The following is a 144,179-nucleotide window of genomic DNA, read 5'->3' as shown; positions in this document are numbered from 1 at the left end:
ATGCTAGTGGTAAAATTTCATTCAAATAACTTACGTTTATTTGAGAGAAAAACGGAAATTTGGCAAAAATTTTGAAAATTTCGCAATTTTCCAACTTTGAATTTTTATGCCCTTAAATCACAGAGATACGGCACACAAAAAACTTGATAACTAACATTTCCCACATGTTTACTTTACATCAGCATAATTTTGGAACCAAAATTTTTTTTGTTAGGAAGTTATAAGGGTTAAAGGTTGACCAGCGATTTCTCATTTTTACAACACCATTTTATTTTTAGGACCACATCACATTTGAAGCCACTTTGAGGGGTCTATATGATAGAAAATACCCAAAAGTGACACCATTCTAAAAACTGCACCCCTTAAGGTACTCAAAACCACATTCAAGAAGTTTATTAACCCTTTAGGTGCGTCACAGGAATTTTTTTGAATATTTAAAAAAAAATGAACATCTAACTTTTTTTCACAAAAAAAATACTTCAGGTTCAATTTTTTTTATTTTACCAAGGGTAACAGGAGAAATTGGACTGCAAAAGTTATTGTGCAATTTGTCCTGAGTACGCTGATACCTGACTTGTGGGGGGGAACGACTGTTTCGGCGCATGGCAGAGCTCAGAATGGAAGGGGCGCCGTTTGACTTTTTCAATGCAAAATTGGCTGGAATTCAGATCGGACGCCATGATGTACCTAAACAGTGGAAACCCCCTACAAGTGACCCCATTTTGGAAACTAGACCCCCCAAGGAACTTATCTAGATATGTGGTGAGAACTTTGAACCCACAAGGGCTTTACAGAAGTTTATAACATACAGCGGTACAATTAAAAAATCATATTTTTTCCAAAAAATGATCTTTTCACTCCAATTTTTATTTTCCCAAGGGTATCAGGACCCTAAAAGTTATTGTGCAATTTGTCCTGAGTACGCTGATACCCCACATGTGGGGGTTAACCACTATTTGGGCGCATGGCAGAGCTCGGAAGGGAAGCAGCGCCATTTGATGTTTTTGGCTGGAATTGAGATCAGACACCATGTCGCGATTGGAAAACCCCTGATGTACCAAAACAGTGGAAACCCCCCACAAATGACACCATTTGGGAAACTAGACCCCCTAAGGAACTTATCTAGATGTTTAGTGAGAACTTTGAACCCCAAGGGCTTCACAGAAGTTTATAGCATAAAGCCGTACAATTAAAAAATCATATTTTTTCCACAAAAATGATCTTTTCACCCTCAATTCTTATTTTTCCAATGGTAACAGCACCCTAAAAGTTATTGTGCAATTTGTCCTGAGTATGCTGATACCCCACATGTGGGGGTTAACCACTATTTGGGCGCATGACAGAGCTCGGAAGGGAAGCAGCGCCATTTGACGTTTTTGGCTGGAATTGAGATCGGACACCATGTCGCGATTGGAAAACCCCTGATGTACCTAAACAGTGGAAACCCCCCACAAATGACACCATTTTGTAAACTAGACCCCCCAAGGAACTTATCTAGATGTGTGGTGAGCACTTTGAACCACCCCAGTGCTTCACAAAAGTTTATAACGCCCAGGCGTGAAAATAAAAAATTCGTATTTTTTCCACAAACATGATCTTTTAGTCACCATTTTTTTATTTTCCCAAGGGTACCAGGAGAAATTGGACCCCAAAAGTTGTTGTCCAATTTGTCCTGAGTATGCTGATACCCCATATGTGGGAGAAAACTACTGTATGGGCACACGTCGGGGCTCGGAAGGGAAGTAGTGACGTTTTGGAATGCAGACATTGATGGAATGGTCTGCGGGTGTCATGTTGCCTTTGGAGAGCCCCTAATGTACCTAAACAGTGGAAACCCCCCACAAATGACCCCATTTTGAAAACTAGACCCCCTAAGGAACTTATCTAGATGTGTGGTGAGCACTTTGAACCCCCAAGGGCTTCACAGAAGTTTATAATGCCAGGGCATGAAAATAAAAAAATCGTATATTTTCCACAAACATGATCAATTAGTCCACAATTTTTTTATTTTCCCAAAGGTAACAGGAGAAATTGAACCCCAAAAGTTGTTGTCCAATTTGTCCTGAGTATGCTGACACCCCATATGTGGGAGAAAACTACTGTATGGACACACGTCAGGGCTCGGAAGGGAAGTAGTGACGTTTTGGAATGCAGACTTTGAGGGAATGTTCTGCGGGTGTCATGTTGCCTTTGGAGAGCCCCTAATGTACCTAAACAGTGGAAACACCCACAAATGACCCCATTTTGGAAACGAGACCCCCTAAGGAACTTATCTAGATGTGTGGTGAGCACTTTGAACCCCCAAGGGATTCACAGAAGTTTATAATGCCCGGGCATGAAAATAAAAAAATCGTATTTTTTCCACAAACATGATCAATTAGTCCCCAATTTTTTTATTTTCTCAAGGGTAACAGGAGAAATTGAACCCCAAAAGTTGTTGTCCAATTTGTCCTGAGTACGCTGACGCCCCATATGTGGGAGAAAACTACTGTATGGACACACGTCGGGGCTCGGAAGGGAAGCAGTGATGTTTTGGAATGCAGACATTGATGGAATGGTCTGCGGGTGTCATGTTGCCTTTGGAGAGCCCCTAATGTACCTAAACAGTGGAAACCCCCCAGAAATGACCCCATTTTGAAAACTAGACCCCCTAAGGAACTTATCTAGATGTGTGGTGAGCACTTTGAACCCCCAAGGGCTTCACAGAAGTTTATAATGCCCGGGCATGAAAATAAAAAAATCGTATTTTTTCCACAAACATGATCAATTAGTCCCCAATTTTTTTCATTTTCCCAAGGATAACAGGAGAAATTGAACCCCAAAAGTTGTTGTCCAATTTGTCATGAGTACGCTGACGCCCCATATGTGGGAGAAAACTACTGTATGGACACACGTCGGGACTCGGAAGGGAAGCAGTGACGTTTTGGAATGCAGACTTTGATGGAATGGTTTGCGGGTGTCATGTGCATTTGGAGAGCCCCTGATGTACCTAAACTATTGAAACTCCCCACAAGTGACCCCATTTTGGACACTAGACCCCCCACGGAACTTATCTAGATGTGTGGTGAGCACTTTGAACCCCCAAGTGCTTCACAGAAGTTTATAATGCTCGGACGTGAAAATAAAAAAATCATTTTTTTCCACAAAAATGATATTTTTGCCCCCAATTTTTTATTTTCCTAAGGGTAACAGGAGAAATTGGACCCCAAAAATTGTTTTGCAATTTGTCCTGAGTAGGCTGATACCCTACATGTGGGGGTAAAACACTGTTTGGGCGCATGGCAGAGCTTGGAAGGGAAGGAGCACCATTTGACTTTTTCAACTCAGAATTGGCTGGAATTGAGATCAGATGCCATGTTGCATTTGGAGAGCCCCTGATATGCCCAAACAGTGGAAACCCCCAATTCTAACTGCAACCCGAACCCCAACACACCCCTAACCCTAATCTCAGCCCTAACCCTAACCCTAGCCCTAACCCTAGCCCTAACCCTAGCCCTAACCTTACCCTAACCCTAACCCTAATGGAAAAATGGAAATAAATACTTTTTTTTATTTTATTATTTTTCCCTAACTAAGGGGGTGATAACGGGGGGTTTGATTTACTATTTATGGCGGTTTTTATATTTGGCAGCTGTCACACGCTAAAAGACGCTTTTTATTGTCAAAATAGTTTTTGCATCACCACATATTGAGAGCTATAATTTTTCTGTATTTTGACCCACCGAGTCATGTGAGGTCTTATTTTTTGCGGGACGAGTTGACGTTTTTATTGGTACCATTTTCGGGCACGTGACATTTTTTGATCGCTTTTTATTCCGATTTTTGGGACGCAGAATGAACAAAAACCAGCGTTTCATGAATTTCTTTTGGGGGGGTGCGTTTACACCGTTCCGGGTGCGATAAAATTGATAAAGCGGTTTTATTCTTCGGGTCGGTACGGTTACAGCGATACCTCATTTAGGTCGTTTTTTTATGTTTTGTCGGTTTTATGCAATGAAAACAATTTTATATAAAAAATAATTATTTTTGCATCGCTTTATTCTGCGACCTATAACTTTTTTATTTTTTTGCTGATGATGCTGTGTGGCAGCTCGTTTTTTGCGGGACAAGATGACGTTTTCAGCGGTACCATGGATACTTATATGCGTCTTTTTGATCGCGCGTTATTACACTTTTTATTTGGCGGTATGATAATAAATCATTATTTTTTGCTTAGTTTTTTATTTTTATTTTTTAAGGGGTTCGCTAAAGGGGTTAACTAATGGGACAGTTTTATAGGGCGGGTCGTTACGGACGCGGCGATACCTAATATGTGTACTTTTATTGTTTTTGGGTTTTTTTATTTGCAAAAAATGGATTTATTTGGGGGAATATTTTTTTTTTTCTAATTTATTTGGCGATTTTTTTAAATTTATTTGAACACTTTTTTTAATTTTTTTTTTAACTTTATTAAATAGTCCCAGGTGGGACATCACTGTCCTGTGACAGATCGCTGATCTGTCACATCACAGATCACTGTGAGAGATCAGCGATCTGTCACAGGCAGTGCAGAAGGCTTCCTCATGCCTGCGCTTTGCAGGCACTGAGGAAGCCAGCTTCCTGCAGGCCCCCGTCACCATCTTGGATTCGGGGGCCTGCAGGAAAGGAGCCCCCCGCAGCAGCGCTGCACATTGCGCTGCCGTGGGGGGCTCAGGGAAGCACGGAGGGAGCCCCCTCCCTGCCGATGCTTCCCTTTAACCCCCAGTACACCGCAATCATGTTTGATCGCGGTGTGCAAGGGGTTAACGTGTTGGTGGTGGTCCGTGACCGCCCCTGACACACTGTGCCGGGTGTCAGCTGTCATAATCAGCTGACACCCGGCCATGATCAGCGGCGCTCACCACGTGGGCGCCGCTGATCGCGGTAGACGTACTATCCCGTCCATGGGCATAGGGGACCGGGTCCCATGGACGGGATAGTACGTCTGATGTCAGGAAGGGGTTAACATTGGGAATGTGAAGATTTTCTCTCTATCTGGCACTCTGCCACCTTTGCCTGCTGCTACAGAAAGATGAAGTGTCAATGCAGATCCAGCAAGTGGCGTGGAGCAATTTTCAGTAAATCATAGAATCATAGAATCGTAGAGTTGGAAGGGACCTCCTGGGCCATCTGGTCCAACCCCCTGCTCAAAGCAGGATTCGCTAAATCATCCCAGTCAGATGTCTGTCCAGCCTCTGTTTGAAGACTTCCATTGAAGGAGAACTCACCACTTCTCGTGGCAGCCTGTTCCACTCATTGATCACTCTGTCAAAAAGTTTTTTCTAATATCTAATCTGTGTCTCCTCCCATTCAGTTTCATCCCATTGCTTCTAGTCTTTCCTTGTGCAAATGAGAATAAAGATGATCCTTCTACAATGTGACAGCCCTTTAGATATTTGTAGACAGCTATTAAGTCTCCTCTCAGTCTTCTCTTTTGCAAACTAAACATTCCCAAATCCTGCAACCTTTCCTCATAAGACAGGGTTTGCAGACCGGTCACCATTCTGGTCGCTCTTTTCTGAACTTGCTCCAGTTTGTTGATGTCTTTTTTAAAATGTTGTGCCCAAAACTGGACACAATATTCCAGATGAGGTCTGACCAAAGAGGAGTAGAGGGAAATAATGACTTCACGTGATCTAGACTGTATGCTTCTGTTAATACATCCTAGAATTGCATTTGCCTTTTTTGCTGCTGCATCACACTGTTGACTCATATTCAGTCTGTGATCTATTAGTATACCCAAGTCTTTTTCACATGTGCTGTCACTTAGCCCTATTCCTCCCATTCTGTATATGCTTTTTTCATTTTTATTGCCCAGATGTAGTACTTTGCATTTCTCCCTGTTAAAAACCATTCTGTTAGTTGCTGCCCACTTCTCCAGTTTATTTAAATCTTTTTGAATCCTCTCTCTCTCTTCTCTAGTATTAGCTATCCCTCCTAGCTTTGTGTCATCAGCAAATTTAATCAGTTTACCCTCAATTCCTTCATCTAAATCGTTGATAAAGATGTTGAACAATACAGGGCCCAGGACAGAGCCCTGTGGTACCCCACTTGAGACATTCTTCCAACTGGATGTGCAGCCATTTACGACCACTCTTTGGGTCCGATCACTAAGCCAGTTATGAATCCACCTAACAGTTGCCTTGTCCATTCCATACTTAGTCATTTTTTCAATAAGGATTGTGTGAGATACTTTGTCAAATGCTTTGCTGAAGTCAAGATATACTATATCTACAGCATTTCCTTGATCCAACCAATCAGTGATACCGTCATAGAAGGAAATTAAGTTAGTCTGACATGACTTATTAGTTACAAACCCATGCTGACTCTGTTTAATCACTTCATTCTTATCCAGGTACTGACATACATGTTGTTTAATAATTTGTTCAAAGATCTTTCCTGGTATAGAAGTCAGACTCACTGGCCTATAGTTGCCTGGGTCCACCTTCTTCCCCTTTTTGAAGATAGGAACAACATTTGCTCTTCTCCAGTCTTCTGGCACTTCTCCTGTTCTCCAAGAATTTTCAAAGATTATGTAGAGGGGTTCAAAAATTTCTTCTGCTATCTCCTTCAGTACTCTGGGGTGTAATTCATCTGGACCTGGAGACTTGAATTCATTTAGGTTAGCTAAGTGTTTCCTCACTATCTTTCTGTTTATAGATATCCTGGATTCTTCTATTCCCTTAATAGGACAGTGAATAACAGTTGATGTTACATTTCCTTTCTGAGAGAAAACAGATGCAAAATAGGAATTTAAAAGTTCAGCCTTCTCAACTTCCTGTCTTACCATTTCATCATTTTCATCCTGTAAAAATCCTATAGCATATTTGACTTTTCTTTTACTTTTGACATATCCCCAAAATCCTTTATTATTGCTTTTGACATCTCTTGCAAGCCTCAATTCATTTTCAGCTTTAGATAATCTGATTTGTGCCCTGCAGATTCTGCAGACAGCATTATATTTTTCTTTAGATATGCCTCCCTCTTTCCATTTTATAAACATTTTTTTCTTCCTTTTTAGCATGTGCTTAAGTTCTGTGTTCATCCATCCTGGTTTCCTTAAATGCTTCCTATTCTTCCCTCTTTTCGGAATTGTTAACAACTGTGCTTTGAGAATTTCATTTTTCAAGATTTCCCATCCTTCCTGGACATTTTTGTCTTTAAGGATATCCAGCCATTGGATCCCTCCAATTCTCTTTCTGAATCCCTTAAAATCTGCCTTTCTGAAATCTAACCTTGACGTCTGAGTCTTCACAGGTCTTTTGCCTCTAGTTATCCAAAATTCTAAAATAGCATGGTCGCTACCTCCAAGGGTCCCAGCCACTTTTACCTCCTCAACCATTTCCTCCCTGTTTATAAGGATAAGATCCAAGGTAGCAGTTCCCCTTGTTTTCTCCCCTACCTTTTGGAAGATAAAGTTGTCAGCAAGAGAGGATAAGAATTTCCTTGACCTGTTAGTTTTGCCTGAGAGAGATTCCCAACAAATGTCTGGATAGTTGAAATCTCCCATGACAACTATGTCATATTTTTTGGAGAACTTGGCCATTTGATGCATAATGAGTTCATCCATATCTTCAGCTTGCACAGGCGGCCTGTAGTAAATGCCTACAATGGTGTCCTTTCCATTGTTCTGTCCTTGTATTCTTACCCAAACAGTTTCCACAGAACTCCCGGTCTCTGAAGCTTCAATCTCTGTGCAGATATACGCGTTTCTAACATACAATGCGACACCCCCTCCTCGTTTATCAAGTCTGTTTCTTGCAAATAAGTTGTATCCTTCTAGTCTTGTATTCCAATCATGTGTATTGTCCCACCAAGTCTCAGTGATTCCAATGACTTAGTTCACACAAAGAAAGATATGTACCCCACACAAGAGTTATCTTGTCATACTGGGATCATTTGCCTCATCTTATGTCTCAAGGCAAATCCCTATTATCATTTGTTCATATGAAAGCAAATACAACTATAATAAATCTGTTTACATGTTGGGATCTGTTCTATTTCTTCCAGAGAAATACAGAGCCTAGTGGCAGTGATGCCAAAGCCTGTATTAGAGGACATGGAGCTCAGGATTGTGAACTTGTGTTTTTATTTTTTCTGGACAGCTTATCAAAAAATCACAGGTAGACAATATTTTTTTACGGGCTGTAGTGCAGCGGGGTTGGTGCAGTGTGATAGACAGGCAGTGACCCAGGAAAGTTCAAAGTAGACGTAGTTTAATGGTATCCTCCGGATCATAGCCAGGAAACAAGATAGTCCATAACCGGGACCTGTTGCTGTAGGAGACTGCACCGCTGAGGGGTGCCAAGCCTGTTGGCTCCTCTTGACTCTGTGTTGCTTCACACAGGTTGGGCTCTGCAGAGCCTTCTGCTCTACACGCTTGCAAAACAGACACACCCAACCCTCTGCTTCAGGGCCTTTTATAAGGAACCTGTGGCCATAGGCCACATGGAAAACCTGGCCGGGTAGGAAATGGACTATCTCACTACCATCCTGTAGTCCGTTTCAAAAATAAAAGCCCAGAGTAGGTTTTCTTAAATCTGCCTTGGACAAACAGCTTGCTCCAAAACCAACATTTATATTTTGCATTGCAATCACATCTATGACTGCAATGCACTCCCGCGGCCTCAATACGCTTCTGTGCACATCCTGGAGAACACATAGCGACCCTCACATATAACACCGGTCACTGCCTCACAGGGCATATCAGAAAACCATTATAAATTATTACATTATCAGTGATCTATTTCTACAGCCCATAATTCCGCTATGAACATATCAGCTGCATTCACTGGAAACTGCAAAATGATGATAATTACAGTCAAAATTATTTGTCCAAAATTTTTCAGCTAAAAAAAATCATAAAAGCCTTTCCTTATAGTGCCCACACAATACTGCTAAACAGTGATAAAACAATACCTTTATTTACTGTACAAACTATGCTACCTATATACGGTACCCAAATTATACATCAATAAACAGTAGTAGCCAGCATTACCATCTGATCCATAGGAGTTGATTGCTTGAGGTCTAGCGAGCCAGATCAATTTTGTTGAACTGATCAATAGGGTGGCCAACAGGAAGCAGAACACTGTATTATATCAGTCTATCAGTATATATATATAGAAAACAAATCCAGGAAATCACCTTGTCTGATTTGACAAGATTTATTTTGTAAATTATGGTGGAAAAGAAGTATTTGGTCATTAACAAAAGTTCATCTCAATATTTTGTTATATATCCTTTGCTGGCAATGACAGAGGTCAAATGTTTTCTGTAAGTCTTCACAAGGTTGGCACACACTGTTGGTGGTATGTTGGCCCATTCCTCCATGCAGATCTCTAGAGCAGTGATGTTTTGGGCCTGTCGCTGGACAACACGGACTTTCAAATCCCTCCAAAGGTTTTCTATGGGGCTGAGATCTGGAGACTGGCTAGGGCACGCCAGAACCTTCATATGCTTCTTACAAAGTCACTCCTTCGTTGCCCTGGCGGTGTGCCTGGGATCATTATCATGCTGAAAGACCCATCCACATTTCATCTTCAATGCCCTTGCTGATAGAAGGAGGTTTGCACTCAAAATCTCACGATACATGGCCCTAATTATTCTTTCATGTACACGGATCAGTTGTCCTGGTCTCTTTCCAGAGAAACAGCCCAAAAGCATGATGTTTCCACTCTCATGCTTCATAGTAGGTATGGTGTTCTTTGGATGCAACTCAGCAATCTGTCTCCTCCAAACACGACGAGTTTTGTTTCTACCAAAAACAGTTCTACTTTGGTTTCATCAGACCATATGACATTCTCCCAGTAATCTTCTGGATAATCCAAATGCTCTCTAGCAAACTTCAGATGGGCCCAGACATGTACTGGCTTAAGCAGGGAGACACGTCTGGCACTGCAGCATCTGAGTCCCTGGCGGCGAAGTGTGTTACTGATTGCAGCCTTTGTTACAGTGGTCCCAGCTCTATGCAGGTCATTCACTAGGTCTCCTCGTGTGGGTCTGTGATTTTTGTTCATCGTTCACGTGATCATTTTGACCCCACATGGTGAGATCTTGCGTGGAGCCCCAGATTGAGGGAGATTATCAGTGGTCTTTTATGTCTTCCATTTTCTTATTATTTCTCCCACAGTTGATTTAATCACACCAAGCTGCTTGGCTATTGCAGATTCAGTCTTCCCAGCCTGGTGCAGGGCTACAATTTTGTTTCTGGTGTCCTTCGACCACTCTTGGGTCTTCACCATAGTGGAGTTTGGAGTGTGACTGTTTGAGGTTGTGGACAGGTGTCTTTTATACTGATAAGTTCAAACAGGTGCCATTACTACAGGTAATGTGTGGGACAGAGGAGGCTCTTAAAGAAGTTGCAGGTCTGTGAGAGCCAGAAATCTTGCATATTTTTAGGTGACCAAATACTTATTTTCCACCATAATTTGCAAAATCAGACAAAGGTGATTTTCTGGATTTGTTTTCTCATTTTGTCTCTCATAGTTGTAGTCTACCTTTCATGTCAATTACAGGCCTCTCTCATCTTTCTAAGTGGGAGAACTTGCACAATTGGTGGCTGACTAAATACTTTTTTTCCTATATAGGATATATATATATCCTATGAGCACACTGTGATCAATGAATACATAAATTTCACTATTTATACACACATATACAGTGAAGGAAATAATTATTTGATTCCTTGCTGCTTTTGTAAGAGATCCAGATTGATGTCGATTGACAGTCATTTTGTATTTCTTCCATTTTCTTACTATTGCACCAATAGTTGCCTTCTTCTCACCGAACGTCTTACTTATGGTTTTGTAGCCCATTCCAGCTTTGTGCAGGTCTATGATCTTGTCCCTGTCATCCTTATAAAACTCTTTGGTCTTGCCCATGCTGTAGAGGTTAGAGTCTGACTGATTAATTGAGTCTGTGGACAGGAGTCTTTTATGAAGGGGACTATGTAAGACAGCTGTCTTTAATGCAGGTAACGAGTTGATTAGCAGCGTCTAACTGGTCTATAGGAGCCAGAACTCTTAATGGTTGGTAGGGGATCAAATACTTATTTCTCACTGCAAAATGCAAATAAATTTATACAATTTATACAATGTGATTTTTTGGATTTTATTTTTGATATTCTATCTCTCAATGTTAAAATTAACCTACCCTTAAAATTATAGACTGTTCATGTCTTTGTCACTGGGTAAACTTACAAAATCAGCAAGGGATCAAATACTTATTTCCTTCACTGTAAAACATTAGCAACTTCACTAACTGTATAAAACGCATGTAAGTCATTCACCAGGGACAAGGTGACCTCATAGGACGGACCCTAATCTCTAGGGACTCACCTCTTTATGTGCCCGACATTTCTTCAACTTTCCATGTGGATGTTTGTATATTGGCCACTCCATACGTGCACCTGTTCATTAATTCAGTATTATAAGAGGCTGTCTCCAGATGTTCAGCTTCAGCTTCCTTTTCTTCCTTGGCATTTCTTTTAGACAAGACTACAAGTAAGAGACATGAAAAGATAATATTAATAAGAGGCGCATCTCTCTTTACAGTTAGGCAGTTGCCCAATAATATTGCTCAGTTTACCGATCCCTTACACTGGACATGGGTTAAAGGAGGAAAGTCAACAGGTCAAATGTGGCTAGTTTTTGCTTCTACTTTATCCCCACTGCCCCCTTGAGTATGCTGACTTATGTTTTTATGAAATCGAACGTATGGTTCCAGAGCAGAGTTGCAAACTTGACTTTTTGGGTTTTCTGAACAGCTATTCAAAAAATCAAGGACAGCTATATTTTTAAGGACACATTGGAAAAGCAGAATAAATCATTATGATTATAAGTGATACACGTCTACAGTCCATAATTCTAATATTAAGACATCTACTGCGATCACTGTAAAGTGATGACAATTTCAATCAAAATGATGGGAGGAATCGAGTGAAATATCAGCTATAACAATACAATACACAGATATTAAACAGTCGTCACCTGGAAGTCAGAATTGCTACAAGGCCATATTTCATAATTGTCACTTCATAAGAACCTAATAAATCTATACTACTATGAATATCATAGAAATTGGATAAATATGATATTTTACACATTCCTTAAGTATCTCAGACGTTCATTTATTTCAGACATCAAAGCAAATATCTCTGACTCGATATCCTAGTGTTTCGATCAATACATAGAGTAATGCAGATCATATCAGCACATAACGGGACGAGCTCAGCGCGCTACACATCCGGTTATCCCTTCAATAAAAATATGGCCAAGGTAATACAATCTTTGAAGACCTGAAGCCATAGACAATTAGGAAAGAGAGGCACACATACACTTTACACAGGATTACTCTAATCCAGGGTTCCCCAACTCCAGTCCTCAAGGCCCACCAACAGGTCATGTTTTCAGGATTTCCTTTGTATTGCACAGGTAAAGCAATTATCACCTGAGCAATGGTAAGGAAATCCTGAACACATGACCTGTTGGTGGGCCTTGAGGACTGGAGTTGGGGAACCTTGCTCTATTCTATGCTGGTCTAGAAAATTATATTATGCACAAAACATATTATTTCTAAATGCCATGCTTCAAGAAATGCTACCCTGAGCAACTATATGATAACCCGGGTAAAATAAAGCCCCCTGAACTTGGGTGGTAAAGCTGTAACCCAAAGGTTTTCCCGGATTGATCACTCACCAGGGCTCAGTTCCTTGATATCCAAATTGGTTCTTATTACAATAAACCTTATGAAAAAATGTGTAATAATAAAACAGCAAGAACGCAAATCTATAGAGCGCATCCTATTATTTCCCAAGATTTCATATTTCTTGCGATTGTGAGACTGGCAATCATAAAGTGCAGAAGCTAGACCCATCGATAAAAGACTTTTGTGCTGCTGATTATCTATAGGATTGAATTTATTTTTTCTTTGAATGGTTGTCACATTGGAGTAAACGCTTTTCTAAGTCATGGCGAATGTATTGATGATCTGATCACTTGATTTGCAGTTTGCCATCAGTGAATATAATGGCAGAACCTGTTTGCAGCTACACATTAGGGAAAATGTACTGTTACGTTGCAGCTATTTAAAGGCAGTTTTCATTTTTAAATAAAAATGTACATCCAATGCTTTTATCTACATAATTTAACAACCAGAGAAGGTTCTCCATCCCCAAGTAAATAGCGCTGGTCTCCCACTGTTGCCCTTCTCAGTGTTTTTACTATAGCAGTGATGTCATGTCGACAGCACAAATACCCGCTGTGGAAAATCACTGAGCTGGATCGCTTGTGCCGTCTACATTAGCAGAGCTGCTGAGCTCAGTGAGTGACTGCAGCGGTGATGTGTGAGTTAGCAACGTGACATCACCACTGCAGCAAGTGCACTAAGGTTGGAACAATGATTTGAGCTGGTGCTGGGTATGGTGGAGGGAGAGGATCTGCTCTGTTTGTTATGTTGCGTGTGTAACACCTAGAATGAGTCCTATGTGTACAGAGACTGCTGCTGCTGCTGGGATTGAACATTCACAGCAGCAGACAATGATTCTCTTGCTGTACTGCCCTGGAATACGACTCCCAGAAGACATTGCTCTTCTCTGCATCATCGGGAAAGAGGAGCAGCAGAGGAAGGGAATGATTGTTTCATCATGTTGGCGAAGAAGGGTTGAGCTAGTAGCAGGGGGAGCAATGTGTGCAATCCTCCATGTCAGACATGTGAGAGTCTGATCCTGGAGAGAAGGAGACAGAGGCAGAGAATGAGTGCTAATCGCTCAACTGCTCAATGTGTGAGGGGAGAAGATAATCCTGCAGCTGAACCACATCTGCAGACCAGTCAGGTTACCAGGAGATGTCCTCCACGGAAATATTAAACTTTAGTCTAGAAGAAAATTCACATTAGGTTCCTATAGAGTTGTAGACTGTCTAAGAGAGGATTGGCTTTGTTAGGTCCTGGTATATGAGAATCGCCTTACCGTGGCTTCCAGGTACACATGAGTTGGTCAATTTATGTGCTAAGCATTCTCAATTTTTCATATTTCTAGTGCAATAATGCAATTAAATTTTCATGTTTCATGTTTGCATGTTATAGTGCTACAGAGTGCTGCCTTGTTTGTTTGATTGTATATGAGTTGGCGACTCTAGGTAGGCACCTGTTCACACCTAATTCATGTTTGGATGTGACGGTCAGTTTTTTGATTTGTATAAGCTGAACCACATCTGCAGACCAGTCAGGTTACCAGGAAATGTCCACCACCGCCTGACTTAACTTAGGGAACGAGTCTACAATCCACCCCTTGTATCTAAGGAGTCTGGACCCTGCAACCCCAAACTAGATCTCTGTGTGACTCCCAAACCTGCTTCATCAAGGAGTAGCTATTATTGAGACTTGTGGTTTCACTGTTGAGGAGTTAATAAAAGAACGGTTGTTGAGGGGATTTTGTTCCTATTGTATTATGTGCACCAATGGCTTCTGCAAAGTGCGCCAACAACCGCGGCAACTGGGTCCCATCGTTGGACGGTGTCGTTGGACGGTGTTACTGGCATTGCCGCAGCCATCGTTGGGTGTTATTAGGAAGGAGTGTCTCTGCAGTCACTTAAAGAAGACGTGTCATCATTAATGTTCAGACCTACTGCAAAGAACATTTTGAACCTGTATCAAAAATTGTGTGATATTATATGTAAATGTTCCTTGTTATGCCCTCTGAATTTAGCACTATTTATTCCTCTGGAATAAAAAACCTGTTAATTGTTTCAACGTCATCTTTGGTGAGTGTGTATAGAGTGTGGACAGGGGTTTCCCAAGTCGCCCCCTAGCTGAAAAAGACCTTCTTACATCCCACTACAACTCCCAGCAAGATTCTCCTGGAGGCACTGCGCCATATTGCTGTGAGAACTACCGGACATCCTACCCACAGAGGTGGATTAAAGGGGTTTTACATATTTTTTTTAAAGGTAGAAAACCCCTTTAAAAGAAAATCAGTCAGCAGGATTTCACATCACAGACTAATTCTAAAAGCATGCAACTCTTTCAAAGACAAGTCCAGGAATCACTTTACATGGCCAACCGTTAAGCCCCCGTCACACACAGCGATCTCACCAGCGAGATCGCTGCTGAGTCACAAGTTTTGTGATGCAGCAGCGATCTCACCAGCGAGATCGCTGTGTGTGACACTGACCAGCGACCGGCCCCCCTGCCGGGTATCGCTGATCGTCCTGGAATAGCCAGGACAATTTTTTGATTGCTGGTCTCCCGCTGGCCAGCACGGATCGCTGCGTGTGACAAGCGGGAGACCAGTGATCAGCGCGCTGGTAACTAAAGTAAACGCAGAGATTCTAGGCACCGGGCGGTGCTTAGAAACCCGATGTGTACCTTCGTTACCAGCGCGCTGATGCAGGGAGCTGGTAACCAAGGTACACATTGGGTTTCTAAGTGATGCGTGCCCCTTAGAAACCCGATATGTACCTTAGTTACAAGCTCCCTGCATCAGCGCGCTGGTAACTAAAGTACACAGCGACGCAGCGCGCTCGGCGTCGCTGGTGCTGATCGCTGGTGAAGCTGCCTGTTTGACAGCTCACCAGCGATCATGTAGCGACTCACCAGCGATCCTGACAAGTTGATATCGTTGTCGGGATCGCTGGTGAGTCGCTATGTGTGACGGGGCCCTTACTCCATTACTGAGAAATCAGCATTTGAATTGATTTGCAAGTGAGGCTGAAGAGCTATTTGTAGATCTGAATCCTTTGTCACTCCAGATCTATTCCACATCCAGAACTGCCTTCTCTAGGTTGATGGATTGCCCTTTTGTATATCAATTCAAACATTGATTGCTCAGTAGTGGAGCAAAGGACTGTCCTGTCCTTGTAAAAGTATTGCTGGACTTGTCTTTGAAAGAGGAACATTCGCATATAAATAATTTGGGGGGTGAAATTCCAAAGTCAGATTCAACTTTAATGAGTAGGCAACCATTAAATGCATGCCATCTAATAGCCGGAAATTAGGAGCTGTCAATATGCTCTTACAGGGCACATGGGTTAATCGCGACGCCTCCCATCTCCAGTTATGTTTAATTCTTTGTAGTGATTCTCTATGAAAAAGTACAAAAATGCTAAAAAGAAATTGTTGAGCTTGATTATCTTGCCCCAGATAAGGAGGCTGTACCTGTCAATATAATACACAGTTGTGTCTGGCGTCGGTGTATTTTGAGCGACCACTGTAAATAGATTATCTGAATCATATTTGCATTTCATTGCAGCGGCTAGTTTAATTTTTTTTGCTCTTCTAAGGAATATTGATGTAATAGTGGGGAGTCATTTCAAGTAGAGTAGTATGAGGAACATAACTATTTCTTGCTATTATATGACTTGCATCTTACATTTGTCATCAGTTTTCTGTAGGTTGTAATTCTAATTTTCAGAATAGTATACAAATATATAAGGCATTCCTGTTCTCCTGTGTCTATGTATCACATTTAGAAGTAGCTGTACTGGGGGACATTTATACAGCAGTACTGAGCAGTGTAGTTGTGAATCCAGCACTGAGATGAGATAAAATGCTCAATGAAAAGTAGAAATATAAAATCTGTGCCTCTCTGCCTGCTCTCATTCCTCCCCTCACCATTGATTTTTTTATTTTAATAGTCAGCTATACTCTAATACACCAGTCTTTTTTTAGCAACATTTTTGCTGTTTTCTAGATTGTATGATTATGGCCACATTCACACATTCAGTATTTGGTCAGTGTTTTACATCAGTATTTGAAAGACAAATCCTGGAATGGGTGATAAATACAGAAGTGGTGATGTGTTTCTTTTATACTTTTGATTTTAAAAAAATATATAAAGTGCTCTCAGTGAGAGAAACAAAATAGGAATCTTGTGGGTATGATACCTTTTAATGGCTAACAAATAATAGTGAATGTTGTTACAAAGCAAGCTTTCGGGACTGCTTACGTCCCTTCATCAGGCTGATATTTTGGTTTACAAATACTTATGTAAAACACTGACCATGGGCTAAAGAGAGGAAAAAGGTGGCTAATTAGTGAAGAATAAACACAGCATATTTCTATAAGATATATTATATAAAGTTTGTAATAATGACAGTGACCGTCGAAGACTCACGTCAGAGAGGTACTCAACATTGGATGATAACTATTGTGTTGGCAAACCCTTTTAAATCATATATTTCTGACTTACAATTCCAAAATATATAACTTTTTCATTTTCAGAAATATTACCTAGAGCCGTTCAATCGTAGGAAATTTATCCACTTGTGCTCGATATGGTTGAAAAAAAGCGAAACTAGAAAAAAAGTATTTTTCTTTTATATACAGTAGCTCCCCTTTTCTGTATTTATAAAGCATGAATAATCAGAAAGGCAAAAATCGTGGGCTTTCACTGCCTCGTCTGTCCACAAAAAAAAAGTAACTTCCCCAACTACTTTCCTGGAAGAAGCCATTGCTACAGCACGCACCATCACTTGCGTCATGCCGGCTGAAACGAGGATAGCGCCAACTGCTGAGGAAACCCTGTTTATCTGCCAGATCACTACACAGATTGTTCCAGGAGCCAACAGGATTTTTATTTGCCTTTTTTTTAAATCCATCGCTAGGTTTGATGGTCTTTTAATAATGCACACAAATATTTGCCTATTGGTAATCTACATGAATTCCAGTGTTGAATTGTCCTAAAGCTATAGAATATAGTACGCCTATTACTGGTGTTATCCTGCCATCTTGTGACCAGAGAAAAATAACAAGGGAAATAATCAGGAAAAAATGAACAGAAAGACTGATATGGAAAATAAAGCTATCGATTAATATCCTAAAATAGATGCTGTTTTTAATCTTTTAGGCTGTGTTCACACACAGCGTTTTTTTAGCGGTTTTTACCGCGGTTTTCACTATAAAACCGCTATAAAACCGCTAAAAATAAGGTGCAGTCATTTCTATGCATTTTGCACTTTTTGTGCACATTGATGCGTTTTTTACCGCAAAAAAAACGCATCGCGGTAAAAACCGCAGCATGCACATTAATTTTGTGGTTTTTTCCGCGGTTTAGGCTTCTCCCATGCTTTTAGAAACCGCTGCGGTAAAAAACGCATCAAAACCACGCAAAAAACGCACAAAAACCGCCGCGGAAAAATAGGTGCGGTTTCTGGGAAGGGATTCAGGTTTTTGTGCAGAAATTTTCTGCAACGTGTGCACTTAGCCTTAGTCGTTTAACAGGAAAAAGTGCAGCACAAATAAAAGAATGATGTACTTGTAGAAGAAAATGAAATGAGAAGCCAGCAAAGCACTTAAGCATTGTATGAACTGGCCAAGAGAGCGATCAACCAATGAGCCACAAAATCATTGGAGCAGTGAACTACAAAATGAAATGACCGGCAGCGCAAGAAATATCAAAGAGAGGTCAAATGAACGCCACTCAACAAGTTGGCGAGAGCCAAGGAACACCATTCCGCTTACATCGATGAGAGTTTTAGCTACATACATCTAAAGCTGGTCATAAAGACGATACGTTTTCCACCGTCAGTCAAGCGTTTCACTATTATTCATTATTAGAGTTATTCTCAGGAAAAATGGTTCAGTTACAAAAAATGATAAGACACATTGAACAATGATTAGCCGCTGTCTGATTTGTATATCTATTACAGGGTTATCCCCATGCTATAAAATTAGGATAGGGGGAAAGATGCTGGTAAAGGGAATCGGTCACCCTTTTTTTGGCCTTGCAGCTGCCGGCATAGCATTCTGTAATGCTGTAGATCAGCCCCCGATGTAACCTGGGAGAAGAGGAAGTCATCACATGAAGAAGGGAGGCGCCGGACGGGACGGCGACACCCATTGGACCGGACCGCCCACCTCGGTGAGTATAATATAACGTGTTTTTCTTCTCTTTCAGGTACTAACCCAGGGGGGCCTCTCATGCTCTGTAAACCAACTGAAGTGAGGGAGAGGTACCGCCCCTTTTATCTTCAGTAGGGTTCCTGTCCTGACTGGGCGTATCCCCTCTCTCATGTGTGCCGTCATAGGCTCCGGAAAAAACGGCTACCGGTAAGTAACCTTGGTGTTTTCCCCTCAAGCTTTAAGCAAGCCTCAATCACACCTATCCTCAAAAAGCCCTCTCTTGACCCATCCTCTGTATCTAGCTATTGCCCTATATCACTTCTCCCCTATGCCTCAAAACTACTGTAACAACACGTCCATCTTGAACTATCCTCCCACCTCTCTTCTTGCTCCCTCCTTGACCATTTGCAATCCAGCTTCCGGCCACACCACTCCACTGAAACTGCCCTAACTAAGGTCACCAATGACCTACTAGCCGCCAAAGCCAAGCGACACTACTCTGTCCTCCTGGACCTGTCCTCTGCCTTTGACACAGTGGACCATTCCCTATTACTACAGACCCTCTCATCTCTTGGTATCACAGACTTGGCCCTATCTTGGATTGCGTCATACATAGCAGTCCGGACATTCAGCGTCTCCCATTCGCACACCACCTCCTCTCTGCGCCCCCTATCCGTCGGAGTCCCACAAGGTTCAGTCCTAGGGCCCCTGCTCTTCTCCGTTTACACCTTCGGCCTTGGACAGATCATAGAATCTCATGGCTTTCAGTATCATCTCTATGCTGATGACATACAGATCTACATCTCTGGACCAGATATCACCTCCCTACTAAACCGAATCCCTCAATGTCTGTTTGCTATTTCATCCTTCTTCTCCGCTAGATTTCTAAAACTTAATATGGACAAAACAGAATTAATCATCTTTCGCCCATCTCACGTGACCCCCCCAACAGACCTATCCATTAAAGTAAATGGCTGTCCACTCTCTTCAGTCCCACAAGCTCGCTGCATCAGGGTTATTCTTGACACTGATCTCTCAAACCACATATCCAAGCCCTTTCCGCTTCCTGCCGACTTCAACTCAAAAATATTTCACGGATCCGTACATTCCTCAACCAAGAATCTGCAAAAACCCTAGTCCTTGCCCTCATCATCTCCCGCCTTGACCACTGCAACCTCCTGCTCTGTGGCCTCCCTTCTAACACTCTCGCACCCCTCCAATCTATTCTTAACTCTGCTGCCCGACTAATCCACCTGTCCCCCCGCTATTCCCCGGCCTCCCCCCTCTGTCAATCCCTGCACTGGCTCCCCATTACCCAAAGACTCCAGTTCAAAACCCTAACCATGACATACAAAGCCATCCACAACCTGAGTCCTCTGTACATCTGTGACCTAGTCTCCCGGTACTTACCTGCACGAAACATCCGATCCTCACAAGATCTCCTTCTGTACTCCCCTCTTATCTCCTCTTCCCACAATCGCATACAAGATTTCTCCTGCACATCCCCTCTACTCTGGAACTCTACCACAACATATCAGACTCTCGCCTACCATGGAAACCTTCAAAAAGAACTTGAAGACCTACCTCTTCCGACAAGCCTACAACTTGCAGTAACCACCGATCCATCAAACCGCTGCACGACCAGCTCTACCCTCGCCTACTGTATCCTCACCCATCCCGTTGTAGATTGTGAGCCCTCGCGGGCAGGGTCCTCTCTCATCCTGTACCAGTCGTGACTTGTATTGTTTAAGATTACTGTACTTGTATGTATTATGTATACCCCTCCTCACATGTAAAGCGCCATGGAATAAATGGCGCTATAATAATAAATAATAATAATAATACATCGGGGGCTTATCTACAGCATTACAGAATGCTGTAGATAAGCCCCCGATGTCTATGCCGGCAGCTGCAAGGCCAAAAAAAGGGTGACAGATTCCCTTTAAAATAAGCAAGTTTGCAATTTACTTTCTTTTTCTATGTTGCACTGTTGTATTGCCTGCAGCTCATTGTCCAGGGGGCTGGCCACCACTACTAACCTAAAGTGGTGGCGATGGCCAATCATGCACATTTGCTATAAATTAGTAATACTGTACACTTTTACACTGAGGCCAGCTGGGATCTTGGGAGAACTAGCTAATGATCGCTGGGATCTTCAGAGCACTTGCAAATGATTGCTGAGATCGTGGGAGCACTAGCAAATGATTGCTGAGATCGTGAGAGCACTAGCAAATGATTGCTGAGATCTTGGGAGCACTAGCAAATGATTGCTGAGATCTTGAGAGCACTAGCAAATGATTGCTGAGATCTTGAGAGCACTAGCTAATGATCGCTGGGATCTTCAGAGCACTAGCAAATGATTGCTGAGATCGTGGGAGCACTAGCAAATGATTGCTGAGATCGTGAGAGCATTAGCAAATGATTGCTGAGATCGTGAGAGCACTAGCAAATGATTGCTGAGATCTTGGGAGCACTAGCAAATGATTGCCGAGATCTTGAGAGCACTAGCAAATGATTGCTGAGATCTTGGGAGCACTAGCTAATGATTGCTGGGATCTTGGGAGCACTAGCTAGGGATCGCTGGGATCTTGAGAGCACTATCAAATGATTGCTGAGATCTTGGGAGCACTAGCTAATGATCGCTGGGATCTTGGGAGTACTAGCAAATGATTGCTGAGATCTTGGGAGCACTAGCAAATGATTGCTGAGATTTTGGGAGCACTGGCTAATGATCGCTGGGATCTTGAGAGCACTAGCAAATTATTGCTGAGATCTTGGGAGCACTGGCTAATGATCGCTGGGATCTTGAGAGCACTAGCAAATTATTGCTGAGATCTTGGGAGCACTGGCTAATGATTGCTGGGATCTTGGGAGCAATAGCTTATGATCGCTGGGATCTTGGGAGCACTAGCTAATGATTGCTGGGATCTTGGGAGCACTAGCTAGAGATCGCTGGGATCTTGAGAGCACTGGCAAATGATAGCTGAGATCTTGGGAGTACTAGCAAATGATAGCTGAGATCTTGGGAGTACTAGCAAATGATTGCTGAGATCTTGGGAGCACTAGCTAATGATCGCTGGGATCTTGGGAGCACTAGAAAATGATTGCTGAGATTTTGGGAGCACTGGCTAATGATCGCTGGGATCTTGAGAGCACTGGCTAATGATTGCTGAGATCTTGGGAGCACTAGTTAACGATCGCTGGGATCTTGGGAGCACTAGCTAATGATCGCTATGATCATGGGCGCACTAGCTAACGATCGCTGGGATCTTAGGAGCACTAGCTAATGATCGCTGGGATCTTGAGAGCACTAGCAAATTATTGCTGAGATCTTGGGAGCACTGGCTAATGATCGCTGGGATCTTGAGAGCACTAGCAAATTATTGCTGAGATCTTGGGAGCACTGGCTAATGATTGCTGGGATCTTGGGAGCAATAGCTTATGATCGCTGGGATCTTGGGAGCACTAGCTAATGATTGCTGGGATCTTGGGAGCACTAGCTAGAGATCGCTGGGATCTTGAGAGCACTGGCAAATGATAGCTGAGATCTTGGGAGTACTAGCAAATGATAGCTGAGATCTTGGGAGTGGTAGCAAATGATTGCTGAGATCTTGGGAGCACTAGCTAATGATCGCTGGGATCTTGGGAGCACTAGAAAATGATTGCTGAGATTTTGGGAGCACTGGCTAATGATCGCTGGGATCTTGAGAGCACTGGCTAATGATTGCTGAGATCTTGGGAGCACTAGTTAACGATCGCTGGGATCTTGGGAGCACTAGCTAATGATCGCTATGATCATGGGCGCACTAGCTAACGATCGCTGGGATCTTAGGAGCACTAGCTAATGATCGCTGGGATCTTGAGAGCACTAGCAAATTATTGCTGAGATCTTGGGAGCACTGGCTAATGATCGCTGGGATCTTGAGAGCACTAGCAAATTATTGATGAGATCTTGGGAGCACTGGCTAATGATCGCTGAGATCTTGGGAGCACTAGCTAACAATCGCTGGGATCTTGGGAGCACTAGCTAATGATTGCTGGGATCTTGGGAGCACTAGCAAATGATTGCTGAGATCTTGGGAGCACTAGCTAATGATCACTGGGATCTTGGGAGCACTAGCAAATAATCGCTGGGATCATGAGAGCAGTAACAAATGATTGCTGAGATCTTGGGAGCACTAGCAAATGATTGCTGAGATCTTGGGAGCACTAGCTAACAATCGCTGGGATCTTGGGAGCACTAGCTAACGATCGCTGGGATCTTGGGAGCACTAGCTAATGATCGCTAGGATCATGGGCGCACTAACTAACGATCGCTGGGATCTTGGGAGCACTAGCTAATGATCGCTAGGATCATGGGCGCACTAGCTAACGATCGCTGGGATCTTAGGAGCACTAGCTAACGATTGCTGGGATCTTGGGAGCACTAGCAAATGATTGCTGAGATCTTGGGAGCACTAGCTAATGATTGCTGGGATCTTGGGAGCACTAGCAAATGATTGCTGAGATCTTGGGAACACTAGCGAATGATCGCTGGGATCTTGGGAGCACTAGCAAATGATTGCTGAGATCTTGGGAGCACTGGCTAATGATCACTGGGATCTTGAGAGCACTAGCAAATGATTGCTGAGATCTTGGGAGCACTGGCTAATGATTGCTGGGATCTTGGGAGCAATAGCTAATGATTGCTGGGATCTTTGGAGCACTAACAAATGATTGCTGAGATATTGGGCGCACTAGCAAATAATTGCTGAGATATTGGGAGCACTAGCTAATGATTGCTGGGATCTTGGGAGCAATAGCTAATGATTGCTGAGATCTTGGGAGCACTAGATAACGATCGCTGGGATCTTGGGAGCACTAGCTAACGATCGCTGGGATCTCGGGAGCACTAGTTAATGATCGCTAGGATCATGGGCGCACTAGCTAACGATCGCTGGGATCTTAGGAGCATTAGCTAATGATTGCTGGGATCTTGGGAGCACTAGCAAATGATTGCTGAGATCTTGGGAGCACTGGCTAATGATTGCTGGGATCTGGGGAGCACTAGCTAATGATCGCTGGGATCTTGGGAGCTTTAGCAAATGATTGTTGGGAGCACTGGCTAATGATCGCTGGGATCTTGAGAGCACTAGCAAATGATTGCTGAGATCTAGGGAGCACTGGTTAATGATCGCTGGGATCTTGGGAGCACTAGCTAGTGATCGCTGGGATCTTGAGAGCACTAGCAAATGATTGCTGAGATATTGGGAGCACTAGAAAATGATTGCTGGGATCTTGGGAGCACTAGCAAATTATTGCTGAGATCTTGGGAGCACTAACAAATGATTGCTGAGATATTGGGCGCACTAGCAAATAATTGCTGAGATCTTGGGAGCACTAGCTAATGATTGATGGGATCTTGGGAGCAATAGCTAATGATCGCTTGGATCTTGGGAGCACTAGCAAATAATCGCTGGGATCATGAGAGCAGTAACAAATGATTGCTGAGATCTTGGGAGCACTAGCAAATGATTGCTGAGATCTTGGGAGCACTAGATAACGATCGCTGGGATCTTGGGAGCACTAGCTAACGATCGCTGGGATCTTGGGAGCACTAGTTAATGATCGCTAGGATCATGGGCGCACTAGCTAACGATCGCTGGGATCTTAGGAGCATTAGCTAATGATTGCTGAGATCTTGGGAGCACTGGCTAATGATTGCTGGGATCTGGGGAGCACTAGCTAATGATCGCTGGGATCTTAGGAGCTCTAGCAAATGATTGTTGGGAGCACTGGCTAATGATCGCTGGGATCTTGAGTGCACTAGAAAATGATTGCTGAGATCTAGGGAGCACTGGTTAATGATCGCTGGGATCTTGGGAGCACTAGCTAGTGATCGCTGGGATCTTGAGAGCACTAGCAAATGATTGCTGAGATATTGGGCGCACTAGCAAATGATTGTTGAGATCTTGGGAGCACTAGCTAATGATCTCTGGGATCTTGGGAGCACTAGCAAATTATTGCTGAGATCTTGGGAGCACTGGCTAATGATTGCTAGGATCTTGGGAGCAATAGCTTATGATCGCTGGGATCTTGGGAGCACTAACAAATGATTGCTGAGATATTGGGCGCACTAGCAAATAATTGCTGAGATCTTGGGAGCACTGGCTAATGATTGCTGGGATCTTGGGAGCACTAGCAAATAATCGCTGGGATCATGATGAGAGCAGTAACAAATAATAATAATAATAAAATTTTATTTCTATAGCGCCGACATATTCCGCAGCACTTTACATTTCAGAGGGGATTTGTACAGACAATAGACATTACAGCATAACAATAATCACATACAGTAGATTATAACAAATACCAAGAGGAGTGAGGGCCCTGCTCGCAAGCTTACAGTCTATGAGGAAAGAGGTAGACACGAAAGGTGGGTGGTAACAGTTGCCCGGATTGTATGGACCAGTCATAATGTTAAGTGTGTAACAGTACAGACACAGAGGGCTAATGGATGCATAAAGCATGTGGGAACATGATGCGGGAAATCTGGTTGTGGTAAAACTTTTGGCTGTGCCACACAGGGATAGATTAGGTTAATGTGTTGAGGCGATAGGCCAGTCTGAATAAATGCGTTTTCAGGACACGCTTAAAATTGTGGGGATTGGGGACTAATCGTATTGACCTGGGAAGTGCATTCCAAAGAATTGGCGCGGCACGTGTAAAGTCTTGGAGACGGGAGTGGGAGGTTCTGACTATTGAGGATACTAACCTCAGGTCATCAGCAGAACGGAGGGCGCGGGTAGGGTGGTATACTGAAACAAGGGAGGAGATGTAGGGTGGTGCTGAGCTATGGAGGGCTTTGTGTGTGAGGGTAATAAGTTTATACTGAATTCTGGAGTGGATGGGTAGCCAGTGTAATGACTGGCACAAGGTAGAGGCATCGGTGTAACGATTGGTGAGGAATATGATCCTGGCTGCAGCATTCAAGACAGATTGGAGAGGGGAGAGTTTGGTAAGAGGGAGACCGATTAGAAGAGAGTTAGAATAGTCGAGACGAGAATGAATAAGAGAAACAGTAAGAGTTTTTGCAGAGTCCAAAGTAAGAAAAGGTCGAATTCTAGAAATGTTTTTGAGGTGCAGATGACAAGAGCGAGCCAGTGATCGAATGTGGGGGGCAAAGGAAAGCTCGGAGTCAAGTATAACCCCAAGACAGCGGGCATGTTGCTGGGGAGTAATAGTGGAACCACACACAGAAATGGCAATGTCGGGTATAGGTACATTAGTAGAGGGAGGAAACACCAGGAGTTCAGTCTTTGACAGGTTCAGTTTCAGATATAGTGAGGACATGATGCTAGACACAGCGTTTAGACAATCGCCGGTGTTTTCTAGAAAGGCAGGCGTGATGTCAGGAGAAGAAGCGTATAATTGGGTGTCATCAGCATAGAGATGGTACTGGAAACCAAATCTACTGATTGTTTGACCAATAGGGGCAGTGTACAAGGAGCAGAGGAGGGGGCCTAGAACCGATCCTTGAGGAACCCCAACAGTAAGGGGAAGGTGAGAGGAGGAGGAACCAGCAAAAGATACAGTAAAGGAGCGGTCAGAGAGATAGGAGGAGAACCAGGAGAGAACGGTGTCCTTGAGGCCAATGGAACGGAGCATAGTGAGGAGGAGCTGATTATCCACAGTGTTAGAATTAGCATGGAATAGTGACCGTTAAATTTAGCTGTTAGTAGATCATTAGAGACTTTAGTGAGGGCAGTTTCAGTAGAGTGTAAAGAGCAGAAACCGGATTGGAGTGGGTCGAGAAGAGAGTTATCAAAGAGGTAGCGGATCAGACGGGAGTGGACCAGGCGTTCCAGGAGTTTAGAGATGAAGGGAAGATTAGAGACAGGTCTATAGTTAGCGGCACAGTTTTGGACGAGGGATGGTTTTTTAAGTAGTGGATGTATGATGGTATGCTTAAATGAGGAGGGAAAGATACCAAAAGACAGAGAGAGGTTAAATATTTTAGTTAGGTGAGGGGTGACAGCAGAGGAAAGGGACTGGAGGAGATGTGACGGAATAGGGTCACTGGTGCAAGTGGTTGGGCGAGAAGATGCAAGGAGCCTGCTTACAATTTTCATAGTCATGAAAACAAAGAAAACTCTTTGAATGAGGTGTGTCCAAAATAATCGATATTACAAAGTGTTTTACATATTTACAATTGATTACAATTTTTTGTGTTCTAAAGTTGTATTCCAATAAATATATATTATGTTCTATCTAAATATCTTGATTATTGTATCATAAAAACGATTTAATGTTTGATGTTCACATTGTACTACAATACATTTTTCACTTAAATATAAGCAATATATGTGGGAGTCGTGGGGTCGGTGTAAGGGAAATTGAGGAGTCGGAGTCGCAGCTTTGGCTTACCGACTCCACAGCACTGCCGGAGGGGGAGGACAACACACAGCCACCGACCCGCAGCATCATCATCATACCGGAGGAGGACACCACACAGCCACCGACCCGCGGCATCATCATCATACCGGAGGGGGAGGACATCACACAGCCACCGACCCGCAGCACCATCATCATACCGGAGGGGGAGAACACCACACAGCCACCGACCCGCAGCATCATCATCATACCGGAGGGGGAGGACACCACACAGCCACCGACCCGCGGCATCATCATCATATCGGAGGGGGGGACACCACACAGCCACCGACCCACGGCATCATCATCATACTGGAGGGGGTGGACACCACACAGCCACTGACCCGCGGCATCATCATCATTCTGGAGGGGGAGGACACCACACAGCCACCACAGTCATCATACCGGAGGGGGGAGGACACCACACAGCCACCACAGTCATCATACCGGAGGGGGGAGGACACCACACAGCCAACCACCCGCATCATCATCATCATCATCATACCGAATGGGGAGGACACCACACAGCCACCGACCCGCGGCATCATCATACCGGAGGGGTAGGACACCACAAAGCCACCAACCCGCATCATCATCATCATCATCATACCGGAGGGGGGAGACACCACACAGCCACCGACCCGCAGCATCATCATCGTCATCATACCGGAGGGGGGAGACACCACACAGCCACTGACCCGCAGCATCATCATCATACCAGAGGGGAGGACACCACACAGCCACCAACCCGCAGCATCATCATCATACCGGAGGGGGGGGGACACACCACACAGCCACCGACCCACGGCATCAACACCATACTGGAGGGGGTGGACACCACACAGCCATCGACCTGCGGCATCATCATCATACCGGAGGTCGAGGACACCACACAGCCACCGACCCACAGCATCATCATCATACCGGAGGGGGGAGGACACCACACAACCACCGACCCGCGGCATGATCATCATCATACCGGAGGGAGGAGGACAACACACAGCCACCGACCCGCGGCATGATCATCATCATACCGGAGGGGGAGGACACCACACAGCCATCGAACCGCGACATCATCATCATCATACCGGAGGGAGGAGGACACCACACAGCCACCAACCCGCGGCATCATCATCATACCGGAGGGATGAGAACACCACACAGCCACCGACCTACGGCATCATCATCATACCGGAGGGGGGAGGACACCACACAGCCACCGACCCGCGGCATGATCATCATCATACTGGAGGGAGGAGGACAACACACAGCCACCGACCCGCGGCATGATCATCAAACCGGAGGGGGAGGACGCCACACAGCCACCGACCCGCGACATCATCATCATCATACCGGAGGGGGAGGACACCACACAGCCCACCGACCCGTGGCATCACCATCATACCGTAGGGGGAGGACACCACACAGCCACCGACCCGCGTCATGATCATCATCATACCGGAGGGAGGAGGACATCACACAGCCACCGACCCGCGGCATGATCATGATCATCATACCGGAAGGGGGGACACCACACAGCCACCGACCCACGGCATCATCATTATCATACTGGAGGGGGAGTGACACCACACAGCAACCGACCCGCAGCACCATCATCGTACCTGGCCTCTGCCGCTCCCCCTCACACCCTGGCCTCTGTCACTCCTCTCACACCCCGGTCTCTGCCGCTCCCCTCAATTCCCGGCCTCTGCCGATCCCCTCATACCCAGGCCTCTGCCGCTCCCCACACATCCAGGCCTCTGCCGCTCCCCTCATACTCTGGCCTCTGCCGCTCCCCTCACATCCCGGCCTCTGCTGCCCTCCTCATACCCTGGCCTCTGCCGCTCCCCTCATACTCTGGCCTCTGCTGCTCCCCTCACATCCCGGCCTCTGCTGCTCCCCTCATACTCTGGCCTCTGCAGCTCCCCTCACATCTCGGCCTGTGCTGCTCTCCTCATACCCCGGCCTCTGCCGCTTCTCTCATACCTCGCCCTCTGACTCTGACCCAAATCCCTTCCAATTCCAAATTACAGGTTCAGATGAATTACTCCCCAGAGTACTGAAGGAGATAGCAGAAGAAATTTTTGAACCCCTCTCCATAATCTTTGAAAATTCTTGGAGAACAGGAGAAGTCCCAGAAGACTGGAGAAGAGCAAATGTTGTTCCCATCTTCAAAAAGAGTAAGAAGGTGGACCCAGGCAACTATAGGCCGGTGAGTCTGACTTCTATACCAGGAAAGATCTTTGAACAAATTATTAAACAACATGTATGTCAGTACCTGGATAAGAATGAAGTGATTAAACAGAGTCAGCATGGGTTTGTAACTAATAAGTCATGTCAGACTAACTTAATTTCCTTTTATGACAGAATCACTGACTGGGTGGATCAGGGAAATGCTGTAGATATATTATATCTATGGTATGGACAAGGCAACTGTTAGGTGGATTCATAACTGGCTTAGTGATCGGACCCTAAGAGAGGTCGTAAATGGCTGCACATCCAGTTGGAAGAATGTCTCAAGTGGGGTACCACAGGGCTCTGTCCTGGGCCCTGTATTGTTCAACATCTTATTAACGATTTAGATGAAGGAATTGAGGGTAAACTGATTAAATTTGTTGATGACACAAAGCTAGAAGGGATAGCTAATACTAGAGAAGAGAGAGAGAGGATTCAAAAAGGTACAAATAAACTGGAGCAGTGGGCAGCAACTAACAGAATGGTTTTTAACAGGGAGAAATGCAAAGTACTACATCTGGGTAATAAAAATGAAAAAAGCATATACAGAATGGGAGGAAAAGGGCTAAGCAACAGCACATGTGAAAAAGACTTGGGTATACTAATAGATCACAGACTGAATATGAGTCAACAGTGTGATGCAGCAGCAAAAAAGGCAAATGCAATTCTAGGATGTATTAACAGAAGCATACAGTCTAGATCACGTGAAGTCATTATTTCCCTCTACTCCTCTTTGGTCAGACCTCATCTGGAATATTGTGTCCAGTTTTGGGCACCACATTTAACAAAAGACATCAAGAAACTGGAGCAAGTTCAGAAAAGAGCGACCAGAATGGTTTCCGGTCTGCAAACCCTGTCTTATGAGGAAAGGTTGCAGGATTTGGGAAGGTCTAGCTTGCAGAAGAGAAGACTGACAGGAGACTTAATAGCTGTCTACAAATATCTAAAGGGCTGTCACATTGTAGAAGGATCATCTTTATTCTCATTTGCACAAGGAAAGACTAGAAGCAATGGGATGAAACTGAATGGGAGGAGGCACATTAGATATTAGAAAAAACATTTTGACCGAGTGATCAATGAGTGGAACAGGCTGCCACGAGAGGTGGTGAGTTCTCCTTCAATGGAAGTCTTCAAACAGAGGCTGGACAGACATCTGTCTGGGATGATTTAGCGAATCCTGCTTTGAGCAGGGGGTTGGACCAGATGGCCCAGGAGGTCCCTTCCAACTCTACGATTCTATGACTAAACTGGGGAGAAGATAATTCAATAGAAGAAAACTTCATAGAGTTCATAAATATTAAATACAAGACAATGCTGAGAGCTGGCGTGGTAAGAATACTTCTTTGCACATCATAGAAAATGCATAATAGGTAAAAATACATAATATACATAGATAATTAAATGCACAGAGTAACCCTGAGTCCAGCCTGCTGCAATGTGCCCCCTGACGCGCGTTTCGAGATCTTTTCCTCAGAAGGCGGCACATTGCAGCAGGTTGGACAGGTTGGACTCTGGGTGACTCTGTACATTTTTAGACATGGTTCAATAAAAATTCTATTTTAATAATTTATTGGAGGATTTTTTCTCTTTGGTTTTCTCTCTCTTCACACAGAGGCTGGACAGACATCTGTCTGGGATGATTTAGCGAATCCTACTTTGAGCAGGGGGTTGGACCAGATGGCCCAGGAGATCCCGATGACCCAGGAGGTCCCGATGGCCCAGCAGGTCCCTTCCAACTCTACTATTCTATGATACGCTCCCAAATTCCCCCGATCCTCCCTTGCCCCAGCTGCCCCCTCTCCTCCCATATTTCATTTCCCATCATATCTCGGCTCCCACACCTCTCGTTTCCCACCCCTGGTACCGAAATCTGATTCCTCCTGTTCCTTTCTTGCGTCAGCCCTGGCCCCTGTATCCTCTCATATCCCAGCTACTCCCAAACCCTGGCTCCCTCGTTCCTTCAGGATTCCGCCTCCAGGGCTCACTTCATACCCCGGTCCTCTCTGATTCTTCTATATCCTGGCAGATACTGGGACAGCGGGATACGATGGGACAGAAGTAACATAGAACCATTGGCGCGTGCCTGCATAATGCCGCTGGTCACAGGACCAGCGGAGGGCCACCGATCGCAGGACGAGCGGAAGGCCACCGATCGCAGGACGAGCGGAAGGCCACCGATCGCAGGACCAGCGGAGGGCCAGCGATCGCAGGACCAGCGGAGGGCCACCGATCGCAGGACCAGCGGAGGGCCACCGATCGCAGGACCAGCGGAGGGCCACCGATCGCAGGACCAGCGGAGGGCCACCGATCGCAGGACCAGCGGAGGGCCACCGATCGCAGGACCAGCGGAGGGCCACCGATCACAGGACCAGCGGAGGGCCACCGATCGCAGGACCAGCGGAGGGCCACCGATCGTAGGGTCAGCGGAGGGCCACCGATCACAGGACCAGCGGAGGGCCACCGATCGTAGGGTCAGCGGAGGGCCACCGATCCTGGGCACAGGGGGCCGTCAGCTGGTCCTGAGGCTGCATCGTTGGGATAGCTTCCCCTCGTCCGGTCACTTTTCTCATGGAGATGATACCTGACATCAGATGTTGGCAGTGCTGCGCTCAGTGATGCACCCAGTGCTGCGTCCAGTGATTGGCTTCATGCTCAGGACTGACTCGCCGCCATCACAGTCTCTCCGGAGTGTCAGGATTCTGGTCTGAAGATTCAATGAGCAAATTAAAGGGACGTCCTAAATCCTGTAAAAATATTATAAAAGCGTCAGAATATTGTATTTGCGCTCCTGCAGCATTTCCTATCACCCACAGTGACGCTGCACACCAGTGATCCGCGCAGGCAGTGGCCACAGGGTTGGAGAAGCCTAATATCCAGACAGCAGGACCTGATCATGTAAGGAATCTGATTGGCCATCAGGGAAGTGATTGTCGACCAGGAGTGATCTGATTGGTTGAGCTGCACAGAAGGAGCCAATCAGATCCTCCAAAGATGAGAAAACTTATCTGATTGATTAGCAACAACCAATCAAATTCCTGCTCTCATCTTCCAGGGCTGACGTGATCGGTTGCTAGTGACAACAGCCTGGAATCGTGAGGGGCATTACTGCAGTTGCACTCAGCAACCAATCAGATCACGCCCCCACTGGAAAGAGCATCCTCCGTGATGTGATGCCATGTGACCAGAGATGACCTCCCCCCGTGAACACATGCCGCCCAGTGGCCGGAGAACCACAACTCCCAGCATTCCCGCCCGCCGCGCCTCATACATGGAACGTCAGTTACCGGGAGCTGCACGGATGGGGATCCTGGTGACACCGCCTGTACGTCATCAGCTGCACCACGTGACCAGTCTGTGCAGCCTGGAATAGCGACCGAGCAGAAACTGCGGCGACGGCGGAACTGTGAGAAGGGACAGCGGCCGGCGGGTGACTGGAGGGGCCCCGGGAGGAGACAGGGGGCAAGAAAGTAGCCAGGGGCCCCAATAATAGACCAGAGGGGCCCCGGGAGGAGACAGGGGGCAAGAAAGCAGCCAGGGGCCCCGACAATATAACAGAGGGGCCCCAATAATATAACAGAGGAGCCCCAATTATATAACAGGGGCCCCGGGAGGAGACCGGGAAGGAAAGCAGCCAGGGGCCCCGATAATATAACAGAGGGGCCCCAATAAGATAACACAGGGGCCCTTTGTGATAATAGTCACGTCTGATCGTCATGGTGCCGTTGCCCCTCCCCCGGTAATAATAAGACATATAATAGATGGTGAGCCCCCCTCCCCCACCATGAGCCGCGTTGACCGCATAGGAGACCCTGACACATTCAGCTATGATGATTTCTTCCATCAGTACATGGCCGCCAACGCTCCGTGCCTCCTCTCCGCCCAGTTCTCCCGCACGTGGAGCAGCCGCCGCTCCTGGGTCACCGCCGATAACAAGCCCAACTGGGATCACCTGCTGCAGGTGTTCGGTACGTCCCGCGGGGCTCAGCCGCCCATAGACGGTACAGGACCATCAGACCAACCGTCATGTAGCATGGAGACAGGTGCCGGCCCCCAGCGCATCCCCTAATGGAGCCTGGGTGGGGGATTGTCCATGGGGGAGCAGATGTTTCGCCTTATTCTCCAGCACCTTGTGCCATTTCTGTCCAGTCGTTCCCCGGGGTTCGGCTCACACTAGTCATCACATGGAACGATTCCTATATTTCTTCTATTTCAGGAGACGCCGTCGTTCCAGTGGCAAATTGTGATGTGAAGGAATACAACTCCAATCCTAAGGAGCCCCAGCCCCTCCGAGAATACATCGCCTACTGGAGGGACTACACCGAGAGTGGCCACCGCTCTGCCCTGGGCTGCCGCTACCTGAAGGACTGGCACATGAGGAGGTGCAAGGAGGCGGCACTGCCCACTACAGATGACATGCTTATTCTTCAATATCCTCCTCCCCGGGAGTCGCGTCTGTCCTCCTCCTCCCCGGGAGTCGCGTCTGTCCTCCCCGTCGCCGGGAGTCGCGTCTGTCCTCCCCGTCGCCGGGAGTCGCGTCTGTCCTCCCCGTCGCCGGGAGTCGCGTCTGTCCTCCCCGTCGCCGGGAGTCGCGTCTGTCCTCCCCGTCGCCGGGAGTCGCGTCTGTCCTCCCCGTCGCCTGGAGTCGCGTCTGTCCTCCCCGTCGCCGGGAGTCGCGTCTGTCATCGCCGGGAGTCGCGTCTGTCCTCCCCGTCGCCGGGAGTCGCGTCTGTCCTCCCCGTCGCCGGGAGTCGCGTCTGTCCTCCCCGTCGCCGGGAGACGCGTCTGTCCTCCCCGTCGCCGGGAGTCGCGTCTGTCCTCCCCGTCGCCGGGAGTCGCGTCTGTCCTCCCCGTCGCCGGGAGTCGCGTCTGTCCTCCCCGTCGCCGGGAGTCGCGTCTGTCCTCCCCGTCGCCGGGAGTCGCGTCTGTCCTCCCCGTCCCCGGGAGTCGCGTCTGTCCTCCTTCCTGTGTGGTGTCCCCTTCTCTCCAATAGTAAGGTCTGTCCATTTCTCCTCCCCCAGTGTTCTCTGTGTGACCCCTGCTTCTCTCTGCAAGGCGTTCCCGGATCAGGACGTGTATGAGACGCCACTTTATTTCTCCTCTGACTGGTTGAATGAATACTGGGAAGCCATCGGCGTGGACGATTACCGCTTTGTGTACATGGGCCCCGCCGGCTCCTGGTATGTACGGCAGCAGTGTGTGTCTGTACGCCCATCATTGTTCCATTAACAGCAGACATGAAGTGTGAGGTGTAAAACAATTATTTTGTTCTAGTAATGACCAAAAAAGCTTCTGTAATCACCTCATTATAATATTTACCTCTTTATATTTACCTCATTATCATATTTACCTCATTATAATATCTGCCTCAGTATCACTTCCGCCTCATTTTAATACCGCAGTTTTTGCTCCGCAAGTTCTGATATCGGTAACGTTTGCTTGGTGGTGTCGATGATGTTTGCTCGGCGGTGGTGGTTTGCTTGGCGATGTTGGTGGGGTTTGCTCATTGGTGATGTTATCTCGGCGGTGGTGTTTGCTCGGTGGTGTCGGTGACGTTTGCTCGGCGGTGTTTGCTCGGTGATGACGTTTGTGTGGCAGTGTTGGTGACGTTTGCTCGGTGGTGTCGGTGGGGTTTACTCGGCAGTGCTGGTGATGTTAGCTCGGCGGCGGTGTTTGCTTGGCAATGTCGGTGGGGTTTGCTCAGCGGTGGGGTTTGCTCGGTAGTGTCGGTGACGTTTGCTCGGCTGTGTTAGCGCGGCGGCGGTGTTTGCTCGGCAATGACATTTGTGTGGCGGTATCAGTGACATTTGCTCGGCGATGTCAGTGGGGTTTGCTCGGCAGTGCTGGTGATGTTAGCTCGGCGATGACGTTTGTGCGGCAGTGTCGGTGACGTTTGCTCGGTGGTGTCGGTGGGGTTTACTCGGCAGTGCTGGTGATGTTAGCTCGGCGGTGGTGTTTGCTTGGCAATGTCGGTGGGGTTTGCTCAGCGGTGGTGTTTGCTCGGTAGTGTCGGTGACGTTTGCTCGGCGGTGTTAGCTCGGCGGTGTTTGCTCGGCAATGACGCTTGTGCGGCGGTATCAGTGACATTTGCTTGGCGATGTCAGTGGGGTTTGCTCGGCAGTGCTGGTGATGTTAGCTCGGCGGCGGTGTTTGCTCGGCGATGACGTTTGTGCGGCAGTGTCGGTGACGTTTGCTCGGTGGTGTCGGCGTGTTTTGCTTTTTTTTTTTTTGCATGTTTCTTCTTCTATCATTCTTGTATCTGGACTGTGAGACACTCTTGCCGTTGCCCTCGTCCTGACCGCTCCGCTTTTTTCGGGGTCAGCTGCAGCCTCCACTCCGACGCTCCAGTCACTTATTCTCAGTCAGGGCAATGAGCGGAAGTGAGGAGGAGAGGACCCGGCCCAGAAAGACGCGCCAGCGTTATGCACCTGCTGAGCGTGAAAGAGAGCGAACAGTGCGACTCGTGCCGCCGTGTAATGACTACACTGCCTTGCCTGCCGCTGTCCTCTTGCACCATCAGTATGAAGATGACATGGTGGGACACATTGCTATCAGGAACACTACCCTATACACAGTCTCCCTAGGCTGCCAGAGCGAAGCATTCCGCTGGTGCTACACAGCGTGTTTGGCCGCGGCACATCCAAGGATTGCTGTGTGCAGCTGCTACATCACACCTCAATGCAGATGCATGGCGGCACACAGCGGCGCCCTAGGATGCTGTGAGAAGCAAGTCATAATTAAGTCTGGCTTTTTTTTTATGTTGCCTGTCACGGTACCCAGTGTGCTGACCTGCAGTAAAGATCCACAGCAGCTGGCAAGCCGTACACACAGCTGTCACCCACATGCACGTCGCTATGCTGAGAGCGCTCACTGCAGCAGATGTCGTACAATGGAGCAGAGCCTTCCCCTGACTGAATTATGTAGACATGTCGCTCTCCAGCAATGTTTAGCATGTGAGGAAGGCAAAGAGGCGACTGCTGCTAATTCTGCCGGACGACCATTACTGTGGTGTTTGATTGCAGGATGCCCTCCACATTATAATAATCCCTTTCCTATAATGTCACACTGACAGGACTCCGTTCCACGCTGACGTCTTTCGATCCTACAGTTGGTCAGCGAATATATGTGGTCGTAAGAAGTGGCTGCTCTTCCCGCCTGGCCAGGAGGAAAATCTTCGTGATTGCAGCGGGCGCCTTCCATACGATGTGACCGCACCTTCGCTCCACGACGTCTGCCCCCCATTCCTGGAGGTCATACAGGAGCCCGGGGAGATCATCTTTGTACCCAGTGGTTGGCACCATCAGGTGTACAATTTGGTGAGAGGCTGCGCCACATTCCCCTTCACCTGTAATTGGGTTATGCGTTTATTTCACATAATGAAAGGTCCACAGTTTTCAAATGGATATGAGACCTGAGAGAGGTCGGAGGACCCCTGGGTGACGTGGTCAGAGGACCCGCGGGTGACGAGGTCACAGCCCTATAAGAGCATATATGGTGGAGGGATTAAAATCTGGAGACAGTTCTGACATCAAGAATTATGAATCTGATCTTCCAGGAGGACACCATCTCCATCAACCATAACTGGGTGAATGGGTGTAACGTCTTGGTCATGTGGAGCTTCCTGCAGGCGGAGCTGAGCGATGTGAAGAGCGAGATCAGTGAGTGGAAGGAGACGATGGACGACTGGGAGCAGCACTGTCAGGTGACAGAACATTAATCATTTAAGATCCTGGAAACCCTGTAACGCTGACCTTCACTTCATAATACCTAGCCCTCGGTGGTGCCGAGTCCCGTCTCCATTCTCCCTCTGGTGCCAAGCCCCGTTCATGTTTTCCATGTTGTGCTGAGTCCTGTCCCAGTTCCGAGTATCTTGTCGTACCGAGCCCCATCTCTGTTCTACCTGTGGTACCATGCCACTTCATGGTTTCCTAGGTGGTACTGAGCCCTGTCCCCTGTTCTCCTGGATTGGTGCTGAGCCCCATCCATGATCTTTGGGTGATGCCGAGCCCTGTCCATGTTTTCCTGGATAGTGCTGATCCCCGTTTATTTTCTCCTGGTGGTGCTGAGCCCCATCCGTGTTCTCCCTGATGGTGCTGAGCCCTGTTCATTTTCTCCCTGGTGGTGCTGAGCCCCGTTTATTTTCTCCCTGGTGGTGCTGAGCCCCGTTCATTTTCTCCCTGGTGGTGCTGAGCCCCGTTCATTTTCTCCCTGGTGGTGCTGAGCCCCGTTCATTTTCTCCCTGGTGGTGCTGAGTCCCGTTCATTTTCTCCCCGGTGGTGCTGAGCCCCGTTCATTTTCTCCCCGGTGGTGCTGAGCCCCGTTCATTTTCTCCCTGGTGGTGCTGAGCCCCGTTCATTTTCTCCCCGGTGGTGCTGAGCCCCGTTCATTTTCTCCCCGATGGTGCTGAGCCCCGTCCCTGTTATTTTCTTGCTGTGGGAATCATTTGTACTTTTCATATTTTGCACAGATCATCCTGAAATCCTGCTCTGGGATTGATTATAAAGAGTTTTTCACCTTCCTGAGGATCATTGCTGAGCACAGAATTCAGGTCTTACGGGAAGGACATGAGAACAACGTCCTGCAGAGCCCCCAGGTGATGGCCCCGGGGCCCCGACATGTACAGTTTGATCTCAGGAAGATTGCTGATACTCTGGTTTTATTAATGGACAACCAAGATTTCCAAAATCTGGACACAGAAACATTACAACCCCGCCCCGAAGACTTACTGACGGAGCTGGAGAGAGTGATACAATGACGGGAGCACAGAGGATGAAAATGTGACCGTGGTCGTACTGCATTCTGAGTGCTATAGCGTGTGCGGCATGCAGAAATCCTCTACCCCGCTCAGACACTGAACCAGCAGGGGGCAGCGAGGAGACTTAAGGTCTTGTAACCTGAACGGTGACGGGCAAGCAGAATTGTGAGTGCAGCTCTGGGTGTGAGTGGAAAAAGTAACACAAAATATTTCTTGAGTTTCTCACTCAGGGACAGAACGTGTCCCGCTGTGTTTCTGTAAACCAATAAAAAGCTTTAACTTAAAAAAAAGCAAGTTTTGGATGCTCACACCCAGAAATAACAGCATGGGTGCCTGCTGGTACATGATCCCACCCCAGGTATAGAAACATCAGCCCTGGTGCCCCCAATGAGCTCATTGCCCTTCTCACCCAGCTCCCGGACCCCCAGGAAAACACTGTAACATTTGGATTGTCTCCAGGGTGTCCAAGAAGCGTGTCGGGCCACAAGGGATGATCTGGTGTCAGTCATTTTACAGAAAGGGAGCGACCCCCTCGCTAGTCCTTGCAATGCTTCTTCAATGGCCGTGGAACAGTCCAGCCGCAGTGCGCTCCAGTCACCAGGAGTGGCGCCATATGCCATAAAGGAAATAACCCGGGGAGCCGAACTAGAAATCGTGTCATAAGAAAGAGGTAGTGAGGGGGGGAAATGGCGACTACGGCAATGTAGCATGGCGGTCTGTGGGCAAAAAGGGCGTTTTCAGCCAAATATTCTACAAAGCCAACAGCTACTATCCTGACCCCTCCATAGGAAGCTGCAGTCCAGCTGTCTCCCTGTGCCCATTGTCACCCCCCCAGGGACGCACACTCACTGGCCCCATAGAGACACATACTCCCTGCCCCCATTGCCATCCCCCAGGGACCCACACTCACTTGCCCCATAGAGACACATACTCCCTGTGCCCATTGTCAACCCCCCCCAGAGACCTCACTGGCCCCATTGAGACCCATACTCAATGCCCTAGGGGTGGGCAATTAATTTTCCCAAGGGGCCACATGAGAAAGAGGCACTGCTGTGGAGGGCCGAACCAATCGGCTGAACTTAAAGGGGCGGTCCAGAACTAAAGGTGAATTTCATATTAAATGTATATCTATTCAGTGTAATAATCTCATCTTGTTTTCTAATATACTTCAATGAAAAATTCCCTAACGTACCCTCTACATTCTGACTTCCTGCCTTTTTTTTTTTTTTTTTAAACGTCCCATGACATTTTGTTTGAGATTCACCAGTGCATGCTGGGATACCCGAATGAGCCGTCATCAGGCGGCAGAAGCTGTGGTCACTGCTGCAGTCTCTGCCCCTCTCTGAAATGAGGCACCATCAGTGACGTCTGTTTTGGAGGCTCGGCTAGTCCTGCTCACCTGATAATGCGTCGTACGTAAATTCTGACTCATCCTCAGTGTGAGCTCCCTGTGCTATATTCCTTTGAATGCACAGTGACAGTGCGCTCCCTGTGCTATATTCCTTTGAATGCACAGTGACAGTGAGCTCCCTGTGCTATATTCCTTTGAATGCACAGTGACAGTGCGCTCCCTTGCTGGCTCTAAGGAGAAGAGATGACCCGGCAGGGACCAGTCCAGTTTCTGAAAGAGATGACGCTTCTTTTCATGATGCGGAAAGCAGCTGTGGCTGTTAAAAATGCATATTCTTGTATATTATTCAGGACTTCTTACCAGATGTGATACACTAAAATATGACAATGTTCTTATAAAAAAAATGTGGTGGTTTATTTGGATTCTTCCATCAGAGAAAAGATTATTACAGAAAAACATAAAAATAGGTGAATGATTATAAAGAGAGCTGGTCCATTTGTTCATTAATCCTTCTTTCCTGGAACTCTGAAAAAGGCGTCTGTCTTGTAGTAACGCAGCTTTTCTGGATGGTGATTAGATTACATACCAGCTGTCCGTAGTGTCCGAGTAAGATGTCCCCTCGAGTGTGGAAGTGGAGAAGAGCCCTGTTCTAGAGTAAGCCCCCACCTTAAATATACATCCCTCAAAGCACGTGGTCTCTATATATGGAGTTGACATTTACCCTGAGCTAAACTTACAAAAATAACCTATGTAGTGTCAGCAGACGGCAATGTTCAGTACGGAACTGAGTGTAATAAGAAATATAAACACATATCCAATTATTACTCTTTAGCAGTGGCACTGACCACATCCTCTGCCCCCTAATGATGTCCCGTGTGAGTGCCCCAAAATGCACTGGGATTCTCAAACAAATGTCATTTCGAAGTAAAAAAAAAAAAAACCCCAAGAAGACAGGAGGTCAGAGGAAAGAGGGAAAGGTGAAATATATTAGAAAAGTGATTAGATTATGAATTAACTTTAGTATGAAAGTCTCCTCCTTTGGGTTCGGATCACCCTAAATTCTGCATAATATTAATTTAATCTCATAGTCCTTTCTTTGAAGCAAGGTCACTTCAGTACTGAGCTCAGCATACTCCACAATGATATATGCCATGTGGAAAGAAAGTAAAGATAACAGAAAATATAAATTGTTACAAAATTATTCTTTATTGAATATATTAAAAAATGAGAAAATTAAAAAGACAGGGTAACAGGCCTCCAAATAAGAGGGGGACAAGCTGCGGCAAAGAAAGTAAACACGGACATGAAGGAGCAATAAATAACCCTATAGGTAGGTATAAATACAAAAAGGTTCTTACATGCAAATTAGTCACTACAAGGTTCAGCATGCCTCAGCAGATGACAATAATCACCATTGTTTGTTACTACTGAGTATCTGCAAAAGGAGCAGCATTGCACATGTGACTGTTAGAGAGCTGGGTATAATGTAGGGTTAATGGGGAGGAATGCACCATGGAGCCGCACAGAGTCACAGGTTTATAATGGATGTGCTCATGTATAAAGCAAAGGACTGATGGTTAGTGCCGGATAGTAAGACGTGGGCCGGGTTAGGTGCAGCATCCACCAGTGAAAGGTAATTGCCGCAGGATATCTCCCCCCGCCCGACGAGCGCCGTTTCGCTAAGTAGCTTCTTCCAGGGGCGTGGAGATAAGGAGGTGACAGAGGAATATTTATGCCGAGGTGCTAGATACCGGGGAGGAGTGTGGAGGAGCTTCCATTGGTCTGTTGTAGCGCACGTCAGGAAGTCCCGCCTCCTTTTGCTAAGGGGACTTCCGCAGATGCGCTCTGTGGCGCGCAGGTGACGCACACTGCGTGTCACTGTTCAGAGCCCGTCCGGTGGTCAGTAGGAGGAAACAGGGCTAACGTGTGCGCATTAGACACTGGGAATAGAAATATAAACTCGACTGGACTTGTAGGAAGGGACCGGACACAAAAATATGTAAATGAGAGAAGTGAACTGAGGAGGAGTGAAGCTGGCGGTGTGTGTGGATGACGAGGAATGGACCCGCGTGTGTACGTGAAGGACCTGTTAGGGGCGAGTTATGAATAGAAGAGGCATATTACTATACCAAAAAGGGAAATGAGCATAAATGACCTGCATGAGGTGAATGTGAAGGAGACCTAACGTGTGTGAACACAAAGCTGTGTATACATAAAACATTACATGCTGGACACAAGGCAAGGATAACATATAAAAAGAATATTATGATATATGTACACACACAAATGTGTATACATGATACCAAAGAAAAAGCATAAATTACACGAAAGACATGGGGCTGAAAATACACATGTAAATAAAAAATAATATAGGGAACATGTGCAATGAATGAAAAAAAAGTGAGAAAAGTGTCCATATTTTTTCTTCCACAATCAATTATTATTTTCATCTTCTTTATCACTCTGTCCCGGATCATGATCTTCTCCTGAAATGATGGCTTTTAGAAGAGTAGGTGAAAGGTGTCATCAGGAGGCAACATAGAAACCGAGCACCTTGGGATGAAATAAAGAATTAAAATGAGTAAGACCACAATTTTTTGGATAAAGCAAAAGAAAAAGTGGGAAAGAAAAAACATAAAAATGCATAAAAGACATAAAAAGACACCTTAAAAAGCTCCATACCCAGAAATGCTATATTTTATTGGATTATAAGAAGGAATTAAAGCCAAAGTTCTCATTAAGGCCATATGGGGTGATGGTGCCTGACCGGTAGATCCACTTTCTAGCTGGGCCAGGGATTTGCCCAGATCACCGCCACGTATTCCCAAACTAATTTGACCAATACCCTTAAAGACAAGATTTTTTGGGATTCGAATTGTGGTAACTTTTAAAGTGGCGGGGCAAAGTTTTCAGGAGAGAATAATCATCTATTGACTTGGCTTTCTCAATATCCTGAATGTGTTCTCTTACCCGGATTTTTAGCTCCCGAGTGGTTAGACCGATGTAAATTAAATTACAGGAGCAGGTGGCGTGATATATAACACCTTGGGATGCGCAGGTGAGATGTTTCCTAATTTCAACATTTTTTGATCCATCAGCATTAGAGAAGGAATGTGATTTTTTTCATAGTAACACAGGCTTTGCAAAGGCCACACGGGAAGAAGCCTTTTGATAATGGTCGTTTGAGACTTGGCGGGTGGGGGTCATAGTGACTATGGACTAGAATGTCTCCCAAATTACGGCTTCTTCTGGCTACGACAGAAGGACCAGAGGGAAGAATTTTGCGCAAAACTGGATCTGTTAGTAAAATATTCCAATGTTTTTGTAATAGTTTTTTGATTTCATCCCACTGATTGTTGAAAGTGGAGATGAATCTCAATTGATTATCATTTTTATTGAAATCTTTTGAGGCCGAGTAGAGTAAATGTTCCCTCGACGCTTGTTTTGCCCGCCTGTATCCGTCTTTAATGCTTCTTTTACTATAACCACGGTTTAGGAATCTTTTTGTAAGATCCACGGCTTGGTCTTCAAAATCTGATGGTTTGGAGCAGATACGTTTGGCTCTTAGGAATTGACCGGTTGGTATACCCCTGACTGTTGCAGGTGGGTGGGATGATGTGGCATGTAGCAGGGAATTGGTGGCTGTGGGTTTCCTACATAAATTTGTATTAATCATCCCATCAACAGACACTCACAGTTTTAGGTCCAGGAAATCCAATTCTCTGCCAAATTTATACATTAATTTGATGTTAAGACTGTTTTCATTTAATTTGCTCATTAAGGTATGGAGGGTGTCAGCTATTTCGTCCCATATAAACCATACATCATCGATGTACCTCAACCACCCTTGTACATTATGTATTCCAGGAATCAAATCACTTTAGAAAATGTCCCTTTCCCATGCCCCTAAGAAGAGGTTAGCATATGATGGGGCACAGGAAGCCTCCATTGCAGTGCCTTGTGTTTGTAGATAAATTTGTTTATCAAATGTAAAAACATTGATTGAGCACAAAATCAAGGAGGCATAAAATCCATTCAATCATGTCCAATTCAATGTTGCTATTTCTAAGAAACCAGGACACAGCTTTAATGCCATCCTCGTGCCTGATGGAGGTATACAATGCCTCAACATCAGCAGTTACCATTATCATGTGTTCTTCGAGGTATACATGGTTTAGTTTTTGTAAGGCTGTTGTTGTGTCCTGGATGTTAGATGGAAGTGTGCCTACCAAGGGCTTTAGGTAATGGTCAATAAAATTTGCAACGATCTCACAGAGGCTACCATTTCCAGATATGGGTCTTCCGGGAGGGTTCACCGGGTCTTTGTGTAATTTGGTAAGCACATATAGTGTCAGTAGTTTTGGACGAAGATTGCGTATAGTCTCAACCATGTTTTTGGGTATAATACCTGATTCAAAGGCTTTCTCAACAATAGAGAGAAGTTCGGCTTGATATTTTGAAAGAGGATTATACGGAAGTTTTCGATAGCATAGGGGGGCGTTAAGTAGTTTGTGTGCTTGTTTTTCATATAGTACTGTAGGCCATATAACTACATTGCCCCTTTGTCTGCCGGCTTAAATACTACATTTTGTAGCGATTGTAGATTGATGAGAGCCTGTTTTTATTCCCTATTCAAGTTCGAAGACCATGAAGGTTTTGGCTGAAGGGCTTCTATTTCCGTAGTAAGGACCTTAGTAAAAAATTTCAACAGCTAAACATGTGCCCATTGGAGGAAATTTTTTAGATTTGTTAAAGATCTTATGTGGAAAATTACTTACCTTAAACTCGGTGTTTTCCTGTAATAAATCTTCCAAGTTCCTTACGGCTTCTTCTTCCTCTTTTGTACCCGTGATTTCCCCAAGGCAGTTTTTGTGGTGGATTTTTTTTAAGAATGAGCTTCCTGGTGAATAGGTGTAGATCCCTCACCGTCGTGAATGTGTCTAAGCGACATGAAGGTGAGAAAGTCAGACCCTTCCCCAGGAGCTCAACCTGAACATCAGTTAATATATGTTCAGAAAGATTGATTACCTTAAATTGGTTGCCTTGTATATGATGACTTGATCTTGTAACTATATCTGGAAGTCTTTTGTCATTCCGTGGTGTAGGTCTTATGCTGGATGTCTCACTATGGATGGTTTCACCATCGCTTATGTGTTGTTGTCTGACACTGAGGGTGTTGAACTCTCAGAGGGACTTTTATAGCGAGTGGATCTTGAGTTGTCTTTTCCTCCATTACCTTTGTTGGGCTGCTTGGTTTTTTTATTTTCCTAGCGATATATTTTATTGGTGTCATAATCATTAAGATCCCTTTGGAATTTCTTAATTTTATTCTGACACACTTCGTTCTCCCATTTGTCAGCATTCTTATTGATGTCAACCAAAATATTGTCAAAATTTTCTACTGGTATGTCTTTTAGTATGAGTTTCTCAAGCTCATCAATGTCATCATCGATAATTTTTAATGATGCTGTATTCTTATCGATGATAATTTGGATAAATTCCAAAGGTGCATGTTGTTGCTGCTGAAATCCAACGTTTGATTAAGACATCATCCTCCAATTCAAATGATGGGTATAGTTGTACCCGTAACTCACGTGGTATAATTTGATGGTCCATATAGTTCTCTAGAGCTGATCTTTCCGATCCTCTCAAGATCTCCTTCTCTACTCCCCCCTTATCTCTTCTTCCTACAACCGCATACAAGACTTCTCCCGTGCTTCCCCCATACTCTGGAACTCCTTGGCGCAACACATCAGACTCTCACCATCAACGAAAACCTTCAAGAAGAACCTGAAGACCCACCTGTTCCGACAAGCCTACAGCCTGCAATGATCCTCGGTCTACTTAACCACCGCACGACCTGCTCTACCCTCTCCTACCATATCCTCACCCATCCCTGTAGACTGTGAGCCCTCGCGGGCAGGGTCCTCTCTCCTTATGTACTTGTGTGTCCCTTTTCCTACACATGTTTATTGTACTTGTCTATGTAACGGGGTCTTCCAAGCTGGGGTACCTCTTTCAGTACCACCCCGTGTTTTCGGAGGTCCGCTCTGCGTTGGCTGGAGTCTGAATGAATGACGCTGGCTGGAATTCCTCTGAGTGCATGGGCGCATATAAAAGATCACTGCTTCTCCATGTATTTCCAGTCTGACAACACTTTACTCACAGGACACAGAATATATCACACAGATACAGAGGGCCGGCCAATAGACAAGCGTCAGGCCAGACATGCATTACAAAAGCCGCAGGTGGCCAGAGCCTGTGGATGTTTACTGTGGGAATTACAAAGGTGGGGGGAGGGCGGACACTGCTGATACATTAGGGACATGCATCGCACATGGTAAAATGAAAACTTGGCACTCAACTTAATGCTTGGTGAGGCAGTTTATTGTAGTACCAGAAAACGTTTCGGTCGATATAGACCTTCATCAGTTATGTGCTAGTATGTTTGAAAGTAGGTTGAAGGAGGGCGCTTTTTATGTTATTCACTGATAACGCCAGTAATCAAATGGTCAAGTGGTGTTTACCACGTCCAGGAGGAACAGGCTGCGCTGATATTTTCAACTATTAAGATTATCCTGCGTTACAGCAGCATTCTGACCATTTGATTACTGGCGTTATCAGTGAATAACATAAAAAGCGCCCTCCTTCAAGCTACTTTCAAACATACTAGCACGTAACTGATGAAGGTCTATATCGACCGAAACGTTTTCTGGTACTACAATAAACTGCCTCACCAAGCATTAAGTTGAGTGCCAGGTTTTCATTTTATCGTATATGGTTTGGGAACCTAACTTGGCACCACTACAGTAGTGCACACGGTGTTTTCTACTAAATGCATCTCACATGGAACCTATTATATATACATATAACTGCACAACATATTCTGGGGGCTGAGTGGTTCTGTAACATGTAACAGTCCATATTTCCCCTTTTTACATGTAAAGCGCTATGGAATAAATGGCGCTATATAAATGCATAATAATATTCCACCATAATCTTGTTTTTTTTTTTATACAGGGCATTCCTGTATTGTCTAATTAAGTCCTTATTCATAGCTGTTGTGTTCTGGGTAGCATTGGAGCCCCCCTGTCTGAATAGGTCAGAAGCCTTACTTTGCCAGGATTTTTCCCTGGCTTTTATATCCATTATATAATAGGTGCAGACAATCTGTTTGCAAAACACAGAAATGTTAATAAATCTCATAGTCCTTTCATTTAGGCAAAGTCACTTCAATACTGAGCTCAACATACTCCACAATGATATATGCCATGTGGAAAAAAAGTGAAGATAACAGAAAATATAAATTGTTACAAAATTATTCTTTATTATATATATTAAAAATTTAGAAAATTCAAAAGACAGGGTAACAGGCCTCCAAAAAAGAGGGGGACAAGCTGCGGCAAATAAAGTAAACACGGACATGAAGGAACAATAAATAACCCTATAGGTAGGTATAAATACAAAAAGGTTCTTACATGCAAATTAGTCACTACAAGGTTCAGCATGCCTCAGCAGATGACAACCGATTAATTAGGACCTTGGTTTGGGACATTCCCCCAGGGTCAATACGTTGTTCCTTCAACCTCAACTTGGTGAGTGCATCAGCTTTGCATTTCTATTTGGGACATTTTTAATATTGCACTTAGATCCTGCGCGGTGCTGTCCCTATTACATCCCCTATCCTCAGGGTACTATATGAAGAATGTATATCTTCAGATTGTGTTTTTTATATAAGCACTTTAATTACCATCTGGTTACTCTGTGCAGCTCCTTTGTGTATTCCTTTTCCAAACAGTTTTATTAACATGTTATATCAGAGCATACATAAATGCAATATCAAGAGGCATTCATGACACATGAAAGAAAAAACCACAACCAGACTATAAATAATAATAAGAAGAACTCCTGGAAACCTTTCCAGCCAGCGAGACCATTTCCTTATAAAGGAAGGAAGACAGCCATTCAGCAACGTCAATTTTTGCTCACATGACTTATGTAAAGTCAGCTTTGCAATGATATTCAGTGAAGAGGGCACTCGAGTGCATTTCCAATAAAACGCAATTTCATTTTTAGAAACCAAAAGTAAATGAATAACCAATTTCCTAACAGAAGGATTCAAACGACTTGCATCCAACGAGAGCAGGGCGAACTGAGGAGCCAGTGAAAAATCTGATTGATTTAAAATATGAGAAATAAGAGAGGAGACGTCGTCCCAAAAATGCCGAAGACGTGGACCAAGCCAAAATAAATGGGTAAGGCTACCATGATGCCCGCAATCCCTCCAACAGAGAGGGGAGGGTTGATAAAAGCTAGACGAGATGGCGAATAGTACCATCTCGATATGATTTTAAAGTAGGACTCATGGAGAGCCATAGACATGGCAGCAGAATAGGTTAGAGACATGGTCAGTTCCCAAACATCTGGGGTAACAGAAAGATTCAAAACCGATTCCCATTTTTGCATATATGGGGATTTTATAAATGCAGAATCGTTGTTGAACCACTGGTAGATATAACGAGTGGACCAAAAAATGTTATGGCCTGAGTTACATAAAATATTGACCGCTGGCTCCAATAGCGGAGGGCAGCGAGTCACCGGTGGAGACAAAAATTCTTTCAACATAGTAAAGGGTAGAAAAGCAGAGGAGGGAACCCCAAACCTACTCTTAAGATGAGAAAAAGATACAAATTTATCACCATCAAAGATGTCATTTAATTTAGAAATCCCCCAGTCAGCCCAAGTAGAATGCAAATCGAATGAATAAACAGAGGCCAGAAAAGAGAGAGGAAGCCTCAACAGGAGCTGAATCCTAGAAAAAACACTCTTAAATGTAAAAAACCTCCTCCAAGCCACAATAGCAGCCATAAAAACTGGATGATGAGACTGAGATCAATGCTTAGATGTCAATAGATTCAAAATAAGAACAAGGAGGGGAGTTTTTATTAAAATGAAATTCCAAGTCCGCCCATGAAGGTATATGGCCGGTGGACCACCAACATGGACTTTGCTTAATAAGATTAGAGTAATAGTAAGCTGAGATGTTCGGCAGTCCCAGACCTCCACCTAACGCATGTGTGTATAACTGATTGGAAGCAATGCGGGGCTTTTTATTTCCCCAAATAAATAAATTAAGGCGTGTCTGCAGACTAGTTAAATAAGAAGTGGAAACAAGCAGGGGAAGGGATCTGAACACATAGAGGATTTTGGGAAGCAATATTGATTTGGCTACTAGACATTTTCCCCACCAGGATAATTCTTTGTCCGTGTAAAAATTAAGGCCTTTAGGAATGGAGGCGATTAGGGAATCTAGTGGAAATCAGAGATCCAAGGTTTCTAGAAAACCGCAGACCTAAATAAACAATTTCCCTCTCCGCCCAACCCCAAGAAGAGACAGCCTTTACACTCCTGATTTGAGCAGTGCTGAGGTTACATTGGAAAATTTTGGATTTGGACTCATTAATCTTAAAATAGGAAAGGGGGGAAAATTTTTGAAGAAGGGATTGTAAGTGTGGAATAGAGGAGCAGGGATTAGTGAGGCGGGAGGACATCATCAGCATATAGACTGATCTTAAACGCCTGACCATCTGTTCGAACACCCTCTATGGAGGAACGATCTCTGATTAATTGGGCTAGCGGTTCTATTGCAAGGGCAAAAAGCAATGGGGAGAGGGGACAACCCTGCCGGGTGCCATTGGAAATGGGGAGGAAAAGTGATTGTTAATGTAAATCTTTGCTTGAGGGTCAGAATATAAGACCATCATTTTGATGATAAAGTCTAAATTAAATCCAAATTTTAGTAGGGAGCATCAGAGAAAGGTCCAATTCAAGCGATCAAACGCTTTTTCTGCATCTAATGGAATTAGAGCAGAAGGAAGTTTTTGGGAATTGTCTAACTTTATAATATTTATCAGCCGTCTGGTCCCTTCAATGGACTGCCGGTGTTTGATAAAGCCAATCTGGTCTGTGGAAATTAATTTAGGCAGAATAAGATTAAGACGATTAGCTAAAACTTTAGAATAAGTTTTGAGGTCAGTATTTACCGTATTTTTCGGATTGTAAGACGCACTTTTGTTTCCCCAAAATTGTGGGGAAAATGGGGGTGCGTCTTACAATCGTATAGTGAAAAAAATCGGGGGAAAAAAATTACTTTTGCGGTGGCAGTGACTGTTGCGGTGGCAGTGGCGGCAGCGGTAGCGATGGTGGCGGCTGCTGAGCAGCCTGGTACAAGGCAGGGTCTCCGGTGGGGCAATGCAGCAGGCCTGGAGCTGGGGGTATCGCTGCGGTTAACCGGCGGTGCGCGGGCGGCATAGTGCAGGGCGGCGCCATGACACTTCTGGGAACAGGCTGTGAGTTTCCGGTTTCCAATGAGATACCGGTATCACAGCCTGTGTCTGCAGGACTACAAGAAAATGGCCGCCGAACCGGCACATGCACAGATGGAGCTCAGTCACCGCAGTTGTGACAGCAGGAACAGGAGGCTCCGCTGCACACGGAGACCTAAAGCAGAGGAGGGAGAGAAGCATGTTTCTCCTCCTCCTCGTTTGCAGGGATAGATATTGATTGGTGGAGGGAACTGTTGCGGAGCTGCCTCCACCAATCAGGTATCTATCCCTGCAAAATGTATAGTAGCAATTTCCTTTACCACAGTGCACACATTATTCCGAGATCCTTGGGAGAGGTGAGGCAGTGCACACATTGAAGGGAAGTACAACCCCCATCATCCTTCAGAATACCGTATACTCTATCAATGGGGGTATTCTGATGGATGATGGGGGTTGTAGCCATATTAGGGATAGTGCCCAAAGTGTTTACTGCAACTGTGACTACCACCTCCCTCATCTTTCAGAATACACCCATGTATACAGTCCATGCGTGTATTCCTATTGATGAGGGGGGTGGTAGTCATATATGGTACTACACACACCACACACTGTACTGTGAGTCACAGATCCCCATAACAGTGCGTGATCCACAGATCCCCCATAATAGTGCGTCATCCCCAGATCTCCCATAACAGTGTGTCATCCACAGATCCCCCATAACAGTGCATCACCACAGATCCCCCATAACAGTGCTCCGTACACCTCGTACACACGTGGCTCCTCTCCGTACACCTCGTACACACACGGCTCCGCTCCGTACACATCGTACACACACGGCTCCGCTCCGTACACCTCGTACACACACGGCCCGCCCGCTCCGTACACCTCGTACACACACACGGCTCCGCTCCGTACACCTCGTACACACACGGCTCCGCTCCGTACACCTCGTACACACGTGGCTCCTCTCCGTACACCTCGTACACACGTGGCTCCGCTCCGTACACCTCGTACACACACGGCTCCGCTCCGTACACCTCGTACACACACGGCTCCGCTCCGTACACCTCGTACACACACGGCTCCGCTCCGTACACCTCGTACACACGTGGCTCCGCTCCGTACACCTCGTACACACGTGGCTCCTCTCCGTACACCTCGTACACACGCTGCTCCGCTCCGTACACCTCGTACACACGTGGCTCCGCTCCGTACACCTCGTACACACGTGGCTCCTCTCCGTACACCTCGTACACACGTGGCTCCTCTCCGTACACCTCGTACACACGCTGCTCCGCTCCGTACACCTCGTACACACGCTGCTCCGCTCCGTACACCTCGTACACACACGGCTCCGCTCCGTACACCTCGTACACACGCTGCTCTGCTCCGTACACCTCGTACACACGCGGCTCCGCTCCGTACACCTCGTACACACGTGGCTCCTCTCCGTACACCTCGTACACACACGGCTCCGCTCCGTACACCTCGTACACACACGGCTCCGCTCCGCACACCTCGTACACACACGGCTCCGATCCGTACACCTCGTACACACGGCTTCACTCCGTACACCTCGTACACACACGGCTCCGCTCCGTACACCTCGTACACACGTGGCTCCGCTCCGTACACCTCGTACACACACGGCTCCGATCCGTACACCTCATACACACACGGCTCCTCTCCGTACACCTCGTACACACACGGCTCCGCTCCGTACACCTCGTACACACACGGCTCCGATCCGTACACCTCATACACGCGCGGCTCCGCTCCGTACACCTCATACACGCGCGGCTCCGCTCCGTACACCTCGTACACACGTGGCTCCTCTCCGTACACCTCGTACACACACGGCTCCGCTCCGTACACCTCGTACACACACGGCTCCGCTCCGTACACCTCGTACACACACGGCTCCGCTCCGTACACCTCGTACACACACGGCTCCGCTCCGTACACCTCGTACACACACGGCTCTGCTACATCTATCCTGTAAACCCCTCCTGACCCCACACATACTTACCTCACCCAGGACCATGACAACCAGCACAGTCGAGTCCTGCAGATACCAAGAGGCAGGGCTGTGCGCACAGGACCTGTGATGAGGTCACAGGAGGGGCGGAGTCAGCGGGGTCACATGATCAGGGGTCTGGACAATGGCTCCTGATCATATGATCCCTGACTCCTCCCTTCTTGTGACCTCATCAAAGGTCCTGTGTACAGAGAAGAGATCAGGCAAGCGACGCTGTGAGTGGCTGCGGGGGGCGGGGGAGGTCTCATGCTAGGGCGAGAATGGAGTGCCAGTGGCTGCATCAGCTGGCAAGCGGCCTGGTATATTACCAATCCGGGCCTGGGACCACCCCCCAGTCGGTATACGTACCTTCATGTGCGAAGACTGTGCTGGGCTGTGCGGGGACTGTGCTGGGCTGTGTGGGACTTTGCTGGGCTGTGTGGGACTATGCTGGGCTGTGTGGGACTATGCTGGGCTGTGTGGGGACTGTGTGGGACTGTGCGGGGACTGTGCCGGGCTGTGTGGGACTGTGCTGGCCTGTGTGGGGACTGTGCTGGCCTGTGTGGGGACTGTGCTGGCCTGTGTGGGGACTGTGCTGGCCTGTGTGGGGACTGTGCTGGCCTGTGTGGGGACTGTGCGGGGACTGTGCCGGGCTGTGCGGGGACTGTGCCGGGCTGTGCGGGGATTGTGCCGGGCTGTGCGGGGATTGTGCCGCGTCTGTGCGAGGACTGTGCGGGCTGTGCGGGGACTGTGCCGGGCTGTGCGTGGATTGTGCTGCGCTGTGCGGGGACTGTGCTGGGCTGTGCGGGGCTGTGCTGGGCTGTGTGGGACTGTGCTGGGCTGTGTGGGACTGTGCTGGGCTGTGTGGGACTGTGCGGTACTGTGCGGGTACTGTGCGGTACTGTGCGGGTACTGTGCTGGGCTGTGCGGGGACTGTGCTGGCCTGTGTGGGGACTGTGCTGGCCTGTGTGGGGACTGTGCTGGCCTGTGTGGGGACTGTGCTGGCCTGTGTGGGGACTGTGCTGGCCTGTGTGGGGACTGTGCTGGCCTGTGCGGGGACTGTGCTGGCCTGTGCCGGGCTGTGCGGGGATTGTGCCGGGCTGTGCAGGGATTGTGCCGGGCTGTGCGGGGATTGTGCCGGGCTGTGCGGGGACTGTGCTGGCCTGTGCGGGGACTGTGCTGGCCTGTGCGTGGATTGTGCTGGGCTGTGCGGGGATTGTGCCGGGCTGTGCGGGGACTGTGCTGGCCTGTGTGGGACTGTGCTGGGCTGTGCGTGGATTGTGCTGGGCTGTGCGGGGATTGTGCTGGGCTGTGCGAGGACTGTGCGGGCTGTGCGGGGACTGTGCCGGGCTGTGCGGGGATTGTGCTGGGCTGTGTGGGCTGTGCCAAGTATTGCGAGGCGTGTACCGAATCCTAATGAGTATACGCGCTCACCCCTAGATGGGATGAAAGAGTGTAGGTCTTATACCTGTTTCATTTAATATACAATATACAATATCATCTGGTTTGTTAAATGTTCCGGTTCCAGTATATATGGGGGAGCATAATGGCGTGTCTTAACACGTTTTGTTACGTGTACCATATTGTTGTTTTGATTAATATATCTTGTTTTTCTTTATTATTAATTTATACTTTATCTATGTTCCACGTATATTCCATTCTTGAAATTCATTATGTGGATCTGTATGACAGGTCCTATGTATGTGTTACATTGAATGGTTTTCTTTGGAGGTGCTATATTGCGCTATATAGAGGAAATGTGTGTGAATACGGCGTTTGATATTATGAGCATGCGCCGTTATAGCTGCTATATCGTGGCCATTTTTGGTTACTGGTCTCTGTTTACCATACTGCGCTGTATATATATGACGCGCTCCAGGACTTGATTAGCGCGAGTATCGCGCGCAGTGGCTAAGATAGGAGCATGCGCAGTCCTGATTGGCTGTATATCGCGGCCATCTTGGTTTCCGGCCTCACACTCCATGGTTGGCTCCCGGACATGCGCAATTGACCGGTGATTTTCATTTGAAACCGGACGCTGTCGCGGCCATGTTTGTTTGCGTTCCTCACTGGAGCGCACGCGGGGACCCGACGGCATGGAAGTCTGGTGTGCAGATGTGAGTGATAAATTGCGACACCTGTGGAATTAACCACATGTACAGTTTCTTGTGATGTGAACGCTCGATTGTGTGGGCGTGACTCATTTGAGCAGTGATCTGGGGATATAAAGCTGGCCTCTCTGACCCTCGGGGCCATCTCATCCTGGTATCTGACATGATGGACACTCTTTACATCTGCTCTGCCTCCTGATGAACCGCTGGTGCGGGGAAACGCGTTGAGGTGACTCCACCAATGATAAGTGGCCACTTCTTATCTTGTATCTATGCCTCATTGCTAAGGCACAGTTTTCTAATATGGTGGATCCTGATGTCATGATGTGGTATTTTTTTGCTTATTTGTCTGGGATTTTAGCATGAGCTCTAGGGCACTCTTATTATTCATCTCTATACTATCAGTCATTGGTTTCATACCTGTGTTACCAGGGACTGACAGGGCAGCAAGGGACAGTCCTCGCTGAGTGGAGGCGCCAAAAAATCGGGATCCTTAGGGTGCCAACCTCCACGGATAGGAAGGTATCAGTTGAGTTTATTGTAGGGCCTTGCAGCATCTCAGCTTAGGTCTATATTGTGGCATTTGCCAATATTTCACTGGGAACGGGTGGTTTTAGGACTTTATGAATTAAAAGTTGCTTTTACAGGGATTATATGTTCACTTTTAGTATACTCGCTCATCCCTAATCGGCGTCAGACGGTGACCAGATACTGTCCGGGGTCACTTCTGGTAATTAACCAAAATGGAGTCTTAACCTGAAATAAAATAAAATGAGGACAATTGGTGGAGATACTGAGTTTGTAGGAGGCAATAGGACCGATTGTGTGGGTCCAAAGGTGTTGCGGGGAAACACCGCATAGGCGAGGCGTGAATGCCTCAAGGCTTCAGCCCAGTCAGATTGTGACAGGCCTCAAAAGAAAAATGACCAAATTGGTCCAAAAAAGATTTTATGACAGAAAACTGACAGAAAAGTTGACCGTAATGCACTTATGAACAGTCTCCAATGTTTTGGCACCAAAAATATGCTAAATAGCGGGTTTTATCGTCAATTTAATTGAGAAGTCCTCAGAGCCCTCAGACAGCGTGACCTACTCCATCAGCTGCCTAAGCCACTCCCCATATCTTGATTTTTCTAAAGCGTTTGATCCCGTGCCACACAAGAGGCTGGTACACAAAATGAGAATGCTGGGTCTGGGGGAAAATGTGTGTAAATGGGTAAGTAACTGGCTGAGTGATAGAAAGCAGAGGGGGGTTATAAATGGTATATTCTCTAACTGGGCCGCTGTGACCAGTGGGGACCGCAGGGGTCGGTGTTGGGACCTCTTCTCGTCAACATATTTATTAATGGTCTGGTAGAAGGTTTACACAGTAAAATATCGATATTTGCAGATGATACAAAACTGTTATGAATGAGTCACCGTAGGAGGCAAAAAACAGAAATAATAGCGAAGTCCAGAAACCCAGAGAAGTTGGCAGCTATCGGATTGCAGACGCCTGAAGCTAACAACAACAACTAGCAGTAGCTGTGGGGGGTTCCTACGGTGCCCTAGACCCCTCGATCACAGCCGGAGAACTACATAGCCTAAAGACAGAAAAGGGAAATCTAAACTGCCCCAGAGCAGACCCCAAAGCAATAGGCAGCCCCCAACATATAATGACGGTGAAGCGAGATGGAAAAACACTCACACTGACAGAAAGATAGCTTGGGCCCCATCTTTTGCTCAGCCTAACTTAAACAGGACAGAATAGGAAAGCTGCTGTCTGCAATCCGCCAAAACCCTCTCAAAAACAGGTGCCAACAGACTGATAGGGAAAAAAGCCCTGAAGACTCTAGGCTTCAAAAAGACTATATCAGTACTCTGGTATTATCTGAAGACAGAGCAAAAAGGAATTCAGCTCACCAGCAGGGAGAGGCAGAATTCCAGACAAACAAGGCAAAAAGTAGAGCAGAAAACTTAGCTTTTGAGGAGCAGGAATCAGACTGGTCTCCAAGAATCCCTCAGAGGAATCACCCGCAAGGCAGAAGGGCGTCGGCAGCCTTATATGCAGTCAGCAATCCCAGTCACCCAGTCATCATCATTCTGCTCAGGTGCTTTGTAATCAGCACCACTACCTTCCTTCACTAGAAGAGGGAGTTCATCAGACCTCAATGGTGAAGGGGAAAACGAACTCACAAAACAAAACGATGTAAAGCAGTCAATACAAGAGAAGATAGTATTCTGCTACAGATGGATCTGGATAAGTTGGAAACTTGGGCGGAAAGGTGGCTGGAAAGGTGGCAGATGCAGTTTATCAATGATAAATGTAAGGTTATACACATGGGAGGAAGGAATCAATATCACCATTACACACTGAACGCGAAACCACTGGGTAAATCTGACATGGAGAAGGACTTGGGGATCCTAGTTACTGATAAACTTACCTGGAGCAGCCAGTGCCAGGCAGCGGCTGCCAAGGCAAACAGGATCATGGGGGGCATTAAAAGAAGTCTGGATACACATGATGAGACCATTATACTGCCTCTGTACAAATCCGTGGTTACACCGCACAGGGAGTACTGTGTGCAGTTTTGGGCACCGGTGCTCAGGAAGGATATAATGGAACTAGAGCAGGTACAAATGGGTCGCCCTCACACCCAGGGCTGTGCGGTACTCGGTACCGGGCCCGTGGATCTCAATGGGAGTTGTCACGGTAGCTGTGACCCGGCCCGTGGCCCTGGGCGCCTATTGTAAATGTTCAGTGTGAATGAATAACTCGTGACGCCACCTGTGGTGTTCGGCAATCTAGATGTTAGGCCGACGCAGACAGATCCTCTGGGACAGATGGTGTGGTGCAGCAGTGATGGTATAGCCCTCCACAGGCAGGGCTGTTGTCCCAGGGCAGAGTAGATATGGTGACACTTAGATGGTGTAGTGTCAGGCGCAGGGGATGGTTGACGCAGGAATAAGTGGAGGACACCAGGGCATGTAGTTCCAAAGCTTTACTCACAGTCTGTTGTACACACAGGTGCCTGCTTCTGTGCCGTGTCCTCCGGGTCTGGGACTCAGTCAACCCCCCCAGGCCAGATGGAATACTCCTTTCCAACACTTCGCCAACTTGTGCCTTTCTGAACGTCTCCTCTTACAGCGCCTTTAGATGAAGTACTCCTAGTACTGAGTTACACTGGAGTTCCTCTTGTCTGATGTTCCTATGATCTCTACTTGTACGGTAGACAGCTGTAGCCTGATTCGGGGACTCCTTGCTGCTGAGTCCCGGCTCACTAATATGTTGCTGTTGTGCCCCCAAGTCTTGTGTGGGAATAAAGCATTTACAGCTTCCTATTCCTCCGGTGTCTGCTGCAGGACCGTTAGTATCCGTACAAGCTCGGGGACCGGACCCCGGCCTTGCACTTAGAACTTCTAGGAAGGGTTCTCTTTTCACCCACGTCCACTGTTCTTTTACTCCTCACGTTCCGTACTAATCCTTGCTTTCTATGGAGAGTCAGGCTTTCAGTCTATGTTGCTCTCGTTCTCCCTTTCCCGTGCCAGCAGACCCAGGTCACTGGGATCTGCTGCAGCACTTCCATCCATCTATCCTTCTTTCTAGGGATCTTCTTCTCTCTCCTTCCAACTGCTGACTGCCTTAAACTCTTCCCGCTCCTTGAAATGTCATCTAACTCCACCCACCTCCCAGCACGTTTCGTGTTCCAAGCAGGGAGCCACCAATGGGTGCTTTGCTATACTCCAAGCAGGGAGCCGCCGAAGGTGCTTTGCTACACTACTTTCTGGTGTGGGGGTGCAGGTGTTGGAGCGTGGTCAGGAGTCTCCACCTTACCTGGATGGTGGGATACCACACCTCAGGAGGAGGTGCAGTACCTCTGTGGCGACTGAGCCTCAGGGGCGCCACACAAAGGAGGGCAACAAAATTAATAAAGGGGATGGGGGACTACAATACCAAGAGAGATTAGCAAAATTAGGATTATTTACTCTAGAAAAAAGACGACTGAGGGGCGATCTAATAACCATGTATAAGTATATAAGAGGACAATACAAATATCTCTCCGGGGATCTGTTTATACCAAGGAAGGTGATGGTCACAAGGGGGCATTCTCTGCGTCTGGAGAAGAAAAGGTTTCTCCACCAACATAGAAGAGGATTCTTTACTGTTAGGGCAGTGAGAATCTGGAATTCCCTGCCTGAGGAGTTGGTGATGGCGAACTCAGTCGAGGGGTTCAGGAGAGGCCTGGATGTCTTCCTGGAGCGTAACAATATTGTATTTTACAGTGATTAGGTTCTTTAGAAGGGCGTAGATCTGGGGATTTATTCTGACGGAATGTAGGCTGAAAAAAGTCTTTTTTCGGCCTTGCTAACTATGTTACTATGTTAATATGTGAATCATTATTCTGTATGGAGAGCTATGTGTGACACATTATTCTGTATGGAGCACTATATGGGGCTCATTCTGTATGGAGGACTATACTGTCCGGTTTCTGAGCGATTGTATAATTTACAATAGATATCACTCATGTAATACAGTATAAGTAAGTGAAATCTTTGGCATTGTGCTATACCTAGATTTCTCTGCCATATCTGTGCCTCATGAATTGTGGTATGTGTTAATGGGGCCCACTGAGACTCTTTTGCCCGGGGCCCATGAAAACCTGGAGACGGCCCTGCCTCTCTCTATTGTACTGGAGGACTGGTGACTTCCCTATAGTAATGTGGCTGGTGACGTCTCTATAGTACTGAGGGGGTGACCTCTCTCTGTAGTACTGGGGGGATACTGACCTCTCTCTATAATACTGGTGGGCTGTTGTCCTCTCTATAGTACTGGGTGGATGGTGACCTCCCTCTATAATAATATAATACTAGTGGGCTGTTGTCCTCTCTATAGTACGCAGGGGCTGGTGTCATCTCTCTATAGTATGGGGAGCAGGGCCGCCATCAGGGCATTACTGCCCTGACTGGCGTATGGGGCCCGGCGGGCGTATGGGGCCCGCATCGGGCCCGGTCTCCTCTCTGCTCACCGGGCCCCTACCGGCAGGTAAACCGGGCCCTGTCTAGCGGCGCTGCAGGCGGCAGCTAAACGTTATTGACATGCTGGCCCGGCGGCCCGCACGTCAATAGTTAACATCTGCCAGCCAATCGGAGGCTGGCAGCTGATGTCACCGCAGCGCGCACCTCGCCGGTGTCTGACGTCAGTGTCAGTCGCCGGCTAGAGCGCGCTGCAGTGTGGAGGGAGCCTTGCCTGCCGCTGGATCGCGGCCACTGCCGGCCAGGTACGGAGAACTTTTTTTTTTTTTTTTGAGCGGCGATCCAGGGGGCCCGGGGGCCGAGTGCTGGACTTGGGGGCAGAATGCTGGGCACTGGGGCAGAATGCTGGACTGGGGCAGAATGCTGTCTATGGGGCAGAATGCTGGCTATGAGGAAGAATGCTGGACACGGGGCAGAATGCTGGACACGGGGCAGAATGCTGGACTGGGGGCAGAATGCTGGACTGGGGGCAGAATGCTGGCTCTGGGGCAGAATGCTGGCTCTGGGACAGAATGCTGGATATGGGAGCAGAATGCTGAACATGGGGGCAGAATGCTGAACATGGGGGCAGAATGCTGAACATGGGGGCAGAGTGCTGAACATGGGGGCAGAGTGGAGATACGGGGCATGATTGGAGACAGATCGCACAGGATCATGGGGCAGAATGGATACGATGGAGATCATATGGGGGCAGAATGGATACTCATGAGGGCGGGATGGGAGAACATATGGCTGAAGCCAGGAATGAGACACACGGGGGTCAGGATGGGGGATATTATTACCATAGGGGCTAATTAAGGGATATTATTACTGCAGTGATGTATTTAATTTTTTGAGGTTACTGTTTTAAATGGGGGGGCAGTCCTGTTACTGTGTAGAGCGACACTATGTTGCCTTTTTTTCTTCATGTGATGTAATGTAGAAGTTGGGAAAAAATAAGTAATGTGTTCTGCAAGCGGAGCTCTAGATAACCGTGTTATTTCCTGCAGAGACGAGCCCTGGCTGGAAGACGTGATGGCGGTCTGTGCTGGATGAATGAAAAGCAAGGATGAAGGACTTCACCTAGAGACGTCACTGGTGAGTTAGTGTTTTACCTGTACATTGACACTATACATTGTATACTCTATATACAAGGGTCCTGTGTATAATGTCACCAGTGATCACTGTGTTACCTGTGCATTATATACAGAGCTCCTGTGTATAATGTCATTGATCACTATATTACCTGTACACAGACACTGCATACTAAATACAAATCTCCTGTGTATAATGCCACTTATGGTCATAGTATTACATTTTTTTATTAATGATCAGTATTGTAGTATTCAGTCACCATGTGGTGGTAATATGTGGTCTGGGCATGGTGCGGTGGTATTTGTCCCTTGGGTGTACAATTATTTGGTCACTTTGGTGGTAATATGTGGTGTGGGCATGGTGCGGTGGTATTTGTTCCTTGTATGTGATATTATTCGGTCACTATGGTAGTAATATGTGGTCTGGTCATGGTGTGGCGGTATTTGTTCCTTGTATGTGGTATTATAGGTCACTATGTGGTGGTAATATGTGGTCTGGACATGGTGTAGCAGTATTTGTTCCTTGTATGTGATATTATTGGTCATTTTAAAAATTGAAAAATAAATAAAAATATACCTAAAGTGTATTGCATATTTTAATAAATATTTAATAGGTTACAGTAGAGTAGGGCCTGGCCAAAAGTGTCTACCCTGTTATGGTGGCGGCTTAACCCCTTCCTGACATCCGACGTACTATCCCGTCCACGGTACCCGGGCCCGTATGACCGTGGACGGGATAGTACGTCGGGCCCTTTAATGCGGTACCGCGACTAAAGTCGCGGTGATCGCATTAAAATTCCGACGCCATCTCACCTTAGAAAAGATGGCGTCGGCATCCCGGGCTACGATCCCACCCCCCCGGCATCCAGATCGCTGTGATTGGCTGTTCAATTCTGAACAGCCAATCGCAGCGTTTCTCATTGGTTCAGCCAATCAGCTTGGCTGAAACAATGAGGTCCTAGGCTGGGATCGAGTACCGATGTACTCGACCCTAGAGCCGGTGCCTGGCAACGCCAGGCACCGGCAAAAAGCACCCGGATTGGCGCGATTGCCGATCTGATCGATCGCGCCAATCGCAGTGCACAGCGGCGCTATATCGCCGCTGTGCCCTGCCAGTACCGGCCAGGATCGCGCCAACCACAGGGCACAGCTGCGGTCACCATGTGACCGCTCTGTGCCCTGCTGGTGACCTGGGCATGACCTGCCTAGTAATCGGAGCTGTGAGCTCCGATTCTAGGCAGTTGCCATGGTCACCAGGCAGATCACGGATTGGTGGGATCGATGTAATCATTCGATCCCACCAATGACAGGTCACAGCAGCGATGTGACCGCTCTGTGACCTGCCACCTGACCTGCCTCTGACCTGTCTGCAGGGGTCCTCACTCTAGCTGAGGATTCCTGCAGAGAGGTCGGACGCAGCAAGAGCTCCTGTGCTGGGTATTGTGGTGCCACAGCTTGTAGCATCACAATCCCTGCAGAAGAAAGAAGGAAGAAGAAAGAAAACTACAATTGTAAGTGTTAATTGATCCCTGATCCCCTGCCCAATCTATCTTCACCCCCCCAATCTATCTTCATCCCCCCATCCCCCCTCCACCCCCCCTCTTACCCCCCTTCACCCCCCTTTTACCCCCCTCCACCCCACTTTTGCGCCACCTCCGTGCGCAGCCGCCGAGCGTTGATTGGTGACGCAGTTCACCGATCAACACTCGAGCTCGCTTTTTTTTCCTTAGCCCCCTTTGCGCCACTTCTGTACACACATCCCGCAGCCGCAAAAGTTGGATAAGTGACACATGTCACTTATCCAAGCTTGTGCCTGCCGTTTTTCATTTTTTTCACCCCCCTTTGTGCCACCTAACTACAACCCTAACTGTTGATCCCTGCCCAATCTCTCTTCATCCACCCCAATCCCCCATCCCCCTTCCCCCAATTTTTACCCCCCTCCACCCCACTTTTGCGCCACCTCCGTGCGCAGCCGCCGAGCATTGATTGGTGACGCAGTTCACCGATCAACACTCGAGCTCGCTTTTTTTTCCTTAGCCCCCTTTGCGCCACTTCCGTACACACATCCCGCAGCCGCAAAAGTTGGATAAGTGACACGTCACTTATCCAAGATTGTGCCTGCCGTTTTTCATTTTGTTCACCCCCCTTTGTGCCACCTAACTACAACCCTAACTGTTGATCCCTGCCCAATCTCTCTTCATCCACCCCAATCCCCCCATCCCCCTTCCCCCAATTTTTACCCCCCTCCACCCTACTTGTGCGCCACCTCCGTGCGCAGCCGCCAAGCGTTGATTGGTGACGCAGTTCACCGATCAACACTTGAGCTCGCTTTTTTTTCCTTAGCCCCCTTTGCGCCACTTCCGTACACACATCCCGCAGCCACAAAAGTTGGATAAGTGACACACGTCACTTATCCAAGCTTGTGCCTGCCGTTTTTCATTTTTTTCACCCCCTTTGTGCCACCTAACTACAACCCTAACTGTTGATCCCTGCCCAATCTCTCTTCATCCACCCCAATCCCCCTATTTTTACCCCCCTCCACCCCACTTTTGCGCCACCTCCGTGCGCAGCCGCCGATCGTTGATTGGTGACGCAGTTCACCGATCAACACTCGAGCTCGCTTTTTTTCCTTAGCCCCTCCGTACACACATCCCGCAGCTGCGAAACTTGGATAAGTGACACAGTTCACTTATCAGAGTTTGTGCCTGCCGTTTTCCTTTTTTTTTCCACCCCCCCCCCCCTTGCGCCACCCAGTGCGCACATCCAGCAGCCCAGTTTTGATAAGTGACACTTATCAGCTAGGGCCTGCTGTTTTAGACTTTTTTCCACAGCTTTTTATTTATAGAAAGTTTACACCAATCACTCCCCCCCCCTCACGTACACATACAGTTTTCAATAAAGTGTACACCCAAGCACCATATTTACACAAAAATGTCATCAAATTCATCCCAACAGAGCTATACAATGGAGGAGGCATATGCTATACTTGCCTCCGACACTGATAGCGATTTGGATGCCGATCCGACTTTTCTTTATTTTTCGGATTCTTCATCCTCTTCTTCTTCCTCTTCCCCCTCCTCATCTTCCTCCTCGGGTCCTGTGGAACCGCCACGCAGATGCTCCAGGACAGAAGATGAGGCAGCGCCCACCATGCCCGCAGCTGACCCAGTGCTCCCCGTATGGACCTCGCCCCCTGAAAATTACGAGCCACTGATTCCTGATTTTGTGGCAGAATCAGGAATCAAGTTTGACACCACAGGCCTCACAGAAATTGACTTTTTCAAAGTCTTTTTCTCTGAGGATTTTGTTAACCTCATGGTGGGGCAAACTAATTTGTACGCTCGTCAATTTTTGGAGCAAAACCCGCGTTCAACATTTTCAAACTGGTCTCCTGTAGATGCAGTTGAAATGACGCAGTTTTGGGGCCTGGTCCTCCATATGGGGATACTGAAGAAGCCGGAAATTCGGCAATATTGGAGTGTTGATATTTTATACAACACTCCAGTGTTCCGAATGGTCATGGCCCGGACGCGTTTTGAGGCCATCCACAAGTTTCTGCATTATACTGATAATGCAGAGTGTCCCGCACGAGATGACCCCAACTTTGACCGTCTGTTCAAAGTTCGGCCGGTCATCAAACACTTCAACAAAAAGTTTGCTGAAGTGTACGTGCCCCAAAGGGACATCTACGTGGATGAGTCCTTGGTTCACTTCAAGGGAAGGCTGCGATTCCGTCAATACCTGCCCAGTAAGAGGGCCAGGTACGGAATCAAACTCTATAAGTTGTGTGAGAGTACCTCAGGGTACACCCACAAGTTTAGAGTTTACGAAGGGAAGGACACCCGGATTGAACCCCCTGAGTGTCCTCCTGTCCTGGGAGTGAGTGGGAAAATTGTGTGGGATTTGGTGCACCCACTGCTGGATAAAGGTTATCACCTCTACACTGATAACTTTTACACCAGCATCCCACTCTACAAATCCCTCTCTGAGCGACGTACCGCAGCCTGCGGTACTGTCCGCAAAAATCAGAGAGGCCTCCCGAAGACGCTACTTGGGCAGATGCTCCGAAAAGGTGAGAGCAGAGCCCAATGTAGCGATCACCTGCTGGTGGTCAAGTACAAGGACAAGAGAGATGTCCATCTCTTGACCACCATACACGGTGATGGCAGTACCCTCTGCACTGTACGGGGTACCTCTACACAGGTCCGCAAACCGACGTGTAGTGGGGTACAACAAAAACATGGGGGGAGTTGATCTCTCCGATCAACTCCTCCAACCGTACAATGCATTGAGGAAGGCCAAGGTGTGGTACAAAAAGCTGGCTGTGCACATCGTCCAAATGGCAATGCTCAACGCATTCCTGCTGTCACAATGTGCATGCCCCAGCGATACGACGTACCTTCAGTTCCAGGAGGTAGTGGTTAAGGCCCTGATGTTTGGCGCTCAGGAAGGAGCAGGCCCCAGTACTTCAGGAACTGAAGGTGCTCATATTGTCCCAGGTCAGCATTTTCCGGGGGTGGTCCCGCCAACCCCAAGAAAAGGTAAGCCGCAAAAAAGGTGTCGAGTGTGTTACAAAAAAGGAATACGCAGGGACACCATTTATCAATGCGACACCTGCCCCGAAAAACCTGGCCTGTGCATGAAGGATTGCTTCAAATTGTACCACACCTCCATGCACTACTAATTTACATTAGATTAGTTGGGGGCACATCTAGATTTGTTCTTTGGGGGTCTAGTATCCAAAATGATGTCATATGTGGGTTTTTTTCCTGTTTAGGCACATCAGGGACTCTGCAAATGGAACATGACGCCAGCAGACCATCAAAGTCTGCATTCCAAAACAACACTACTTCCCTTTCGAGCCCCGACATGTGCCTAAACAGTTTTTTCCCACATGTGGGGTACCAGAGTACCCAGGACAAATTGGACAACGACTTTTAGGGTCCAATTTCTCCTGTTACTCTTGGGAAAATTAAAAATTGGGGACTAAATGATCATTTATGTGGGAACAAAACAGGATTTTATATTTTCACACCTGGGCATTATAATCTTTAGTGAAACACTTGGGGGTTCAAAGTGCTCACCACACATCTAGATAAGTTCCTTAGGGGGTCTAGTTTCCAAAATGGGGTCACTTATGGGGGGTTTCTACTGCTTAGGAACATCAAGGGCTCTGCAAATGGAACATGACGCCCGCAGACGATTCCATCAAAGTCTGCTTTCCAAAACGTCATTACTTCCCTTTCGAGCCCTGACGTGTGCCCAAACAGTAGTTTTCTCCCACATGTGGGGTATCAGGGTACTCAGGACAAATTGGACAACAACTTTTGGGGTCCAATTTCTCCTGTTACTCTTGGGAAAATTAAAAATTGGGGACTAAATGATCATTTATGTGGGAACAAAACAGGATTTTATATTTTCACACCAGGGCATTATAATCTTTAGTGAAACACTTGGGGGTTCAAAGTGCTCACCACACATCTAGATAAGTTCCTTAGGGGGTCTAGTTTCCAAAATTGGGTCACTTGTTGGGGGTTTCCACTGTTTAGGCACATCAGATGCTCGTCAAACATGACATGGCGTCCGATCTCAATTCCAGCCAATTTCAGGTTGAAAAAGTCAAACGGGGCTCCTTCCCTTCTGAGCCCTGCCATGTGCCTAAACAGTGGTTCCCCCCCACATATTGGGTATCGGCGTACTCAGGACAAATTTGACAACAACCTTTGGGGTCCAATTTCTCCTGTAACCCTTGGGAAAACAAAATATTGGGGACTAAATGATCATTTATGTGGGAACAAAACAGGATTTTATATTTTCACACCTGGGCATTATAATCTTTAGTGAAACACTTGGGGGTTCAAAGTGGTCACCACACATCTAGATAAGTTCCTTAGGGGTCTAGTTTCCAAAATGGGGTCACTTGTTGGGGTTTCCACTGTTTAGGCACATCAGACGCTCGTCAAACGTGACATGGCGTCCGATCTCAATTCCAGCCAATTTTAGGTTGAAAAAGTCAAACGGGGCTCCTTTCCTTCTGAGCCCTGCCATGTGCCTAAACAGTGGTTCCCCCCACATATTGGGTATCGGCGTACTCAGCACAAATTTGACAACAACCTTTGGGGTCCAATTTCTCCTGTTACCCTTGGGAAAACAAAATATTGGGGACTAAATGATCATGTTTGTAGAAAAAATATGATTTTTTATTTTCACGCCCGGGTGTTATAAACTTCTGTGAAGCCCTTGGGGTTTCAAAGTGGTCACCACACATCTAAATAAGTTCCTTAGGGGGTCTAGTTTCCAAAATGGGGTCACTTGTGGGGGGTTTCCACTGTTTAGGCACATCAGACGCTCATCAAACGCGACATGGCGTCCGATCTCAATTCCAGCCAATTTTAGGTTGAAAAAGTCAAACGGGTCTCCTTCCCTTCTGAGCCCTGCCATGTGCCTAAACAGTGGTTCCCCCCCACATATTGGGTATCGGCGTACTCAGGACAAATTTGACAACAACCTTTGGGGTCCAATTTCTCCTGTTACCCTTGGGAAAACAAAATATTGGGGACTAAATGATCATGTTTGTGGAAAAAATATGATTTTTTATTTTCACGCCCGGGTGTTATAAACTTCTGTGAAGCCCTTGGGGGTTCAAAGTGGTCACCACACATCTAGATAAGTTGCTTAGGGGGTCTAGTTTCCAAAATGGGGTCACTTGTGGGGGGTTTCCACTGTTTAGGCACATCAGACGCTCGTCAAACGCGACATGGCGTCCGATCTCAATTCCAGCCAATTTTAGGTTGAAAAAGTCAAACGGGGCTCCTTCCCTTCTGAGCCCTGCCATGTGCCCAAACAGTGGTTCCCCCCCACATATTGGGTATCATCGTACTCAGGACAAATTTGACAACAACCTTTGGAGTCCAATTTCTCCTGTTACCCTTGGGAAAACAAAATATTGGGGACTAAATGATCATGTTTGTGGAAAAAATATGATTTTTTATTTTCACGCCCGGGTGTTATAAACTTCTGTGAAGCCCTTGGGGGTTCAAAGTGGTCACCACACATCTAGATAAGTTCCTTAGGGGGTCTAGTTTCCAAAATGGGGTCACTTGTGGGGGGTTTCCACTGTTTAGGCACATCAGACGCTCGTCAAACGCGACATGGCGTTCGATCTCAATTCCAGCCAGTTTTAGGTTGAAAAAGTCAAACGGGGCTCCTTCCCTTCTGAGCCCTGCCATGTGCCTAAACAGTGGTTCCCCCCCACATATTGGGTATCAGCGTACTCAGGACAAATTTGACAACAACCTTTGGAGTCCAATTTCTCCTGTTACCCTTGGGAAAACAAAATATTGGGGACTAAATGATCATGTTTGTGGAAAAAATATGATTTTTTATTTTCACGCCCGGGTGTTATAAACTTCTGTGAAGCCCTTGGGGGTTCAAAGTGGTCACCACACATCTAGATAAGTTCCTTAGGGGGTCTAGTTTCCAAAATGGGGTCACTTGTGGGGGGTTTCCACTGTTTAGGCACATCAGACGCTCGTCAAACGCGACATGGCGTCCGATCTCAATTCCAGCCAATTTTAGGTTGAAAAAGTCAAACGGGGCTCCTTCCCTTCTGAGCCCTGCCATGTGCCCAAACAGTGCTTCCCCCCCATATATTGGGTATCAGCGTACTGAGGACAAATTTGACAACAACCTTTGGAGTCCAATTTCTCCTTTTACCCTTGGGAAAATAAAAAAATTGTTGCTAAAATATTATTTTTGTGACTAAAAAGTTAAATGTTCATTTTTTCCTTCCACGTTGCTTCTGCTCCTGTGAAGCACCTGAAGGGTTAATAATCTTCTTGAATGTAGTTTTGAGTAGCTTCAGGGGTGCAGTTTTTAGAATGGTGTCACTTTTGGGTATTTTCTGCCATATAGACCCCTCAAAGTGACTTCAAATGTGAGGTGGTCCCTAAAAAAAATGGTTTTGTAAGTTTTGTTGTAAAAATTAGAAATCGCTGGTCAAATTTTAACCCTTATAACTTCCTAACAAAAAAAATGTTGTTTCCCAAATTGTGCTGATGTAAAGTAGACATGTGGGAAATGTTATTTAGTAACTATTTTGTGTCACATATTTCTCTGTTTTAAGGGCATACAAATTCAAAGTTTGAAAATTGCAAAATTTTTGCCATATTTCTGTTTTTTTCATAAATAAACACAAGTTATAGCACAGGTGACCTCTTTCTATAAAGAGAAGAAAGTTCGTTCGGCACACCAGCATAAATGAAAAAACTTTATTAGGCTAAGGTGATTTTCTGCATTTTAAATATGGCATATTAGCCTAATAAAGTTTTTTCATTTATGCTGGTGTGCCGAACAAACTTTCTTCTCTTTTTGGATATCTGCTGTGCTCACCAGCGAATTCGTGCACCCATCTGTGGATTAATGAACTCAGCCCAGGGTGGTTTTTCATTTGGATGCCATGCAAGCTCCCAGTCCTCCCTCTCCTGACCTCTCTCTATAGTACTGGGGGGCTGGTGACCTCTCTCTATAGTACTGGGGGGCAGGTGACCTCTCTATAGTACTGGGGGGCAGGTGACCTCTCTCTATAGTACTGGGGGCAGGTGACCTCTCTCTATAGTACTGGGGGGAGGTGACCTCTCTATAGTACTGGGGGGCAGGTGACCTCTCTATAGTACTGGGGGGCAGGTGACCTCTCTATAGTACTGGGGGGCAGGTGACCTCTCTCTATAGTACTGGGGGGCAGGTGACCTCTCTCTATAGTACTGGGGGGCAGGTGACCTCTCTATAGAACTGGGGGGTAGGTGACCTCTCTATAGTACTGGGGGGTAGGTGACCTCTCTCTATAGTACTGGGGGGCAGGTGACCTCTCTATAGTCCTGGGGGGATGGTGACCTCTCTCTATAGTACTGGGGAGCAGGTGACCTCTCTCTATAGTACGGAGGGCAGGTGACCTGTCTCTATAGTACTGGGGGATGGTGACCTCTCTATAGTACTGGAGGATGGTGACCTCTCTATAGTACTGGGGAGCAAGTGACCTATCTCTATAGTACTGGGGAGCAAGTGACCTATCTCTATAGTACTGGGGGGCAGGTGACCTCTCTATAGTACTGGAGGATGGTGACCTCTCTCTATAGTACTGGGGAGCAGGTGACCTCTCTCTATAGTACTGGGGGGAAGGTAACCTCTCTCTATAGTACTGGGGGGCTGGTGACCTCTCTCTATAGTACGGAGGGCAGGTGACCGCTCTCTATAGTACTGGGGAGCTGGTGACCGCTCTATAGTACTGGGGAGCAGGTGACCTCTCTCTATAGTACTGGGGGGCATGTGACCTCTCTCTATAGTACTGGGGAGCAGGTGACCTCTCTCTATAGTACTGGGGGGCAGGTAACCTCTCTCTATAGTACTGGGGAGCTGGTGACTGCTCTAGTACTGGGGAGCAGGTGACCTCTATAGTACGGGGGGGCAGGCGACCTCTCTCTATAGTACGGAGGGCAGTTGACCTCTCTCTATAGTACTGGGGGGCTGGTGACCTCTCTATAGTACTGGGGGGCAGGTAACCTCTCTCTATGGTACTGGGGAGCTGGTGACTGCCCTAGTACTGGGGAGCAGGTGACCTCTATAGTACTGGGGGGCAGGTGACCTCCCTCTATAGTACTGGGGGGCAGGTGACCTCTCTATAGTACTGGGGGGCAGTTGACCTCTCTCTATAGTACTGGGGGGCAGGTGACCTCTCTCTATAGTACTGGGGAGCGAGCAGGTGACCTCTCTCTATAGTACTGGGGGGCAGGTAACCTCTCTCTATAGTACTGGGGAGCTGGTGACTGCTCTAGTACTGGGGAGCAGGTGACCTCTATAGTACGGAGGGCATTTGACCTCTCTCTATAGTACTGGGGGGCAGGTAACCTCTCTCTATAGTACTGGGGAGCTGGTGACTGCTCTAGTACTGGGGAGCAGGTGACCTCTATAGTACGGAGGGCATTTGACCTCTCTCTATAGTACTGGGGGGCTGGTAACCTCTCTCTATAGTACTGGGGAGCTGGTGACTGCTCTAGTACTGGGGAGCAGGTGACCTCTATAGTACGGAGGGCAGTTGACCTCTCTCTATAGTACTGGGGGGCTGGTGACATCTCTCTATAGTACTGGGGGGAAGGTAACCTCTCTCTATAGTACTGGGGGGCAGGTGACCTTTCTCTGTTGTACTGGGGGACCGTTGACTTCTGGACGAGGATGGTCTCCATGTCACAAGGGTTCCTTCTCTCCTAATTTCTCGCCCCCTGCACACAACTGACAATATCCCCCCTGCCCCCACCTGACGGCTCCAGACAGCTGCACCATCACCCTCATCGTCCTCAGTGGCTGTCAGGATACTCGATATGACTCCATTCCTGTGCAGCTGTCAGGAGTCAATCAAGAAGAGGAGCGTCCCTCCAATCTTCAGGAGGTTTCTCTGGACTCAGAAGCAGTCAGTTCCGCTGTCTGCCATCCTCCAGCACTAAGCAGCCTCTCCAGGACCCCGCTGTCTGCCGTCCTCCAGCACTAAGCAGCCTCTCCAGGACCCCGCTGTCTGCCGTCCTCCAGCACTAAGCATCCTCTCCAGGACCCCGCTGTCTGCCGTCCTCCAGCACTAAGCCGTCCTCCAGCACTAAGCATCCTCTCCAGGACCCCGCTGTCTGCCGTCCTCCAGCACTAAGCAGCCTCTCCAGGACCCCGCTGTCTGCCGTCCTACAGCTCTAAGCAGCCTCTCCAGGACCCCGCTGTCTGCCATCCTCCAGCACTAAGCAGCCTCTCCAGGACCCCGCTGTCTGCCATCCTCCAGCACTAAGCAGCCTCTCCAGGACCCTGCTGTCTGTCGTCCTCCAGCACTAAGCAGCCTCTCCAGGACCCTGCTGTCTGTCGTCCTCCAGCACTAAGCAGCCTCTCCAGGACCCCGCTGTCTGCCGTCCTTCGGCACTAAGCAGCCTCTCCAGGACCCCGCTGTCTGCCGTCCTCCGGCACTAAGCAGCCTCTCCAGGACCCCGCTGTCTGCCGTCCTCCAGCACTAAGCAGCCTCTCCAGGACCCCGCTGTCTGCCGTCCAGGTAAGTCTCCATTCTTCCACCTCCAGAGTTGCCGGCTCCTGGGATTGTGAGTAATATGTGAGATTGGGGGTGAGGACTTATTCATATTGTGGCCGCTGAGCCCTTTCTTATTATGGTGCTGTGCCCTCTTTTATGTGCGGGGGGCTACAGAGCTCACACGATGGGTTGGGGGGTCTATGGTGTCTGAGGAGACACCAGAGGTAAAGGATTAGTAGAATCCAGCAGTTCTAGGGTTAAAGTGCGGGCATCTCTCCGGACCCTCATACACATGGGCACATGTTCTGTATGGGGAGGGGAGAAGCGGTGGGAAAGCGTCTCTAGTGCCGATTATCTCCGAGGAGAGCAGGAGGTGGAGAGTTGTGTCAGGAGACATCAGAGGAAAATCACCCCAGAAAATGTCCAATAGACCCCGACAGATGTCCCCTCCCCGATATATGGGGCCGCCACATAACAAGCTACTTATAAATAACTGCACCTGTCACTGCCGGAGACCCCACATATATATATTTATGTATATCTCTATATATATATAAAACTGAATGTGTGTTTGTGTGTGTGTATCACCAACCAATCACGAAGCATCTTTCATTTCACCAGAGCTGTTCAAAAGAAGCTGAGCTGTGATTGGTTGCTATGAGCAAGTTTTCCCACTTGACTACACCTGAGCAGACACTGTCACGGTGGGAGAAATCTAGCATCCCTGGGAACATAAGCTCCCAGCCATTGTCTGCCCCCAGAAAGGAGCAGAGTGTACATGACAGAAATGAATCCCCCCTCCCTGCCCATATCCCCATCACACATCCTCCATCCCAGAGGCACATCTTCCCTCTTAAAGGGATCATTGGTATGGAACCATCTGACCATCATCTCCTCACTTTCTCATCCCTGTCCTCCTCACCTGGCTCCCATGTCCAGCAGCACGCACCCCCCCGCATAAACCATGCACACCTAGACACCCACGTGCTCACTGACTCTATTCTACCACTGGCATCCATATCCTCACTCCATGACACAGACGGTGCCACTGCTTTCTACAATGCCACTCTCGCATCAGCTATTGACGCGGTTGCCTCTCTCGTTCATGGCAGAATGCGACGTATCAACAGACAACCCTGGCACAATAACACCACTAAAAAGCTCCGGCAAGTGTCCAGGATTGCAGAGAGGCGCTGGAAGAAAACAAATTCGCAAGATGACTTCATCACATTCAAACAGGCAACACTCAATTTCAAATCTGCCCTCACCTCTGCTAAACAGGCCTACTTCACAACCCTCGTATCTTCCCTATCTTACAACCAAAAACAGTTATTCAAAACTTTTAGCTCCCTCCTCCGCCCACCACTGCCTCCTCCAACCTCCCTCATCTCTGCCGAGGACTTTGCCACACACTTCAAAAACAAGATTGACCAAACAAGGCAAGTCTTCATCACTCAACCACCACAACCCCATTGTATACCAGACCAATGCCCAAACCCCATAACCTCACTCTCCAACATCACTGAAGGGGAGCTTAATCGTCTCTTCTCAAAATCGCACCTCACAACCTGTGCACTCGACCCCATCCCATCCCACCTCCTCTCCAACCTCACCACCACACTTATCCCATCCCTAACCCACCTCTTCAACCTATCTCTAACATCTGGTACCTTCCCTTCTGCTTTCAAACATGCCACAATCACGCCTATCCTTTAAAAAACCAACCCTCGACCCAACCGCTATGTCCAGCTATCGCCCAATATCGTTGCTTCCATTCGCTTCCAAACTCCTGGAACAGCACGTCCACGCTGAACTTTCCTCCCACCTATCATCTAACTTGCTCTTTGACAATCTACAATCTGGTTTCCGTCCCCATCACTCCACTGAGACAGCCCTGACCAAAATTACTAACGACCTACTTACAGCCAAAGCAAAAGGACAATACTCTATACTCCTGCTTCTAGACCTGTCCTCTGCATTTGACACAGTTGACCACTGCCTCCTACTACAGATCCTCTCCTCCTTCGGCATCAAAGGCCTTGCCCTATCCTGGATCTCCACATACCTTTCCAACCGCACATTCAGCGTCTCCCACTCCCACACCACCTCCTCATCCCACCCGCTCTCTGTTGGAGTCCCCCAAGGCTCTGTTTTAGGACCCCTACTCTTCTCAATCTATACACTTGGTCTGGGGCAACTCATAAAGTCCCACGGATTCCACTACCACCTTTATGCTGATGACACTCAGATCTACCTCTCTGGCCCAGACGTCACCTCTCTTCTGTCCAGAATCCCAGTGTGTCTATCAGCCATATCCTCCTTCTTCTCCTCTTGCTTCCTCAAACTCAATGTAGACAAATCTGAACTCATCATCTTTCCTCCATCTCACAGATCTTCCTTACCCGACCTAGCTATAACAATTAATGACATCACGCTTTCCCCAGTACCGGAAGTCCGATGCCTCGGAGTAATCTTTGACTCTGCCCTGTCCTTCAAACCGCACATCCAAGCCCTTTCTACCTCCTGTCGCCTCCAGCTCAAAAATATTTCCAGAATCCGTCCTTTCCTCAACCCCCAATCTACTAAAATGCTTGTGCACGCCCTCATCATCTCCCGCCTCGACTACTGCAACATCCTTTTCTGTGGTCTCCTTGCTAACACCCTCGCACCTCTCCAGTCCATCCTTAACTCTGCCGCCCGACTAATTCATCTCTCTCCTCGCTACTCCTCCGCTTCTCCCCTCTGCAGATCTCTTCACTGGCTCCCATTCCCTCAGCGTATCCAGATCAAATTACTAATACTGACCTACAAGGCCATCTATAACCTGTCTCCCCCATATGTCTCTGATCTAATCTCCCGATACCTTCCCTCACGTAATCTCCGGTCCTCCCAAGACCTCCTTCTCTCCTCCACACTTATTCGCTCCTCACCCAACCGCCTCCAAGACTTCACCCGAATAGCCCCTATTTTCTGGAATTCTTTGCCCCAACAAGTCCGACTATAAACCACATTTGGATCCTTCAGACGGAACCTGAAAATCCGCCTCTTCAAGAAAGCCTACAACCTGCAATGACCCCGCTACCTCCTTCTCTCTCACCACTACCGGTGATATCACCTCAACCAACACCGGAACTGCTGCAACCCACCAACCTACTGTCTCCTTCCCCACCATACTGTAGCATGTAAGCCCGAAAGGGCAGGGTCCTCTCTCCCCTCTGTATCAGTCTGTGATTGTTAGTTTGTTTACTGTAAGTGATATTTGTAATTTGTATGTAACCCCTTCTCATGTACAGCACCATGGAATCAATGGTGCTATATAAATAAATAATAATAATAATAATATGGAAGTCAGGGAAAATCCCTCAGCGCTCTGATACTGACCAAGATTCTATTAAAGGGATCATTGGTATGGAAGTCAGGGCAAATCCATCCAGCGCTTTGGTTTTGACCCCAGGCCTCTCTTAAAGGGATACCCGGTATGGAAGTTAGGACCGTTCCACTCAGCTCTGTGGTTCTGACCCCAGGGTCTCTTAAAGGGATTACTGGTATGGAAGTTAGGGCAAATCCACTCCGCGCTTTGGTACTGACCCAAGGCCTTTCTTAAAGGGATCCCCGGTATGGAAGTCATGGCAAATCCACTCAGCGCTCTGGTTCTGACGCCAGGCTGACGTGATGATGTGGGATATTAGGGGTAGTTGTCCGGTGGCTCTGGCTGACGGGATGATGTGGGATATTAGGGGTAGTTGTCCGGTGGCTCTGGCTGATGGGATGATGTGGGATATTAGCGGTAGTAGACCGGTGGCTCTGGCTGACGGGATGATGTGGGATATTAGTGGTAGTAGTCCGGTGGCTCTGGCTGACGGGATGATGTGGGATATTAGTGGTAGTAGTCCGGTGGCTCTGGCTGACGGGATGATGTGGGATATTAGTGGTAGTAGTCCGGTAGCTCTGGCTGACGGGATGATGTGTGATATTAGGGGTAGTAGTCTGGTGGCTCTGGCTGATGGGATGATGTGGGATATGAGGGGTAGTTGTCAGGTGGCTCTGGCTGATGGGATGATGTGGGATATTAGGGGTAGTAGTCCGGTGGCTCTCGCTGATGGGATGATGTGGGATATTAGGGGTAGTAGTCCGGTGGCTCTGGCTGACGGGATGATGTGGGATATTAGTGGTAGTAGTCCGGTGGCTCTGGCTGATGGGATGATGTGGGATATTAGTGGTAGTAGTCCGGTGGCTCTGGCTGATGGGATGATGTGGGATATTAGGGGTAGTAGTCCGGTGGCTCTGGCTGATGGGATGATGTGGGATATTAGGGGTAGTAGTCCGGTGGCTCTGACTGATGGGATGATGTGAGATTTTAGGGGTAGTAGTCCGGTGGCTCTGGCTGATGGGATGATGTGGGATATTAGTGGTAGTAGTCTGGCGGCTCTGATGGGGTGATGTGGGATAGTACAGTGGGTGTGGCTATGCGGAGTGGGCGGGGCTCTACACTCAGCTAATTTATTTATATATATATATATATATATATATATATATATATATATATATATATATAGAGAGAGAGAGATATTCGTTATAAATTGTTATAACTAACCGTAGTTAATTACTATGCCCCCAATCACAAAGCAGTATGTATGTGTATATATATATATAGCAGCAGTTTACCATCCCTGCACGGTGGACCCCGGGCTGCGAACGCACCTTACTGTTATTTTATTATTTGGTGCATTCCGCTAGCCCTAACACCCATCATACATATCCGTCATCCCACAGTCCCGTGCCCATATACTCATCATACATAATCACCATAGTCCCGTACCCATATACTCATCATACATATCCTCCATCCCATAGTCCCGTGCCCATATACCCATCATACATATCCTCCATCCCATAGTCCCGTGCCCATATACCCGTCATACATATCCTCCATCCCATAGTCCCGTGCCCATATACCCGTCATACATATCCTCCATCCCATAGTCCCGTGCCCATATACCCGTCATACATATCCTCCATCCCATAGTCCCGTGCCCATATACCCATCACACATCCTCCATCCCATAGTCCCGTGCCCATATACTCGTCATACATATCCTCCATTCCATAGTCCCGTGCCCATATACCCATCACACATCCTCCATCCCATAGTCCCGTGCCCATATACCCATCATACATATCCTCCATCCCATAGTCCAGTGCCCATATACCCATCATACATATCCTCCATCCCATAGTCCCGTGCCCATATACCCATCATACACATCCTCCATCCCAAAGTCCAGTGCCCATATACCCATCATACATCCTCCATCCCATAGTCCCGTGCCCATATACCCATCATGCATATCCGCCATCCCATAGTCCCGTGCCCATATACCCGTCATACATATCCTCCATCCCATAGTCCCGTGCCCATATACCCGTCATACATATCCTCCATCCCATAGTCCCGTGCCCATATACCCATCATGCATATCCGCCATCCCATAGTCCCGTGCCCATATACCCGTCATACATATCCTCCATCCCATAGTCCCGTGCCCATATACCCGTCATACATATCCTCCATCCCATAGTCCCGTGCCCATATACCCATCATGCATATCCGCCATCCCATAGTCCCGTGCCCATATACCCGTCATACATATCCTCCATCCCATAGTCCCGTGCCCATATACCCATCATGCATATCCGCCATCCCATAGTCCCGTGCCCATATACCCGTCATACATATCCTCCATCCCATAGTCCCGTGCCCATATACCCATCACACATCCTCCATCCCATAGTCCCGTGCCCATATACTCGTCATACATATCCTCCATTCCATAGTCCCGTGCCCATATACCCATCACACATCCTCCATCCCATAGTCCCGTGCCCATATACCCATCATACATATCCTCCATCCCATAGTCCAGTGCCCATATACCCATCATACATATCCTCCATCCCATAGTCCCGTGCCCATATACCCATCATACACATCCTCCATCCCAAAGTCCAGTGCCCATATACCCATCATACATCCTCCATCCCATAGTCCCGTGCCCATATACCCATCATGCATATCCGCCATCCCATAGTCCCGTGCCCATATACCCGTCATACATATCCTCCATCCCATAGTCCCGTGCCCATATACCCGTCATACATATCCTCCATCCCATAGTCCCGTGCCCATATACCCATCATGCATATCCGCCATCCCATAGTCCCGTGCCCATATACCCGTCATACATATCCTCCATCCCATAGTCCCGTGCCCATATACCCGTCATACATATCCTCCATCCCATAGTCCCGTGCCCATATACCCATCATGCATATCCGCCATCCCATAGTCCCGTGCCCATATACCCGTCATACATATCCTCCATCCCATAGTCCCGTGCCCATATACCCATCATACATATCCTCCATCCCATAGTCCCGTGCCCATATACCCGTCATACATATCCTCCATCCCATAGTCCCATGCCCATATACCCGTCATACATATCCTCCATCCCATAGTCCCGGAACCAGCACAAGAGAGCTACCTACGGTCCGGTGCATCTTCTTACACTGTAAAACAACCTTCAGACTCCCAGTTTGAAAAACATGAAATCTCAAGGAAAAAAATCACATTTATTACAAATTATCAGACAAATAGGAAGGAAATTATGGAGATATTAACTCCTTCCTACAAAAAGACATAGTATTCACATCCTGGGAATTTGTCGTCGGTGGTGGAGGCGGCTCAGGAGCTGAGCTCCGTCCACACGAGGCAGATACCAGCTGTATTATATAGCCGCCATCTGTCTCAGTCTAGGACAGCAGCATGTAAATGAAATGCATGGTGGTGTCCACGTGGAGGAGCCCCCATCAGCCCCCTGCAGTGCGATCACTGGGGACCTGTGGGTTACTGTGACAGTCGGGGCTCTGCTGAAGACCACCGCCACTGTCCTAGTCCTGTCACTGTCATCCCGTCCTCCTGTGAACCTCAGCCGTAGGCGGACATCTTCACTATGTCCCTCAGGAGCATTGCAGGTGGAGGTCACCGAAGCTTTTCCTCGTTAAACCTAGTAACATAGTTATTAAGGTTGAAGGGAGACTTTAAGTCCATCTCGTTCAACCCATATCCTATCCTATCCTGCTCTAACATGTTGATCCGGGGATGGCAAAAAAAAACCCATGTGGCAAACAGTAAGCTTCACATTGGGGAAAAAAATTCCCTCCCGACTCGACATACGGCAATCAGACTAGCTCCCTGGATCAACGCAATATTAAGGAAACTAGTGTATATACCCTGTAATATTATACTTTTCAGGAAAGGCATCCAGGCCCTTCCTAAATTTTAGTAGGGAATCGCTCATTACAACATCATACGGCAGAGAGTTCCATAGTCTCACTGCTCTTACAGTAAAGAATCCGCGTCTGTGAGTATGCTTAAACCTTCTTTCCTCCAGACGTAGAGGATGCCCCCTTGTCCCCGTCACAGGTCTAAGAGTAAAAAGATCATTAGAAAGGCCTTTGTATTGTCCCCACATATATTTATACATTGTAATAAGATCACCCCTAAGCCTTCGATTCTCCAAACTAAATAACCCCAAGTGTAATAACCTGTCTTGGTATTGCAGACCCCCCCAGTTCCCTAATAACCTTGGTCGCTCTTCTCTGCACCCGCTCCAGTTCAGCTATGTCTTTCTTCTACACCAGAGACCAGAACTGTACGCAGTATTCTAAGTGTGGTCGCACTAGTGACTTATATAGAGGTAAAATTATGTTCTCCTCATGAGCATCTATGCCTCTTTTAATGCATCCCATTATTTTATTTGCCTTTGCAGCAGCTTCCTGACCCTGGCCACTAAATGTGAGTTTGTCGTCCACCCATACACCCAGGTCTTTTTCAGTGACAGTTTTGCCCAATGTTTTACAATTAAGCACATAATTATACATTTTGTTTGTTCTACCCAAGTGCATAACCTTACATTTATTCCCATTAAAGCTCATTTGCCATTTATCAGCCCAAGCTTCTAGTTTACTTAAATCCTCCTGTAATATAAAATTGTCCTCCTCTGTATTGATTACCCTGCAGAGTTTAGTGTCATCTGCAAATATTGAAATTCTACTCTCTATGCCCCCTACAAGGTCATCAATGAATATGTTGAAAAGAAGCGGGCACAATACTGACCCCTGCGGTACCCAATAGTGACCCCTGTGGTACCCCTATACTGACCCCTGTGGTACCCCACTGCTAACCGTGACCCAGTCCGAGTGTGCTCCATTAATAACCACCCTTTGTTTCCTATCCTTGAGCCAGCTCTTTACCCACTTACACATATTTTCCCCTATCCCCATTGTTCTCATTTTATGTATCAACCTTTTGTGTGGCACCGTATCAAAAGCTTTTGAACAGTCCATGTATACCACGTCCACTGCATTCCCTTGGTCCAGTCCGGAACTTACCTCTTCATAAAAGCTCACCAGATTAGTCTGACAGGAACGGTCCCTCATAAACCCATGTTGATATTGGGTCATGAGGTTCTTCTTCATATACTCCATGTTACGTGTTACAGAACCACTCAGCACCCAGAATATGTTGTGCAGTTATATGTATGTATAATAGGTTCTATGTGAGATGCATGTCCCTAATGCATCAGCTCACAGGCTGCGCCCCTGGGCAGAGGGGCCACGATATTCTCCTTTTGTCCGCCCTTCCACCCACCTTTGTAATTCCCACAGTAAAGTTCGGCAGGCTCCGGCCACCTGCGGCTTTTGTAATGCATGTCTGGCCTGCCGCTTTTCTATTGGCCTGCCCTCTGTATCTGTGTGATATATTCTGTGTCCTGTGAGTAAAGTGTTGTCAGACTGGAAATACGTGGAGAAGCAGTGATCTTTTATATGCGCCCATGTAACCAAGGAATTCCAGCCAGCGTCATTCATTCAGACTCCAGCCAACGCAGAGCGGACCTCCGAAAACACGGGGTGGTACTGAAAGAGGTACCCCAGCTTGGTTAGACCCCATTACACTGGTGGCAGACAACGGGATTTGATACCCCTTCTACAGGAGGAAAGGAATGAATGGAAAATAACCAACAGAAGTTAAAGAGGACTACATTAAAAGATCTGGTGGAAGCCCGAGGGTTGATCGCCAGCAACAAAACAAAAGCGGATTTGATAGCAGCCATCATGGAACACGACAGTGCAGCGCCCCCCCAATGTGAATGTGGAGGAGACCGAATTCCAGAGGGAGGTAAAGAGCAGACTGGCGTTCTATGGCCTAAACCCTGCAGTAGAGATCATACGAGAGGTGATGGCTGATGTGTGTACTGATCTGAAGGAAAAGATGGCCGAGCGAACCAAAGTGGAGCTGGCCAAGATGGAGATGGCAGAGCGGAGAGAGGAGAGTCAGCGAGCAGGGGGAGCTCTGGCCTTCGACTAGGTACCTTCAACAGTAAGCCGCAAAAAGATCCAGTATAATGCCTTCCGACAGTTTGAGGAGGCAGAGGAAGACATTGATGGCTTTCTGCAGGACTTTGAGCTGCAGTGTGCCCTTCATCAAGTGAAGCCGGAGGAACGGGTTCAGATTCTGGCCAGCAAGCTGACAGGCCGGGCAGCGGACACCTATCGCACGGTACCTGATGAGGACTGTATGGACTATGAGCGGATCAAAGAAGTGATCTTGGCCCGGTATGCTCTGACACCAGAGGCCTACCGCCAAAAGTTCCGCGGACTTATAAAACGCGTAACCGATACCCACGCTGAATGGGCCTGTAAATTACGGCGGTCACTGCTACAGTGGGTACAAGGGAGCCAAGCAACTACTAAGGAGGACGTCCTCCAGCTCTTCCTGTTAGAACGATTCTTTAATGGACTAAACCCCGAGACACAGGAATGGCTTCGGAACAGGCGGCCAACGACTCTTGAGGAAGCCGCTCGTCTGGCCGATGAACATCATGATGCCAGGAGGCCGCAGTTGTCCGGATCAAAGGTGGTCACTAGGGGCCCGCCCATGGACCTGGAGGGCCCCAAACCACCGAAGATTGTAGGGGGACCAGCTAGAAACCTGGCCTACCACAGTCCCCCTGGGGCGCGATGCCACACCTGTCGTCAGCTGGGCCACCTGCAAAGACAATGCCCCAACCGGACTCAGCATACCCAGTGGCCAAAGGCGGGAACAGCTACCTTCAGCCGGGCTGCTGTACACTGCTACCAAGGCGAAGCTGACCCGGCATTGGGGGCTACGACTAACCAATGGGTGGAAGAGATGGAGGAAGTGCTGCATGAAGTAGACCCCGTGCAGGCAGCCCGGGCAGATAATCGACAGCAGCATCGACAGGTCGTGTGGGTTAATGGGAAACGTATGCAGGGACTAAGAGATTCCTGGGCAACTTTGACCCTTGTGAAGCCTCATCTCGTCCGGGACCAAGAGAAGACACACCGGACAGTGGCAGTCCGTGTAGCAGGGGGAGCTATACATCGACTACCCACTGCCAGGATTCACCTGAACTGGGGAGTCGGGGATGGCCTTGTTGAGGTCGGCTTGATGGAGTATTTGCCTGCAGGCGTCTTGCTGGGAAATGACTTGGGGCCCATGTTGTCTGCATTCTCAGTGGCCCCTCTGGCTGAGACCTATCCTGTGACCACCCGGAGACGAGCTCGAGCTGCGGAGGCGGAATCATACTCAGAGGAGTCCCAGGTAAGACATCCCAGCCCTGTATGTATCCCCATAGCCAGACACATTTCTTGGGCCACCCCAGATGAATTTAAGAGGGAGTTACTTAAGGATCCTTCATTAGAGGGATATCGTGGGAAGGCACAGGAGGGGAGAGGAGTACTGGAAGGGGAACAGTTTGTATGGAAGCAGGGACTCCTCTACCAGATCACAGAGCAGCACCACACAGGGACGAGCCCCACTATAAAAAAACAGCTGGTAGTTCCCAAGAAGTATAGGCAGGAGTTACTGCGATTCTCTCATGATATACCCTTGGCCGGGCACTTCGGCGTCAGTCGCACCAGGCATCGTCTGACCCACAACTTCTTTTGGCCGGGGGTAACCTATGATGTTCGTCAGTACTGCCAGACCTGTGACAGTTGTCAGCGCATTGGCAAGAGGGGGGATCGATGCAAGGCCAAATTACGCCCCCTCCCCATTGTGGAGGAACCATTTAACCAAGTAGCGGTTGATCTGATAGGGCCGTTAGCCAAACCCAGTCCGTCCGGGAAAAAGTATATATTGACAGTGGTAGATTATGCCACACGGTATCCAGAGGCGGTTGCGTTACCTAACATACTCGCAGAGACGGTGGCGGCCGCCCTGCTCCAGGTTTTCTCACGGGTTGGATTTCCCCGGGAGATTATCTCGGACCAGGGTACCCAGTTTACAGCAGAGGTGACCAACCAACTGTGGAAGCTGTGCGGCGTAAAGTCCATTAGAAGCACCCCGTACCACCCGCAAACCAATGGGTTGTGTGAACGCTTTAACGGGACATTAAAACAGCTCATTGGGACTTTTACCAGGACCTACAGGGACTGGGAGAAATTCTTGCCACACCTCCTGTTTGCCTATCGGGAGGTGCCCCAAGAATCCACGGGGTTCTTCCCGTTCGAGCTGGTATACGGGAGACGGGTAAGGGGACCCCTAGACTTAGTTCTGGAACACTGGGAAGGGGAGGGCCTCATAGAAGGGGTACCTATTGTACCCTATGTGCTGGAATTCCGGGACCGCCTACAGGAGCTGACCCAGGTTGTACGTGAGAACCTGCAGGCGACACAGCGGCGCCAGCGCATATGGTACGATCGGAGGGCCAGAGAGTGCACTTTGGAATTAGGACAGAAGGTCCTGGTGTTAGAGCCCACTAAGCAGAATAAGTTTCAAGCTGCATGGCAGGGGCCCTACCAGGTAATGGGGAAAATAGCCGGCACAACCTATAATGTCGCCAATTGTGACGACCCCAGGGTTATCCGCATGTTCCACGTGAATATGCTGTAGCCCTACCGGGAGCACCCTGAAGAGGTAGTGGCCGTCTGTGCACCTGAAGCAGAGCATGTAGCCGGACTTCCCTTGCCAGATGTCTTAGGGGAAAGGACTCAGTCTGAAACATGGGACCAGGTACACTTGGGTGAAGACCTAGGCCCCCGGGAGAGACAGCAGGCGGAGGCGTTGTTGAGGCTGCGACATAGGATGTTTTCAGACAGACCGGGGTACACTCACCTGGCACAACACAAGGTTGAGACCCAGGATCAGACCCCCCTGTGACAAAACCCTTTCCGCGTCCCTGAGTCTGTACGAGAGGGGATGCGACAAGAGATACAAGAGATGTTGCGTTTAGGGGTCATGAAGAGTCAGTCCCTGGGCATCCCCCGTAGTGTTAGTGCCCAAGAAGGATGGGACTACACGGTTTTGTGTAGACTATCGTAAGCTCAATGAGAAAACAGTGACGGATGCATACCCCATGCCGCGTGTGGATGAGTTGTTAGACCGGCTGGCGGGGGCAAAGTATTTGACCATCATCGATCTATGCAAAGGCTACTGGCAGATTCCCCTTAGTCCTGACGCTATTCCCAAGTCGGCATTTGTCACCCCGTTCGGCTTATTCCAGTTCCGAGTTATGCCATTCGGGATGAAGAATGCCCCGGCGACGTTCCAGAGGCTGGCTGACCGGCTTCTGGATGGTCTCCAGGACTATGCTTGTGCCTACCTGGACGACATCGCCATCTACAGTGCGACATGGGAAGAGCATCTAAATCACCTAGAGACAGTATTGGACAGGATCCACCAGGCCGGAATCACCCTGAACCCAAACAAGTGTCACGTGGGCAAAGCAGAGGTTCAGTATTTAGGGCATTGGGTGGGAAGTGGGAAACAGTGACCAGAACCAGCCAAGATTGAGGCCATAGCCAAATGGCCCACCCCACGCACTAAAACCCAGGTCATGGCGTTTCTAGGGACAGCAGGGTATTATAGGAAATTTGTCCCCAATTACAGCAGCGTAGCCAAGCCCCTCACTGATGTGACTCGTAAGAACCTCCCCCGCCAGGTAACCTGGACCCCCCGAGTGTGAGTAAGCCTTCCGCCAGCTAAAGGACGGCCTCACAAATACCCCGGTATTGGCCGCACCTGATCCAACTAAACGTTTCCTGGTTCACACAGACGCTTCTATGTTTGGATTGGGGGCAGTGCTGAGCCAAGTCAGGCCGGACGGCCAAGAACACCCGGTAGCTTACCTGAGTCGGAAACTACTGCCCCGTGAAGTAAGCTATGCGGCCATTGAGAAGGAGTGCCTGGCGGTAGTATGGGCACTCAAGAAGTTGCAACCATATTTGTATGGACGATAGTTTTCCCTCCTAACGGACCATAATCCCCTAGTCTGGTTTAATCGGGTCTCCGGAGACAACGCCAGATTGTTGCGGTGGAGTTTAGCCCTACAACCTCTGGACTTCACCATCCACCACAGACCCGGCAAACAAAATGGTAACACCGATGGACTAAGTCGACAAACGGAACTTGTACCAACCCCATAAACTTCGGTCATCCCTAAACCGATCCGTTGAGGATCAGACTGTGTATGCCGATCGCGTCGCTGAAAAGGGGAGCCGTGTTACAGAACCACTCAGCACCCAGAATATGTTGTGCAGTTATATGTATGTATAATAGGTTCTATGTGAGATGCATGTCCCTAATGCATCAGCCCACAGGCTGCGCCCCTGGGCAGAGGGGACACGATATTCTCCTTTTATCCGCCCTCCCCCCTCCTTTGTAATTCCCACAGTAAACTTCGGCAGGCTCCGGCCACCTGCGGCTTTTGTAATGCATGTCTGGCCTGCCGCTTTTCTATTGGCCTGCCCTCTGTATCTGTGTGATATATTCTGTGTCCTGTAAGTAAAGTGTTGTCAGACTGGAAATACGTGGAGAAGCAGTGATCTTTTATATGCGCCCATGTAACCAAGGAATTCCAGCCAGCGTCATTCATTCAGACTCCAGCCAACGCAGAGCGGACCTCCGAAAACACGGGGTAGTACTGAAAGAGGTACCCCAGCTTGATTAGACCCCGTTACACTCCAGTATAGTATCTCTTAGAAAACCCTCCAGGATTTTACCCACAGTTGAGGTTAAGCTCACTGGCCTATAATTTCCAAGTTTTGAATATTGGCACCACATTTGCTGTGCGCCAGTCCTGTGGTACAGACCCTGTTATTATGGAATCTTTAAAAATTAAAAATAATGGTCTATCTATGACTGTGCTTAATTCCTGCAGTCCTCGGGGGTGTATCCCATCCGGGCCCGGGGATTTGTCAATTTTAGTGATTTTTAGACGCCGTCGTACTTCCTGCTGGATTAAGCAGGTGACATTTAAAGGAGAATTTTTATCCCTGATCATGTTATCCGTCATGGGATTTTCTTGTGTAAATACTGTTGATAAAGTCATTTAGCATATTGGCTTTTTCCTCATCCACCATTTCGCCCAGACTATTTTTAAGGGGGCCAACTCTATAATTTTTTAATTTATTACAATTTATGTAGTTAAAAGTAAAGAAAAATAAAAATTCATATTTAGTTTTGCCCCATTTGAATTTTTTTTTGTTTATTTATCTCACGATCCTAAAGTGTAAAATAATCAACAAAGCTTTGTATGTGCTGAATTGGCGTCACTGCCGGGAAACCAAAAAACAAGCCCCCGCTCAGCCCCAGCAACAGAAAAAGAAGGTTCTCCTGTTCTCAGGAGGTTGCTGCACAAACCTGGAGACATTTCTGGAATATTCTGAATTTTCTTCATCATATAAATAAAAAAAGATTCATGTTTGTCATCGCGGTAATGGGATTGTCGTGGCCGATCATGATTCCAGATCATATTTACCGCACAATGCCAAAATGCCCGACCTAACGGCACATCCACGGGGTCCTCTGCTCTGAATCCACTGACAGCTGGGCTGTCCATTCCCATTATCAGAGGGTCCGTGCCGTGACCCCCGGTAACACCCAGCTGTCTCTATAGTCATACATTATCAGGAGGAACAGCAGAGGAACGGTGCAGCGCAGAGATGTCAGGAGAGAAGCTCCAGAACCAGAGATCAGGCGGGATATAAATATTGTCCGGAGAGCGGACGGCTCCTCTGTGCTCATCTCCTCCGCTCCGCTACAACTTTCCTCCTGACTTTTCCTTCTATCTGTGACATTTCCATTATTTCTTTCAGAGCTCTGAAATCCGGGTAAAGATCTGAGGAACCTTATTGCTGCCGCCATAATGGAAGAAGAAAGTGATGTCCGGGGTGGTGAGCGGTGCACGGAGGACGTCTCTACAAGTAACCGGCCCGGTGAGGAACTACCACTAAATAATACAAAGAAGAGTCATGATTTTCTCATTCACCGGACATAATACACACCTTACCTGCTGTAGAACCTCATAATACACCTCAGCTGCTGCAGAACATCATCATACACACTTCATCTACTGTGGAACCTCATGATACACCTCAACTGCTGCAGAACATCATCATACACACCTTATCTGCTGCAGAACCTCACAATACACCTCAGCTGCTGCAGAACCTGATAATATACACCTCAGCTGCTGCAATACCTCATTATACACCTCAGCTGCTGCAGAACATCATCATACACACCTATCCTGCTGCAGAACCTCATAATGTATCTCAGCTGCTGCAGAACCTAATACACACTTCAGCTGCTGCAGAACCTGCTAATACACAGCTCAACTGCTGCAGAACCTCTTAATATATCTCAGCTGCTGCAGAACATCATCATACACACCTCTTCTGCTGCAGAATTTCAAAATATATCCCAGCTGCTGCAGCACATCATCATACACACCTCAGCTGCTGCAGAACCTCATAATATATCTCAGCTGCTGCTGAACGTCATCATACACACCTCAGCTGCTGCAGAACCTGATAATAAACACCTCAGCTGCTGCAGAACCTCATAATGTATCTCAGCTGCTGCAGAACATCATCATACACACCTCAACTGCAGCAGAACCTCATAATGTATCTCAGCTGCTGCAGAACATCATCATACACACCTCAGCTGCTGCAGAACCTCATAATGTATCTCAGCTGCTGCAGAACCTCATAATATACCTCAGCTGCTATCGTTGCCTTACATTGACAGAACGGCTTCTATTTCCGCATTGATCACTGACGTGTGATGTGCAGAGAGCAGTGACGGCGTGTAACGTATACGGCTTCCAGTGTTGTTTTGCCACAAGAGTAGGGATCTGACAGCCGTGGATGATTTACTCCGACATTGCGACATTTCAGAGGAAACCTACATTTAATATCCGGCTGGGGAAGATGTGACCAGGATGACTAGCCCAAGTGTCCATCCCCAGCGGCTTCTCTCTGCTCTGCTGCCCTACACTGACAGGTGTCCCCTGTGTGCAGTTCTGAAAGTTGACGTTGAGATGCCGCATCCTAAATGTCGTAGAGAAAATGTAAAAATCCATAAAGAAATCTCTGGAGAGGAGACATATCACCGTCACATTGAACATATGAGATTAATTAGAATTGGGGAAGTGAGAGAGAGCTGACACTTCAGCCTTTATTGAAGTAAGGACCTCCTGTGGGGACCAGGTAGTTAAACAGGAATCTGTTCTGGGAACCAGCCGCCTAGACTGGGATTTAATTGCACAGAGGTGGAGACGTACACTTCCAATGCAAGAGCTTCCTCTGTTCAAAAGGCTTGTCTGAGACGCAGCCACTAGCCAGTGATGAATATTGAGGTTTGCATCGATCTGATAGTTATGGGAGATATATTTTCGGCATTGTGGTAGAGGGACGAATATAACTCACATCACAGTAAGGTCCATTTTCCTACAGAGTACCTCCCTCCGCCAAGCTCTGAGCCATCTCTGTGGCCAGGTTTATAGTACTTACTCTTTCGTTATGCCTTTTCATTTTATGCAATTGTATATATATTGTTTTGCTCACATTTTGTATATTTTTATAAACACTGCCTATATTTCCAGATTAAATACCGTATATACTCGTGTACAAGCCAAGATTTTCAGCACATGTATTTGTGCTGAAAACACCCCCCTTGGCTTATACATGAGTCATTGTCCAGAAAGCCAGCGGTGGAGGAGGAGGGTAGCGGTGGAGCAGCGGCAGGAGCTGGCGGCTGTGACATCATACTCGCCTTCCTCCCGCCCTCGCTGAACTCCTTGCATCTCTGTTGTCCCAGCACAGCAGCTCTTCCTGTGTTCAGCGGTCACGTGGTTCCGCTCATTAAGGTAATGAATATGCATGCGTCTCCACTCCCATAGGCGTGGAGCACATATTCATTACTTTAATGAGCGGTACCACGTGACCAATGAACACAGGAAGAGCTGCCGCGCCGGGACAACGAAGATGCAGGGACATGCAGCAACGGCGCAAGGAGGACTGGGGAGGATGGAGGAGGACGGGGGAGTACGGGGCTAGCTGAGCGAAACCATGCATAAAAGGATGGGATGGGGAAGCCAAGCTACGCATACAAGATGGGACAGGGGACCGGGGGAGCCATGCATACAACGAGGGGACTGGGGGAGCCATGCATACAACAGGAGGGGAGCCAAGCATACAACAGGGGGACCCACACAGAGCAGGACAGGACAGGGGGAGCCACACATAGCAGGACAGGGATGAGGGGACAATGCATACCCAGCTCGAGTCAATAAGCTTACCCAGTTTTTCGTGGCAAAATTAGGTGCCTCGACTTATACTCGGGTCGGCTTATACTTGAGTATATATGGTATATAAAATGTAATAGCTTTGTTCCTTTCCCTCTGTAAACCACACCCTGAAGCCATACGCAACCTATAACGGGCGTCCAATCAGCCTGTATAAGTGATTGGTGATGGAAGCTAGTTGTTCTTTTTGTTTTCTGTTGAGCAGTGACTATACCGAGGTGTGTGTGTATATATATACTAGCTGAAGAGCCCGGCGCTGCCCGGGCATAGTAAATAACTGTGGATAGTTATAACAAATTATAATTATCCTCCATCCCATAGTCCCGTGCCCATATACCCATCATACATATCCACCATCCCATAGGCCCGTGCCCATATACCCATCATACATATCCTCCATCCCATAGTCCCATGCCCATATACCCATCACACATCCTTCATCTCATAGTCCCATGCCCATATACCCATCATACATATCCTCCATCCCATAGTCCCGTGCCCATATTCCCATCATACATATCCGCCATCCCATAGTCGAGTGCCCATATACCCATCACACATCCTTCATCTCATAGTCCGGTGCCCATATACCCATCATACATATCCTCCATCCCATAGTCGATTGCCCATATACCCATCACACATCCTCCATCCCATAGTCCCATGCCCATATACCCATCATACATATCCTCCATCCCATAGTCCCGTGCCCATATTCCCATCATACATATCCGCCATCCCATAGTCCCGTGCCCATATTCCCATCATACATATCCGCCATCCCATAGTCGAGTGCCCATATACCCATCACACATCCTTCATCTCATAGTCCCATGCCCATATACCCATCATACATATCCTCCATCCCATAGTCCCGTGCCCATATTCCCATCATACATATCCGCCATCCCATAGTCGAGTGCCCATATACCCATCACACATCCTTCATCTCATAGTCCCATGCCCATATACCCATCATACATATCCTCCATCCCATAGTCCCGTGCCCATATTCCCATCATACATATCCGCCATCCCATAGTCGAGTGCCCATATACCCATCACACATCCTTCATCTCATAGTCCCATGCCCATATACCCATCATACATATCCTCCATCCCATAGTCGATTGCCCATATACCCATCACACATCCTCCATCCCATAGTCCCATGCCCATATACCCATCACATCATTCATCTCATAGTCCCATGCCCATATACCCATCATACATATCCTCCATCCCATAGTCCCGTGCCCATATACCCATCATACATATCCGCCATCCCATAGTCGAGTGCCCATATACCCATCACACATCCTTCATCTCATAGTCCGGTGCCCATATACCCATCATACATATCCTCCATCCCATAGTCCCGTGCCCATATACCCATCATACATATCCGCCATCCCACAGTCCTGTGCCCATATACCCGTCATACATATCTGCCATCCCATAGTCCCGTGCCCATATGCCTGTCATACATATCCTCCATCCCATAGTCCAGTGCCCATATACCCATCACACAACCTCCATCCCATAGTCAACCATTATGACATCATAATGAGGGGCGGGGCTTGACGCGCACACACTTTTTCCCCAGTATGTAGATAGGGGCAAAATTGCTTGGTGAATTGGAACGCGCGGAGTTAAAACTTCGCCTCACAACATAGCTTAGGACGCTCTCGGGGTTCAGACGTGTGACTGTGCCAAATTTTGTGGCTGTAGCTGCGACGGTGCGGATGCCTATCCCGGACACACATACACATACATACACACATACATACATACACACTTTGAGCTTTATATATTAGATATATATATACAGTACAAACCAAAAGTTTGGACACACCTTCTCATTCAAAGAGTTTTCTTTATTTTCATGATTATGAAGATTGTAGATTCACCCTGAAGGCATCAAAACTATGAATTATCACATGTGGAATTATATAATTAGCAAAAAAGTGTGAAACAACTGAAAATATGTCTTATATTCTAGGTTCTTCAAAGTAGCCACCTTTTGCTTTGATTACTGCTTTGCACACTCTTGGCATTCTCTTCGAACATGCGCGGCTCCGCTCCGTACACCTCGTACACACGCGGCTCCACTCCGTACACCTCGTACACGCGCGGCTCCGCTCCGTACACGTCGTACACGCGCGGCTCCGCTCCGTACACGTCGTACACGCGCGGCTCCGCTCCGTACACGTCGTACACGCGCGGCTCCGCTCCGTACACGTCGTACACGCGCGGCTCCGCTCCGTACACGTCGTACACGCTCGGCTCCGCTCCGTACACGTCGTACACGCGCGGCTCCGCTCCGTACACGTCGTACACGCGCGGCTCCGCTCCGTACACCTCGTACACGCGCGGCTCCGCTCCGTACACCTCGTACACGCGCGGCTCCGCTCCGTACATTTCGTACATGAACAACTCTGCTCTGCACACCCCATACACACGCGGCTCCGCTCCGTACATTTCGTACACACGCGGCTGCGCTCCGTACACGTCGTACATGCACAACTCTGCTCCGCACACCCCATACACACGCGGCTCTGCTACGTACAACTGGTACACACACGGCTCCGCTCCGTACACCCTGTAAACCCCTCCTCAACGTGCACACAAACTTCCCCTCATCCAGCAGCATGACAACCAGCACAGCAGAGTCCTCCACACACTGAGGCCCCTGATCATGTGACCCCTGACTCCTCCCCTCCTGTGACCTCATCACAGGCCCTGTGCACACAGAGCAGCCATCGCTTCAAGCCAATAGCAGCCTGGCAGCGGCTGCAGCTCCGCGGTAGATGGCCCCTGCTTGGGTGTTGCAATATGGCGGTCGGCTCTGTCACTGCTTCCGGCCGCGGTGGATTGTGGGATAGCGACGCAATCGCCGGAAGCTGTGACAGAGCCGATTGGCTGTTATATAGTAGATATATTTATGTACACACATACACACATATATATATATTCTAGGCGCTGGAATCGGAAGTGTATATACCGTACCGTCACTGTGAGGTCCCAATATCCGGCGCAGTAGTGGAGGCAGCGGCGGCCTCGTCCATCACTCGTCAGACAGCTGCGTTTTGTCCTGGTGATTGGAGGCAGCAGAATTGCTTCCTCTGACAAACTGGTGGCAGCGGTGCGATCTGCGAGATTTCTCCGCTGTCATCCATGACACTGAGGTCGGTGTGTAATGCTGCTGGATCGAGCGTCTCCGGCTTCTGTCAAATGAAAAACAGAACAATAAGAGAAGCAGGAGGAGACGTCAGCCGGAGCACAAGTCTGCAAATCGAACCATCACCTGACGGCCGCAAAATCCTGGCATAGCGCATGTTACACACCTTTAGGATTCATCATGTCCGTGTCAACTTGCAGAATTACAGACATGTAAATGACACCTACACATAATATTATATCCTATATATCACACGACGCGCATATGTGGCGCCCCTGAGGCTCAGTCGCCACATAGTTACTGCACCTTTTCCTCTTGAGGTGTGGTACCCCACCATCCTGGTAAGTTGGGAACTCCTTTCCACACTTCAACACCTGCACCCACACACAGGATAGTTCAGCAAAGGACCAGATTGCAGCTCCATGCTTAGAGGGTAGCAGAGCACCTTTCGTGGGTCCTTGCTTCGTAACACGAGATGTGCTGGGAGGTGGGTGGAGTTTAGATTCATATAAAAGAAAGGGAAGGTTTAGAATTACAGATCAGTCTGGGGTGAGTCCCAGAGAGGTCAGTCTGACAGGAGATCAGTCTGGGGTGAGTCCCAGAGAGGTCAGTCTGACAGGAGATCAGTCTGGGGTGAGTCCCAGAGAGGTCAGTCTGACGGGAGGTCAGTCTGGGGTGAGTCCCAGAGGTCCCTGGAAGAAGGGATGGAAGAAGGAGTGCTGCAGCTGCCTCAGTGACCTGAGCCAGCTGGCACAGGAATGGAAAAAAGGAGAAAGACGTAGAACTGAAACCTAAAGCTTCCATAGGAAAGAAAGACAAGTACGGAACGAAGGAGTAAAGAGAACAGAGAGGAGGCGTGGGTTGGATAGGAACCCTGCCTATAGGTTTCTCAGCGCAAGGCCGGGGCCTGGTCCCCAAGGTTGGTTGGACACTTATGGTTCTGCAGCAGACACCGGTGGAGTAGTTGGCTGTAAATGCACTACTCCCATCCAAGACTTGGGACACAACAGCAACACGGATAGAGAGCCGGGATCCAGGAGCATCCCCGAGCAGGCTACAGCTGTCTGTCATACAAGTAGAGTTCTAGGAACATCTAGTAAGGAGGTATTCCAGGGTAACTAAGTACTGGAGTGCTTCACACCACAAGGCGCATTGGCGGAGTCGTTCAGGAAGGTACATGTTGGCGGAGTGTTGGAGAGGAGAGCCCTGACTTGCCCGGGAGGTTGATTGAGTCTCTACCCCGGAGGACACGGCACGGAGGCAAGCACCAGTGGGTACCACGAACTGTGAGTAAAGCTTTTAAACTGCAAGCCCTGGTGTCCTCCATTCATTCATCGCTAACACCTTCAGCACCGCTACATCTGGGTACCAACATCCCCACCATTCTGTGCCTCTCCTCATCTATTGCACCTACACTGCCCTGGGACTACAGCTCCACCTGTGGGGAGCTACACCATCTTTGCTGCACCACACCATCAGTCCCAGCGGATCTGCAAGCAGCGTTGGCTTACCATCTTACTTGCTAAGCACCACAGGTGGCGTCACGAACTATTAACCACAAACCACCATTGATATTTGGGCGCCCAGGGCCACGGACCGGGTCACCGCCACCGCTGTGACACATCCCCCTGACACCGGCCCGGTACCGAGTACCCCACAGCCCTGGGAGGGTGATCCACATACTTGCTGTCTTGTGCTGACTAAATATATCTAGCTTCCCTGACTGCACTTCTGATGAGAGAAGCGGAGCTTGTCTAGTCAGCGCATGAGCGTCCGTTTGCTCTGTGACTTCTAGGAAACACTGACATCATGCATAGAGTTGAGCGAAACGGGTCGGCCAAATTCAGAATCCGCTGACTTTTGCTAAAGTCGGGTTTCACCGATCGAAACCCGATCATAGCGTGAGGTCGGCCATGAGGTCGCCGACTTGAGCGCCAAAATCGCGTTTCAAATAATGCTTCCAGTGCCTTTTCTCTGCCAATCATCAAGGACGCACACTGTGGGCAACGCGATTACGTCGGCAGCGGCCCCCACCATGTTAGGGTAGTTTCACACATCCAGATAATTCCGGTACCGGAAAAACCGGTACCGGAGCTATCCGTGTCCGTGTGGATATGTAGGCTATCCGTGTGACATCTGTGTGCTATCCCTATGTCCGTGTGTACCATCCGTGTGCTGTCCGTGTGTCCGTGTATTGGAAAAATTAGTTTCAATGTTAACCCTTTGACTTTTAAAAACGCACATGGATCGCACACGAACAGCACACGGACAGCATCCGTGTGCGGTACGTGTTTACACGGACCCATTGACTTGTATGGGTCTGTGTGATCCGTGCTGTTGCACAAAAACGGACATGTCAGCGTGTTTTACACACGGACACACGGTCCATGAAAACATGCTGACATCTGCATAGACACATTCATTAGAGTGTGTCAGTGTCTCCGGTACGTGAGAAAACTGTCACTGCACGTACCGGAGCCACTGACGTGTGAAACTGCCCTTAGATAAGGGCATGCAAGTGATTGGCTGGCTTTGTGTGGCATCACAGTGCCTACAAAAAGGCCGTCACCGCCGACCGCCATCTTACTTCTGCCGATCTTAGAACAGGGAGAGGTGCTGCTGCTAATTCTGAACAGCGTTAGGCAGGGAAGAAGAAAAAAAATAGCTTCTGCTGATAGCGCTTTTCACTCTAAGTTAGTGTGCAGTGAAAGGGGAGGATTTTTGTTGTGTGCAGCAGCGCTGGTGGTGATTAGGCTGCCTTATAAGGCTACCTGCTAGCTGCATTGCTGTGTGCACACTGCTGTTCAAACTGCTTTTTTCAAAGCACTCCAACTTTTATTATAATAATAATCTTTATTTTTATATAGCGCTAACATATTCCGCAGAACTTTACAATTTGCACATATTATCATCACTGTCCCCGATGGGGCTCACAATCTAAATTCCCTATCAGTATGTCTTTAAAATGTGGGAGGAAACCAGAGTACCCAGAGGAAACCCACGCAAACACGGGGAGAACATACAAACTCCTTGCAGATGTAGTCCTTGGTGGGATTCGAACCCAGGACCCCAGTGCTGCAAGGCTGCAGCGCTAACCACTGAGCAACCGTGCCACCCATAACTTTTATTATTTTGTTCTGCTCAGTTACCGAGCGTTCATTTTTTCACACACTACCATGTACCGGATGGTATCACGGACAAATACCAGCTATCTGTGTGTGACTCTGTTAAAAAAAAAAAGAGATTTTCCATTTTTCCAGACCTACACAGTATAGAGCTGTCTGCTTTTCAAACAGTATTGTGTATATCTGCCGTTCGCATTACGGTCACATCTATACAGAGTCAGCGTGTGTGTGACACTCCGTAAATACATATACGGACATTTCCATTTCTCCATACACCGTATTGAGCTGTCCGATTCTCAAACAGTATTGTATATCTGCTGTTCGCATTAGTCACATCTATACAGAGTCAGCGTGTGTGTATGACACTCCGTAAATACATATACGGAGATTGTTAGTTTCACTAAAAACGTATACAGCTGTACACTTCTGATACCATATAGCTGCTTGTTGGATTACGGTCAAATACATACTGGTAGAGCGTCTGTGACTAACAAAATATATATGGAGATTTAATTTTTTTAATACATCTTACACAGCTGTACGCTCCTCATACAGTACCATCTCTCTTCTGGTATTTTTGGTACATTTTCCCAAACATGAGGTAGTATGGTGGAAGAGGCCACGGACGTGGGCAGGGGGGCGCAGCTGGTACTGATGGTGGTGGTGCATCGGCTGGTTCTGGCAAAAGCACATTAGCAGCTAAGGCAGGAGGTGTTGAGCCTGCGTCATCGTCTGGCCCAAGAAGGCCTTTAAGGTTCCCTTTTCTGTGAGTAGGTAAACTGCTTTTAAAGCCGGAGCATCAGGAACAGGTTTTGGCTTACATTGCCGAAACAGCCTCCAACTCTATTGCCTCCTCTTCTGAAGTTACAAAAACTGCTAGCACAGAGTCAGTGCAGGCCTCTGGTCAGTAACAACACCTTTCGTTGTGTCCTTCACCAACACCAAAAGTGAAGGATGCTGCAGCACACTCTTCAGATTACTCTATGGAGCTCTTTTCACATACCATGCCTAGGTTATGAAGTCAAATCCTGAATTCCCCAGTACACGATGAATCTGACATGGAGTGCACTGATGCACAGCCACTGCTAGATGAATCTGCTGGTACATTCACCCACAGCACTACATTGCCCTCGCAGTCTACTGAGCCCGAATCAGACCCTGATGAAACTCAGGTGCCCCTTCCCGCATACTCTGCCAGCTTACACGGTGACACAGAGGAAGGTGCAGATGACATTGAAGACAAGGTCATGGATGACCCAGTTGTTGACCCGGATTGGCGTCCATTGGGGGAAGAGGGTGCTGGTGACAATAGGTCAGAACAGGAGAAGGATCCGCAATAGGCATCGTCATCGCAGCAGCGGTTATCCGGCAGGCCCGTAGCTGTCAAAACACTTGGCAAGAAAACTAAAAGAGTTGCAGGACAGCTTGGCTAGACGGTCAAATTAGCACAGCGTGCAAGCCCTGAAAATTTGTACCATAGTAGGAAGAGTGCAGTGTTGCACTTTTTTGAACAAAATCCTACTGATGACGCAAAGGTTATCTGTAAGAAGTGCCAAAGGACCTTTAGCAGAGGGAAAAATCTAAGAAATTTGAATACCAGTTGCATGCTTAGACATTTAACCAACATGCACTTGCAAGCGTGGACGGACTACAAAAGCTCAGGTAGCACATGTGCACCTGCTCCGACAAGTTAGCCGGCAAAGCTCCAACGCTTCCCCCACTGTAAGGCCACCGCTAAGCACACCACCATCATGAAATGTTGAGGTGTCGTCGCTAGGCCAAACCAGTCAGGCAATCACAATATTTTCGTGAGGAAACACTGAATCTAGGCCATCAACACCCTCACCATCACAAACCCCTTCTCACTCCATCATGTCCAATGCTAGTTCCCCCATATGCAGCTCTCAAGTCCAGCTCACCCTACCAGACACTCTGAGTAGGACAAGAAAGTACTCATCCTCTCATCCGCGTACACTGGCTTTGAACGCCTACATTGCCAAACTGATCTCATTAGAGATGATGCCCTTCCGCCTGGTAGAAAGTGAAGCTTTCCCGAGAGCTCATGGCCTACACTGTCCCATGCTATGACGTACCCAGTCGGCACTTTTCTCGAAAAGCCATCCCTGCCCTCCACCGACATGTGAAAGACCACATTGTTCATGCACTAAAACAATCAGTGAGTGGAAAGGTGCACCTCACAATGGATGCATGGACCAGTAGGCATGGCCAGGGCCGTTACGTGTCCATCACTGCGCACTGGGTTAATGTGGTGGATGCAGGCTCCACAGGGGACAGCGGCGGTGGAACAGTGCTGCCTAGCCCATGGTATAGGAAACAGTTGGCTGTAGGTGTTCGACCCTCCTCCTTCTCCAGAAGCGAAAGCTCGTTGACAGAGCGCAGTCCCATGAGCACTCCATCCACATCTGTCAGTGTTGCACACGAGGTGTCCCACTATCGAACAGCTAGTGGTAAGCGGTAGCAGGCTGTTTTAAAAATGATGTCTTTGGGCGACAGTAGACACACCGCGGAGGTACTGGCCGACTACTTGCATCGACAAACTGAGTCATTGCTGGGCAGTCTACATCTTGATCCAGGCAAGGTAGTCAGTGATAATGGGCGGAATTCTGTGGTAGCCATAGCCCTTTCAAAACTCACACACATACCTTGCCTGGCTCACACCTTGAACCTGGTGGTGCAGTGCTTCCTAAATAATTATCCGGAGTTAACAGCCCTGCTCCATAAGGTGCGAAGACTGTGCTTGCACATCCGTCGCTCAAACGTCTACTCCAGTCGTATGCAGAAGCTGCAGCGATCACTCAACCTCCCCAAGCACCCCCTTATCATAGACCTTGCTACAAGATGGAACTCCACCATGCACATGGTTGAGAGGCTGTGCGAACAGAGGAAGGCTGTAATGCATTTGTGGAAGGATACACGGGCAGGCAGTTTGAGGGCAGCCATGGAATTGTCGGGTGTGCAGTGGTCAAAGCTGAAAGACCTCTGTAAAGTCCTTCAGTGTTTTGAGTAATGCACATGGCTGGTAAGCGCAGACGATGCCATCATAAGCATGAGCATACCACTTATGCGTCTGCTCATGCAGACTTTGACACACATTAAGGATCAGGTGTCCGCAGCTGAGGAGCAACAGGAGGAGGAGGATGGAAGCCTCGATGACAGTCAGCCATTGTCTGGTCAGGGAACTGGCATGAACGAGGTGGAGGAAGATGAGGAGGAGGATGAGGGGGATGATTATTTTGGGGAGGAGGATGCTTCTCAGGGGGCAAGAGAACATGTGGGCGTGCCAAGGTCAGGTACAGGGTTTGTGCGTGACTGGAGGGATGTGGATTTGCCAGAAAGTGCTCCTTCACCCACCACTGGCAGTGCAGCATTGACACCTGGAACATTGGCCCACATGTGTGACTATGCCTTGCGGATCCTAAAAAGGGACCCCCGCATTGCCAAAATGATGATGTCACGTCGCCGCCAGACTTGGGGCCTGCTGTTCCGGTCGCGGCCACTAGGAGGCGCCAGACCGCCACTTCATCGTCAGACTCAGGGACGGCTGTTCCTGCCTTGGCCACTGGGAGGGGCCGTGGTTCCGTCACATCAGACTCAGGGCCTACTGTCCCGGCTTTAGCCTCTAGGGGGCGCCGGTCTGTCACGCCTTTAAATTCGGGGTCTGCTGTTCTGGTTGCGGTCACTAGGAGGCGCCATGGCTCGCCCGTGAGTTATGGTGCTGACAGAGTAAGGGCACCTGCGCAGGCATCTGGTGGACGCAAGCTCCGCCCCTCTGTCAGTCATCAGAATGTTACTACATCACCATCCGGCCTGGTCCTGGGGGCGGTACTGATGACATCATCAGCCCAGGAACCTGTGAGGGGTGACCTGATCCCTCAAATACCTTGGGACTGGTCTTGCAAGCCGCCGGATATAGTCTTGGTTCCCCTGCATGCTACTTTGTGATACTATAGTTGATTCTGACTTTGACTCTGCTTCTGCCTAACGATTCTGTACCTCTGCTGCCCTCCTGGTTTATGACTCTGACCTTGGCCTGGACTTCTGACTCTGCTTCTGCCTAACGTTTTTTTACCTTGCTGCCCGACTGGTTTAGACCCGGATACTACCACGTTTTTGTCCTGTATTGGAACTCCCTTTCTGGCGACCGTCCTGCTCTGGCCACTGCTCCTATTTAGACAGCACGTCCTGGGCTCTGCTATAAATCCAGATCCCTGTATAGGGGTAAAGGGTATCAGTGTTTCTCGGGGTGTTGTCTGGCTGCAGCCCAGACCGCAGACGGACGTTACATTATATCCGGCCCAAAAATAAAACTGCTTCTTATGTATATTTCTAACATATGTGAAGGCAGTTTCCCTGAACTTTTTTTTTCCTTTCTCCTGACTGAGCTGATTGTTGGCCTGAACACCTGTTGCACTGCACTGCTTGGAAGATCACTCTCATTCTCCTGCACAAGCATGCTGCTGTCTGGAATCTTCAGGGAGAGAGCTATACGTCAGAGATCCATGCTCCTGGGACGTCGCCCTCTGGGCAACCACTCTGGCTATGGTTGTCCAGAGGCTCAGGTATTGCCCGCAGATGCAGCGAAAGTTTTATTACCTATCTCAGTTTTATATGGTCAGAAAACTCTCTGTTTAAACGCGTATGTGGATAGTGGCTCAGAAGGAAATTTTATGGATTCTTTGACTGCTAGGGATCTGGGTGTACCATTACTAAAACTTAATGCCCCTATTAAAACCACGGCAATTAATGGCACATCTATCATTCAGGAGGGGGTTAAGTTTGTTACTGCACAAGTTGCTATGTCTGTGGGAGCATTACACACTGAGCTTGTCATTTTTTGTGATGGACAATTTATCCTCTGCAGTTATTCTGGGTATGCCGTGGCTACGCCAGCATAATCCTGTCATCGACTGGCACTTGGGTGACGTTGTACGCTGGAGTCCACAGTGTCAGGAAAATTGCATATCCTTAGCAGTAAACCAAGTTAAGGTTAAAACCCCCCACATACCATTTGCCTTCAGAGATTTTGAGGATGTCTTTTCTATTGCAGAATCTGAAAAGCTACCCCCTCACAGAGAGTATGATTGCCCTATAGACCTGATTTCAGATGCCCATCTCCCGAAAGGGAGAATATTTAATCTCTCAGGTCCAGCGCGTCAGGCTATGAATGAGTATATAGCGGACAGCTTAAAAAAAGGGTTTATTAGACCGTCCATTTCACCAGTTGGAGCTGGGTTCTTCTTTGTAGAAAAGAAAGATGGTGGTCTCAGACCCTGCATTGATTACCGGGAGTTGAATGCAATCACCATAAAGAACCAGTATCCGCTTCCACTCATCCCTGATCTTTTTAATCAGTTAATGGGAGCCCGATGGTTTACTAAGCTTGACCTCCAGGGAGCATACAATCTAGTCCGCATAAGAAACGGTGATGAGTGGAAAACGGCCTTTAATACACCTCTTGGCCACTTTGAGTACCTTGTAATGCCGTTCGGACTCAGTAACACACCTGCCGTGTTCCAGCACTTTGTAAATGACATTTTCAGGGACATTTGTGGGGTGTATGTCGTCATGTATTTAGATGACATTTTGATTTACTCTGCTGACCCTGTGACACATGCTCAGCATGTTCGCTCTGTACTGCAGAGACTGCGAGAACACTCCCTGTTTGCTAAACTGGAGAAATGTGTTTTTTTTGCAGAGGAGGTACAATTTTTAGGATACATGGTTTCAAGCAAAGGCTTCCGTATGGATCCTGCCAAGATCCAACCTATTAAAGCTTGGGTGCAACCCAAGTCGCTAAAAGCGCTGCAGCGATTTTTAGGGTTTGCAAACTATTACCGAAAATTTATCAGGGGTTTCTCTGAAATTGCTAAACCACTCACGGATTTGACCCGAAAAGGGGCAAACGTGACCAATTGGAACCCAGAGGCATTCAGGCTTTTGCTACGTTAAAAGAGTGCTTTGTAGCCAACCCAGTTTTGGTTCAACCTGATCTGGACCGCCCGTTTATCGTAGAGGTGGATGCCTCTGAGGTCGGAGTGGGAGCAGTGCTGTTGCAAGGCACTGCATCACTCACTCAGCTTCCCCCATGTGCCTTTTTCTCCCGCAAATTCTCTGCCACTGAGAAAAATTACGATATAGGTAATCGGGAATTATTGGCGATCAAATGGGCCTTCGAGGAATAGTGCCACTTCCTTGAAGGCGCAAAACATAAGGTCACTGTGATTACAGATCACAAGAATCTGACTTACCTGGAGTCAGCTAAAAGATTAAATCCTAGACAAGCGAGGTGGGCCTTGTTCTTCTCTAGGTTTAATTTTTTAATCACCTTTCGTCCTGGTACTAAAAATGTGAGGGCTGATGCCCTCTCTCGAAGTTTCTGCCCCTCACAGGCTGAGGACTCGGAGCCAGTTCCAATACTGGCCAATGGGATTGTTGTGTCGGCCGTGTCTCTGGACCTTCTGGAGGAGATCCGTAGATCCCCAGAACCAGCCCCTGATTCGACGCCCCCCCCAGAAATTGTTTGTCCCAGCGCCATTTCGCCTACAAGTTTTGAAAGAGTCGCACGACTCTGTCCTGGCAGGCCATCCTGGGGTCAATAATACCGCCAGACTTGTGACTAGGAATTTTTGGTGGCCAACGGTAGTTAAGGACTGTAAGGATTATGTACTAGCTTGTGAAATCTGTGCTCGCGCCAAGTCCCCTCATAATCGGCCTGCCGGCTGGCTCCAGTCCTTGCCCGCTCCAGAAAGTCCATGGACCCACATCTCCATGGACTTCATTACCGACTTACCACCCTCAGAAGGGAAGACATGTATCTGGGTTGTGGTGGACAGGTTCAGTAAGCAATGTCATTTCGTTCCCCTCTCTGGTTTACCTAATTCAGAAACCGTGAGTAAGCTGTTTATTGTTCATGTAATACGACTGCATGGCACTCCAGAGAATATCGTGTCCGACCGAGGTGCCCAGTTTGTTTCTAAATTCTGGAGGGCATTCTGCAAACGGATTGGTATTGAATTATCCTTCTCCTCCGCTTACCACCCTGAGACCAATGGTCAAACGGAGCGTATCAACCAGGCTCTAGAGCAATATCTTCGCTGCTATGTCTCGGAACATCAGTCCGATTGGGCGGAACATCTCCCATTAGCTGAATTCGCTCTAAACAACCAATACCAGGAATCTATCAAAACCACCCCATTCTTCTGCAATCATGGTTTGCACCCACGTTTTGGTTCATTTTCGGCCAAGATGTCGGAGCTCCCGGGAGTAGAGAATTCCATACGTCACTTAAGGACAATCTGGTCAGAGGTGAACACTAACTTGAAAGGGTCCCAGGAGAGGGAAGGCTTCGGCCACAAATAAACGGAGGTCCACGGGGCCGCACCTAGGAGTTGGGGACAGAGTTTGGCTGTCTACCAAAAACATTAAGCTTAAGGTGCCATCTGCCAAACTGGGCCCCAGGTTTATTGGTCCGTAAGAGATTTTAGAGGTAATTAATCCGGTAGCCTTTCGTTTAAAGCTCCCGCAGTCGTTTAAAATACCTAATGTTTTCCATAAATCCCTCCTCAAGGTGTACCGCTCCCCAATTCATCCTATCCAGTCCCCTCCTCCTCCAGTTTTGGTCAAGGGTGCCTTGGAGTACGAAGTCCAGGGTATCCTTGATTCCCGTTTAGTAAGAAAGTCTGTACAATATTTGGTGCATTGGAAGGGCTACGGCCCAGAGGAGAGGTCCTGGGTCCCCGCTAGTGACATCCATGGAAAAGGGTTGATTAGAAGGTTTCACCTCCTTCACCCTGACAAACCGGGTTTTGAGGGTCCGGAGGCCCCTCTTGGAGGGGGGGTACTGTCACGTCGCCACCAGACTTGGGGCCTGCTGTTCTGGTCGCGGCCACTAAGAGGCGCTGGACCGCCACTTCGTCGTCAGACTCAGGGACGGCTGTTCCTGCCTTGGCCACTGGGAGGGGCCGTGGTTCCGTCACATCAGACTCAGGGCCTACTGTCCCGGCTTTAGCCTCTAGGGGGCGCCGGTCTGTCACGTTGCCTTTAAATTCGTGGTCTGCTGTTCCGGTTGCGGTCACTAGGAGGCGCCATGGCTCACCCGTGAGTTATGGTGCTGACAGAATAAGGGCACCTGCGCAGGCATCTGGTGGACTCACGCTCCGCCCCTCTGTCAGTCATCAGAAGGTTACTACATCATCATCTGGCCTGGTCCTGGGGGCGGTACTGATGACATCATCAGCCCAGGAACCTGTGAGGGGTGACCTGATCCCTCAAATACCTTGGGACTGGTCTTGCAAGCCGCCGGATATAGTCTTGGTTCCCCTGCATGCTACTTTGTGATACTATAGTTGATTCTGACTTTGACTCTGCTTCTGCCTAACGATTCTGTACTTCTGCTGCCCTCCTGGTTTATGACTCTGACCTTGGCCTGGACTTCTGACTCTGCTTCTGCCTAACGTTTTTATACCTTGCTGCCCGACTGGTTTAGACCCGGATACTACCACGTTTTTGTCCTGTATTGGAACTCCCTTTCTGGCGACCGTCCTGCTCTGGCCACTGCTCCTATTCAGACAGCACCTCCTGGGCTCTGCTATAAATCCAGATTCCTGTATAGGGGTAAAGGGTATCAGTGTTTCTCGGGGTGTTGTCTGGCTGCAGGCCAGACTGCAGACGGACGTTACAGATGAGGGATGACGACTACTGGTTGGCCAGCATCCTCGATCCACACTATAAAGGCAAATTACACAACATCATGCCACAGGAGAACTTAGAGCTAATATTGGCTAAGAAACAAGCAGCTCTGGTAAACAAGTTGTTTGAGGCATTCCCAGCACACAGCAGTGGAGCTGGTTCTCCCACGAGCCGTAGTGGGCAAAATAGAAGAGGTGTTCGTGGTGCACCCAGCCAAACTGGCATTGGAGACAGGGGTTTCCTGACCATGTTGTGGAATGATTTCTCAAGTCCCGTGCACACGACAGCTAATACAGAATCTATTGCAAGTGACAGGAGACAGCAGTTGTCAACTATGGTTACAAACTACTTCACCTCCCATATCGAGGTTCTCCCTCACAGGTCATTCCCATTTGACTATTGGGCCGCTAAACTGGACACCTGGCCTTAATTGGCACAATATGCCTTACAGGAGCTCGCTTGCCCTGCTGGTAGTGTGTTATCTGAAAGAGTCTTCAGTGCTGCTGGCTCAATCCTGACAGAAAAAAGGACCTGTCTGTCAACCCAAAATGATGATCTAACCTTCATTAAAATGAACCATGCATGGGTTTAAAAGATTTTGTCCCACCTTCCCCTGATAACACATAGGTTGCCAGAAAAAAGGCTCGCTTTTGTCCTCCTCTTCCTCTGACTTCTCCAATTCCTCCATTTGCAGCAGCTGAAAGTCAAGCCTACACATCAACATATGCCATTTTTTAAACCACCCGAAATGGGCTGCCCCCCCCTACCCCAGGCCCGGGGTCAACACCTGCCGCACCCGGGCAAGTGCTGTTGCCCTGAACAGGTATGTGGCCCCACCCTTGGGCGACAGGACTGGCACAGGGCCTCTCATAGTACAATAAAGTGTCTCTGATGGTGGGGGGGCCCACTCGCCGTCAGGAACACTGGCGTACTATGAGGGGCCCTGTGCCAGTACCGGCGCCCACGAGTGGGTCCCCCCTGCTTGCTCAGGGGCACAGCACTTGCAATACTTACCTCTCCCTGCTCCACTGCCATGATGTCTTCCGCCTTTCCTGACAGTGACATTCAGGTTACAGAGCGTAATGACATCACATCTGTATGCCCTCTACCGAAACAGTACAAGTGCAGAGAGCTTTAAAATGGCAATGCTGAGGAATCCAGAGTAGAGCAGTGCCCAGCGAGGAGAGGTATTTAATTTTTTAAAATGTTCGGAGCATTTTTTGGGGAGCAATACACACTGGAGAATTCTTTATGGGGCCCATCATACACTGGAGCATCATCCATTTGGCCCATCATATACTGGAGTATTCCAAATGTGGGACATCAGACACTGGAGCAGCATTTACGTGGCCCATTATACACTGGAGCATTAGAAATGGGGCCCATTATATATGGACTCTATGGAGCATTATTTGGGCCCATAAGACGGAGCATCATCCATGGGGACCAACATATACTGTAGCATTATGTGGAGCTCCTCATATGCTGTATGGAACCAATTATTCTGTATGGAGAAATATATGGGGCTCATTATTCTGTATGGCGCACAATGTGGTGGCCATAATACTGTATGGAGTAATATACTGTCCGTTTTTTGAGCTATTGTAGAATTTAAAATAGATATCAGTCATGTCATGTAAGCAGTGAAGTATTTTTCATTGTACTATACCTATATTTCTGTGCTGTATCGGAGCATCATGAATTGTGGTATGTCTTAAAGGGCGCACTGACACTCTTTGGCCCTGGGCACACAAAAACCTGGAGCCAGCCCAACCCCCCACAACTTTAGCCAAATAACCACCAGTTTTCGATGCATAACTATTATTATAAAGTAAATTAAGGTTGACAAGCTTAAGTAATAAGAATTGATGTCGTTGGCATTGAAATGGGCACTGTAGGTGTGTTTACCGTCCTCCAATCCCTGCTAACTTTGCTTCCCCATTGACTTGCATTGGGTTTCGTGTTTCAGTTGGACCCCGACTTTTCCCTATAGTCGGCCGATTTAGTTCGACCCGACTTTTTAGAAAGTCGGGTTTCATGAAACCCGACTCGACCCGAAAAAAGGCAAAGTCGCTCATCTTTAATCATGCACACTGCATGCCGTCACAATTCAGCAGTCTACAGACTATAGAATGACTGACTGCAGACTTTTGTGTCAAGCCTGGACAACCCCTTTCATGCAATCCACCCCCCCACCCCTATATGGCCCCCATTTTGTTTCCAAATTAACTTGATGTGGGCTTTGGGAAAATGGTCGCCGAAGGCGGCACATGTGCACATTGAGACCTTGAGCCTGCAGGAAAGCTTGAACTACTTTTGACCTTGATTGGAGGTTTTCCACCATCCGGACTATTTACTGCATTAAAACCTTTCATCAATCTCTCTCTGCCGTCCACATGCAGGGAGATTAGCTACAGTGCCATGGGTTGTAAACTTCTTGATTATGTTACGCACTGTGGACAAAGGAACATGAAGATCTCTGCAGATGGACGTGTAACCTTGAGATTGTTGATATTGTACAACAATTTTGGTTCTCAAGTCCTCAGACAGTTCTCTTACTGTTCTTCATGCTCAGTGTGGCACACACAGACACACAATGCAAAGATTGTGTCAATTTTTCCCCTTTTTAGCTGCTTTCAGGTGTGATTTTCATATTGCCCTCACCTGTCACTTTCCACTGGTGAGTTTGAACGAGCATCACATACTTGAAACGAAGAGTTGTTTACCCACCATTTTCTATAAAATAATTTATATTGTGTAAAAGCGGCAAAACATAAAACAATATATAAATGTGGTATCGCTGTAATCGTACTGACAAAAAAACAATTCCGGTATACCTCTTTTTTTGTACATTCTGCCTAACAAAAATCAGAATAGAAAGTGGTCAAAAATGTAATTCGCCCGAAAATGGTACCAATAAAAACGTCAACTCGTCTTGCAAAACACAAGCCCTCACATGACTTTGTCAGCAGAAATATAGAAAAATTATAGCTCTCAAAATGTTGTGATGCAAAAACTTGCTTTGCAAAATAAGTATCTTTTAGTGTGACAACAGCCAAACATAAAAAAAAGTCTAAATCTGGTATCGCTGTAAACGCACCGACCCGAAGAATAAAGTAGTATAATCACTTATACCACACGAGGAAAGGCATGAAAAAAAATTAAATAAAACCAATTCTTCACCTGCTGTTGATTTGTTAATTCTGCTTCCCAAAGAACGTAGTGTTAGGCTGTGTGCACACGTTGCATCTTTTTAGCGTTTTCGCAGCGTTTTTCCACTGCGGAAACACCGCAAAGACACTATGAAAATGCACCCCATGCAATCCTATGGGATTCCGCATTGATGTGCTAATGCTGCGGATTTTTCCGCTGCGGAATCGCATAGCGGAAAAATACGCAGCATGTACATTCTTTGTGCAGAATCTTGGCGATTCAGCACCCATAGGATTGCATTGAAATGCTCACTTTGCACATGTGGCTATGCCCACGATGCGTAAAGTGAGCGCTTCATGTGCGGATGGTACCAGGGTCTGGAGGAGAGGAGACTCTCCTCCATGCCCTGGGTACCATAATCCTGTAAAAAATAGTATATCCCTATTTTTTATTTTAATTCTTACCCTCCGGCTGCCCACGGAGTCCTTCCCGCCTCTCACCACACTGCCAGCATCTTCCGGTCCCATTGATGCTTTGTGCGAATGGCCTGAGATGACGTCACGCTCTCTCGTGGATTTCCTTGCCACTTGATGAGGTACTGCAGCTGATTCCTGCGGATCCTGGAGTCCAGGATCTTCTCCAAAACAAATTGTTCATGTCCATCCATTAACATAGGCTGAGGAGGAGGTGCAATAAGACCCTGACACAGGGAGACTGTCATGATTTGTAGTTTTGCCCTGTCCTGTATTTTGTATAATATGTCATTTAAATTTTCTCTGGTTGTATTTGCTGTAAATTAACCATGTCTCCTTCCCCCAATACTTTGCAATGTCTTGTGATGTATCTGGACCATAATCTAATTTAGGCTTGTGTCAACAGCTAGTGGAACTTTGGCTATTGTTTTGCTAAGCAGAAGATAACCTACAATACACATCCTGTAGACTAAGTGGAGCCCTTACATTTCTAGAATCTTCTGATGGACCAAACCATTGAATAGTAGGTGTGACTCCTACCCCCCTTCAGATGGGCTGATCCCAAGAGCCCTGACAATACACTCTTGTTTTAAGATCAGTTGTGATTTGAGTGCGGACATCGAAGAAATCACGAACTGAGTTGAGGCCAGCTCGTGACGTCCGTGGGATTGGGTGGAATCCTGTGGACTATTGCAAGGATTATTGTCATCGTATCTGGCACAAGGACTATCGTGAGGTGCCCGGATTTGTTTCCATTGTGTGGACATATTGTGGACTTCTCATGGACTCCAAGGACATTATGGATATTTGATGTTGTATGCTCCCTGCCTTAATAAATCTCGTTGGATCATCCCTCGGCCTGTTGGCCCTTCTTGCTCTGTCGTATACCCCGTCACAGAGACACAGGTTTTAATAAGGAGACATAGAACACAGGATGTACCTTCATAGTCCTTAGCAACTTCAGACGGCAGGCAACAGAGCTCACGATCCCAGAGATCTTGAAAGGACCAATGAATTTTTGTCCCAGCTTCTGTGACGGAACATTCAGTTTTAAATTCTTTGTGGATAACCACACAGAGTCTCCTACATTAAACATAGGTGCAGGTCTCCGGAACTTATCGGCAGATCTCCTGTATCGCTCCTGTGCTGTAGATAGCGATTCTATCAGAGTTTCCAGATTTTGTCTCATCCTTGCCACCCTCTCCTCTACTGCAGGCACTGGAGCATCAATCAGGGTCTGGGAAGAATACTAGGATGAAAACCCAAATTGGCAAAGAAGGGTGTAACCTTAGTGGATGCATTCTGCGAGTTATTATAGGACAACTCTGCTAAAGGAAGCAACTTCAGTCATCCTGCGTTTGGTTGATATAACACCGAAGGTACTGCTCCAAAGTCTGATTAGTCCACTCCGTCTGCCCATTGGTCTGCAGGTAATATGCTGAGGACAGACAGACGTTGATACCAAGTGCAGAACAGAATCCTTTCCAGAATCTGGAGGTAAACTGCACTCCCCGATCAGAGATCTTGTCTGGAACTCCATGCAGGTGGAACACATTCTGAATGACTAGCTCAATCATCTCCTTAGCTAAGAGGGAAGACCAGTGCAAAGAATGAAGTGAGCAGCCTTTGTAAGGCGATCTACCACCTCCAAAACAAAATTCTTTCCCCCATAGGTGGTAATTCCACTATAAAGTCCATCGAAATAGACCCCCAAGGGTGAGAGGGAACGGGTAGTGGTTGCAGCAATCCCGTAGGTGATACACGAGGAGTCTTAAAGCTTGCACATACTTCACAAGAGAGAACGTAGCTCTTCATGTCCTTCAGATAGGTAGGCCACCAAAAAATACCAGCCAACTTAGAGTCATGGACAAACTTGAGGAACAGCAGCCTTACGAACTCTGGAATGTATAAATGTTGATCCCGAACCCACATATAGTTCTTGAGAACCAGGTTAACATCATCAGTAGGGTTAGCAAGGAATGGATCTGCGTCATAGTCCTCCTTAATAGTCTTCCATAAGTCCTTTTTCTGGATGACTCTGACAAAGTTGACTCAGACAAAATGGTTGTCACGCTTGCGCCTTGGCTGAATGGCACGAGCCAGGGGGTTTGTGACCCCACTGTGCCACAAAGCAGACTACCCTGGAAGGGGCGTGACTACGACAGCTACCTCGGTCTTCACTGGAGCCTCTGATGGTGAGGTCAGGCTTGTGCGGCAGATAGCTGTCGGGTGCCACTCCAGGGTGGTGTCTGGCTATGGCTGCTGGTCCCACTCGGGGCAAGTCACCTTGACAGAAGCTATAGACAGGCAGGCAGGTAGACACGACAGGCACGGCTGAGACACTGGGCAAGCAGGTACGGCTTGGAGACACAGGGCAAGCGGGCACAGCTTGGAGACACAGGCAAGCGGGAATGGCTTGGAGACACAGGGCAAGCGGGCACAGCTTTGAGACACAGGACAGGTGGGCACGGCTTGAGGCACATGGCAGACTGGCGTGATATGAGAAGGGACAGGTAGGGACCTGTTCACACAGCAGGTGCAGGTGTAGGCAGGAGGGAGTGGTGTATTTTGGAACAGGATTTGGACCTGTTCACACAGGAGGTGCAGGTATGGTTATAGGCAGGAGTGTGGAGTAGGTGGAGCCGCAGGAGTGCGGAGTAGGCGGAGCTGCAGGACTGCGGAGTAGAGCTGAACCACAAGGTCTGTGGAGAAACTGCAGCAAGAAGTTCTGCAACAACAGAGAAGACAGAGCGGCAAGGGTGCAGATGCACAGACAGAGCGGCAAGGGTGCAGATGCACAGACAGAGAAGCAATGGTGCAGATGTACAGACGGAGCGGCAAGGGTGCATGTTATGATTGAGTCACCGAGGAGGAAAAAACAAAACACAAGATCAGCCCAGAAAATCAGAGAGGTTTGAAACTAGCGGATTGCAGACCCCTAATCCTATCACACAACTAGCAGTAGCCGTGGAGTGTTCCTACGGTGATCCTTGACACCTCGTCACAGCCGGAGATCTAAATAAGCCTAAAGAGAGAAAAAGGAAAACTGACTGCCCCAGTGCAGACCCCAAAGCAATAGGCAGCCCCCAACATATAATAACGGTGAAACAAGATGAAAACACTAACACAGATAGAAAGATAGGTTGAGCCAACGATGGGGCCCAAGCTAACTAAAAATGACAGGACAGAAAAGCTGCTGTCTGCAATCCGAGAAAACCCTGCTAAAAATTTTCCCAACACAACTGATAAGCAAAAAGGACCCTGAAGTCACTAGACTTCAAACCCTATATCAGCACTCAGAATATTCTGAAAGCAGAGCAAAAGAGAACACTGATCAAGGAATAAGAATCAAGCACATCCCCGGCCGGGGATGGCTGAACTCAAAAAACAAGGTAAACAAAACCAAAACTAATAAGTTCTATAGCAGAACAAAAACTTATCTTTGGGAAGCAGGAATCAGTCTAGTCTCCAAGAATCCAGCAGAGAAATCACCAGCAACTCAGCAAGGCGTCGGCTGCCTTATATCCAGTCTGAAGTTTCCGTTTCCCAGTCACAATCCACCTGGTCAGGTGTTTGGTTTCTTTCATCCAAATCAGCCTCAGTACCTTCCTTCACCAGAAGAGGGAGATCCTCGGACACAAAACGTGAACAGATGAGCTCACAACAGTACCTCCCCCTTGAGGAGGGGTCACCGAACCCTCATCCAAGCCTCCAGGACAATCAGGATGAGCCCGATGAAAAGCACGCACCAATCTTTCGGCATGAATATCAGAGGCAGAGACCCAGGAATTATCCTCCTGACCATAACCCTTCCACTTAACCAAATACTGGAGTCTCCTTCTAGCTAGATGGGAATCCAGTATCTTCTGTACCTCATATTCCATGTTACCTTCAACCAACACAGGGTCAGGAGGTGCCGCCATAGGAACCACTGGTTCAACAAACCTCTTCAACAAGGACTTATGAAACACATTATGAATCTTAAATGTGACAGGAAGAGCCAACAGAAAAGAGACCGGATTAATAATCTCCAAAATCTTGTGAGGTCCAATAAATCTAGGTTTAAACTTTGGAGAAGCCACTTTTATAGAGATATTCTTTGATGACAACCAGACCATATCACCCACCTTAAACCGGGGACCAATGGTCCTATGCCGCTTAGAAAACCGCTGGGCCTTTTCCTGGGAAAGAGACAACTTATCCACCACTTGGTCCCAAATCTGCTGCATTCTTTCCACCACAGTGTCAACCCCTTGACAGGCAGAAGACTCCACCTGCCCTGAAGAAAATCGAGGATGAAACCCAAAGTTACAGAAAAAGGGTGACATCCAAGTGGCAGAACTAGTTCTATTATTTAAAGGAAATTCGGCCAAGGGTAAAAATGAGACCCAATCATCCTGATTAGCAGATATAAAACATCTCAAATAAGCCTCCAAAGTCTGGTTTGTTCTCTCCGTCTGCCCATTGGTCTGAGGGTGAAATGCAGAGGAGGACAACTGAATTCCCAACTTGGAACAAAAGGTCCTCCAGAATCTAGAGACAAACTGAACTCCTCTGTCCGATACAATGTTCTCAGGAATCCCGTGCAAGCAAACCACCTGTTGCAAAAACAAGGGCACCAACTCTGAGGAAGATGGCAACTTAGGGAGTGGTACAAGATGGACCATCTTAGAGAATCTATCACAAATCACCCAGATAACAGTCATCCTCTGAGAGACAGGCAGATCAGAAATAAAATCCATTGAAATATGGGTCCATGGCCTCCTGGGCACCGGCAAAGGCATCAACAACCCACTAGAATGAGAACAAGGCTTAGATCGGGAGCAAGTCCCACAGGACTGCACAAAATTTCTGACATCACAAGACAAGGCAGGCCACCAAAAAGACAGACTCACCAAATCTCTAGTACCAAAAATACCTGGATGACCAGCCAGCGTGGAGCAATGAACCTCAGACATCACTTTCCTCCTCCACTGGTCAGGAACATACAACCTACCACTGGGACAACGCTCAGGCTTATCCTCCTGAAACTTCTCCAGAGCATGTCTCAAATCAGGCGAGGTGGCAGAAAGAACCACCCCCTCACCTAAGATGGTAGCAGGCTTGGTCACAATAGGAGAATCAGCCAAAAAACTCCTAGCGAGGGCATCAGCCTTAATGTTCTTAGTGCCCGGAAGAAAGGAGACCACAAAATCAAAACGTGTGAAAAACAAGGCCCACCTGGCCTGTCTCGGATTCAAGCGTTTAGCCGACTCAAGGTAGATCAAATTCTTGTGGTCAGTGAGGACCACAACTTGATGTCTAGCTCCCTCCAACCAATGTCTCCACTCCTCAAATGCCCACTTCATGGCCAACAGTTCTCGATTCCCCACATCATAGTTGCATTCCGAAGGAGAGAACTTTCGGGAAAAGAAGGCACAGGGGTTCATTTTAGATGTTACATGATCTTTTGGGGACAAAACAGCTCCTGCACCAGTCTCTGAAGCATCCACCTCCACCTGAAATGGAAGTGAGACATTGGGTTGTCGCAAAACCAGAGAAGTGAACCTCCGCTTCAGCTCCTGAAAAGAAGAAACAGCCTCTGGAGACCAATTCAGCAAATCAGCGCCCTTCTTAGTCAAATCAGTCAATGGTTTGGCAATAACAGAAAAATTGGCTATAAACTTACGATAAAAATTAGCAAAACCCAAAAACTTCTGGAGAGCCTTCAAAGAAGTGGGCTGAACCCAATCACAAATGGCCTGTATCTTGGCCGGGTCCATTTCAATAGTTGACGGAGACAAAATAAATCCCAAAAATGAAATCCTCTGTACACCAAAAAGACATTTCGATCCCTTAACATACAGGGAGATTTCCCTCAAAATCCAGAACACAGTCCGAACATGTTCCACATGAGAGTCCCAATGCCTGGAAAAGATCAAAATATCATCCAAATAGAAGATCAGAAACTTATCCACAAAGTCCTGGAAAATATCATTCATGAAGAACTGGAAGACAGAAGGGGCGTTACTGAGCCCAAAAGGCATCACCAGGTACTCAAAATGTCCCTCCGGAGTATTAAACGCTGTCTTCCATTCATCCCCATGCTTAATGCGAATAAGATTATACGCCCCCCTGAGGTCAAGCTTGGTAAACCAGCAAGCACCTTCAACTCTAGAAAATAGGTCAGAAATCAGGGGTAACGGATACTGATATTTAACAGTAATTTTGTTAAGGGAGCGATAGTCAATACAGGGCCTTAATGAACCATCCTTCTTGGCCACAAAAAAAAACCCAGCACCCAAGGGTGAAGAGGATGATCTAATATGACCCTTCTCCAACGACTCCTTAATATAAGAACACATAGCCTCATGTTCGGGTACAGATAAATTAAAAAGTCGACCCTTGGGAAATTTACACCCCGGACTTAGCTCAATTGCACAGTCATAACTCCTATGAGGAGGCAAAGACGCAGACTTACTCTCACTAAACACATCATAAAAATCAGCCAAATAGTCAGGAACCTCATGCGACTGGGGAGAGGTGGAGAAAATAGGAGTGTCACTAAGAGCACACCGACAACCCCAACTCAACACAGACACAGATTTCCAATCCAAAACTGGATTATGGATTTGCAACCAGGGGAACCCCAGCACGATGGTATCATGCAAATTATGCAACACCAAAAATCTGCAATTTTCTTGATGGTCTGGGGTGACCCGCATTATCACCTGGGTCCAAAACTGAGGTTTATTCTTCGCCAAAGGAGTAGCATCAATACCCCTCAAAGGAATAGGCGTCCGCAGGGGTGTCTGTTGTGAGCTCATGTGTTCATTCACCTTTTGTGTCCGAGGATCTCCCTCTTCTGGTGAAGGAAGGTAGTGAGGTTGATTTGGATGAAAGAAACCAAACACCTGATCTGGTAGATTGTGACTGGGTAACAGGAACTGCAGACTGGATATAAGGCAGCCGACGCCCTTCTGAGTGGCTGGTGATTTCTCTGCTGGATTCTTGGAGACCAGTGTGGTTCCTGCTTCCCAAAGATAAGCTTTTGCTCTGCTATTGAACTTATTAGTTTTGGTTTTGTTTACCTTGTTTTTTGAGTTCAGCCATCCCTGGCCGGGGGTAGGCTGGATTCTTATTCCTTGATCAGTGTTCTCTTTTGCTCTGCTTTCAGAATATTCTGAGTGCTGATATAGGGTTTGAAGTCTAGTGACTTCAGGGTCCTTTTTGCTTATCAGTTGTGTTGGTTAATATTTTTAGCAGGGTTTTTCTCGAATTGCAGACAGCAGCTTTTCTGTCCTGTCCTTTTTAGTTAGCTTGGGCCCCATCGTTTGCTCAGCCTATCTTTCTATCTGTGTTGGTGTTTTCATCTTTTTCACCGTCATTATATGTGGGGGGCTGCCTATTGCTTTTGGGTCTGCTCTGGGGCAGTCAGTTTTTCCCTTTTCTCTCTTTAGGCTTATTTAGATCTCCGGCTGTGACGAGGTGTCTAGGATCACCGTAGGAACACTCCACGTCTACTGCTAGTTGTGTGATAGGAATAGGGGTCTGCAATCCGCTAGTTTCCAACCACTCTGATTTTCTGGGCTGAGCTTGTGTTTTGTTTTTCCTCCTCGGTGACTCAATCATAGCAGGTGTGATAGGGAAACCACAACGTTTGGCAAAATCCAAATCCATTAGGTTCAAGGCCGCTCCTTAATCCACAAAGGCTTTAGCAGAAAATGTGGACAGGGAGCAGATCAGAGTAATTGCCAGAAGAAACTTAGGTTGTACACCACCTACAGCAAATGTGTGTGCAAAACGTTTCTCTCGTTTAGGGCAGACAGAAATAATATGAGAGGCATCTCCACAGAAAAAACACAGTTTATTACGCCTTCTAAACTCCTGACATTGTGCCCTAGACAAAACTCTATCACATTGCATAGGTTCAGACATTTGTTCAACAGGTGGCAGCATTTCCTGTGTAATTTTACGTTCACGTAAACGCCGATCAACCTGAATGGCTAATGACATAGAATTGTCAAGACCAGAGGGAACAGGAAATCCCACCATAGTATCTTTTACGGTTTCTGACAAACCCTTCCGAAAGAGAGCTGCCAAGGCACCATCTTTCCAAGTGGTGAGGAACGCCCACTTTTGGAATTTTTGACAGTACAGTTCTGCAGAATCTTGACCCTGGCTCAATGCCAACAGAGTTTTTTCAGCCTGATCAATCGCATTAGGTTCATCATACAACCCCAAGGCCTGAAAAAATGCATCCACATTAGTTAGAATAGGATCATCTGGTACTAAAGAAAACGCCCAATCCTGGGGATCGCCGCGCAGCAAGGAGATGACAATTTTAACCTGCTGCGCAGAGCTCCCCGATGAGTTAGGCTTCAAGGCAAGAAATAATTTACAATTATTCTTAAAATTCAAAAATTTAGACCGATCCCCAAAAAACACATCAGGAATAGGAATTTTTGGTTCAGCAGCGTGTGAATGAGCAAGATAGGTGGAAATTCCTCGCACTTCAGCAGCAAGCTGCTCCACACGATCAGACAATTGCTTAAACTCCATCAGAAAAAAATATATATATTCCTCCTACGGCCTCAGAGAAAAAGAGGAAGAAATATACACAAAAAAAAAATTCTGACACACTTTTTTTTTTTTTTTCTTAACAATTCCTTCCTGCTTTTGAGTATCCTAGAATCTGCGGTATGGCTGGTGACTCTGTTATGATTGAGTCACCGAGGAGGAAAAAACAAAACACAAGCTCAGCCCAGAAAATCAGAGAGGTTGGAAACTAGCGGATTGTAGACCCCTAATCCTATCACACAACTAGCAGTAGCCGTGGAGTGTTCCTACGGTGATCCTAGACACCTCGTCACAGCCGGAGAACTAAATAAGCCTAAAGAGAGAAAAAGGAAAAACTGACTGCCCCAGAGTAGACCCCAAAGCAATAGGCAGCCCCCAACATATAATGACGGTGAAACAAGATGAAAACACTAACACATATAGAAAGATAGGTTGAGCAAACGATGGGGCCCAAGCTAGCTAAAAAGGACAGGACAGAAAAGCTGCTGTCTGCAATCCGAGAAAACCCTGCTAAAAATTTTCCCAACACAACTGATAAGCAAAAAGGACCCTGAAGTCACTAGACTTCAAACCCTATATCAGCACTCAGAATATTCTGAAAGCAGAGCAAAAGAGAACACTGATCAAGGAATAAGAATCCAGCACACCCCCGGCCGGGGATGGCTGAACTCAAAAAACAAGGTAAACAAAACCAAAACTAATAAGTTCTATAGCAGAGCAAAAACTTATCTTTGGGAAGCAGGAATCAGACTGGTCTCCAAGAATCCAGCAGAGAAATCACCAGCCACTCAGAAGGGCGTCGGCTGCCTTATATCCAGTCTGCAGTTCCTGTTACCCAGTCACAATCTACCAGATCAGGTGTTTGGTTTCTTTCATCCAAATCAACCTCACTACCATCCTTCACCAGAAGAGGGAGATCCTCGGACACAAAAGGTGAATGAACACATGAGCTCACAACAGGTGCAGATGCACAGATGGAGCGGCAAGGGTGCAGATGCACAGACGGAGCGGCTAGGGTACAGATGCACAGACGGAGCGGCTAGGGTGCAGAAGCACAGACGGAGTGGCTAGGGTGCAGAAGCACAGACGGAGCGGCTAGGGTGCAGAAGCACAGACGGAGCTGCTAGGGTGCAGATGCACAGACGGAGCTGCTAGGGTGCAGATGCACAGACGGAGCTGCTAGGGTGCAGATGCACAGACGGAGCTGCTAGGGTGCAGATGCACAGATGGAGCTGCTAGGGTGCAGATGCACAGACGGAGCTGCTAGGGTGCAGGTGCACAGACGGAGGACACAAGGAAAGACAGAAAGGAAGGAAGCCACAGACAAGGAGAAAGAGAGACTAAGGTAGGACAGAGTACAGACAAGGTACTGGGACCAAGACTCAAGGGTCAGGATATTCAGCCTCCTGGCAGGCAGACAAGGTACAAAGCAAGACAAGAAGTATTCCTCCAGAGAAGGAGGAAATACACTGGACAGGGCCTGGCTTCCTCAGCAGCAAGATACTAACTGAGATTAGACATTGCACAGGCAATGTTCCAGTGGATGGGGCAGGGTTAAATAGTCCAGGGCTCTAGGTAATTGGTCAGGGACCCATTAGCCAGGAGCACCCTGACTACATAAGAACCAGAGAGTTCAGGCGCCACCCCCCTATACACACAGTCAGGAAACATGGAGAGCAGAGGCACAGGACTGGCAACAGACAGAATTCACAGCATGGCTTGAAGCAGTAAGTAAGTTGGTGTGCGGGGGATGGGATGCCATGCAGTGATGCCAGCAGGGTTGTTACAATGGTCTTGCAAGGGGACCCAGGTACGGAATCCGTGGCATAGATTTGAGACAAAGCATCCACTTTCCCTTTACGTGAGCCTGGGCAGTACGAAATGACAAAATGAAGTTGATTCAAAAACAAACTCCCACGAGCCTGATGTGGAGAAAGACATAAAAAATTCTAGGTTACGATGATCCGTGAGCACAATAACTTGTTGTGCTGCCCTCTGCAGATGGTGTCTCCATTTTTTAAATGCAGCGATTATGGCAAGGAGCTCTTTATCTCCCACATCATAATTATTTTCTGCAGCAGAAAGTTTACGGGAGAAAAAGCACATGGATTTAACAGACCTTTCTCCTCTGTTCTTTGCGAAAGTATGGCCCCCAATGCACAATACTAAGCGTCCACCTCCACGATGAAAGGAAATCATAGAATCATAGAATTGTAGAGTTGGAAGGGACCTACTGGGCCATCTTGTCCAACCACCTGCTCAAAGCAGGATTCGCTAAATCATCCCAGACAGATGTCTGTCCAGCCTCTGTTTGAAGACTTCCATTGAAGAACTCACCACTTCTCGTGGCAGCTTGTTCCACTCATTGATCACTCTTAACTGTCAAAAAGTTTTTTCTAATATCTAATCTGTGTCTCCTCCCATTCAGTTTCATCCCATTGCTTCTAGTCTTTCCTTGTGCAAATGAGAATAAAGTTGATCCTTCCACAATGTGACAGCCCTTTAGATATTTGTAGACAGCTATTAAGTCTCCTCTCAGTCTTCTCTTTTGCAAACTAAACATTCCCAAATCCTGCAACCTTTCCTCATAAGACAGGGTTTGCAGACAGGTCACCATTCTGGTCGCTCTTTTCTGAACTTGCTCCAGTTTGTTGATGTTTTTTTTAAAATGTGGTGCCCAAAACTGGACACAATATTCCAGATGAGGTCTGACCAAAGAGGAGTAGAGGGAAATAATGACTTCACGTGATCTAGACTGTATGCTTCTGTTAATACAAGCTAGAATTGCATTTGCCTTTTTTGCTGCTGCATCACACTGTTGACTCATATTCAGTCTGTGATCTATTAGTATACCCAAGTCTTTTTCACATGTGCTGTTGCTTAGCCCTATTCCTCCCATTCTGTATATGCTTTTTTCCTTTTTATTGCCCAGATGTAGTACTTTGCATTTTTCCCTGTTAAAAACCATTCTGTTAGATGCTGCTCACTTCTCCAGTTTATTTATATCTTTTTGAATCCTCTCTCTCTCTTCTCTAGTATTAGCTATCCCTCCTAGCTTTGTGTCATCAGCAAATTTAATCAGTTTACCCTCAATTCCTTCATCTAAATCGTTGATAAAGATGTTGAACAATACAGGGCCCAGGACAGAGCCCTGTGGTACCCCACTTGAGACATTCTTCCAACTGGATGTGCAGCCATTTACGACCACTCTTTGGGTCTGATCACTAAGCCAGTTATGAATCCACCTAACAGTTGCCTTGTCCATTCCATACTTAGTCATGTTTTCAATAAGGATTGTATGAGATACTTTGTCAAATGCTTTGCTGAAGTCAAGATATACTATATCTACAGCATTTCATTGATCCACCCAGTCAGTGATTCCATCATAGAAGGAAATTAAGTTAGTCTGACATGACTTATTAGTTACAAACCCATGCTGACTCTGTTTAATCACTTCATTCTTATCCAGATACTGACATACATGTTGTTTAATAATTTGTTCAAAGATCTTTCCTGGTATAGAAGTCAGACTCACCGGCCTATAGTTGCCTGGGTCCACCACCTTCCCCTTTTTGAAGATAGGAACAACATTTGCTTTTCTCCAGTCTTCTGGGACTTCTCCTGTTCTCCAAGAATTTTCAAAGATTATGGAGAGGGGTTCAAAAATTTCTTCTGCTATCTCCTTCAGTACTCTGGGGTGTAATTCATCTGGACCTGAAGACTTGAATTCATTTAGGTTAGCTAAGTGTTTCCTCACTATCTTTCTGTTTATAGATATCCTGGATTCTTCTATTCCCTTAATAGGACAGTGAAGAACAGTTGATGTTACATTTCCTTTCTGAGAGAAAACAGATGCAAAATAGGAATTTAAAAGTTCGGTCTTCTCAACATCCTGTCTTACCATTTCATCATTTTCATCCTGTAAAAATCCTATAGCATCTTTGACTTTTCTTTTACTTTTGACATATCCCCAAAATCCTTTATTATTTCTTTTGACATCTCTTGCAAGCCTCAATTCATTGTCAGCTTTAGATAATCTGATTTGTGCCCTGCAGGTTCTGCAGACAGCATTATATTCTGCTTTAGATATGCCTCCCTCTTTCCATTTTATAAACATTTTTTTCTTCCTTTTTAGCATGTGCTTAAGTTCTGTGTTCATCCATCCATTCTGTGTTCTTCCTTAAATGCTTCCTATTCTTCCCTCTTTTCGGAATTGTTAACAATTGTGCTTTTGAGAATTTCATTTTTCAAGGTTTCCCATCCTTCCTGGACATTTTTGTCTTTAAGGATATCCAGCCATTGGATCCCACCAATTCTCTTTCTGAATCCCTTAAAATCTGCCTTTCTGAAATCTAACCTTGACGTCTGAGTCTTCACAGGTCTTCCTCCTCTAGTTATCCAAAATTCTAAAATAGCATGGTCGCTACCTCCTCAACCATTTCCTCCCTGTTTATAAGGATTAGATCCAAGGTAGCAGTTCCGCTTGTTTTCTCCCCTACCTTTTGGAAGATAAAGTTGTCAGCAAGAGAGGATAAGAATTTCCTTGACCTGTTAGTTTTGCCTGAGAGAGATTCCCAAAAAATGTCTGGATAGTTGAAATCTCCCATGACAACTATGTCATATTTTTGGAGAACTTGGCCATTTGATGCATAAAGAGTTCATCCATATCTTCAGCTTGCACAGGCGGCCTGTAGTAAATGCCTACAATGGTGTCCTTTCCATTGTTCTGTCCTTGTATTCTTACCCAAACAGTTTCCACAGAACTCCCAGTCTCTGAAGCTTCAATCTCTGTGCAGATATAAGCGTTTCTAACGTACAATGCGACACCTCCTCCTCGTTTATCAAGTCTGTTTCTTGCAAATAAGTTGTATCCTTTTAGTCTTGTATTCCAATCATGTGTATTGTCCCACCAAGTTTCAGTGATTCCAATGACATCATATTTCTTTTCCTGTGTTAGTAGTTCCAATTCTCCTTGTTTGTTGCCCATGCTTTGTGCATTAGTATAGAAACATTTTAGTTTGTGATTGGTTTCTCTTTCTCCAATATTTTTATTAATTAGATTCTTTTGTCTTTGTTCTTCCTTTCCACTTCTAATAGCAGAGTTCTCAATAGCATTTGTCAGGTGTATGGCTTTTTCTGGTCTTTTGCTTCCCTTCCCATGTTGTTCTAGTTTAAAGCTCTCCTTACAAGTGTAGCAAGGCGACTTCCAAATACATGCTTTCCAGTCTTCGTAAGGTGTACCCCATCTCTAGCAAGTAGTCCATCGTAAAGGTAATTCACTCCGTGATCCATAAATCCAAATCGTTGCTGACGGCACCATCGACGTAGCCAGTTGTTCACCTGCAGAATCTTATTCCACCTCCTTGTTCCATGGCCATCCACTGGGAGGATGGAAGACCACCTGTGCTCCCAGTTCTTTCACTTTCTTGCCTAAGTCTTCAAAGTCTCTGCAGATGGTTTCCAGGTCGTTTCTTGCGGTGTCATTTGTCCCCACATGTAGTAGCAGGAATGGGTGGTCATCTGTAGGTCTGAAGAATCCTGATATCCTGTCAGACACATCTTTAATTTTTGCACCTGGAAGACAGCACATTTCTCTTGAAGCTATATCCGGTCTGCAGATAGCGGCCTCTGTTCCTGTCAACAGGGAATCCCCCATGACCACCACTCTCCGTTTCTTATTTACAACATTTTTCTTTCTCCATCCAGGAGGACTCTGAAGGCGTACAGGGTTGCTGTTTGTGGGCAAAGTCTTATCCTGATGTATTTCTTCATCGTTTTCCTGCGTGAGAGCCTGGTACTGGTTCCTGAGAAGTATGGGTGCTGACTGCCTCCCGATCCTCCTGCTTCTCTGGGTCACATGCTTCCATTCCTTTGTTTCTTCAGGTGCACTTCGAATTTCTTCTCTTTTTGTAACATGAAGAGATAATTCTGCTCTGTCTAAGAACTCTTCACCTTCCTTAATGATCTTCAATGTAGCTAACCTCTCTTCGAGATTTTGCAACTTTTCCTCCAACAGGGACACAAGCTTGCATTTGTGGCATGTGAAGTTTGGCTTTTCCACTGGTAAGTCTGTGAACATGTAGCAAGAAATGCAGCTCACCAAATGGCTCCTGGCCTCTTCCATATTGAGATTTCTTAAAAACTATGAAAGATGAGCCAAAATTATCGGCGCGCAGTTTTCCGATTTCCTCTTTTCAGCTGCAACGGCCAAAACCCAGTGATCGTTGAGCTCGCGGAGACTCTTCACTTATCCCAGAATGCACTGGGAATATGCAAATGATCTCCTCAAGACTCTTCCCCTGGTTTTCCGATTTCCTCTTTTCAGCTGCAACGGCCAAAACCCAGTGATCGTTGAGCTCGCGGAGACTCTTATCCCAGAATGCACTGGGAATATGCAAATGATCTCCTCAAGACTCTTCCCCTGGTTTTCCGATTTCCTCTTTTCAGCTGCAACGGCCAAAGCCCAGTGATCGTTGCGCTCGCAGAGACTCTTCACTTATCCCAGAAGGCACTGGGAATATGCAAATGATCTCCTCAAGACTCTTCCCCATGCTGGTGTTAGGCGTCGGATTCCTGACACTGCACAGCAGGAATCCAGAGCTGTACATCCAGCGGTCTCCCATTCCTCCCCGACCGCTCAGGGACCTGCTCAGCAATCCCGGCGATCCAGGCATGCTGCTCAGACTCGCTCTGTCACTCTGGATGTTGCTGCCACCTCTGGTGCAGCAATGGTAGCGCAACCTGCTTTGCAGGGAACCGCTCCAGAGGCTAAGTCCTCTTGCCGCGCTACTGGGCATGCCAGCAAGTTGACCTCTCAGTGGAGAGCAGGGGCCACATGCTCAGGTCCTGCGTCAGATCTGATTCGTCCTTCACAGAGTACTGGAAGGTCCCGGAAGCGCATGGCTATAAAAAGCCCGCATGGCGGCTCGGCCATGCGCTAGTGTAGACTATTATGCTGTGTGTGAAAGGTGATGGATGCATGTGTCTGGTGACTGACTTATTTGAAACCCCCTTCCCTCTGATAATACGAATGGTGACAGAGTGTTGGTTATAGTCAGCTCCAGTTAGTGGCAAGATATGCTCCACTGTACTTCCCGCACTGTACACTAGCGTCCAACGGTGTCCGGCTTCCCGGCGCCGTCGTCTAGCGGCTATAGTTACCGCCGCGCTGCTGTAGCAGCATTTATTGGCGTTCGCGGCTGCGGTGCCACACGCCAGTTGGTCCTGTGGAGATAACAGGCCCAGTTCTCATTTCTAATTTATATTAGGGCATCTCTGTGGCTTAACAGAGTCCGCCTTCACTCCTCGGGTGACGTTAACCCGAGTGCAGCACTTCGCCAGCTAGAGAGTCTGCCATTGTCCAGCAGCGGTCTTGTCACCTACCGCACGGTGGACCCCGGGCGGCGAACGCACCTCCTATTATTTATATTTGTTGCGTTCCGCTGTCCCTAACAGCTGGGTTAGGATGGATCAACAGCGGAGCAGATGTAATATGGGACTTAAGACAGTCAAAAGCCTCATGAGCCTGTGTAGACCACAAGAAAGTTTTTTCCTTCTTGGTTAGTTGCGAAATAAGTCGCACAATCTCAGAGAAATTACGGATGAACCGTCTATAAATGTTAGTGAACCAGATAAAGCGTTGTACCTCCTTAACATTTTTTGGTGCGGGCCAATCAAGAATAGCCAGAATCTTACCTCCATGTTAAGCCACTGTGGCGAGATGACGTAGCCTAAAAATTGAATCTTAGTGCAGTGGAACGCACAATTCTCAAGCTAGATGTAGGGATGATTCTCTTTCAGACGTCTTAAAACTGTCTTAACATGTTCTTGATGCTCCTGCAAAGAATCGGAGAAAATCAAAATATCATCCAGATAGATTGCAACAAAATGATCTAGCAAATCTCTAAAGACGTCATTAGCCAAATGTTGAAAGGTTGCCGGAGCGTTGCAGAGTCCAAAAGGCATCACAAGGTAATCAAAGTGCCCATAACGACATCTAAATGCCATCTTCCATTCATCCCCAGAGCGGATCCGAGCTAGGTTATAAGCTCCTCGAAGATCCAACTTAGAAAAAATGTCGGCGTGTCGTACTCCAGCAATTCGGGGATTAATGATAAAGGATAATGGTTCCAAATGGTTACCTTGTTGAGCTCCCGGTAGTCAATACAGGGTCTAAGAGTTCCTTCTTTTTTCCGAAAAAGATGGGTGCTCCTGCCAGTGATGAGGAGGGGTGAATGAAACCCTTAGACAGATTCTCATCAATGTATTCTTTCAAGGCTTGTGGGAGCTGCTAGTGGGTAAACAATTTTTAAATGGAATAGCCTCCACCGGAAGGAGCTTGGTAGGACAACCATAGGGTCTATGAGGAGGAAGCTGATCTGCCATTTTCTTGTCACAGACATCAGAAAATTCGTTGTAAATGGGTGGTAACATTGATACTCCAGTGATACATTCCGCATCCCGAGAATTTACCTGACCTGTTACTGGTGTATCCCTTGGTTGAAATGTGATCTCCTTGGTCTCCCAGTTGATGATTGGGTTCTGTGCCTGAAGCCAGGGAATTCCTAGAATTAAAGGAAAATGTGGTGAAGAAATTAGCATAAATGAAAGCACTTTTCGACGATTGGGTTCCATGTAAATCTCCAGGGGTGCCGTCTCCTGATCCACCGGTCTAGAAACTAGGGGAGAACCATCCACCGTTTCCATGCCTACTGGGGTGGTTCTCTGTGGAATCTGTATGCCATGTTCCTTGACAAAAGTGATGTCCATAAAGTTACCCCCAACTCTAGAATCCCCCATAGCCGCCCATGAGATCCATTGGCCCGACAATAAGATCTTAATGAGGAACAATGTGCATCCTTATCCTTCCGTGTCTTGGGAGCAGCAGTCATTGCTAGGGAATGAAACACAGCATTCACAGCAAAGCTGGACTCAGAAGTAACAGATTCATCCTGATTATTATGTTCCCCTACAGCGGCTAGTACCTTGCGAGGCCGCTTAGAACAGTTTATAAGGAAATGGTCAGACTGACCGCAGTAAAAACATAAACTCTCATGAAAGTGATGCTCCCTGCGCTCGTTACTCTCTCACGCCGCTGTAAAGCATCCACTTGCATAGGGACTGGTTCTGCTTCCCAAGAGTCTTTGCCTGCAAGTTCTTTAGAAGGAAGGGGAGAGTTAGAGACACGGCTAAAGGCTGCAAATTTCCCCTGTCTACGTTCAGTAATACGTATGTCAATGCGCACGCAGTGCTGTATGAACGCCTCCAACTCCTGAGGAGAATCTGCTTGGGCTAATTTGTCCTTAATCTTACTAGAAAGTCCCCTCTTAAAAATGGGTAATTGAGCATAACAATCCCAAACCGTATCCACCGCCAACCGTCTATATTCAGTGGCATATTCAACAACAGAGCGCTTACCCTGACGTAATGACAACAGTGCAGTTTCAGCTGTAGTGCGACGATTTGGATCATCAAACATCATAGACATTGCAGAAAATCATCATGGTTATTCAAGTGAGGGTCACGAGTCTCAATCAGCAGATTTGCCCACGCAAGAGCTCGGGAGGTAAGTAACATGATTATACACAAGACAAATGGGCAGCATGTACATCAAAATACAAAATGCATTGATTTATAAACCCACAAAATTTGTAGCGTTCACCATTAAATCTAATCGGCGGTAACTTGGGAGGACTAGTTGGCAGTAGCTGCCCCAGGGGTGGAGGCGCCCATGCTGTTATTTGATTACTTAAATCCTGCAGCGCCTGCCTGAAATGGGCCTCCCAGCTAGCCACCTTGTTTTTCAGAGCTACTACGTCCCCTTGTAAGGAGTTGATCATAGAAAACAAATGATCCAACTTTGACTCAGTCGACATTACCCCAGCAGATTCCTAATTGTCCTGAGTATCCTGTAACAATTATGTAGGTACTAAGGAATCTGATAGCGTGGGATAAAATCAGTCTGAGAACAAAGCTGCAGCAAAAAGATGTATTTAAATAAAACAGGAATGTAAACAGAACTAACAGATATTCTTGCAATTGAAACGAGGTGCTCAGCACAATATAGTAAATCACAGCAAGCTGAATAGCGGGACGCGACCGCTAATACGAACCAGTCCAGCAAGGATATGATGCAGGAGTGCGCAAGACACTTAAATAAGGAAGACCATTAAAGATATCAGTGGGTATGCATACAGTACTTAAACGTGGTTATCCAGAAAGGGGGTCGTTCAATGCACACAGTACTTAAACAAGGGAGTCTCCCAGCAATATCTTGATCACACGTCCGTACGGCATTTGCTTGTGAGAGTCCAACAATACATAGAAGAAGCTTAGACAGGGGAATGTCTCTAAAGGTACCTTGAAGGGCTGTCAAGTCTCGCTCAAGTCCCGCACCACAGCCCAACAGACGTAGTCCAGAAGATATGAAGTTGCACTTCTTACTGAGCGCAGCAGCTTCTGAGGCGAAGGGCAGCACCCAAGTATTCCGATCAATAGGCAACCCCGATCAGGATCCAGGAGCACACAGAAAATGGAAGGCAGCTGAATGAGGCGAGGCAGACCACCAATTAACCAGCAGAAGTAGCAGGGAGTTCACCAGCACAACGGGCAGGAGCTCTGGAACCAACAGCACAAAATACTAAGGCAAGGAGGAACACACGACCCTGACTTAAATAACAGGACAGACAGGAAGTTCCATGACAGGGTGAGAGACAAGACTCCAACTCGGATGAGGGCAAACAGGCACAAAGGAAAGTCCGGAATCCTTACATGTAGTAAGGCTCGGCACACATTTATCCTGTGCTCTGTGCTGAGCACTTACATCAGAGTTTTTGTCTAAATCTTTGGTGGAAGATTCCCTGTAATGAGGCAGATGGAAACACTGTGGACGCAGTTTGACCTGTGATCTGGCAGTGTCTGGTTTTTTAAGCGTGTAAAAAATCACAGTCGGCCACAGTTTTGTGCACCTCTGAAAAGAAGGACACTGCTGAACTTTGGCGATACGGAGTCCAGAGTAATCTGCTGCTGAATTATAGTGAATAAATCCCTCTGGAGTTTCATCTGAATCACGTCACTCAGTGATTTAGATAGAAACCCCAAAGTAAGTGTTCAGCGTAGAGCGCAGGATTAAGGTGATCCAAAATGTAATATAAAATGTTCCTGATAAAAGCTTCAACTCAATCCGCAAAAAAAACCCTTACTAAGGTTTGTCATCTTTTAACGGAAATATAATAATAATCTTTTTATATATATAGCGCCAACATATTCCGCAGCGCTTTACAGTTTAAAAATTTCAAAACACAAGTAATAAGTAACAACGTTAACAATACAATAATTAAAGCAAAATAAGACGACCCTGCTGGTGAGAGCTTACACTCTACAATGAGGTGGGGGAGATACAGAGTACAAGTGAGTATTTACAATGGTGTATATACAATGATGGTCCAGCCGTCTTGAGGGAGTGAGGGATGGATGGAGATATTGAATGGGCTACATATGCTCACTTACACATAAAATTACTTTGATTAGGCAACATGATAGGCTGCTCTGATCAAATGTGTTTTGAGGGAGTGCCTAAAACTATGCAAATTGTGGATAGTCCGGATAGAGCATTTCAGATGATTGGCGCAGCGTGGGTGAAGTCTTGGGAGTCGGGAGTGGGAGGTACAGATTAGTGTAGAGGTTAGTCAAAAGTCGTTTGCAGAGCGCAGCGACTGGCTAGGCCGATAAACAGAAAAGAGGGAGCAGGTGCCGCACTGTGAAGAGCTTTGTGGGTGAGAACAAGTACTTTGAATTGGATCCTATAATGAATGGGCAGCCAGTGTAAGGACTGGCAAAGAGCGGACGCGTCGAGTAATGATTAGCCAGATGGACATGATGTTGGAGACTGCGGACAGAAAGTCACTGGCATTGTAGTACAGCGGGGGTAAGGTCAGGGGATGACGTGTATAGTTGTGTGCCATCAGCATAAAGATGGTACTGAAAGCCAAATCTGCTGATGGTCTGTCCAATTGGGGCCGTGTAGAGAGATAAGAGAAGGAGGCCAAGGACTGAGCCCTGAGGTACCCCAACAGTGAGAGGAAGAGGAGATGAAGTGGAACCAATGAACAAAACACTGAAGGAGTGGTCAGAAAGATAGTGAGAACCAGGAGAGGGCAGTGTCCTTAAATATAGGGGGCTTCCACATTACAGGTAGCACAAAGGATCTGGAAAAGCACTATGGCTCCTCACCTCTCCCCAAAAATCCAGCAAATTCTGAGCTCCTAAATCCAAATGTCCCATTCCCTTCTGAGCCCCACAGTGTGTCTAAACCACATTTAGTGTCCACATGTTTAGCATTTCTATAGCAATGAGGGTACATGTGTCCAGAAGTATTATCTGGGCACAATGTCTGGGCACTACAATTTAATGGGCACTACAATGGAAGATATGCTATTTTCAATCAGCAACATACCCTGCTGCTTGTTTCTGGAAAACACCCATGGAGTCAAAATCATCACTACACCTTGTGAGACAGCGGTAGCATGGTACGCAGTGAAGAGGCAGTGACCTACAAACACAAAAGTCCCTTTGATGTGTTTCCTCACAGCATTAAAGTCCAATTTACACAAGTGCAAATAATATTAGTGTTCAGTTCACACCAGTCAATAGCACTTCATAGGACACGGCTTTGTATCACAGTCCCTAAACATGCTGGATTTCACCTTGTCCAGTTTCCATGGGTGACTGCTTGCCATGCCATGTCTCTCACTTACAGCCCCCTTTGGTCTGCAGTCACGACACCCGCTACCCCACCTCTGACTAGTTCACATGGGTGTCGTGCACCACTATCACAGTCTCTCTTCACAGCCATACACAGACCTTGACATCCTCCTGTCTGTAGCTGTGACACACGCCAGTCCTTCCTTCAGGCACAGGAAGTCTACCTCCGGTTCACATCTGGGCACAAGACCTGTCCACATCTGTGACCAGTCATCATGGACGGCAGAACCACTGTGTATGCTGTGGGTTGTCAGGCCTCTCTCTGGCCCTGACACACCTGAGACTCACTAAGCAACACCTAACCCTTTCCTTCAGGGTTTTTAACATAGCAAAGTGTGGCTACCAGCCACATGGAAAACCTGGGTCCGGAATAAAAACACTGCACAAACTACTATCTTGCAGTCTGTTTCACACACAGCATCCAGAGCAGGTTTTCCCTACATCCACCTTGGACACTAACATGTTCAAGACTAACACTTCTGTTATCAGTCTGTATTGCAGTCACAGCTATGCCTGTGACTGCCATGGACACCTATGGCCTTCATACACCTCCGTGCATATCCTGAGGAGACTGCACAGTGACCCCTACCTGTGACATCAGTCACTGCTTCACTATTGCAATCCCAGCTACGCCTGTGACCGCAATGCATTCCCATAGCCTCAATATGCCTCCGTGCGTATCCTGGGGAGAACATACAGCACCCCCTAGCTGTAACAGGGGTCACTGCCTCACATATACCCCTCTACTGTTCAAACCTTTGAGGTTGAATACTTGACACCCCACATGGGCACGAGCCAGGGCATCCGCATGCCCCTGTGACATCCCCGCCCGGCACTGCACTTTGAAACCAAAGTAGGGTCCGGAACAGTCGAACAATACATGCATCCCTCCCCTTTGCATTTCTCTTCCATACTTCATTATGGGACGACCCACTTTTCCATTCTCCTATGCAGATGCCACGCTCACTTTCACGTTTAACTGTATATTTGGACCGGTTTTGGGTGGCCTCGACCGTGTTTATTTTGGATTCAGTAACCCCGCATCTCATCCTGTCACCTAAGTACTCACCTTCGGGCCTTTGCTATCGTTTCTTCCGTACCCTTACCCATGCCTCGGTGACTATATCATGCTGAAACGCCGTGGTTTGACCCATCAAATCCGAGCATCCATCTTTATTACGTCGCACCCAAACCTGAGTTTCCCGACACTGCTGTCTAACGAGCACTCTATCTATTTCACTCTGACCCGAGGCCACATCATTGGCCGTTGTAAGAAGATTCCTCGTGCGCACGTCCCCATTCGCCTCTGCGACCACACACTCCCGGTTCTTCCCGGCGTTCTTTTTAAACCTGCAGTTTTTACACACACCAGTTTCTCTGCGTGGGACCCTGGAACTGAGCTGCCCCGAACTTACCAGGGGACATTTCCAGCTCTGGGTTCAGTGGAGTCTCCATGCCCTCTACTGACACAACCTCTAGGGCAGTGGTCCCCAACCTTTCTGATCTTGAGAGCCACATTCACCTTAGAGAGGGGGTCTCGAGCCACATTCAGCACTGAGAGAGGGGCGTGACCCACATCCAGCTCCCATCTCCTTCAAAGTAGTGTCAACCAAAGCCCCCATTACAGGTATAATGATAACCAAAGCTTTTCCACAGAAATCACTCCAAAGCAGTACACTGAGATCCAGGGGTTCCCACAATACCCCCTTTCAGTATTCTCTCATCAAGGACTCCCAACACAGTCACATCCAGCTTTGAGCACCTCCTCTAACAGTTGTTACCATCCTCCAGCGTACCATACTTAAAACATCTCTAAACCCCTAAGACCAGTAAATGTGCATCCACATCTGCTCTTCTGTGCAGGGCTATTCACAACATTCACCATTTTGAGATCTACTCTTCACACCTGTTTGCTAGACCTGGACCTAATGCACCAAGCTGGCAGACAGTCGCGAGCTACAATTCATGGGACCGCGAGCCACATGTGGCTCCCGAGCTACAGGTTGGGGATCCTTGCTCTAGGGGAAGCTTGTTGGGGTTACACTCTGACCCTAAGTTGGTGACCCCTGTGGCAGATATCTCTGACTTGACATCTTCAGGTTCTGCACCCGAAACATTTTCATCCTGCCCTGCCAATACCTTTGGGGGAGCCTATCGTGATTACACTCTGTCCCTAGGTTTGCGATCCCTATGGCAGGTATCTCAACATCTCCGGGTTCTATTCCTGGCACAACCTTTACCATGAGAGGGTTGACCCTGGTCTCCCACAGTGACCAAAATAGGGGCAAGTCTCAACCCAACACAGTCCCATATGGAAGACTCTTCGTCACTCCCACCACATGTTTAATGTCCCCACATTGTGTAGAAAAATTGACCTCAGCGGTTGGGTACTCCCGGATTTCCCCATGGATATCCACCACCTTCACCTTCCATCCTTTGGAGTTGTCCCCAGCAGCAAGGGACCTATGGACCAAAGTCACTCTGCTCCCCGTGTCCAGGAGAGCATCTGTGCGGCACCCATTCACAAGCACCTGGCACAGTCGCTGCACGCTGCTGGCAGTGCTTGCAGTGGTGTTACAGACTGGCTGGGCATATATCGAGACATGGTGCGTATACCTGCAGTCAATGGGCTCAGATGGCACAGAACAGTTACTAGCCCCATTTCCAGGCTCTGGTACCCCGTCCTGAGTGGATTTATAGCGCTCAATCAATCCTACCAGCAGGTCCAGATTGCCCAGGTCCCTTTGCCCAACCCAATGATGTATGGCGGCTGGCAGAGCCCGCACAATCCGATCAACCACAACTCTCCATCTCGATTGGAGAAAAAAACTCAGACTGGAGCCACTCCTCCACCAACTGCAGTAAGTCATTTGCATGAGACCTGGCGGGCCGATACTACATAGGACCACTGGTACACCCAATGATCACCCCTTACCTTAGGGTTCTCCTTTTTACTCAGCTGAAGCTGTGGGAGATTCCATTGCAGTGCCTCTTGCTGCTCCAGCTGCAACTGCAGCACCTGCTGCTGCAGAACCTTTTGCTGTGACCGCTAAAACTTCAGAGCCTCTTGCTGCGAATGCTGACTGAGCGCAAAATGCTCTAAAAGTTCCTCTATTTCTCCAGCAGACCTGTACAATGATCTGCAGCACTCTCTGGGGTATGCCTCAGTTCACACTGCCTGTATTCTCCACCATATGTAAGGCAGCGGTAGCAGCATTACGCAGTGAAGAGGCAGTGACCCACAAAGTTCAAACACAAAGTCCCTTTGATGTGTTTCCTAACAGCATTAAAGTCCAATTTACACAAGTGCAAATAATATTAGTGTTCAGTTCACACCAGTCAATATCACTTCATAGGACACAGCTTTGTATCACAGTCCCCTAAACATGCCGGACTTCACCTTTTCCAGTTTCCATGGGTGACTGCATGCCATGCCAATGTCTCTCACTTACAGCCCCCTTTTGTCTGCAGTCACGACACACAACCATTACACAGAGAAAACAAAACACAAATATCCTAAAAGAAAAATGCATGAAGGTAGAAAGGGTTTTTAGTAAACATAGTTTTGATCAAAAGTCGTGTGTTAATATGCATTTACATTGTGCATACACATTAACTTACTTTTTCAGTTCAGACTCCAGTTTTTTATTCAGTTCAATGTGCATCCTGTGCATATAAGGATGTGAACACCCTGTTTCTGAGCTGGAAAATCCATCCTGTCTGGCCTATGCTTTTACTGGTGGTTCAGTCCCACGATCTTTGTTCACATTTACGTCACTTGACAAGTGGAAAGGTTTTAATACAAGAATTAGGACTGTCCCACAAGGCTTGATGTGGCGGGATGGCTTGTACATTCCTTTGATCAAAACTATGTTTTCTAAGTACCTTTATTATTATTACTACCTTCATGCATTTTTTGCAGTTTATTTTTTTATTTTAGGATATTTGTGTTTTTGCTTTTGTTTTCTCTGTGTAAAAGTCGTGTGCTAATATGCATTTACATTGTGCATACACATTAACTTACTTTCTCATTACAGACTCCAGTTTTTTTATACAAACTACTATCTTGCAGTCTGCTTCACACACAACATTCAAAGCAGGTTTTCCCTACATCCACCTTGGACACTAACATGTCCAAGACTAACACTTTTATTATCAGTCTGTATTGCAGTCACAGCTACCGCTGTAGCAGTCACACATGTTCCCTGGGAACACTGCCCACATTTATAACACCAAATATAACAGTGCTACTCACTTGGGAGTGATATGAGGTATCACAGGAAATGTTTCTATTTAAAAGTCTCATAAACCACATCACAGGAAACTCAAATACAGCCCTTGTCCGGCTCAAAGTACAAGATAAAGCAAACAGTCCATCCATACAATAGTCTAGCTTCATAGTCTTTCAGCAGAGGCACTCAATCTACACACCTCCACACATGCTACAATGTGTGAGGCAAACAGGTGTCATTTTACCAAGTGAACCACACCCAGGGGTTGCGATATGGTGAGCAGCCGTTCACCTGCTCATAATGAACCTCTCATGGCCAGGTTACTCCAGGTTTATCTCCCATCCACTGTGTTTAACAAGCATCCTTACATACCTCCCCCTCTGCCTAAAGCCATGGGCTTGACATCTTTCAGACACAGGATTCTCAAGAGGGCATTGGCATTACCATGTAACTCCCGACTCTATGTTTTACTTGAAAGCGGACATCCTGCAGGGCTAGAAATTAGTGGGTAGCACAAGCATTTTTCCTCTTATTCTTTCTCATCCACCTGAGTGGACCATGGTCTGACACTAATTTAAATTCTCACCCTAAGAGATAGTATCGCAATGTGTCCATCGCCCACTTTATGGACAGGCATTCCTTTTCTCCAATGGAATCATTTTTCTCACATGCTTACAGATTCCTACTCAGCTAGAGAACAGGATTCTCCTCTCCGTGTATCTCCTGAGAGGAACTCTCCTAATCTAACATCCTTTTGGAATACAAATTTCTTCACGACACAGAGCCACTTTCAGTTTTTGAAAGGCCTTTTCCGCCTCCGATGTCCATTTGGCCACGCCTAATTTTATCCCCTTAGTGAGGTTGATCACGGGTTTGGCCACCGTGGCAAAGTTTGGAATTAGCCTAATGTAGTACCCCATGATTTCCAGGAAGGCCATAACAGCCGCACCAGAAATGGCACATCCATTAGATATGCCAATTCTGACGCTTAAGATCAGCTCTTTCCAGCTGCCATTGTGAGGTGGTAATCGGGGTAATGGTTTATGGGGTTGATGTCAGCTGTGTAATGTCAGGTGACATCAAACCTATGGGTTAGTAACGGAGAGGCATCTGTCAGACACCCCCATTACTGACCCCTAAGTCTAAACTATTTAACACACACAAAAAAGTGTTTCATTTGTAAAAATCACTCTCTGACAAATTCCCTCTTTAGCACATTTATTTAATAAAAAATAATCCACACCAGTCTGCCATAACACAAATGGAAGTCCCATGACGATCCATGTCTTCTTTGTCCAGTGTATGGAGCCCCGTTCAGAGAACAAAGCTCAATAGACTGGCGCAACAGTCGCTACTGGTTGTAACGCTGCACTCCGGGAGAACCCGGCTGCCGTGACGAGCGGTGAGGTCAGTAAGGTTATCCCAGTACACAACTGCCAGTGCTGCCCCCATGTGACCTGGAGGCTTTCAACTGCAGTAACCTTACCTTATTTATTAGTGAAATACAATTCAGAAAACTACACACACAAGGCACTGATTATATATCTCACTGACATATTTCTATCTATCTATCTATCTATCTATCTATCTATCTATCTACAGTTGAAACTTGATGTTTCCATCCACTATATAAAAAGACAGATCTACATGTTTTTCTCAATATCTGACACGAAATCAGAATAAACTTTTCCCATTTTAAGTAAATTAGGATTACCATAATTATTATTTATTATTATTAGTAATAATAATACTTTATTCCTATAGCGCCAACATATTCCACAGACAAAAGACATTACAGCATTACAATAATCACATAAATCAACAGATTCCAAGAGGAATGAGGGCCCCGCTGCTCGCAAGCTTACAGTCTATGAGGAAATAGGGGAGACACGAAAAGTGGATGTCAACAATTGCCTTCATTGTTCAGACCAGCCATAATTTAAGAAATCAGGTGTTCATGTAATGCTGCATGAACCAGTTATCAGCCAGAATAAGTAGCAGTATATACACAGAGGGCTATTAAATGCATAAAGCGTGTGAGAACATGATATGAAGAACCTGGTTATGGTAAAAATATTGAATGGGCCACACAGGGATAATTAGATTAATGTACTGAGACGTTAGGCGAGACTGTAGAAATGTGTTTTTAGGGCACGCTTAAAACTGTGGGTATTACGGATTAATTGACTTAACCTGGGTAGTGCATTCCAAAAAATTGGTGCAGCACGTGAAAAGTCTTGGAGACAGGAGTGGGAGGTTCTGATTGAGGACATTAACTTCAGATCATTAGCAGAATGGAGGGCATGGGTAGGGTAAACTGAGATGAGGGAGAAGATGTAGGGTGGTGCTGAGCCATGGAGCACTTTGTGGGTGAGGGTAATAAGTTTATACTGAGTTCTGGAGTGGATGGGTAACCAGTGTAATGACTGGCACAAGGTAGTGGTATCGGTGTAATGGTTGGTGAGGAATATGATCCTGGCTGCAGCATTAAGGACGGATTGGAGAGGGGAGAGTTTGGTAAGAGGGAGACCGATTAGAAGAGAGTTACAATAGTCCAAACGAGAATGAATAAGAGAAACAATAAGAGTTTTTGCAGAGTCGAAAGTAAGAAAGGGTTGAATTCTAGAAATGTTTTTGAGGTGCAGATAACAAGTTCTAGCCAGTGATCGGATGTGGGGGATGAATGAAAGATCTGAATCAATCATGACCCCAAGACAGCAGGCATGTTGCTGGGAAATAATGGTAGAACCACACACGGAAATGGCAATGTCAGGCATAGGTAGGTTAGTAGAGGGAGGAAACACAAGGAGTTCAGTTTTTGACAGGTTCAGTTTCAGATAGCGGGAGGACATGATAGTGGAGACAGCGGTAAGACAATCACTGGTGTTTTCTAAAGAGGCAGGTGTGCTGTCAGGAGAGGAGGTGGATAATTGGGTTTCATCAGCATAGAGATGGTACTGGAAACCAAATCTACTGATTGTATACAAAGAGAAGAGGAGGGGGTCTAGGACCGATCATTGAGGAACCCCAACAGTAAGGGGAAGATGAGTGGAGGAGGAACCAGTAAAAGATACAGTAAAGGAGCGGTCAGAGAGATAGAAGGAGAACCAGGAGAGAACGGTGTCCTTGAGGCCAATGGAGCGGAGCATAGTGAGGAGGAGCTGATGATCCACAGTGTTGAATGCTGCAGAGAGGTCCAGGAGAATTAGCATGGAGCAGTGACCATTAGATTTAGCTGTTAGTAGATCATTAGAGACTTTAGTGAGGGCAGCTTCAGTAGAGTATAAAGAGCGAAAACCAGATTGTAGAGGGTCGAGAAGAGAGTTATCTGAGAAATAGCGGATAACATGGGAGTGGATCAGGCGTTCCAGGAGTTTAGAGATGAAGGGAAGATTAGAGACAGGTCTATAGTTAGCAGTACAATTTTGGTCAAGGGATAGTTTTTTAAGCAGTGGATATATGATAGCATGCTTAAATGAGGAGGGAAAGATACCGGAAGAGAGAGAGGTTGAATATTTTAGTTAGGTGAGTGGTGACAGCAGGGGAAAGGGACTGGAGGAGATGTGACGGAATAGGGTCACTGGTGCAAGTAGAAGGCCGAGAAGATACAAGGAACCTGATCACTTTTTCTTCTCTGACTGGTTCAAAATAAGAGAGTGAGATAGATGCAGTGGGGGATGAAGGACAGCGCATGGTGTGAGGGGGTTGAGAGAAAATTTCCTGTCGGATATGGTAAATTTTTTCTTTGAAGTAATTGGCCAGATCATCAACATGGAGATCCGTGGTTGGGGCTTGCACTTTTGGGTTGAATAGGGAATGAAAAGTATTAAAGAGATGTTTCAGGTTATTGATAGTGAGGTGATGAGGGTGCTCAAATAGGTGAAGGGAAGTGTTGTATGTTTTAAGCATAAACTTATAATGGATGAAATCTTCAGGTAGATTGGATTTTCTCCACAGACGTACGGCACACCTGGAGCACCACTGTAGGAAACATGTTTGCAGCATGTGCCAGGGTTGTCGCCATCTGTGCTGAGTTGTTCTATTTATAGGAGGTGCAGCTTCATCCAGGCAATGTCTCATTATAATGCTTCAGTGAAGAATCAGGACAAGAGAGGGAGGAGATAGGAGTCAATGATGACTGCAAGTTCTTCATATGTTTCTGGGTGTTGGCCTGTATATTTCTAGAAGTGTGGAAAGCGGGGGGTGACCTGAGCGGAATGGCAGTTATAAGCCGAGAATGAAAGAAGGTTGTGGTCACAGAGTGGGAGAGGGGAGTTTGTGAAATCAACCATAGAGCAATGCTGGGAGAAGACCAAGTCGAGGGAGTTTCCGTCTTCATGCGTATTAGAGCTAGTAAGCTGCAGAAAGGCCAAAGAAGGAGGTTAAAGATAAAAGGTGAGTAACCGATATGGAGAGGGGGAGAGCAATAGGGATGTTGAAGTCTCTCATGAGGATGAGGAAATCAAATGAGAAAAAAATGTGGAAACCACGTGGCAAAGTGATCCAGGAATTGATGCGAGGGGCCCGGAGGATGATACACCACCGCCAGTCGCATGGAGAAGGGGATGTAGAGTCTGACAGCATGGCCCTCAAAAGAAGGGAAGACAAGTGAGGGGTACTTGAGGGATAACCTGAAAGGTACATTTGGGTGATAGGAGCAGACCAACACCTCCACCTTCTCTGTTGTCCGATCTTGGGGTATGAGGCTTCATCGGGGGCTTATCTACAGCATTAAAAAATGCTGTAGATAAGCCCCTGATGGCGGTGCCGGCACCTGATAGGTGGAAAATAGACTGACAGATTCCCTTTAAAATATTCTCTCATTATTCTGGCAAATATTAATAATTATGGTAATCCTAATTGTCTTAAGATGGGAAAGGTTTATTCTGATTTAATGTCAGATATTGAGAAACACATGCATATGTGTCTTTATATATAGTGGATGGAAACTTCTGGTTTCAACTGTATCTATTATATAGCTTTTATCTATTTCTCTAGCTGTCTATCCTCTGTTTGCACATCTAACACCTAAACGTTTGTCATTTCTGTTCTGCATTCTATTCCAGTACGTGTCACACTGATGGTGCACAAGGACGCCACACGGATTTTACATGTGGACACTGATAGCACCGGTACTGTTAGTTCCGAAATGGGAAAAATCAGGAGTCCAGGACATGTGAAAATGTGAAAGATGCCTTACACTGATAATTTGTTGCAGTCAACTTTGAATTTCTGGCAGAATTCAGTCTATATGGGTCTGGATCTATCTCAAGAGACATCTACAATTGGCGATCTTTGCCCGCTCTTCAGTGCAAACGCTCCATATCTGTCAGATTGCTGGGGTGTCTCCTGTGTACAGTGCCTTCTTCAGGTCCCCACAGAATTTGCATTCAGTTTTGGGCTGTGGTTTGGCTATTCCAAAACTTTCATCTTCTCGTGGTGAAGCCGTTCTTATGGTGACTTCAAGGTTGTTTAGGGTCGTTGTCGTGATGAAAGTTGAAAATTCTCTTCATCTTCATCAGGAAATGCAAACATAATATTTTAGGTTATGTTATTTAAAAATAATAACATACATTTTATTCTTGACAGATGACTGTACCAGGAGCTTCAAGGGACATCTGATATCTTTAGAGTTTAATTCAGAAGATTCTAGTATCACACAAGATACTTGTACACAGCATGAAGACATCTCAGATATACCCCCAGCTGTTCACAGCAGAGACCGATCATCTTATTTTAATGAACAATTATCTCCAAATTCATCACAGACTGTTAAACAAAACAAAAGTCACAGAAGAAATGCTGAAGATAAAAGCCCACTAACAGGGGAGAAGCCATATTCATGTTCAGAATGTGGGAAATGTTTTGTAAATAAATCACAGCTTAGTCGTCATGAAAGAATGCACACAGGAGAGAAGCCATATTCATGTTCAGAATGTGGGAAATGTTTTTCACAGAAATCAAATCTTGTTGCACATGAAAAAGTTCACACAGGAGAGACGCCATATTCATGTTCAGAATGTGGGAAATGTTTTGTAAATAAATCACAGCTTAGTTGTCATGAAATAATGCACACAGGAGAGAAGCCATATTCATGTTCAGAATGTGGGAAATGTTTTTCACAGAAATCAAATCTTGTTGCACATGAAAAAGTTCACACAGGAGAGAAGCCATATTCATGTTCAGAATGTGGGAAATGTTTTTCAATGAAATCAAGTCTTGTTGCACATGAAAAAGTTCACACAGGAGAGAAGCCATATTCATGTTCAGAATGTGGGAAATGTTTTTCAATGAAATCAAGTCTTGTTGCACATGAAAAAGTTCACACAGGAGAGAAGCCATATTCATGTTCAGAATGTGGGAAATGTTTTTCAAGGAAATCAAGTCTTGTTGCACATGAAAAAGTTCACACAGGAGAGAAGCCATATTCATGTTCAGAATGTGGGAAATGTTTTTCAATGAAATCAAGTCTTGTTGCACATGAAAAAGTTCACACAGGAGAGAAGCCATATTCATGTTCAGAATGTGGGAAATGTTTTTCAAGGAAATCACATCTTGTTGCACATGAAAAAGTTCACACAGGAGAGAAGCCATATTCATGTTCAGAATGTGGGAAATGTTTTTCACAGAAAATAAATCTTGTTGCACATGAAAAAGTTCACACCGGAGAGAAGCCATATTCATGTTCAGAATGTGGGAAATGTTTTTCACAGAAAATAAATCTTGTTGCACATGAAAAAGTTCACACCGGAGAGAAGCCATATTCATGTTCAGAATGTGGGAAATGTTTTTCACAGAAAATAAATCTTGTTGCACATGAAAAAGTTCACACCGGAGAGAAGCCATATTCATGTTCAGAATGTGGGAAATGTTTTTCAAAGAAATCAAATCTTCTTGCACATGAAAAAGTTCACACAGGAGAGAAGCCATATTCATGTTCAGAATGTGGGAAATGCTTTACAACTAAATCATATCTTCTAATACATGAGAGAATTCACACAAGAGAGAAGCCATATTCATGTTCAGAATGAGGGGAATGTTTTGCACAGAAATCAAATCTTCTTGCACATGAAAAAGTTCACACAGGAGAGAAGCCATATTCATGTTCAGAATGTGGGAAATGTTTTTCAAAGAAATCAAATCTTCTTGCACATGAAAAAGTTCACACAGGAGAGAAGCCATATTCATGTTCAGAATGTGGGAAATGCTTTACAACTAAATCTTATCTTCTAATACATGAGAGAATTCACACAAGAGAGAAGCCATATTCATGTTCAGAATGAGGGGAATGTTTTGCACATAAATCAGCTCTTACTAATCATCAAAGGTGTCACACGGGAGAAAATCCGTACTCATGTTCAGAATGTGGGAAATGTTTTACTTAGAGATCATCTCTTTACAAACATAAGCACATTCACACAGAAGTAGCCATTTTATAGTCACATTATTACAAACAAACATGGCGTCTTGAGACCTTGGGTTCCTATTGTCCTATTACCTTCCTGGAGCGATGCTCTTGCTCTTAAACCCTTTGGCGACAAGCTGCCCATCATAGTTACACAAGCGGTGGTCACTATCATAAAATATAATATGGGGAACGTGCCTATATTTCATTATTCTGCTTTCCCCCATAGTTTGAATATCTCTTTGGTCGCGGCTCCACACTGGTGGTAATCCACCATAAGCAGGAGAGTGATGGCGCCTCTTCTCATGTACAGAAGTCCCGTCCATCTCATGTAACCTCCAGGCACCAGACACATTACTCACATTTCACTTTCTCACTATTGATAATTGTTCTCATGAAATCTCGTTCCTGTGACTGAGAACTTACAATTTGTGTTGCTTTTCTGTGTTCTGCTCTTCTGTCTTCATCATTATTGATTATGAGCACGTTACATAGGAGGCTTCTCTTCCTGATGTCCTTTTCCCCTATTTGTTACTCTTTGTGGCTCGGGGAAGACACCAACACGATATATACTGAATCTTGTAGCCACTTACTGCCAATAAAGGAAGCTTTACTGTCTCACAGTGGTTTGAATAGTCTTTGTCAGACGTGCCCACATCCTGGATTTTCTATGGATTTCTAGATGGTGAAGCATATGTCCCTGAGATGTGCCAATGCATCCGGCCTCTACATGCCATCGAGTGGGCTGTCAGCAGGCTGGATCATGGGAGGACACAGACTGCACATGACCCCTGAGCAAGGAATGCACCGTTCCCCCCATATACTATGAAAGTGACTTGGACATTAGAGATGAGTGAACCCGAACTGGAAAGTCTGAGGTTCGTATTGGGCACCTAGTGTGCGGTACCGAATGCCGAACACGGTGTTTTTACTGTCTGTCCAGTTTCCTGTTTGGGTTTGCCAGTCTAATAAAGCTTATTGAAGAAAGGGGAGGAAGAAAAACTTCCAAGAAATCAACTCAAGGTCATAATATAAAATTGCATTATTGGATTATAGGGCAAGGAACAATAAAACATACTAAAAAGCTGATAACTTGTCTAAAAACATAAGGACACGATGGACCATAATTGCTGCTTATGTTATAATAATCATAGAAGATATGAGAAGGACACAAGTAGGTAAGCGGTAAACTGCCATGTCACTGACCAAATAATTAAACCGGTAACCAAATCCTGCACATAGGCCATAGAAAAAGAAGGCACATATACCCGCACAGTAACAACACGTGTCCCAAATTACCTGATGAGCGCAAGTGCAAGCAAGCAAGTACAGGGTCCATCGTGTCCTTATGTTTTTTGATAAGTTATCAGCATTTTAGCATGTTTTATTGTTCCTTCCCCTGTAATCCAATAAAGCAATTTTATATTATGACCTTGAGTTGTCTTGGAAGTTTTTCTTCCTCCCCTTTCTTTGTGAATTTTGACAATTGGTCCCTTTACAGTCTATTGTATTTTTATTAATGTGGGATAATATCTACAATTTGCTTGGTATGTTATTATTTATAGTATCCCATTTGACATCCATACCTCTGTATACTACTCTTTTTGTCTAATAAAGCTTGTTGAAAGGCTATAGCACAGCCAATCAGCAAGCCTTTAGACTGTGGGCACTTCCAAAGCCATCACAGCAATTCCAAGTATTGACATAGCTGTAATTTGCTGGCGTAGCATGTGACCAGGCCTGTATAAAGGCCAGATCACGAGTCAGCCGCCATTCTGTTCTGATTAGTGTAGAGATAGGATGCAGCTGGAGTGAGGGACAGATAGTGACTGCGCACTCTGCAACAACACTCTGTGTACTCTGCAACCCATATCTGGGGTAGCACTGTACTAAAAGCCACTCTGTGTACTCTGCACCCATATCTGGGGTAATACTGTACTAAAAGCCACTCTGTGTACTCTGCACCCATATCTGGGGTAATACTGTACTAAAAGCTTCTCTGTGAACTCTGCACCCCCACCTCTGGGAGTACTGTGCTAAAAGCCGCTCTGTGCACTCTGCACCCATATCTGGGGTAGTACTGTACTAAAAGCCACTCTGTGTACTCTGCACCCATATCTGGGGTAATACTGTACTAAAAGCTTCTCTGTGAACTCTGCACCCCCGCCTCTGGGAGTACTGTGCTAAAAGCCACTCTGTGTACTCTGCACCCATATCTGGGGTAATACTGTACTAAAAGCTTCTCTGTGAACTCTGCACCCCCGCCTCTGGGAGTACTGTGCTAAAAGCCACTCTGTGTACCCTGCATCCCCCACCTGTGGGAGTACTGTGCTAAAAGCCGCTCTGTGTACTCTGCACCCATTGCCTGTGGGAATATTGTGCTAAAAGCTGCTCTGCGTACTCTGCACCTATATCTGTGGGAGTACTGTCCTTTAAGCCCCTGTGTGTACTCTGAAATCTCCTGTCTGTGAGAGTCCTGTTCTTTAAGCTGCTGTGTGCACTCTACACTCTCCTATCTGTGAGAGTACTGTCCTTTAAGCCGCCGTGTGTACTCTGCACCCATATCTGTGGGATCACTGTCCTTTATGCTGTCATGTGTACTCTGCAACTCCCTTCCTATGAGAGCTCTGTTATTTAAGACGCTGTGTGTACTCTTCACCCTCCTGCCTTTGGGAGTACAGTCCTTTAGGCCATGTGCCCACGTTAGCGTTTTTAAACGCTCAGAAACCAGGACTCCTTCCCAGAAAACGCGCGTTTTTGATGCATTTTTTTCTGCGCGTTTTCTGGGAACATTGAAAACAGCTAAAAACATGGAGCAATGCGGAAATTAATGAGCATGCTGCATTTTTAGCCGCTAAGTATTTCCTCAGCGGAAAAAAACGCATGCATTGGCATAAAAAGCCAAAAATGCATTAAATTTAATGAGAAGCTTCTTTTAAGCATTTCTGCAGCGTCTGATCCGGCTCAAGCGCTGCGGAAACGCTTACAAAAATGCAACGTGGGCACACAGCCTTAACCTGCTCTGTGTACTGTACATTCCCCTGTCTGTGGGAGTGCATTCCATTAAGCTTCTGTGTGTACTCTGCACTGATACGTGGACCAGTAAGCTCAGTCAGGGACGTTACATCTCCCTAACTGCCTACTAGGTAAATGTAGTGGTGGCTGGGACAGAGGCGGAAGGCGTTCTACCTGACATCCTATCACCACCCAGTATTGCTGGATGTTTATCTCTCCAGGTTGCCTCCTACTCATACCTTCACTTCCTCCACCGCCTCCTCATTTGGTCACAGGAAGACCTGCACCACCATCTTCAGCACAGCCAGGGGGAAACAGCAGCAAGCTATTCTTAAACTCCTGCTTGGGGGACTAATCCCACACCGCACAGGAGCTGTGGATGGGGATCAAACAGCAGATGTGTGGTTGGTGCCGGTGTTCTATTCTATTATTTACCCCTGATTCATTGTGTACTTCCATATGCTGCTGGCACATTGCGCCTTATTGATACATTTAGAGGAACAACACAATTGTTTTTTTATTTTTTATATTTGCTGCTGTGTTGTCCGACTTTAAGGGGGTGACAGAGGCCGCCATATGCCTCCCGCCTATATACAGTGTGTTAGAATCTGTTCAGTTTGTGACTATCCGCCATTTTCTTGTAGTGTTCTGGCTGCTGGTCTTTTTTCCCTGGTGCTGAGTTTGTCT

The 144,179-nt window shown here is 47.0% G+C and overlaps 1 protein-coding gene, 1 long non-coding RNA gene and 1 pseudogene across 2 annotated transcripts; 2 read left to right on the top strand and 1 right to left on the bottom strand.

Annotated features, from left to right (window-relative positions):
- Nucleotides 1-32,850: 32,850 nt before the first annotated feature.
- On the top strand, nucleotides 32,851-38,690 carry LOC141053941 (2-oxoglutarate and iron-dependent oxygenase JMJD4-like). Its single transcript, XM_073551109.1, has 6 exons — nucleotides 32,851-33,470; nucleotides 33,719-33,894; nucleotides 34,558-34,682; nucleotides 36,575-36,818; nucleotides 37,058-37,204; nucleotides 37,970-38,690. Exons 1-6 carry the CDS (start codon nucleotides 33,287-33,289, stop codon nucleotides 38,255-38,257), a joined length of 1,164 nt encoding a protein of 387 aa, XP_073407210.1. The 5' UTR covers nucleotides 32,851-33,286; the 3' UTR covers nucleotides 38,258-38,690.
- A 2,131-nt stretch (nucleotides 38,691-40,821) lies between these two features.
- On the bottom strand, nucleotides 40,822-125,454 carry LOC141053944 (uncharacterized). The gene is made up of 4 exons (XR_012221292.1): nucleotides 124,556-125,454; nucleotides 123,774-123,914; nucleotides 91,888-92,105; nucleotides 40,822-42,161 (listed from the first exon to the last, which is right to left on the bottom strand). It is a non-coding gene; the product is annotated as an uncharacterized lncRNA (long non-coding RNA).
- Nucleotides 60,065-141,095, top strand: LOC141053931 (uncharacterized; annotated as a pseudogene).
- Nucleotides 141,096-144,179: the final 3,084 nt, after the last annotated feature.

Source organism: Dendrobates tinctorius, unplaced genomic scaffold (assembly GCF_039654945.1).
Source record: "Dendrobates tinctorius isolate UK_male_01 unplaced genomic scaffold, ASM3965494v1 ptg000173l, whole genome shotgun sequence".
NCBI classification, from domain to species: Eukaryota; Metazoa; Chordata; class Amphibia; order Anura; family Dendrobatidae; genus Dendrobates; species Dendrobates tinctorius.
The sequence above is the reverse complement of the archived record's forward strand: the minus strand, read 5'-3'. Positions and strand labels throughout refer to the sequence as shown.

Coding starts and splice junctions, on each gene's coding strand:
- LOC141053941 (XM_073551109.1), top strand. CDS start 33,287: ATGAGCCGCGTTGACCGCATAGGAGACCCTGACACATTCAGCTATGAT. Junction 33,471..33,718: donor TCACCTGCTGCAGGTGTTCG/GTACGTCCCGCG, acceptor CTTCTATTTCAG/GAGACGCCGTCGTTCCAGTG. Junction 36,819..37,057: donor ACCATCAGGTGTACAATTTG/GTGAGAGGCTGC, acceptor CTGATCTTCCAG/GAGGACACCATCTCCATCAA.